We start from the raw sequence: 144,179 nt of genomic DNA, 5'->3' as shown, positions 1-144,179 counted from the left end.
GCTGAAAGGTGGCTCCAGCATTTTTAAGACCAAAAGGCATCTTTCGATATGCAAAGGTACCCCAGGGACATATGAAGGCTATCTTATGCTGATCTTCAGGACGGATGGAGATCTGATTATAACCCGAAAAACCGTCCATGAAGGAAAAAATTTCATTACCCGCACACTCGTCGATAATCTGATCAATGAATGGCGTGGGGTAATTGTCTTTTGGACAAGCCTTGTTCAAGTCCCTAAAATCGATGCATACGCGGATTGTTCCTTGCTTTTTGTCCACAGGGACTGGATTCGAAACCCAATCCGTAAGAGGATCAGGGTATATAAAACCCGCCCTTAGCAGCTTCTCAACCTCAGCTTTGATAGCCGCTGCTTTCCTAGGGTTAACCGGCCGAAGCCTTTGACGAATCGGTTTTGCGTTTTCGTACGTCTTGATCTCATGTTGGACTATAGAAGGATCAATGCCAGGCATTTCCTCATAAGACCAAGCAAATACATCACGATATTCCTTGAATAGGTCGGTGTAAATTTGAATTTCTTCAGGGGAACACTCACTTCCGATGAAGATATTCTCGATGATGTTAGGATCCTTAGAGATGTTTATAGGTATCGTTTTTGAGATCACCGACATATTACCTTCGGCACGCACGTGTGTTGGAGCCAAAGGGTTCGACACCGTACAAACATCACTATCAACAAGCTCGGAGAATCTAGATTCTACTTCCTGCAATGGAGGAAGAAAATATGAGCGATGGTGTAAGTCTCCCCAAGGTCGATCTATACCCATCATAATTTCAAGGATTGCTTCTTCAGAAGGTAGAACCGAATCTAAGCAGTCCAAGGCAGAGTTAGAATCAAAGCTCCAAGTGGGGGCCACATGACCATCTAACTCCTCTTCGGAAAAAGGAGTAGAATGGTTATCTGCAGAGTCTACGATAGCGTGATATCTAAGCTCAGCTGCAGATATAGGAAATGCCATTCCATTAACTTGCCCTTCAACTAATGTGGTCGTAGGTGAAGGCAAGGTCCAAGGGTCGGAAAAATGATGAGTTCGGAAGAACTCTTCTCGAGAAGACTCCTTGGATGATGAAATAGCATTGATTCTTGCAAAAGGAGAGGGAAGATCAAACGTACCCATCAATGAGGAATACATCCCTACTCCTAAATTCTCAGTCGGCGGGCGAGGGTTATCCACCAAAGGAACAGTAGAGTCGAAGGTTGCTTGAGGATCGATTGGAGCATAGTCTAATTGATCAACCTTAACGATCTTCCCCTCATGAGGAAAGCAAATGACACGAAACAGAGTCGAAACAACGGCTTCCATCTCGTACACCCAGTTCCCTCCTAATAGGAGATTATAGTCTAGGTTAGCATCTACGACTTCAACTTTGATATTAACGACCTTCCCTCCAACACATATAGGAAAGGCCAGGATAATCCCATGCGGCTTGTGAGAATGGCCATCAAATGCAGTTAAGACGGTTGGTGAAGGAACAGCCGAAGGTGAACCAATAGCTTTCCAACATGACATGGACATGACGCATGTGGAAGCTCCTTCATCTATAACGGTGCGAAAAATATTGATTTTCCGGTATGTTGACTTTACCTGAAAAGCCATATGATGAGGGAGTCTCTTTTTGACATTTGACATGTCAAAAGAGAGCACTAGAGAGTTAGCTGGATCGACTGCTCCAATGGCGGAGAGTAAATCACTTCTCTGAGACGGACACGACTGGAGAACTTCCAAAGCGGACATGGCACATGGGATTTGAGCCAAATCCTCCACAATGGAGTAATTTTGGGCGGCTCTAGCATTGGGGTTAATTGTTGCGCGTTTGGCGGAACCTTTCGGTATCCTAGGTATAGTCTCAACAGGAGGTCGCTCGATATGAAGGTCATTACTTCCGGGAACCGTTTTATCCTTAGATGTTTCGGCTTCACCATAATCACGTGACCGAGTAGTCACGTTAACATTTGAACCCATCATAAAAACATTTGATGCTTTTTCCCCTTCCTGGTTGCCCCCTGAGGAGGTCCCAGGATTCGAATTTGCGCCAGCAAGAAGTTGCTGCCCTTGGGGAAACGGGTTAGTCAACACAGCTTGCGAACTAGAAGTCCCTTGCTGTCCTAACAAGCGCTGAGCGTCTTCAATTCTAGGGCAAAGATGAGTTAGATGGTCCCCACTGCATAACTTGCAAGGGAACTTAACTTTCTTTCTCGACTCACCTTTACCACCACCAGCATTGTTGCCGGATTTATTTGCATCGGGCTTCCCATCCGAGTTCTTCTTTTTACCACGTCCTTTCTTTTTCCCATTGGAATTTTGATTTCCTTTGGGGTTATCGGATTGGATGGCGTTAATGGAAGAATTTTGGGAGGCTTGAGGATTAGACATTGTGACTTGGTTGTTAGGAGCAGTTTGTAATGACAACTGCTGCAATTGATTCAGCAAGTTCACTGTAGTCGAGTCTACTGACCCTACGATACCATCTGCGTGCGGACCTGGCTTTGGCTTAGCTAAATCAACCTTAGATCCAGGAGCATCTGGCAAGTACTTTTGGAGGATCCCAGACTGAGAGTAAATCAGTTCTAGTTGCTGGGCCCTGAAAATGGCTTGCTCCTCAGAATAGACCCCAGACATGGAGACATCCTTGGAGATCTCGGGTTGCAAAGATTTCAAAAACCACTCTAGACGGTACTCCGGAGGGATTTCGGCTTTGATGAGCCTCTTTCTCCGTCTCCATTCCTGAATGTGATCAGAAATGTGGGTTGCCTTATCTTGACGAAAGGTAGCCAGAAGTTCAGTTCCGGCATCATAGCGGACAGGCAACTGGAAGTGATTCAAGAAGATATTAGCTAAGTCTGCGAACGATGTAAAGCTACCCCCTGGCAACTCTATATACCATTTAGCCGCATTACCAGTCAAGGTGCGCTGAAAAAGTCTCAACCTTATCGAATCCTCGATGAGGGAGTTAGATGAGCACCACAAGTGGAATGTGGTTACATGGTCGCCCGGATCTTCACCACTCTTCCCTTCGAATTTTGGTATATCCGAAGGGAGTTTGGTTGGGACCGGAGGCCAGGCTGGATTGTATCTGATAGGGTCATTCGTTAGCTTAGTGAGATCTGGCAAGTTTAACGTTGCCAGAAACGGAAGCCTAGGAGGACCTAGGGGATCCCACCCAGACTGGGCAGAACTCCCAAAGTTCTGAAAAGATTGTCCTGGGATTTGGGAGGCACCAGGTTGCCCGAAGTGACCAGTAGAACCGGCTGAACCAAAAGGCAAGCCTTGTGGTCCAGCAAAATTCGGAGTTTGACCAACTCCTGCCGTATAAGCTCCATAGCTTGCAAAGTTTCCTCCTAAAGAATTGTAAGGAGTCGATAACCCCTGATATGGGTTCCAAGCCGAAGCGAGGGGAGGAATACTTTGAAACATGCTAACCGTGGAATACGGCCTACTTCCTTGTTGGCCAATAAATGGATTCGCAGTTCCTGCGCTACTAACCCCAGGGTTATTCCAACCTTGGAAAGGATTGCTGCTTTGTCCTATTGAAGAAAAAGGCATGGATCCTACCGTTGGGTTGGAATGTGGGATATGACCACTTCCAAAAGGAAAACCCTGGAATGAAGCCGATCCGCCCATCATGGACGTAGCGGCACTGAACGGAACTAATGGAATACCCTGTGATTGGGTGCCAAAAAGGAAGGAACCAGTACTAAAAGCATTGGTTTGGGCATTTCCACTCGTGGACAGAATGGAGGTAGACTCAACCAAAGATGTGCTAGCAAACGATCCGAACAAGGAAGCGGAGGGGATGGAAATGGTTCCTCCCCCTTACACTGATGTTGGGGTTTGCATAGTCGCAGCACTCGTAGAAGCCATGCTTCCAGTAGTGATCATAAATGGTAAGCGCGTAGCGTAACCTGGACTCGATGGTCTATATAATGGAGGCCCAACGTACTGCAATCTGGATAACTAGATGGTAGTGGAGAATTTGGAATCACTAATGATTCTGAAAGTTCTTCTACCTCTACGTTATTCTCCGCTTGAAAGCGAACTCGAGAAAGGACTGGAGTGTCCCTCTCTTGTTCAGAAGTACCAGGCCTTGCTTGGCCGCTAATATCCCTGAGAGGAGGATCAATCCCCGATGCGTCAACTGGCGTGGGACGGACCCCACCGGTAGTATTCCCTCTGCGCCTTCTAGGAGAAGGCTCTAAACTAGGTGGCGAGAGACCACGAAGTCTTCGAGACCGTCTTGGAGACCGGTCAGCCACTTTGAATTTTTTGTTATGATCTTAACTAAAGACTCAAAAAATCAAAAGCTAGGCCAACTAGGAGCACAGAGCACACACTATAAAGTTCCTAAAGATACAGCCAGTCAAACAACTTCCACGTATTTCCGCTCCAGGTGATTAGGACCGGACACCAAAATACGAGAAAGTGAATCAAAGGGCCTTCCGAAGATAGTCTGGGATGATGAGGGCCCAGTCCTATCAGCGAAGGTATCAGAGGAAGTTACGCTGACCTCCTAACAACAGCCTGCGCCGGTGCAAGCCCCCAAGCTTCGCAAGGGTGCCCTCCGGAAGTACTGTCGAGAGTGATACAACGTCGACCTTAGGTGCCACGGGATTCCCCTCCGCAACCACCTATGCAGATCCCTAGGAGAGGCAACTATGGGTACCAACTCGTCGCAGAAGCTAGGCGGAACAGTCATGAGGTAAGTTCGGACAAGTAGGAGAGGGGGTATCTCTCTTCCCTGTCTTCACAGTCCCTCGTGCTTAACTCCCAGATCCGGAGCTTTCCTGGTCTTCCTAACGCTATTGGATTTACTCTCTTTAATCAGACTCTTATGTTTGACATTTTATGTGGCCTTGGAGAGTTAACTCTCCACTCGCCTAATCCAAGGCCCTAAAATCCTAAACTTGTTGGTGTAATAACTAAAACAAAAAGTTCTAGTGGATTTTAATTAAGCGCTTGATTTTATTAGGCTGTTCTTTAAGTCAAAGGTAATGGAGGTGAAACTTGTGGTGTTTTTATGGACGCAAAAGAAATTAATAAAACTTAGCTACATGCACATGCACTTTTGTTTTCGATGAAGAGCAATTTCTATGAGGTTCAGAGGCACTTGTAATATAAACAAAATTTTTTCCTTTTTCTTTTTAGACTCCACACTCACAAAAACTAAAAAAACTAAATATGCCTAAAAAGAGATGCAAATCTTACCCTAATGCAAGAAATATATGTGGATGCAAGATTCAAAGACTACTCTAAAGTTGCTGCTTTAGCAGATTTTGTCTTGCCACTAAAATGCTTAGATAGAAGATGATGTGTTACCAATCATTTCGTCCAAACAATAAAAACAAGTTTTAAGATAAAAACAAAGCACTTTCACTTCGCAAAAAGGAAATCGAATGGAAAGCAAGTTTAAGAAAGCGAAACTCAAAACTTTCAAAAGATTTTCTTTCAATCAAACCAAAAAGTCTTTTTCAAAGGAAAGCTCTCAAAAATACTGACACCAATGATTGATAAACAAGCAACCAAACACTTTTGTGAATTGACACCTTTCAACTGATGAAAACTCAACAAAAATAAAATGTGTTTGAAATCGCTTTTGACAATCAAAAACAGCAATGAAAGTCCAAAGATCAAAAGACAAGTTTCAAGAAAATGGTAACAAACAAATTTCCCGAAACGAAGGAGCAAATGGTCACAAAAATGATTTCGTTAAGCAAACAAAAGTGTCATGAAAGCAAAATGGACACAAAGATTGAACCCAATCTTCTTACTTTGCCGAAACAGAGCAATCAAGATTCTTAAACAGAAATCTTGTGTGTCAAAAATCAATGACGCTTGCAATCAACGAAAAGCAAGACTAGTACTCCTTATAACTAGAGAGAGTTCAGAACAAGATGCCCCCTGTTAAACAGAGAACTGTTACTAGAAAAGTGACTTCTTGACACTGACCCAAACCACCAGACAAACATTCAAAAAAGGAAATTTTATAAATCTTGAAAATTATGGAATATACGCGCCTGCAATTATTTGCAGAATGCGTGTACACGCGACTGTATACGCGGGTTCACTTAGTGCAACTTGCATATATACGCTTTTGTAATCCAGAAAAAGAGCGTATCTGAAGTCTTTCAAGAAAAATAAAAAACACAGACTGAAAAACTGGAAAAGCTTGGATTTCAAGAAAAGATCAGACAGTCAGAGCCAACAAACAGAGGGGCTGAGCCTTGATTGGCTTGAGGACTACCCAAACTAGGAACAACAAGAGTGTTTTCCCCAGCGGAGTCGCCAATTCTGGTTGAAGGGAAAGTACCCCTAGGGTCCTTTGGGCTAAGACTCTACCAGACTGAAAATTGCTTATTCAAAGAAACACACATACACAGCCATCATTTTTACTTTTAAGCAAATTCTAACATTAAGGGTACGTACCTAAGGTCCTACGTTCGAGAAGACCTTAAGGGTCCAAACCCTTCTTGGAGTTCCCTTCTTCTTTCTTTGACCTGCAAGACAAAAAAATCAAAGAACACAACAGTACATGTACAGATACTTATGTATAAATCATCTTTATGCTATAAAGTTAGTTATAAAAAATCTTTAAGTAACCACTTTCATAAGAATTCAACACAAGAATCTCATAAGCATAAAGAAAGATTATTCGGGAACAAAGACGTGTTTCTTTATATATAAAGGCAAATAAAGTACATATATCGGAAAGATATCACCTGAACACCTTCAGCAGGCTCCAAGCAAGCTTCCTCCCGGATTCGTTCCAGCCTCAAGCCTCCAACAAGAGCTCCTTCCAAGTCTTACTCAATGATGATATCAAGGATGAATGATCACCAATACACATGGAAACAAGGGTTTCCTATGCAAAATGGGGGAAGTGAAGAATGCACCAAGGACTTCAGACCTGGTCTAAGGGAAAAATCTCAGCATAATAATCTTGCTCTCCTTTCTCTCCCCCTTGGCCTTCCCTTTGATGTCTTTTTATACCCTCTCCAAAGTAGTTTTTTAGTTAGGAGTTGGTTGGGAACAGTTGGGCCACGGGCACTAACAGGTGATCCAGCAGGTAAACCCGCGATCCCCACCCGAAAAAGAGGAATTTATTATTTTTTTAAGTGTTTTAATAGATACACGCGGGTTGGGTATGACAGACCCGCGTGTACACGCGTTTAACTCAGGGCAATGTCGCGTATAGGGAATAAAACACTGTTTTTTAAATTTTTGGACCAGGTCTGGAAGGAGGGGTTGCCCTAGGCCATGAGTGCAGCATCGCAAACCATAAGAGTGATATTTGGAGCTATAACATGCAGGTGAGTAAATGAGCATAATATTCTTTGACATAACTCCTGGGCACTGCCTTACTTAAATCTTCATTTACAAATTCATCCTTCAAAAACTCCTTGCAAGGATTCATGTCAAACTTGAAATTTTTAAACCATTGCTCTTGTCCTCGTGGGATCTCTTTCACAGTAGATATCACTTCTAGCGAAAACTGCAATTCTATCATGGCTACCTTTGAATTCAAACCTGTGAAGTTAAGTGCAAATTCTTTAGTTACCTATGCGTGCCCTCCTTGTAACTTTTTGCAAAAATTCCAGCACCCGGCCCTTTTAAATGCTTTCTCCACCTCTTTATTTCTCAGCGTTACATCTAAGCCTTTAGGCTCAGTCCTTAGACATTTGCCGGATCTGTGCTCCTTTTTCTCCATTGATTCTTCCAAATCTTCGCAAACAATAATTACGAGCTCCGGTTGGAATTGTGATTCAACTTCTATTTGAATTCAGCCTCGCTTGATTATCTTTGCAGTTGAATTTTAAATTTTGCCGTTTAAAATCTTTCAAGTTGTAATCTTGCAGATTTGTCATTTCATGCAAGACTTACGACCATCATTAAGTTTTATGCACAGTGGTCTTTCTTGGAAATGATGATTCATGCGTATCAACATATCTAGTGGTGGTGATAGTGGCAATGAGTGGTGAAATGTGATAAGTGGGGTACATGAGCTGACATGAGAAGACACGGCCTATGACTCACCTAACGGATTTGAAATTTTGGGAAAGATTCGCTGCAAAATGTACGAATCCATGATTTCGCAGCGCTGTCAGTTTTAAATTTGAATGATGCGCTGCGAAACTGCGTAATCAGGATTGCGCTGCGAAATTACAAAAAGGCACGGTGACTGACATAAGATAACAGGTGGCTATAAAACAATGGTAGATGGAGGGGAACCAATGGGAGCTGAGAATAACTTGACTCAAAAGCTCTTCAAAACTTCAGATTCTAAGGGAAGAAAATTAAAACAAAAATAAACTAGCACTGACCTTTGTCATCGGGCTAGGATGAAAAGTTACATATATCAAATTTAGTTCTAAGTGATAATAGTAGCGTAACTATAAACCATTCCTTATGTTGTTGCGGAGGTATTTCAAAGCTTACCTGAGTCAACAATATCTTGAATCTTTGATCCAGTTACCAGATAGACTCAATAGGCCTTTGTTCGATCTCTTTTAGCTCTATAATACAGTGCAACTTAGACATTGAATTCTTAAATTATTTTATGTCTACAAATGATCTATTTTGGCTTCTCGAATACTTCATGTACCATGTTAGTGCTATATTCTCAAATGTTGTAACAGGTTGTGATTTCTTTATTTTCTTGTCATGGACCTGCTTCTCTGTCCATACTACTTCACATAAGAACTAGAGTTGCTCTGTATCCTTTGATCCATTTCCTTTAAAGGCAAGCACCTTAATATCATCGTCCATAGTTCTACTTGGAGGGGGAGGGGGAGGGGGAGGGGGTGGGCAATTCATAAGGGGAGGGAGATGGGGTGTAGGAGAGGTAGGGGATAGGAGGATAGGGAAAACGGAAAACACCCTGATTAGTACTTGATTCTAACTGTGAAATTTCAGGCTGGAAGGATGGACGCTGCAGGGTTACTTTAGGGATACCAGAACATTTTCTTCACATTCAGAATTACTTAACAGAGGACTATAGTCGGTTTCTATGAAAACATTTGGATCTTGGCCACGAGATCTATTCCTAGTGTCTATTCTATACCTTTTTAAAGTGCACGTTATTCTAGCCTCTTTTTTGGATCATCTAAACATAAGTAGCTAATAATATGACTGCATTCATAAAATTCTTTTTTCACACAAAATCATCTTAATGTAGATATTTAGAGATATTAAGATCTTGCCTCGCGGTTCTCTAAAAAAATTTCGTTCTACTTTGCTTTAGGACACAGTTGAGTCTACCGCGAACTCGGTAACGAATCCTCTCAAAATTTTACCAATCCATAAATCATAGCTCTTGAGACCGTGTTGTTGGTGTTGTTGAGTTTCTATATTAATTTAGGATTCCACTCCTTAGGTTCGGCTCCTTTGAAGCAATCATTTATTTCTATCAATATTGACACCCACTCATATAGCTCGATTTGAAATGAACAAAAGAAGATTTCTTATTGATATTTGAAGATATATTTCTCCAACCTCCTTTTAGTTGATAAACAAGGGCTTCTATTTTCTTTCTCTGCAAATTCTCTTTCCTTTTGTTCTACCCACTCTTGGATTTCTTTCTTTGATGGATGCCAAAACATATTCATCAAATAGATCCCGTTCCTGGAAACAAAACCATTTGTTGTCTTAGGTGGGCTAGACCCAGGTTCAAAGTGTACTGCGTACCAACAAAAACCTTAGCCACTGGTCCTCTTGACAATGACCTATAAGCAGATCACAGTCTCACCCAAAGTAATTATGGGAGATTACAGAACTAGGTTTCTGCAACCTAAGGGATATTATGTTGTGTCACCATTGTATCGACTTAGGTTTAATGCTCATTTACTACTTCACATTTATAAAACACTTCACAGTTATATTTTACGTCCCAGAATTACATTTATCACTTAAACATATCATAATCTTTACATACTGAAATAAAGTGCAGATAATAAGTAGATAAACACATGTAGACACAAAGTTTACCATGGTTCATCCCAATGTGGGACTACATCCATAAGAACTATTTCTTATAATATAGAATTTGTACAAAAAATAGTTCTTGGCATGTGCACTCAGCTGTAGGTGGTCTGCGCACTTAGCTGCAGACTTAGGCCTCTGTGAACTCATTTGTATAGCCTTCCCTTCACCACAAACCCAATCACATAGATTTAGACCATAAATACAGATTGGATCTAATTATCACTGCCTTCCTTCTTTATTATTCATTCCTATATATTATTACATCGAGGGATTAGATCGCTTCAATACCATGGACCACATACCATGGTTTCCAAAATGCAAGGGAATATGGTCCAAAAAGTATTCAATTTTTACAATTACATGCTTAAACAAAAAGGGAGGGGATTCACCATGAAGTCCCTATACAACGTGGTAGGTTTGCTACACATTAGTTTTGCAGCATGGTCCCATTTGCTGCATGGTCTACTTCACTTTGTACTGTGTGCTTTATCCCCAAAAAGTGGCTGCCTTGCCCAAAATTTGGCCAGGTTGTGTTGCACCGAACATAAAGCTCAACCTGAGACTTCTTCAAGATTCCATTGCAATTTATTTGCCATATAATTCTCTGTATCATACTGTCATAAACACATAACTGTGAGTACATAAGTAAACATAACAACATACCAGTTATCTTACCTTTTTATGCCAAGCATGTTTCCTTGCAACTAGTCACAAATGTCAACCACATGTTCCAATATCATGACAATCATATCTATCAATTTGAAATCAACCTTTACCAAGACTAACAATTATGTCATAATCCATAGTTAACTCATAGTCATTAGACACAATGCTACAACTATGACGTACATACACTTAAGTACATATCAACTATCTCAACACATATGTGTTAGTACAATCATCTTAAAACAAGATCATTTGAATGCATACTCATATTATGCAATTCATCAAACGTTCAACCAACTTGCTAATATACCATTTTAAATAAACCAACTAGATGATATAATAGACACCAAACACTTAAACACCAAATAGACGACATAATCAAACATTCAAGAACAAATTAGACGACATAAGAAAGCTCATAACTTAATGTATCTCAGGGGAGGCTATCTTGTCTGTATAATTAATCTATATTAGCACGATATAACTTCACAATAAGTCAACTCAAACCTAAATAAGGTCATGATATCCATAATAGTATCTAGTTAACATGTTCACATCATAATCACATAACTAATTATCATTCATGCATAACAATCACATATGCAAAGTCAATCTAGATTAGTACAACACAATGTCATAAATAAGTTGATTCATACCTAACACTACAAGAAAAAAGGACATTGGTGAGGGGTGAAAAATGTCACCATAAGCTCATTGGTGACAGTCAAAAGAGAATTCGTCACCAAAAACTGAACATAACCAAAGGCGATGTCCCCAAAAGTATAGGTGTTGTAGTGACATACAAAGTTTGTCACCAATAATGATTTATAATGACAGATAATGACCATCACCATTTCATATGAGCAATGGTGATGGAACATAGCCTCTGTCACTAAAAACTGAACATCACCAAAGGTGGCATTGCCAAAAGTGTAGGTGTTGTAGTGAAATTCAATGTTCATCGCCAATAATGATTTATAATGAGAGATAGTGATCGTCACCATTGCATATGAGCAATGGTGACGGACCATAGCCTCGGTTACCAAAAACCGAACGTCACCAAAGGTGGTGTCGCTAAAAGTATAGGTGTTATGGCGACATTCAAGATCCATAACAAATATTAATTATAATGACGGATAGTGATCGTCACCATTTCATATGAACAATAATGATTTATTGTGATGGATCTTTAATGGCTGTCACTATTGGTGCATATATATGGTCATGTTCATTGACCGTCACCAAAATCCGCATTGCTAGAAGTATAGGTGTTGTGGTGACATTTAATGTCCATCACAAATAATGACTATAATGACGGACAAAGACCATCAACATTTCATATCATCAACAACAATTTATGGTTACGGACCTTTGAGGGTCGTCACTATTGATGCATATATATGGTGCCGTTCATTGAAAGTCACCATTTCATATTTTTGGTGAGGGTCAAAAAATGTTACCAAAGCTCATTGGTGATGGTCAAAAGAGCCTTCGTCACCAAAAATTGATCATCACCATTCCATATGGATGTCAGGGAACGATGGAATCGAACCACAAACCTCCTGCTTGTAAAGCAGGTTCTCTTCCATTGAGCTAGCACCCTTTCAAGAATTATATTTTTTTAAAATTAGACCTTGAAACTTCATAAATTGTAAATTCTACAACTTTCAATAAATTAGTCTTAACAATATTTTACTAAACAAGCAAAGCAACATCGAAGATTTAAGATCCCTACCTAATGGTTATTGAAGTTATGAAAATTGGGCGGAGGGAAAAATAGTTATGTATAAGAGAATCAATATCTTCAGTTGAATACTTAATTAGAAGTGAAACTCTAAAGACAGTTATAACCTATAAATGACCTATAACTATCAAATGCACCAAATATTGCAAAGGAAATGTCATAAGTGGATATCCTATGGAAGAAGAGGAGGCAGGGACTTGGAACCCTTGTACATCTTGGCATGCCTTAGTACTTGGCACATCTTAGCTTCTTTGACATGTCTTCGTACTATCTGGCATATCTTAGCATGCCCTAGCATTCCCTAACAGACCTTAGTAGTCATGACCTCACAACTAGCATTTCATTTTTCCATGACTTGGGAACCTTACATTCACTAGAACACCTTGGCACTCCCTAGTTGACATGCCCTTTGTTATCCTCCATAACGTCCCAGGCTGATGAAGAGATCGAAAAAGGTAACCACTGACGAAGGTTTAAGTTTGGTAGCTAGCCCTACGAAACCAGAGAGGGCTCTCTCTATGAAATCACAGCCAAGAGATGATTAGAATATTGTAAATTATTTTAGGCTAGATAGCTAGGGTCAGGTGGGTTTTGGAAAAATTTAGGGACTTGGAACTCTATCCACCGATGTCTTGTTTGGCAGGGACTTTGTCAAGGAGGCAAGGACTTGGAACTCTGTCTAGGATAAAGCACCTAACATGCATGACAGAAGCTCCCTAGAATAGAGTACCTCCTACCTAGAAGAGTGTCCCCTGCTCAAAATATAGAAGCCTTCTCTACTGTGCACTTTTCTTAAAGATAAATTTGTGCATAAAATAGTACTAAGAAAAACACCTAAAATAAGAAAAGTGAACATCTATGTCAAACTATAAAAGTATAATAAATATGGCTCTATATATGTTTGGGAAACACTAGACAAGCATGCTTTCATACAACAACAATGATATGCCTAAAATTGATGCGATTCTTTCATCGTTGTTATACCCTCACAACAAAATTGGAATCTATAGCATGTACCCCAAGGCTGTATGCATTTGTTGAAGGTGTAGATTGAAAGGATCTGCTGAGATGAAGTACTATTGAAGGAGAAACACCTTCAAAACAATAGATAAATTCTATTGTGAATTCAACCCATTTGCACAAAGACCAAGGGTGCTACTGGGTACACTTCTCCGCTAAATGGAAACTATAATGTATTGTAGTGTTGCTGAAGGAAAAACACCTTTAGTGCAACATGGATAAAAATCTAACAGATATTGTCACTATGGCCTCGATTGTCGATGATCTCATCAATATAGGTAACAACTTTGATAATTGAAAAACCAAAAGGTGAGATGCATAGATCATTTGAAATGACATATTTGGGCATACTTTATTATTGTTAGGAGTGTTAGTATAGAAAATACAAGGTAACTTGTTGCATCTTTATGTCACAAGCGAAGGATGCGAAGAAATACATAAACTATTAAATAGCATAGTATAAGTCGATTGCAGGTTAGTTTGAAATGGGAATGGAATTCTCCTTGTGCGGGTTCTAAGATAGTGGGTATAACTTTAAATAAGAAACTGATAGTTATGGGGTTGAAATTGTCTCACAATTCATGAAAAGTCCCAAAATTTTTCACTAGAAAGAAGTAGAGTGAGTTGTCAAGTTTATGGAAGGGAACACCCTATTTGCAGGAAGATAACTTGAAATTAGTCGGGCATATTATTTTTCCGTCTTCTTGTACATGTGTGCTTTGAAAAGATAACCACATCCAAAGACTCAATAACAACTCTGGTAAAGTTTATAGATGTGAAGCAATTCTGAGAAAATGCATCGCTTAATGACAATTCAGTGAGGAATATGTCGAAGGATTCAATCTTACACTGAGTCATAAAAAGGAAGTTGGGGTATCCAACATCTTGCCAACAAACTGACTCAAAACATAATGTGAAAGGCAGGTTAACTGTGAAACCTCTTTCCCACTTTGTAGTATTGTTCCCTATTGAATTCTAACAAGTATCCGGTTGCTTAGATCCACAAACCTCGTGCCAGGTAAACTCTGCACGATACAGTTGTGATGTGCAAGTTTGACGCAGATTCTAGTTTCCCTCTAAAAGAGGGTAAGTCAAAATATTATGACAATATTAACTGTAATTTGATCATACAATATTGAGGTATTTCATGGAATAAACAATATACTATCAATGCACTAATGAAGAACTAAAAATAAATGAATTTCTTATTGCTACAATAGCGCCTCTTGGGATTCTCAGATAAAGCACCTAACCTGCATGGCAAAAACTTCCTAGAATAGAGTACCTCCTACCTAGAAGTGTGTCCCCTGCTCAAAATATAGATCCATTCTCTAATGTGCACTTTTCTCAAAGATAAATCTGTGCATAAAACAAAACTAAGAAAAACACCTAAATTAAGAAAAGTGAGTATCTAAGTCAAACTATAAAAGCATACTAAATATGGTTGTATACAATATTGAGGTATTGCATGGAATAAACAATATACTATCAATGCACTAATCAAGAACTCAAAATAAACGAATTTCTTATTGCTACAATAGTGCCTCTTGGGATTCTTGAATAAAGCACCTAACCTACATGGCAAAAGCTTCCTAGAATAGAGTACCTCCTACCTAGAAGTGTGTCCCGTGCTCAAAATATAGAACCCTTCTCTACTATGCACTTTTCTTAAAGATAAATCTGTGCATAAAACATAACTAAGAAAAACACCTAAATTAAGAAAAGTGAGCATCTAAGTCAAACTATAAATCATACTAAATATGCCTAAAATCGATGCACTTCTTTCATTGTTGCTACAACCTCATCGGAAAACTATAATCTACAACATGTATCCCAAGGCTGCATGCATCAACTAAAGGTGCAGACCAAAAGTATCTACTAAGATGAAGTATTGTTGAAGGAGAAAGACCTTCAAAACAAGAAATAGAGTCTAATGTGCATTCAACCCATCTGCACACAGGCCAAGGTTGCTACTAGGTACACTTCTCCCCTAAATGGAAACTACAATGTATTGCTGCTCTACTGAAGGAGAAACGGCTTCAAAGAAACGTTAATAAAACTATAACATATATTTCCATTGTGGTATCGATTGTAGAAGTTCTCATCAATATAGGTAATAACTTCGATAATTGAAAAACCAAAAGGTGAGATACATAGATCATTTGAAATGATAGCTTTGGGAATACTTTATTATTTTTTAGGAGTGTTAGTATAGAAAAAGCAAGGTAGCCTGTTGCATATTTATGTCACAGACCAAGGATGAAAATAAATACAGAAAATATTAAATAGCATGGTACAAGTCAATTGAAGGTTCTTTCAAAGCAAGAATGGAGTTCTCCTTGTGCAGATTCTAATCTATTGGGTATAGATTTAAATAGGAAATTTAAAGTTATGGAGTTGGAATTGTCTCACGATTCATGGAAAGTCCCAAAGTTGTTCAGTAGAACGAAGTAGAGCGAGTCGTCAGGTTTATTAATGGGAACACCCTATTCATAGGTAGATAACTTCAAATTAGCTGGGCATATTATTTCTCCTCTTCTTGTACGTGTGTGTTTTGAAAAGCTAACCACCTCCGAAGTCTCAAGAAGAACTCTAGTAAAGTTTATAGGTGTGCAACACTTTTGAGAAAACCCATCACTTAATGATAATTAAGCGAGTAATATGTCGAAGGATTCAATCTTGCACTTAGTCATAAAAAGGAAGTTGGTGTATCCAACATCTTGCCAACAAATCGACTCCAACCATAATGTGAAATCCAGGTTAACTGTGAAACCTCTTTCCCACTTTGTAGTATTGTTGCCTCTTGAATTCCAACAGGTATCTTGCTGCTTAGATCCACAAAACTTGTCCCAGGTAAACTTTGCATGATACAGTTGTGATGTGCAAGCTTGACACGCACTCTAGCTTCCCTCTAAAATATGGTAAGTCAAAATATTATGATAGGCTTAACTGTAATTTGATCATACACTGTTGAGGTATTGTATGGAATAAACAATATACTATAAATGCACTAATGAAGAACTCAAAATAAACGAATTTCTTGTTGCTACAATAGTGCCACTCTTGGGATTCTCCAAGGAGCCACCAATTTATACACATTTGGAATCTTTACTTGGTCTACAGAAATATAAAGCACTGGTAGTGATCACTCTTTTCCCTCCCATGGAAGGTCTATACAGAGTCAACAATAAATTGATTTAAAAGTGAGGTATATGCCTGAAAAATAGGAGTCTGACTCTTCAACTGTAATTTACTGGCAAGGAAATATTCAAATGTAAATGCTTGATCTTCTACAGTGTAAATTTCTAGATAAATGGTTAGCGTAAATCTTTCCATTGTCCACATATCCCAAAAAACCATTTATTTCTGGACTCTGGTTGTGTGTAAGAGAGGGGAGATCACATAAATAATCCATTATCAAAAGAAAAAGTTAAAGCACAACATTCCATGGAGAGTTTTTTTATAACTTTATTACATACCTTAGAAAGTTTGAAAGGACATAACTGAAGCTTCCCTTTCCTTCCACACTTCATTAAATATGCCCCTTTTCCAATGCAGATATGGCCTGCAGACTCATAATCAACAAATAAAATATGAAAAGTAAGTTTAATGAATTAAAGTAGCTTTGTTATACTTGAAGCAAATGGACTATGAGAAATTGGATTCATTCTCTACAAAATATGATATAGCAAGATCTATTTACATTTTTAACTGAAACAAAGGTAAATTGGATTCATGCTCCATAATAGATGATATAATTAGATCTAATGACATTTTCAACTCAAACAAAGGTAAGTTGAGTAAGCTCAAGCTCCAAAATGATGGGATCCAACTTATGAGTGGCAATTATTGTATATATCTAGCTAGAGGCTATAACATAAAGATATTTATTATATGTGAAGATAAAAAAAATGAAAGGAATGTGAAATTTTGACCATCAACTATAAGTTCTTTTCAAGGACTAGATCAAACCGTAACATTATTATCAATATAATCAACTCACCCATTCTAGTACGCTTCTGGTACTTCCATGATTAAACTCAAACTCAATAAACTTCAAACAACATAAATTGACCAACAATATGTCTGAGGTTGGTTACCTAAGGATTATATCATACTAAATTACCTTTTGCATCTAACATTGAAAATGAATGTGAAAGAAATGAAGACAAATCAGTGATTATGATGGATGCATGTGATGAGATAAAATAAAAAAGACCTTTCTTCTTGCTACTAATGAGCCTTCTAGGGGATTCTTGGATGAAGTTGATCCTGATATGCTTTCTGAAATCAAAGAGACACCTTCTAGCTACTCTGATTTGACGGAAAACAACCCTAATGCTTTTGAAAATGAATATGGAAAGCAATAAGCATCGTTGAACCTGATCTTGAAGAAGGCGTCTCAAAGTCTAATATGGATAGTATTTTAAGTTTCTACATCTAGCAAAGGGTTTTCCCAGTTGGGTTCGCTAGAAATATTTTTTTTTTTTGCTATAGTGTGACTGTGTTTTATTTCTGTTCTATTCCACTACAAATTGCTAGAGATATTTTTTGTCTTCATGCAACAATTAGTTTTGGATTTATTCATTCAAGCAGTATCAGAATTCCAAGGAAATTCTACACAGGGGACAATTAATGTATATTTTCACTTATATCTTTTGCAAGTAAAATTCACAACTAAATTTTCATCGAAAGTGTTTAGGTTACTAGCAAGTGGTATCACAACATTGCAAGGCATAAATCATACTATTCAATAAGGTTGAGACTTGAGTTACACAAATCTTCCCAAGTTATGCAAGCAAGAAAACTATTGATTTTTAGTTCTAAATCTATCCAACCAGAACAAAATTATGCCATTTTCAACACCCTCTAGTCAAAGTTATTCCTGGCCTCATTCAACTCAATTAATAATATGTCAATCTCGTTGAGATTTCTTCTTCATTTCATGCTTCTAAGTTATATATTTATGCAACCTAATATGTAATTTATGTTAAGTGATTATTCATTAAAAGTTTTTTAGTCCGTCTAGCACATCTACCTAATTTTCTGATCAGTTACTCTATCAGACATTTGCAGCAGAAAATAGAAGATTGTTTTAGTACCTAGTGTTATAAAACCTTAATCTGGAAAAAGTATTTTGGGTTGTTTCCCTAAAAATATTTACAAAATTTTCAATCCCAAAGCCATTTTAGGGAGAAATTTAGATTATTTTTGGAAAATTTGAATGCAACTAAAAGAAATTCTTCTCGTTTTCTCAAAAGACTCCAACACCAAATATGAGTGAATTCACAAAAACTGAGATTTGGATTTTGGAAACACCTAAATTTCACCTCATTTATTAGGATTGGAAGTTCCCTGAGATACAAACATGTAGCATTAAGGATCTACTTTTCTTGTTTAAGGACAATGTTCAGTTTATAAATAGTGATACAAGAATCCTTGTATACATGCCTGACATAGTTCTTTGGTCAAAACTAATGACACTGAACTCCATCATTACATAACATACAAGGTAGAATGTAAGAGGGCATCTACTTTTCAACATATACTCTGACAAAAATAAACATCTATACAGTCATATAAAGTTGTCACCACACCAAAGAAGGAATTAAAAACCAAAATAAAAATAGGAACATGGTTGGATTGTTATGGTTACTCTAACAAAATGTTAAATAGGATCAATATGTTAATATGGAAAGTAGTGTAGTTGATTATGATTTAGTGAGCCCAAGGGGTTAGCCCAACCGGATGTCATTAATGTTACTGGGTATTTGGCTAGTTCTGTGCTGACAGGTGCTTGTTTGAAATCCCTTGGGTGAGGTGCACTAGTCAATGCTAATTGGTTTACCAGGGATGCCATCCATGAATGTGGGGAAACATCCATTGGGATTCCCCATAGATTTTTTCTTGGAAAGAATAAAAATAGGATTTCCTAAAGATAAATTTTGAGATGCATACACTATACACCCAGTAAAATCAACTCTATAGAGACAAACCATAAAAGAAGGAAAAACACATATGCTTTTACCTATGTTCCCTCGTTTTCCCTCCCGCCGTATGAAATGTGAAAATACGCTACTCTTCAACTTAAAAGAAAGGATGAAAGAAGAAGCCTAAAAGTGGGGTGAAAATGCAAGAGGTTAGAAATGAAACATGCTTGGTGCCATTAATGGATTGGAGAGGTAAAACCTTAACTCACAACTCTCTTCAATCTCATTTTCCCTCTGGCCCTGTGAAACGTGAAAATATGCTACTTGTAAACTTAAAAGCAAGGATGAAAAAAATAGTGAACTTTGAACCAGAGATCTGAGGTGTGTGTACTGCTCTCTATGTGGAAGAAGACTAAAAGTGGGGTGTAAATGCAGCGAGGTTAGAAATGAATCATACTTGGGCACCATTAATGGATTGAAGATCTAACAGTGGGGTTCGATATCAATCTAATTCACAACTCTCTTCAATCTCATTTTCCCTCCCACCCTTCAAAAGTGAAAATATGATACTAGTTTTCCTTCCCTCTGCCTTATGAAAAATGAAAATTTAATTCACAACTCTCTTAAATCTCGTTTTCCCTCCCGCTTTGTGAAAAGTGAAAATATCTACTTGTTTTCCCTCCACCCTATGAAAATTGAAAATACACTACTTGTTTTAGAAAGTAAACGAAGATAGGAATTAGGAGGGTTTTCAAAAATGTTAAAATTTCCCTCCCTAAAAAACAATAAATACAATATTTATAGAGTATAGAGTAGATGTGTAGGTGTAATGTAAGTATGTAAACAATTCTAAATATGGTCTTAGTTAAAGAATAATAGTAATAATAATGATAAAAGTCAAAAGTATGGGGATGAGTGCAAAAATCTAAATGTTGTCTCAATTAATAATAAAGATAATAAAATTCAATTTGTTATATTTTGATTTTTTTATTAACTTGTGAATAAGTTTTGTTACGACACCATGAGCCAATACCATGGCTTATAAATACCTCAAGCCCAAAAACCATAACGTATTTCACAACCAAAATATTTTATAACAATATGATAAGATTCTTAACCATGGATATTCACCCGCCACTTTAGTGGATATTATTAACTTGTAAAAAATTAGTTTTATTATAATACCATGGGCCAATGTTATGGTTTATCAATACCACATGCTCTAAAAACATAACTTATTTCACAATCAAAATATTTTATAACAATATAAAAATATTCTTAACCATGGATGTTCATTCTCACTTTACCATAGATATTATTAACTTGGAAATAGACTTTGTTACAATACCATGGGCCAATACCATGGCCTATCAATATCACATGCCCAAAAAACATAACTTATTTCAAAATCAAAATATTTTATAAGAATATGACAAGATTCTTAATCATGGATATTCACCCCCGATTTTTCATTGATATTATGAACTTGTGAATAGGCTTTGTTACAATAGCATGGGCTAATACCATGGCTTATCAATACAACATGCCAAAAAATCATATCTTATTTCACAATCTAAATATTCTTTAACAATATGACAAGATTCTTAACCATAGATATTCACCCCCACTTTACCATGGATATTATTAACTTGTAAATAGGCTTTGTTACAATACCATGGGCCAATATCATGCTTTATCAATACCACATGCCCAAAAACCATAGTTTATTTCACAATAAAAATATTTTAATTTAATTTAATTTTATAACATTTTTTATTTGAAGCTAATAGGAAAAGGGTTGTAATTAGTTTTGAGATATATATAAACCCTCTATCCTCACGACTACTAAAATTATTCCCATATAGTTTAAATTAAGGTTTTAATAAAATTAAAAATGAGAATACTTTTGTATTTAAAGATGTAAAATTTATATAATATAAATATTAGTAAGAACCAATCTATCTTAACTAAGGATCCAAGTGATGATAGCAAGCAAAGTGAAGGAATGAGAGGGGGAGGGAGATAGTGACAGAGTTGGAGGGTGGAGAGAGAGAGAGAGAGAGAGAGAGAGAGAGAGAAAGAGAGAGTGAGAGAGTGATGGGGGGAGACGGAGAGAAGGAGGTAGCAAGAGAGAGAGGGGAGAGAGAGAAGAAGAGAGTGGGGGAGAAAGATATGGAGTTGGAGGGGGATAGAGAGATATGGAGTTGGAGGGGGGGAGAGAGGGAGGAAAGAACTAAAGCATAGGGAGATAGAGGTGGAGAGAGCTAGGGAGTGACAAGGGATAGATGGATAGAGAGAGAAGGGAAAGAGAGAGAGAGGGAGGCACAAAGATGGAGGGGGGAGAGAGAGAGAGAGTGATGGGGGGGGTAGAGGGAGGTGAGAGAGTAAGGGAGAGAGAGGACTAAGAGAGAGGAGAGAGAGATGAAGTTAGAGGGGGGAGAGAGATGGAAGGAAGAAGAAAGACATAGAGTGCGAAAGGTAGAGAGAGAGAGGGAGTGACAAGGGAGTGACGGAGAGAGGAGAGATAGAGGGAAGAGAGAGAGGCCGAGAGGAAGAGGGAGAGAGAGAGAGATAGATATGGAGAGAGAGAGTGTGTATGTTTGGGGGTGAGCTGGAGAGAAGGAATAAGAAAGAGACACATAGATAAAAATATAGTTATTATATAGTATTATATAACTAGCCTAGATCCATCTTAACCTAGATCTATCAAGCACCAAAAAAGAGGTTTGCAAATCGAGAGATTGGATCCCTGTCGGCTCTTGATAGATCCAGGTTAAGATGGATCTAAGTTGGATTAATAAGTTTGTAGTTGTATTTGATAAACTAACACTTTTTTTATGGTTGTGCTTGAAATTTTTTTTTCCATATTTGGTGTATTTATCATAATAATAATAATCTAATTCTAATTTAATTTTAAGCTTACCTTTTTTATGCAATGATTTTGTTGTTAGTTTATAGAGATAGACATGTTATACATTTGGAATTTGAAAAGGAAACACATGCTCTTAACTTGGTTGTATTGAAAACATTTAAGTGTAAGAAAGAAACATGCCCTCTTAACTTGGTGGTATTAAAAATATAGGTGTTCTTGTATACTAGGTGGGTGCCAACAAGAGAGAGTATATGGTGAGTGGATTAAATAGTTAAATAAAAATGTTATTTAAGGAGAAAGTTACAAAAATCTAACAAATAGGCTAGGGTTAGGATATTACTGTTTTGGGACATATAAAGTTGAAGGTACATTTTATGGAGGTGTAGTCTAAGCCCTTGGGTTAGGGCACATATTATGGGTATCTTCGACTTTTGGTGTGTGTTAGTGGTGTCACCTAGTGGTGGAGTGTCCAACCAATGAGTAGGCAAAGTTTTTCATTTACAAGGTCGACCTCAATCAAGTATTCTCCCTCTCTACCTAACTCTAAGATGAGGAGTGTGCATAATGGACTTATTCTTGTAACAAATTGCAAATATTTGATTATCTTTAAGTTCAAGGGCTTGAAGCGCCTGCCTCAACCTACAAATATTTAAAGGAAGTATGTGTTTTTCAATTAAACCCTTGTGGTCAAAGAGCTACAAAAGGGGAAGGCCTTATGTCTATTTTTAAGGATTTGTAATGACCCTTGTGTTGTGGTAAATATGTAGATATGATGCTAATCGTCCAGATCTTAGTACATTCACGTATATAATGTAAATATTTTCCTAGCACCTTGAATTGTGTAAATATGATAAATATTTTGTGGTTACCTTGATGTACATGTTGAAGTTCCACTTGCATGATTATGGGAAACACTTCTCAATTATCCTTGTGTACATGGGGAAGATCATAATTACTCTATGCGATAAAAACACCTAGTAATATTTTCACATTGAACACTATACAATAAACTTAACCCTAGTATCTTAGTGAAGAACAAGTAACAAGGTAGACTCTGGAAGGGTTTTTGGATTGACTGTTAGTGAAACTCATTGTAGTTAGGTGTGCCAATGTGTGGTAATTGTTAGTGAGTGCTAGGGAAACACAAGGGAGCACTAGGTCAAAATATAAGAGTCTGTGACAGGGAGTGTCAATGAGTTCTAGGTGTGGTAAGATGGGAGTGATATGGTATGCTAAGCAGCTCTATGTCATTCTAGCATGCCAGAGTGACATGCAGCCAATATGTGCTAGGTGCCAAGGTGTGCCAAATAGTGCTAGGAAGTGTTAGGGAAACACAAGGGAGAACTAGGTGAAAATAATGCATGCAAATGAATGATTAAGAGTTTGTGGCAGGAAGTGTCAGTGATTTTAGGGTGTGGTAAGGAGGGAGTGGTGAGATATGATAGGTAGTGCTAAGGTATTCTAGAGGCTGGGGAAACATGACAAGATGCGTTAGGTGCTAAGGTGTGCCAATGCATGCTAGGGAGAGTTATGGAGTGTCAGGGAAAAACAAGGGAGCACTAGTTTCAAATGCATGGAAATGAATGAATAAGAGTGTGTGACACGGATTGTTAGTGAATTCTAGGTGTGCTAAGTTGGGAGTGACAAGGTATGCTATGTAGTTTCAAGGAATGCTAGAGTGCTAGGGAAGCATGCCAAGATGTGCCAAGTCCTAGGGTGTGCCAATGTGTGTCAGGGAGTGCCATGAGAACACAAGGGAGAACTAGCTCAAATTGCAGAGAAATGAATAGATAAGAGTGTGTGATAGGGAGTGTCATCAAGTTCCAATTATGTTAAGGAGGGAGTGACAAGGGTATATGCTTGGTAGTTCCAAGGCATGCCAGAGTGTTAGGGCATGTTAGGGAGTGGTAGGGTTTGTTAGGGAGTGGAAAATCATGCCAAGGAATGTAGGGGATGATAATGTGTGCCATGTAGTGCCAATGGATTGTTATGTGTGCCAGATGATATGGCATGTGAAGATGTAAGCTATGTTGCTTAGTTATTTTATGGGCACTGTTGGATGTGAGCCTTGACTTGGTAACTTGTTAAGTGGGATGAGTTAATATTGGACATGAGAAGCCTAAGATGATTTATAGCCCATCAGGGGAACAAGACATAGTCTAGTTGTAGTAAATGTAACTTGGTAAAGTTGTTGCAATCGAGGCAGGACTTGGTCGGGTTCCTAAGTCTAAAGGAAAATAAGGGTAGTTATGAGGGAATGATAATTAAGGAGTGCCATGGCATGCCAAGGAATGAAAAGGTGTGTTGACATATGCCAGATAGTGTCAATGCATGTCAAGGAGTGTTTGGTAGTGTAAGGGAATCATAAGGGACAACTAGGTCAAAGTGCATGGAAATGAATGAATAAGATATTATGTCAGGGAGTGTCAGTGAATTCTAGGTGTCCCATGGATGAAGTGCGTTAGGAGAATTTCATATTAGGACTTGTAGGAGAAAAGCCTGCGATCGTGATAAGAGGATGGAAAAAGCAATTTGAGACAAAGGGAGACTTTGGTCTAGGCACAACACTATTTTTTCAATGACTTAGTTGGGTTCCTAAGTCACAAAAAAGGTAAGGTTATCTATGAGGGCATGAAAACTAGGGAGTGCCAAGGTGTGCAGGTAATTTCAGGAAGTGCTAACACATGTTATAAAGTTCCAAGGAATGTTAGATATGTCAAGACATGCCAAGTGCTAAGGCATGCCAATGTGTGCTAGGTTCTAGGATGTGGTGCCAACACATGCTAGGGATTGCCAAGGAAACACAAGGGAAGACTTGTTTCAATTACATGTAAATGAATGAATGTGTGTGTGTGTGTGATAGGGAGTGTTAGCAAGTTATAGGTGTGCTAAGGAGACACCATATGATAAGCAATGCCAACATACAATAGAGTGCTAGGAAATCCTACTAAGATGTGACAAGTGCCATGGTGTGCCAATGTGTGCCAAGGAGTGTTAGGGAGTGTTAGGGAAACACAAGGGAGCACTAGGTCATAATGCATGGAAATGAAGGAATAAGAGTGTGTGGCATGGAGTGTTAGTGAGTTCCATGTGTGTTAAGGAGGAGTTACAAGGCATGCTTGGCAATGCTAAGGAATGCTAGAGTTTTAGGGCGACATGCAGCCAAGATGTGACAATGCGTGTAAGGAAGTGTTAGCTGGGAGTTCCAGGGAAAGACAAGGGAGAACTATGTCAAAATGAATGGAAATGAACAAATAAGAGTTTTTTATTAGAAGTTTTAGTGATTTCTAGGTGTGCTAAGGACAAATTGACAAGGTATTCTAGGCAGTGTTAAGGCATGCTAGAGTCTAGGGAGACATGCCAAGATGTCATAGGTGCTAGGGTGTAACAACACGTGTTAAGGAGTGATAAGGAGTGCTAGGGAAACACAAGGGAGAACTAGGTAAAAATGCATGGAAATGAATGAATAAGAGTTTGTGACCAAGAGTGTCAGCGATGTCTAGGTGTGCTAAGGAGAGAGTGAAAAGGTATATTATGTAGTGTCAAGGAATGCTAGAGTGTTAAGGCAATAGGCCAAGATGTTTCAAGTGCTAGGGTGAGCTAGGGAGTGTTAGGGGGTGTCAATGAAACATAAGGAAGCAATAGTTCAAAATGCATGGAAATTAACAAATAAGAGTGTGAGAGGGAGTTTCAATGAGTTCTAGGTGTTAAGGAGGGAGTGACAAGGCTATATGCTAGGCAATGCCAATGTATGCTAAACTACCAAGGCATGTCAGCAAGTGCCATGGTGTGCTAGGGAGTGTCAAAGCATGCCAATGAATGTAGGGAATGTTAACGCATGCCACATAGTGCCAAGGCATTCTAAGACATGTCAGGTGCTACGACATGTCAAGATGTAAATTGTGTTGCTTAATTGTTTTAGACCCAGGTTGGATGTGGTGAGCCTTGTCTTGGTAACTTGTTAAGTGGGATGAGTGAGATTGTACATGAGTAACCTAAGATGAGTTACAAGTAGTTCTTAGGTGAACAAGGCATATGTTGAATTTCCATGACACATGAGAATCTGGGTTTGGCCTTAGAATTTTTTATGCGAACACACTCAATTGCCACAACACATCTACTATGAAGAACAAAATATTCCATGAAAGAAAAATTAATGGATTGAATGCATAGAGTTTAGGGTCTTCACAAATTCATATGTTAATTCTTGTTATTGTGATATACAGTAGCCATTTATATGTCTGGTGTAAGACTCCTTTGGAGATTTCTATCCAACAACAACGTCTCTGTGGTAAAAGGTGTACTATCAGATGTTGGTCTATAAAAAATAGCAACGAAAAGGGACCTTACTATGCACACAGATGAAGAATTAAGAATATTGTTATCTATGAATTCTGATGTGGAGGTATGGGAAAAACTTACACAGGCAACAAACCTTTCTGTTCAACCAGTCAAGATCTAAAAAGGAGAATGTATGATTATATATACATGTGTGATAGTATTTGGAGAAATGCCAACCTAACCAACAAATTTGTTGACATTTCACTGGAGCTGACCTATAATTGTTCCTAAACTTAACAAACATGAAAAATAAAACTGACTTTTCAATGCAAAATATAAATTGATAGGAACATGGCCAAATTGTGAAAGTGTAAAAATTGGTATGGTTTAAAAGGACCGATCCCTTTGAAAAGTCTTAAATGTGGTAATGAAGGTTGAGCCTCGTTCTAGAACCCCTTTGGGCATCCATCTTAGGAATTGGTGTAGGATGCAACACTTCAGAATAATTTTTGTAGCAGTGATGTCAACACTTGTATACTGACATGGCATTGGAGTTGGCCTGTCAAAGCTCATTGGTCTACTTTGGAACTTCTCTAGGGTGATGCCTTAGATGATTTGGAGTACGAGGGCATGATTTGATATTTAATTTGAATTGAAGAAGATTTGGAGGCTAGATACTGCAGAAAAACCCCTTGTTCTGGACAGGGAAGCACATGCCACTGAAGAAAGTAACAACGAGTACACACATTTGAAACTCAAATCACATCACTATTTATTACTCTTTGAAACAAGAAATAACTAAAAATTTCAAACACTACTATTCACTTTTCCTTTAGTCTAGAAGGTAAAATGAATCTGGAAACATGTACAACAATGTCTCAACTTTCTTAACTCCTAATCCTAATGAACCTTCCTTGCATGGATAGAAAACACAATTAAAATCTGCAGCTAGTGAATATGATATGAGATATGCAAACATGCTTCCTTAGCTAAGGCTGATAATTAATAACTATGGAAGTGCTCCTTTTAACTGTGCATGCAAAAACTAAATAAAGCAAAGAGTTTCGCTACTCTAGGTGCCAAAAACGAATCCACTTCCTAAGGTAAGTGCTTTTCACAGAACAAGATATTAAGGACTCAGAATCTTTGTTGCTTCCTTGAAGAGAAGTGTATGCCAAATAGAACTAAGCTATCATGCACTATCCTCCATATTCATTCACCTTTAAAAGAAACCTTGTGCACAAAAAAATACAAGAGACCAATATCCAATAGAATTCGCTAACCAGCTAGAGACGCTTGTGCTCAAACAGTGAGATAATAAGGGAATGTCAACTAGGGCAGAATATTTCACCACCGAAATTGAAAAGAGATAGAAGGGGTCAAAAAATATCAGACCTAATGCTCAAGAAAAAATGAATTCAATCCTTATTTATTTATATATTTTCCAGAGGGGTTTCATATTATTAAGTGATTGAGTAAACCTTACTAAAAACCCCAAATTTTGGTTTTTTAAGCCCAGTTTCCCCAAAAATTTCCCAACAATGGGCATTTTGGGGTTTTTACCCCTTTATGGAGGAATATAGCCCATGGGGATGGATAGGATACTACGTCCCATTTGTCTCATTTTGTAGAGGACGTTACATGACACCTAATAAAAGAAATAGTGCTTTAGTTTAGGAGGTAACAACTAAATGCTTAATGCTTTCCACATAGGACATACATCTTGAAAAAATGATCATGGGGTACAAATACTACAAAAGGCCTAAATCTTACTAGCATTGTCATAGTCCAAGAATAAAAACCATTTTAGGTGAAACAAGTTCAGTACCACATACTACAAGCACAAATGACAAATTAAAAAAAAATACTTATTCAATGAAAGAATGACGAATCAGATTAGCGCACTTTAAATTTAATAGATCTTGAATTGCAGTGTCAATTAAAATTTCTCAGGTTGGATCACAATTAAGTAATCAATGTTTTTTTGGGTCCAATTTGGGGGAAAGGAGGAGCTTTTGGTGACAATGTGATCCGGATTTAAACAGGAACACAGCAAAGTACAGAGATAACCATATACACAAAGATGCAGTGGAAATAATACTTCATTTCATTAATGGAAAATACTGAAATATGCTTACAACCAGAAATGGAAATAAACCAGCTAGGGCGATGGTAGCTTATCTCTGAGAAGAGATGTGATGTCTACATGCCTCTGAACTGTGTTACAATGAGGCTTGAAGGCCTATTTATTGTTGAGAAACAATGGAAAACCCTTAACATTCCAAAACCTAACCCTAGGAGATGAAACGCCAAACTGTGGGCCCCGTTTGGGGTAAATTGGTACATCAACTTCCCGGGGTCGTAACTTTGGCATATGATCTCTGTTTGACGCGTACAATAGCTCATTAGAAAGATCTATCCGAGCACTATCATTGTTGGAACGGGCAACATCAGTCCATTTCATGGACCCATGTTGCCCCCGGATTCCCCAAAAAACGTCGTTTAGGGCCTCAAAACGGCTCCGGAAGTTCAGGACCCGAAAAACTGCTAAAAATAGTAAGTTGTGCTACAATTAAGGAAACTGAAAATGCTGAGAAAGACAATGGTCGGGGTCCAGGTGGACTTGGCAGGTGGCCACCAATATCCACCTAGATCATTCCTCCCCCCTTAGGAAGCAATGGTCCCCATTGCGTTGAGCTCCTCCATGAGATGAGGAAACTTCTGCTGAACTTGTTCCCTGGTGAGCCATTTGCCCTGCTGAAGGAGTTGGCCTGCTTTGACAACTCGATACAGTTGGATATTCTGTTGGCGAGTGTTCTTGATCTGTGTGTCCATGATCCGATCAGTTGCAGCTTGTTCCATGCAATCTGGATTTAATTCTGTGGGTTTGAGCTGTTCTGCAATGTCGGATGTGTCTAGCAATGGTGGAAAGTATGGCCGAAGGCGGTCCACATTGAACACTGGGTGCAGGCCAAGGAATGGGGAATGTTGAGCTCAAATGCATTGTCTCCCATAGCCTTAGTAATGGTGTAAGGACCATATCGGAGTGGTCTCAATTTCCGATAGGCCCCAGTAAGGCGTTCCTTTTGCAAATGTAACCAGACTTTGTCGCCCACCTGAAACTTGTGTGGCACCCGGTGTTGATCATGTCGCTGCTTGTACTTGGCATTTGATTTCTCAAGAATGTCATGGACCTGCTGGCGAATATGTTGGATGCGCTCAATGAAGCTGGTGGCCTTATCTGTTTCGGACTGGACATGAGCTGAATTCATGTGAGTAGCTGCAAGTGGCATGGCCACATCAATGGGGCATAGTGGCTGGAATCCCAAACCCACCTGAAAAGGGCTATGGCCAGTGGAGCTGTGAAGAGCTCGGTTGTAGCTGTGCTGAACATAGGGGAGGCTCTCGTCCCATGTGCGTGGATGCTTTGAGTTATACATGCGCAGAATGTGCACAATCATCCTATTGACAACCTCTGTCTGGCCATCAGTTTGAGGATGGAAGGTTGTGGACTTTGTGAGTTTGGTGTCCAGCATTGACCAGAGACTGGACCAAAATGTGCTGAGAAACCGACTGTCCCGATCTGAGATGATAGACTGTGGGATCCCAAAGTGCACCCACACTCATTCAAAGAAGAGTTTAGCAGTGGCTTCTGCTGTGATATTCTTCTTGCAGGCCACCATAATGGCCATCTTCAAGAACCTGTCGACGACCACAAAAACACAGTCATTTCCATGCTTAGTGGAAGGAAGGCCTGACATGTAATCCATGGAGATGGATTCCCAAGGTCGACTAGGGGTAGGCAATGGGCTATAGAGGCCGTGCTTCTTAATGGTCAGTTTGGCAATGGCACAGGCAGTACATGATCGGATGTACTTCCCAACATCCTGTCGAAGATTCGGCCAATAGAAATAATTTTGCAGTATTGCCACTGTTTTCTCGACCCCGAAATGTCCAGCAGCCCGACTGTAGTGTGCTTCCCAAATCATCTTGGCACGCTCGCTTGAAGGAACACAAAGGTGACCGAAGTGGCATAATAGGGCATCCTGGAGGTGAAAATCTGCAACATGCCGACCCTCCAAGAGTGTCTGGTATGTGTGGCCAAATTCTGGGTCGCTTTTGTAGAGAAGTGGCCAATCAGAAGTCTCGTGCCCAAAAGAGTTGAGCACGGTGGTTAGCGCCATGATCGGTGGCCGACTGAGGCAATCTGCAACATTATTGGTGCTGCCCTTTTTATACTTGATATTCAAGTGAAACTGTTGCAGGTATGTAGACCACTTCTGATGGCGATCATTCTGCAATTTCCCTTGGGTCTGTATGAACTGCAGAGGTCGTGGTCTGTGTGGATGACCGTTTCCTTCCCCAAAATGTAATGCTTCCATTGTCGGCAGGTCTGTACAATGGAATACATCTCTTTATCATAAGTGGGGTACTTCCGGGCTGTGTCTGAAAGTGTTTCACTGTGATATGCCACTGGATGTCCATGTTGAGTAAGGACTGCCCCAATAGCATAGTCAGAGGCATCTGTCTCGACCTCAAATGGTTGTTGTAAATCTGGTAATGCGAGCACTGGTGCCGTGCAGAGGCGATCCTTCAACTCCCTGAATGCCTTCTGTTGAGATTCAGACCAAAAGAATTTTGCTTTCGCCCCGCCCTTGGTGACTTGACTCAAGGGCCAAGAAATATGAGAAAACCCCAACACAAACCTGCGGTAGAAGTTGGCAAGACCTAGAAAGCTGCGGAGCTCTATTAGAGTGGTTGGAGAGGGCCAATCTCGAATGACTTGGATCTTGGCTGGATCGACATGCACCCCCTGTTCATCAATGATGTATCCCAGATACTGAACCTGGGTCATGCCAAAAGTGCATTTCTCCAAATTGCCACATAGCTTCTGTTGTTGCAGTGTTTGGAGAACCTGTCGGATGTGGTGGAGGTGCTCTTCCCAACTCTGGCTGAAGATCAGAATGTCATCCAAGTATACTACTACAAAGGAGTTGGTGAATGGCCGCAAGATGTCATCCATTAACCTCATAAAGGTTGCAGGAGCATTCGTCAATCCGAAAGGCATGACCAACCATTTGAAGAGGCCCTCCTTGGATTTGAAAGCAGTCTTCCACACATCGGAGGGTTCGATTGGTACCTGGTGATATATTGACTTCAGATCGTTCTTGCTGAAATATTTCGCCCCCTTTAGTTGGTCTAGGAGGTCATCAATCCGCGGGATCGGGTACCTATTACGGATAGTGATCTTGTTCAGCGCCCGATAGTCAATACAGAGTCTCCACGTCCCATCCTTCTTCTGTACCAACACGATCGGGCTCCCACAGGGCGATGAACTCGGACGGATGTGACCTTTCTGCAGGAGCTCCTGAATCTGCCTCTTGATTTCATCGTTCTCCAGAACGGAGCGCCGATAAATTGGTCCATTGGGTAGCGGCGCACCTGGGGTCAGATCGATGGAGTGCTTGACTTGACAGTGCAGAGGAACCCCTGCCGGGGAGGTGAAGACGTCCTCGTAATCCTCCACAACCTTTTCCATCTGTAGTTGTCGTGCAGAGGGACCCCATTTGGAGGCCGCGACCACTGTCTTCTTCTTTCCTTGAGGGCGTATCATCAGGAAAACAAATTTCCTGGTTTTGGAAATGATCTTACTGCATTGTTTTGCAGTAATCAAAGAGATGGCGGCAGGTGGTGCTACCTCTGGTATCTTGAACAACTTATTTCCCAATGTAATAATAACAGCACGGGGCCTTGATTCATACACAGCATGTCGCTTCCACAAGTATGGTTGTCTTGGTAATACATCACAAACTTCAAGGGGAGAAATGTCACACAATACCTCATCCGTGAAGGGCTTGATGTTGTATGGAAGGTGACACTGCTGGCTCAGGCGAAGATCTCGTCCTTGGTGAAGCCACCCAATGGTGTATGGTTGTGGATGTGCTGTGGTCGGTAAGCCCAACCGCTTCACGCCCTTTGCCAAAATGAGGTTCTTTTGACTCCCGCTATAAAAAATGAACTGTATCGGGGAGCCCTTTACCCACATCTGGGAGTGGAAGAGACGCTCCTCCTCCTCTGGATCTTCGGGTTCATTTTTCTGGATCTTTGCGGTAGCAACAGTGGTGCTGGGATATGCATCAATGATCTACTTCCCTTTTTCATACCCCTTATCGGGTTCTGACTTAGATTCGGAACATGCATCTGATTCTGAAACCTTTAGCTCAGCCACCAGTGACTGCTTGGCTTGACACTCACTTGTGTTGTGAGTGGAGCTCTTATGGAACTCGCACCATTTTCCAGTGTCCTTTCTCGGCTTCGCGGCGCTGTTCTTTGCTTGCAGCTTCGGCTGGTTGTCTTGGGCTGTCCTGACTTGGATTTTTCCTTTGTTCTGTGGTTTAGGGGCACCTTTCCCCTGCTTTGGATTCGCAGATCCAAAGTCTCGCTTCTTTTGTTTAAACTTCTGCTCGACCTTGACGGCATATCGGTATGCTGCGCCGAGCGAGGGGATGTTTAGGAATTGTATTTCTTCCTGGATGTACTTGTGCAGGCAGCCACGGTATTTGAGTATCAAATGTTGCTCTGAATCCTTGATACCCAACTTTGTGCGAAGGGTATGGAAAAGATTGGTGAACTCCGGCACGTCTTGGTCCCTTCCCTGCTGCAGCGTGTTCCACTTTTTGTATTCATCCTCATAGCTTCCGACAGGGTAGTACTGCTCCTTGATGGCATCCCGAAACGAATCCCAGGTGGGTGTGGCTGAAAATAGTGAGCCAGTACTTTCATCCTTCTGCTCGAAGTAGGTTTCCCACCAGTCCTTGACGTGGGGGGCTGCTTTGAGAAGAGCAAAAACAATCTTTTCCCGACTCGAAAATTCATGAACAGAAAAATAACCCTCTAGCATATTTAACCATTTATCTACTGCATTTGCATCTATCTGACCCTCGAATATGGGGATTTCAAAATTAACTTGTACCTTAAAGGGTGTGGCGTTTCCAGAGTAGCTGCTGGAAGCCGATGCATTGCTTCTGGGTAGCCGCTGAAGGATCTGGGCAAAGCTGTCCATCATCGCATTCCGTTGTCGCTCGAGGGCTTCTTCGAGCAAGATTTTGATGGGATCTCCTGCCCCCTCGTCTTTCTTCTCGTCCGCCATGGGAGGCCGTCGGGATTTGCAAGGCTGGTCTTGCAAAGGTTCAACCAGTTCAAGCCCTAACTCCTTATATCCCGACCTTGTTGGGGACATGCAAAGAAAAACAGAGAAAAAGCAGACCGCTCTGATACCACTGATCCGGATTTAAACAGGAACGCAACAAAGTACAGAGATAACCATATACACAAAGATGCAGCAGAAATAATACTTCATTTCATTAATGGAAAATACTGAAATATGCTTACAACCAAAAATGGAAATAAACCAGCTAGGGCGATGGTAGCTTATCTCTGAGAAGAGATGTGATGGCTACATGCCTCTGAACTGTGTTACAATGAGGCTTGAAGGCCTATTTATTGTTAAGAAACAATGGAAAACCCTTAACATTCCAAAACCTAACCCTAGGAGATGAAACGCCAAACTGTGGGCCCCGTTTGGGGTAAATTGGTACATCAACTTCCCGGGGTCGTAACTTTGGCATATGATCTCCGTTTGACGCGTATAATAGCTCATTAGAAAGATCTATCCGAGCACTATCATTGTTGGAACGGGCAACATCGGTCCATTTCATGGACCCATGTTGCCCCCGGATTCCCCAAAAAAACGTCGTTTAGGGCCTCAAAATGGCTCCGGAAGTTCAGGACCCGAAAAACTGCTAAAAATAGTAAGTTGTGCTACAATTAAGGAAATTGAAAATGCTGAGAAAGACAATGGTGGGGGTCCAGGTGGACTTGGCAGGTGGCCACCAATATCCACCTGGATCACAATGGTATGATCAGGCTTTTCAGATGGGAGCTCTGCTATACTTTTCAACATACAAGCCATTCATTCTAGTGGAGGAGATATAAATAAGCCTTTAATAAGGACCTTTCCAACATCAATTTGGAGGAAAATCCATTTTCAAAGCTTAAACATAGTTCTAGATTCAAACAAGAGTAGTCATTTTTCAAAATAATTATTAATTCCCAGGAAATTGTAGCCAAGCTGACATTTGACCATTTATTCTTCTACTGGACAATGAAGCATTTATGAAAAGTCCTTGGTCCTTTAATCTAGTATTTGATGTAAATCTCTTGATTAGAAATGCAATAAGAGACGCAATTTATATAAGGAAAAGGGAAAAGTAGAGGGCTAGTTAATAATTATCTCTAAAAAACTCTCAATAGAATCCTAACATATTTGAAATGGAAAAGGATAACTCCATGGTTATGTTTTGCCTTAGAAACTTTGCTAATTTCCATGATTGAAACATGTATTCATGCCTTGAAAGAAGCTCAAAAATGATTTTGATATTGGTTGAAGCAAAGAAAATATGCAAAGTTAAACTCACATAGAGGTATGGAAAAAAAGTATGTGGAGCTTTTTGTCCTAGACTCCAAACAAAGAATGGACAAAAGGTGAAAAAACCAAGTCAAAAGGTATGTGTAGCTTTTGTCATGCAGAGGTAGGTGTTAAATCCACACTCTACAACGAAGGCTTTGTGGCGCAAGTGACACAATGGTTTGCATGCAGAACTTTGGATTAAAAGGAGTGGAGCTTTATGCTAAATGTCCACTATTGCCCCACTTTTTGTATGAGTTACAGGAGATAAAAATAATGAGATATGGGAGATACATAGTAGATACTATTCTTATTCAAATTTAATAAAAAAATATTTCTGTCTTCCTCGACATAAAAGAAACATCTTCCATAAAATATTTTCTCCATGAACCTACTTTAAAATGAATCTGTTTCATTGATGCGCCCAGCCACAAAAAGAAACGATGCCGATGGGAAAATTTCAGTTTAGAAAATTCACAATTAGTTTCAATTGTAAGATCTCCTATTTTTAGTTGAAATTTTAGTTACAAGCAATGAAACAGGACTTGCTGATCAATCGTGATTAATCACTTGTTGAAATCTGTTCGCTGTCCAAACAATCCGATCTAAATATTTGCGAGTCAAACTCACGTTGACCAAGTTTAACTCATGTTCAATGCAAGTTTTTCAATTTTAGGTATTTTGCATTGCTAAAAACTAAACGTCAATCGTTCCAAAATTTATTTCTCATTTCTCAGGCCCAAAACTCATACGTCAAGACCTTTAGTAATCAATCACTACTCACTATTACATATGCCAGGCTCAATATTGGGGAACCACCAAGGTGAGCCTAAGTCCAGACTCCATATTGGGCAACCGCTAATGTGTGCTCTATCCATACTCCATATCGACCCTTGGGCAGTTACGTGTCACCTTCAGCATGTGTTACCTTTAGGCTTAACTGATTCACTATTCAACAATCGAGGTACATTGGCACTTGGCTTAAATAATAGGTATATTACTATATTGAAGTTTCAATGTCATTTTCAATGGCAAGTTTCAAGTTTCACTGTTCAGCAATCGAATGTTCGGCGTATTCCTTTGGTTATGACTTTTCAACCCTATAAATGGGGCTTAAATAGATTTAAAAAATGCACTAAGAAATGGTTTCATACCAACCATCGACCAAGTCATCAAGCATTCCTTCCTTGGTCGATGTCTTGCCGACTTCAAAGGCTTTAACCATGCATTCACAACTTTGGGTATTTTTGTTCTTCTAGAATCCGTGATTGATGTATTGGTTTAGTTGTCTTATGCTAAACAAACTTGAAAATTCAAGATTACAATTCAATATATGTTGATAATATTTCCTTTAGGTAAAATTTCCTCATATATACCTAATTGTGTTTCAAGGTCATAATGATATATTAGGTTGAAATGTGCTTGTGTTTCTAGATAGACTCCTCTTTGATCCTTAACAAAACCTCATATCATTTAAAACCAACCCTCTTTTTTTCGAAGTTATATATGGCATTTTTAATTTTAATTTTCTATTGTATTTTATCGGAGCCAAATTAAATAGAAGTCACAACTCCAAATTTAAACAGAAGCAGTAATTTAAACACATGTCAAAAACAACAACAATGCCGAGGGAGAAGGACTTTGCTTGGGCTTATTGTGACAAGATTCTTGGAGACCCTAAGCTCCTTTATAAATTTTTCAAAGTGAAATTTAGTGGAGGCATTTATAGATTCAAGTACCACCTTACACAAATACCCAGCCATGATATAGGTCTCTGCAAATATGTTGATGAAAATGTCAAACACTAATCAACCTTGGCCATTGATATGTTGAGTCAGCATAATGCAAAGAAAGAAAAGCAAAAAAAAGAAATAGGAACTCCTGGAGCTGACAATTTTTCTTCCACTACCCCATTGTCATCTCCCTCTGTTGAATCCTCAATGCAGTTACCAAGTTTCCCACACATGTCTCCAAGTCCAAGTCAAACTCAAGGCCAAATGAATCCTCCTGCATTCAACATTGGAGGTGGAAACATAAAAACATTTTTTTCTTCCCGCACAAAACCTGGTTCTCAACCTACATTGGATACCACTAGTTGGAAAAGAAATATCCATAGTCAGGCAAGGAAGGCCATTGCTAACTTTTGGTACTATTCTTACATACCTTTCCATTGTGCCATAAGTCCTTATTGGCAAGCTATGATTGATGCAGTTGATGTTGTAGGTCCAGGGTTCAAAGCTCCTTCATTAGAGATAATTAGGACAAATTTTCTATTAGAAAGTGTTGAAGATGCCAAGCTTGTGCTATCTAGTTTTGTTCATCATGGGTAGAAACAGGGTGCACGATCATGAGTGATGGATGGATAGATTAGAGGAATAGAACTTTAATAAATCACCTTGTATCTTGTGCAGTAGGTAGAATGTTTCTCAGATCGAGATATGCCTCAGACAAGGTTAAGACTACACAACTTATTTGTAAAATGATGGAGGAAGTCATTCAAGAAGTGGGAGAAGAACATGTTGTAAAAAATTTCACCGACAATGCAGCTAATTATATGGTTGCTGGTAGACTTTTTGAGATTAGGCACTCCACTATTTTTTGGACCTATTGTGTTGCCCATTGTATAGATTTAATGCTTGAGGACATTGGTAAGCTTCATTGGATACATGAGGTTGTGGAGAAGGAAAAATCCATAACCAAATACTTATACAACCACATTATTGTCCTAAACACCATGAGAAAATACCCTGAAGGTAAAGAAATTGTTCAACTTGCAGTGACTAGATTTGCAAAAAATTTCATATCTTTGCAATTTGTGGTTGAGCAAAAGATAAATCTAAAGAGGATGTCCTTAGGACCTGAGTGGATGGCATCTAAACATTCCAAGACCCTTGAAGGCATTGAAGTTTTTGCACTTGTGTTTAATGACAGTTTCTAGAAAGATGCTAAAGAAATTATTGTTGTGATGGAGTACCTTGTTAGAGTTCTCGGGTACATCAAGTCTTTTAACTTTTTCATGTTTTAAATTTCATTTCAAGCTTCTTTTTATTTTCAATGTTTCATATTAATTTAAATTTGAAATCTTGAACTTTCAGGATGGTTGATGGTGACAAACCCACTACGGGTTACATTAATGAGGTGATGGATCTCGCAAAGGAGGCCATCAAAAGAAGATATGGGGATGAGGAGGCAAAGTATATGCCTCTTTGCAACATTATTAATGGACAATGGGATAGGAAATTGCATTCCCTTTTACATGCTACTAGGTACTTCTTAAACCCATAGTATTTTTATGATAAGATCAAATTTAATGAGGATGGGGAGGTTCACAGAGGACTTACGACATGCATTGAAAGGTGCTTCCCTAATCCAGAATCTCAAAGTCGTGTCCTTTCCCAACTATAGGATTATAGACCACCACCTAAATTATTTTCATACACCATTGTTATACAAGAAAGGTCTAAGGTGTTGCCAGGTACCCTTTGAATCTTGAAGGCTTTATCAATTCATTAAATTTGTTTAAACATTATTTTGTATGTTAAACGTTTTATTAAATTTCATTGTCTTTTTAAGTTTTTACTATTTAGTATTTAGTACGCCTACTCACGAACCCTTGCCACTTGCTAGGTCTTTGGTGGCAAAACTTTTGTAGTGATATGCCAAATTTCAAGAGATTTTCCATTCGAATCTTAAACCAAGCATGTAGTGCTTTAGGTTGTGAGTGCAACTAGAGCATGTTTGAGAAAATACATTCTACGAAGCACAACCGATTGACACAAAAGTGCTTAAATGACCTTGTATTTTTCAATTATAATTTACAACTTGGCAACAAGAAAATACTAGGTGAGAGCTTGAATTTGAAGGTTTCATAATCTGATTTGGAATTTAAAGTTTAAACTTTAAAGTTCAAAGTGAAACTTAAATTCACATTTCAATGTCTCATGATAATGATAGGTTTAGATCATTCACTAGTAGACCTTGAAGAGATAGATTTGAAAGCTACAAATGTAGCAGATTGAGTCCAATTAGAGGAGGTTCCTCTTTTAAGCCTACATGACTTGAAGAACTTTGAGAGTGAAGCAAGCGAAGGAGTGGTAGGAATCGCTTCTATTTCTCACTCTTAAGAGTCTTAGACTCTTAGTTACAAATTTTTTCTAATTAGTATTCAGTTGTTTGTAAACTTTTAGAAGCAGTTGCTTCTAGTTCTATGTATTCACTAGTTAGGAGTCATGACTTAGTACTTTGGATCATGTTTGAACTCATAACATATCTGAGATGCTTATTCATTCATGATATTTTGGACATCTATTGATATTATGAATTTTTTGGACATGGATTTACTGAATATCAATGAAAAATGTTTTTTTTTTTTTTAATTCAATATATGTGTATATTTTTATTTATTGAATTCACTGATTTTTCCTGATTTTTTCCCTATTTGTTTCCGATTTTTACCCAATCCGATTAAAACTCTTAGCTCTTTTGCCTTGCCAATTTATTGTCTACTTCGAGTCTGGTAACATTGGTTACAAGTTTCATTCTTCAATTATGGGTGCTAAGGTGTGCTAGAGAGTGTTAATGTATGCTGACGAGTGTTAGGGAGTTACTAGGACAACACAAGGGAGCACTAGGTCAAAATGCATGGAAGTGAATGAATATGAGGGTGTGTTGGGGAGTGTCATTCAGTGCTAGATGTCATGCCAAGGAGGGAGTAACAAGGTATGCTAAGAACAGGTAAGGCATGCCAAGGAATATTAGGGAATGTAAAGAAGTTCTAAAGTGTGCTAGGTAGTTCCGGGGTGTGCTAACATGTGCCAAATAGTGCCAAGGCATTCCAGGTGCTAAGATATGATAGGATGTGCAGGGTGCCAGAGTATACGAATATGTGTCAAGGAATTTCAAGGAAACAAAAGGAATAACCAAGCTAAAATGAAAGGAAATGAACACATAAGAGGGTTAATAAGTCGGGACTTTATCTTTTTCAAAAGGAGCATGATAGGCACACTAATAATATGTTCCAATACATGCCAAGTTCCAATGTGTGCCAAGTGCTAGTTTTTGTCAATGCAATATTATGCCAAGGAGTTTGAGGGCATGCTATGGACTACAGGGAATGCCAACACATGATAGGGGAGTGCTATGCTATGCTATGGCATGCCAACATGTGCTTTGGCGTCCTACTCATGGCAGGATGTTCTAGGTACAAAGATGTTCCAAGGCATGCGAGGTGGTAATGAATGTTAGTGTATTGTTACAAAGCATGTTAAGGTGTGACATGAGTGTTGAGGAGTGCTAGCTCTCTCTCATTAATAGAATTGACAGAGCTTGATTATGTATTAAATAATATAGTTCACACACTAGTGGAACTTTATTTAAAGGAAATTTTCTAGATAATAAGCCTAATAGAGATTAATCATGTGTTGACTCAGAGGAAGACTATATTCTTATGACTTGACGAAAATGATACACACTAATTACTTCTTAACAAATTGACTGGCTATTATAACCACTATGACCTTGGACACATAATGAAAAAGACTCCACAAAAATGGTCTTAAATCATTATATTTTGACAAAAGATATGGTAGCAGGTACATATCATTATCAAAAACTCATTGGAATGATCAAAGATGACGAACATTTTTTGACCGTCACCAAAAGTAACCAAAAACAAGCATTGGTGAGGGTCAATAAAAGATTGTCACTCGAAGTGTCACCAAAGAGAGAATTAGTGATGGGAAATTAACGACCCTCACCGAAAGTGTCATTGAAAATGTCTTTGGTGACAAACCTTAAAGGACCATCACTATATACAATTACAACAATGATTTTTTAGATACTGTCACCATATACGACATTGGTGATGGACCTTAAAGGTCCATCACAAGCATGAAGCATCATCAAACACTCACTGGAATGATAAATGATGACAAACATTTATTGACCGTCACCAAAAGCAACCAAAAAGATCATTGGTGATGGTCAATAAAATATCGTCACTAGAAGTGTCACCAAAGAGAGAATTAGTGATGGGCCTTTAACAACCCTCATCAAAAGTGTCACCAAAGAGAGAATTAGTGATGGTCCTTTAACAACCCTCACCAAAAGTGTCATTGAAAATGGCTTTGGTGACAAACCGTAAAGGACCATCACTATATACACTTACAACAACACTTTTTTAAAGACCGTCACCATATGTGACACTGGTGACGGTCCTTAAAGGTCCATCACAAGCATGACCCTCACCAATGACTTTTTTTCTTGTAGTGTAAATTTCATAACCCTAAACATCTTCATAGACCAATCCAATTTAGCATGATACATATAATATCAAGATATTAATGTTATAACCCTAATCATCAAGTTAACTAACATATAAAAATAATAAGTTAACATATAACATGCTCATCAACAACATATAACATAATCATTGAGATAACTACAAGTTAACATATAGCATACTCATCAATTTAACTAACATAAAACAACAACAACAATGCATATAACAAAAAGTTACTATCATTCATGACCATATTGATTCACTGTTATCCACCATGCATGTAACCACAAAAACAATAAAATGACAAACATGTATATAACCCTTATGCATATAAAATTCCATTAAGTAACATACCTACAAGACATGTATGATGATCTTCTCCTACTGCAAAGTCTAGTGTTGAAACCCTGCTCTAATGATTTGCATCTCTTTCTCTATCTCAGTTAACACATAAACATCATAACATAACATTAACATCATGATGACCTGAAATGCCTACAATGACCTCATGCATGACAACCATGCCCATAATAATGCATTCATAACAACATATAGACACTAACATGTATAACATATGCATATAAAACCATACACTCATGACGACACATCCTAGTACAACACCATCAACCTTCACATGGTGACATCACTACAACCATGATCAACAACATGCAAATGCAACAAGCACATGGACTACAAGCATAAGGAACACATATGCAGCTGACATGAATGCATGACCAACACACCACCCATCTAGTTCAAGGGTTGAACCATGCTGTGATACCACTATGTGGTATTAGATATCACACAAAGAGGTTGGAAACCAGATACCACCCAAAGAGAAAGAAACCACGCTTTGATACCACTCTATGGTATCATATATGACCCAAAGAGAGCACTACTCACACAGATACCACTATGTAAGACCCTCATCCCATATCTACCAAAGTAATCATCCAACCGAGGTAAATATGTGACAAAAGGCCACTATAATGAGATTCATCCTCCTAATTCACCTTAAGGAAATGGAATCGACATAAACACACCACATAAACCTTCTACATGAGCGACAAAACTCACAGGAGCCATCCTAACCACTCAGGTAACTAGCCCTTGAGACCAACTAAAGTTTTAGTGCATCAAACCCATGGACGATCCTTTGATATGGGTAAGAGTGTGTCTGGGAGGCTTTGGACACTACCACAATAAGGGAAAGGGTGCTTCCCAAAAAAAATTTCCCGAGTGATGTGTCTGCATCTCTGGGATTTGTGCCATGTTTTCAAGCCCAAAGCCTGGGTCACTGCCCATATTTCAATGACACCTTCAGAAATGAAATTTCATAGTGGAAGAAAGATACATTTGAAAAAACATCAATAAGGACTAGACTAGACCCATGCTACCCATAACAAACATTTCTTCAAACATATCACAAATATAAAATCTATAGGTCTTTACAACAGAACTGAGAATAAGGGTCTCATACTTATCTGAGAATCAGAAGCATTGATTCCTCAACACATTAGCTGCAATTTAATCTATTAGGCCATAGATACATTGTTCATTCATTTACAAGTAAAAACATGATGAGAGCCATACATAGCCACTATCACAATACATGTGCATAACCAACATAATAAAAAAAAATATGAAGGATACATCAACAATAGAATCCACATATAAACTAGTATAATACTCATGAATTAACAAGGATAAATAACCTCATATTAATGAATGCAAAATCCAACCCACCATCAGACTACCACCTTCCACGAGACTAGGGCTAAGCCAAATATTTCTTCAGCCAATCACCCCTGTCCCATAATCCAAGCATGAATGTGGGACTCAAACCAAAAGAAACAACTAGGGCATCCTAGGCTAAACCACCTCACCCTCATCAATTGAAACTAGGATTTACCGCAATCCACATTAGATCACTAGGCCAAAATAATAAACATGTAATAATATGCTTTACCATGATCTCCACCAGATCACTAGGCCAAAACAAGCATGGATTCCACCAGATTCCTTCACCTACACCGAGAGGAATTTTCCTGTATCTAAGTCTCTAGGCTTCATTGCAATCCATAGTATGATCCAGGGATCATGTAGGTTTTAACCTCATACAGAAATTACCTGCATACGAATTCCAAAACACAGAAATTAAATAATGCGAGAGGAGAACACATAAAACACATATACACAAAGATTTTCCCCTGGATCCCAAAACCAGGACTACCAGCTTGATTTTTTTTATGTTCCTTTCAATGTTATAATACATATTTATACATGCCAAAGCATCCAATACCATGGACCGAAAACCATCATATTCAAAAAACATGTGCGAAAATCATGCATAAAACCATAGGTGGGTCCGCCCATCCTAACATAGGGTCCAAAACCAAAATTTTCCGGGGCGCTACCCTGGACCCCATAAAGTGGCATTACGGGTGCCCCTCAAACCCCCTGTTAACTATGTCGAAAGAATATAACACAACCCAACATTCTCCCACTTGTTGTTTTCTTTCCACAGGGGTCCACAAGAGAGCTTAGTCATTTTTCCAACCCTGAAATGCCCATTGGCTCTCTACACCAAGAGAACTTCTCAGAGCTCACAGATTTTGTCAATGCATCTATAGTATTCTTCAAAGTCTCCACCTTTACCAGCAACACCTTTTTGTCTTCTATCATATCCCTCACAATGTGATACTGAACATCAATGTGCTTTGTCTTTGAATGATATGCAAGGTTCTTTGCCAAGAAAATTGCACTTTGGCTGTCACAGTCTATCCTTATAGCTCCCTATACTAACCCCATACTTGAATACAATCTCTGCAACCAAACTACTTCCTTACTTGCATGAGTGGTTGTTATGTATTCTGCCTCTATAGTTGATAGTGCCACTACAAATTGTTTCTTAATCATCCAACTGACTGCACCTCCAAATAGGTTAAACACATACCCACTTGTAGATATTCTCTGATCCAAATCTCCAGCCCAGTCTGCATTAACAAAGTCACGAATATCCAACATTTTGTCCAATCGTGGTCTTCCTTGGTAGCACAAACCATAATCACTAGTGCCACGCAAATACCTGAAAACTCGCTTCACTGTTGTCCAGTGCTCCTTCCCTGGTTTTGACATAAACCTGCTCAATACTCCCACTGCATGTGCAATGTTTTCTCTAGTGCAGGCCATTGCATACATCAGGCTATCGACTGCACTTGCATATGGAACACAGGACATGTCCTCTTCCTCTTCTTGTGTCTTGGGACACTATTCAGCATATAACCTCACACCTACAGGAATAGGAACCTTCACCAGTTTAATGTCTTGTATATTAAACCTCTGCAGTATTGTCTCGACATACCTCCTCTGGTTTAACCAAAGCTTCCTCTTTGCCCGATCTCTTTTAATTTCCATGCCTAAAATATAGTTTGCAGCACCAAGATCTTTCATGTCGAATTTGGAGGCCAATTGGGTCTTTGAATCCTAGATAACTTCTTTGTCATTTCCAACTAGCAACATATCATCCACATACAAGACCAAATAAATAACACGGTCACCAATTAATTTAAAATACGCATAGTGATCTACTTTGCTTCTAGTGAAGCTAAGTCCCCGCATAAACGTATCAAATTTCTTATACCACATCCTTGGTGACTATTTTAACCCTTACAGAGACTTCTTTAACTTGCATACCAGTTCTTTCTTACCCTTCACCGCAAAGCCTTCATGTTGCTTCATGTAGATTTCCTCTTCTAGATCCCTGTGAAGAAATGTTGTCTTCACATCCATCTGTTCTACCTCAAAATCAAAATCAGCAGCAACAGATAAAAGTAATCTAATAAAAGTCATCTTGGAAACAAGAGAAAAAATATCACCAAAATCAATTCCCGACACCTGGGAATAACCTTTTGCTACCAACTAAGCTTTGTATTTCTCCACCTTTCCTTCTGCATTTGTCTTCTTCTTGAACACTTGTTTGTTACCAATGGGTTTCCTTCTAGCCGACAACTCCACCAGATCCCAAGCCTCATTTTTGTGCAAATATGCCATTTCATCAACCATGGCCTCTTTCCATAGTTTTCCATCCTCTGAATCTACTGCTTCCTTCATAGTTCTGGGATCATCTTCAGTAATAGATAAAGCAAAATTTGAACAGAAATCATATGGACTATGCCTTTCTGGTTGCCTTATTTCTCGAACTCATCTTCTCACACTTGGAGTTTGTGGCTCTTCATCTTCTAATTCCTCCTCTGCTGTAGAGTCTGATTCTTCCTCTAGCTCAAACTTTATCTTCTCAGGTTCCTTTGGTTGGACTTCATGTTTAATAACATCTTTAACTTCTCTGAACACCACATCTCGGTTGTACACAACCTTCCTTGTTACTGGGTTCCAAAGCTTATAACCCTTTAAACCATCCTTATACCCAATAAAGATGCACTTTTAAAATTTACTATCCAACTTGGTTCTTTTCTCCTTTGGAACATGTACATATGCATCACATCCAAATACCCTTAGATGTGAAAGAGAGGGTTTCTTACCAGTCCATACCTCTTGTGGAGTCTTATCCTCCAACGTTGATGAAGGTGATATGTTGACCAGGTAACATGTTGTCTCCACCGCCTTTGCCCAGAATTCTTGTCCTAACCTGACACCACTGAGCATGCTTCTTGCTCTTTCCGTCAACACCTTGTTCATTCTTTCTACAACTCCATTTTTCTGAGGTGTATATGGAGTAGTCTTCTACCATGCTATACCACACTTCTTACAGAATTCTTTAAATTTCTTATTACAAAAATCTCCACTATTATTTGTCCTCAACACCTTTATCTTCTTCTCTATCTGATTTTCCACAAGAGCCTTAAATTCTTTAAACCTATCAAAGGCTTCAAATTTCTTCTTAAGGAAATATATCCATGTATTCCTTGAGAAGTCATCTATAAATGATACATAGTACACAGACTTACCTCGTGATGGAACCTTCACAGGTCCTGTTATCTCAAAATCAGGCCCTAGAAGGCTGCAGACCAGGAAGACTTCAAGTAACTATTTCAAACCAACTTTTGGCTGAGGCTTAGCCTCCTCAACCTGAGAGGGCTCTCTCAAAGGTTAATGATTTTGATAAAGATATGAATAGATGGCTAACTCTACGGTTTGTAATTGTATATGTTTATAGGTTGAAAGATGAAGGCTGGCTACCATTGGGCTATGGAGTCAAAGTATGTTTCAGTACCACATCAAGATCAGCTTAACATGAAGTCAGGGCATTCAGCATTTGAATATTCAGAACACAACACACATATGGAACCACAGCTCATAAGTGCACACAGGAAGTCAGATCACAATCAGTGAATTCTGAGTGATTGTACACCTATGCAATTGTAAAAAAAACTAAGGAAAGGACAACACACATTCTGAATATAAGAAATCCTTCATGAATCCTAATTAGTGAAGCCAAAGCATTCTACTTAGCATGGAAGTCAAGGCATTATAGAGTTCGAGTGTAGAAATGACAATACAAAACAATGAAACATAGTAAGTTTATCTATGAAGGAAGTCAGAGCATCAGTGATGAATTCTGAGTATCATAAGCAAACACCACTACAATGTAAGTATTGGAAGATGCCATCATAACAAGAACATACAAGAACTCTTCATGAATCTTGAGTTGTCTAAGTAGAAATCTGCATTATGTTAAAAATATACACAGTCTGCACATAGAGCAGCAGCTGAGCCAAAAAGTCTCCAACCCTTTGCTAATTCGACCTCTTGCTCTATATAAAGCATTTAAAATTAGGATTCCATCATCCCTCATCAAGAGAATTCGAATTTGCCATCAGTGACACCTATTCTAACCATAAAACAAGACTTTAAATGCATTTGACACCTAACTAGCAGTCCTAGAGACCTAATACAACTAGGAGTGTAACTCCTTATTATGATTACAACAAACTTACATAACATTTAAAACATTCTTTGACACCTAACACTCCATGAATTCGAATTTGATGAAGCCTCCCACGTGGTCATCTGACTGCTGAAGACAAACCCTAGAAATTAGGGAACATGTTTCCCTGTTTTTAGGTTTAGGATCCCTGAAAATGGCACGTGGGACAGAGCCTTTATCTCCTCATCCATGACACATTTTACGAAAATGAAGGAGGTTTTTGTAGCCCATGTTGTCTAGAACACAAACCTCTCCTGGGTTTTTAAAAAATTCCTCCAGCTGTTCAGAATATGTCCTTGAAAAACACGTGTCAAACAGGAAACTGTCCCTTGCTCTGTTCTGGCTGAAAAATAGGTCTTGGGACAGAGGTCATAACTTCTCGTAAAAAATGTATTTGGAAAAACTGAAGGAGGTTTGTGTGAAAAAATCTATGATGAACAAAAACCTCTTTTGGGTTTTTGAAACACTACTCCAGCTGCCCAGAATCAATCCTTGAAGAAGACGTGTAAAACATGAAATTTTGATTCTTTGAAAAACTGCACCTACAGCAGTTTTGTAGCGCAACTTTGGTCACCCGTTTCTCCCAGATCATAATGAATTTGAGGAAAATGAAAGAGGATTTTTTGAATCAATCCATGCTGAACAAAAACCTCTCTTTGTTTTTTGAAACATCGTTCCTACCGCCCAAAATAAGTCTTTGAAAAACAGTTGTCAAAGAGGAGATGAAAAACTGCCCCTACAGCAATTTTGTAGCGCAACGTTGGTCCTTCATTTCTCCCAGATCATAATGTATTTGAAGAAAGTGGAAGAGTTTTTTGTACTTTAGTATCTTAGGAATAAAAACCTCTTTCAATTTTCAGAGATGAGTTTTCAACTGCTCAGAAAAGCTTCTGGAAGTTAACTAGTAAAACAGTTTTTTCTGTTGAAACAGGCTGCTACAGGGGTTTCGTAGCGCTATGAAAACACTGATTTCGTAGCGCAAAACAGGATTTTTACACTGTCTGCGCTACGAAAACGTGGATTAGTAGCTAGTTTCAAAATTTCTCCAAAATTATGTGAGATATGTCTTCTAAACACATGGTGAGGCTTCTAGGACATGGAATGAGGCTATCAAACTTTATTTGAAGATGGACATTGTTAGATGATCCAAAAATACTTTTTTATCATAGGTTATAAAATTAGAATAAAATTAGAATAAAATAATTATTAATTTAAGATATTAAATTAATAATTATTATTCTAGAATGTTTAATTATTTAATGGAGACTTTTAGAATTAGCATATTGTTGTAACTAGATATGACTCTCCAAATGAGTCGTATCTTAGGATCTATTATAGGAGATTAGTTAGCTAGTTGGTTTGAATAACATTTATTGTAAATGGACACTTGTTATTGAATAAGTGATCCATAATTAGAGGTAGTTAGGACATGGAGCTTATAAATAGCTCATTGCAAGAGTGTTTGTGTTGTTCGGGTGTAAGCTCTTGCAAATCAATTATGTAATTGTTTTTTTCTGATTAATAAAATTATGTGTCTGAGGACACTTCTGCCATTATTGTGGTATCAGAGCTATGGTAATACTGCAGTTGATTTGAGAAGGAGATTCCAGCAGTTGATTTGAGGAGGAGATTCCAGCTCTATTAGATCCTGGAAAAATTCAACTCCGTTGAAGTGCTTAGCAATTGGTATGAAATTTGTCAAAAATTTGTTCAAAATAGAAAATTTTTATTGATTTTAGATTTTTCAAATCTGTAAATCAATTTTCTTTTTGAGGCTATTGAAATCCAATTCAAATTTGTAAGTTGAATATAAGAGGGCGCAGAGCTATGTTTTGACTGGTTGGGATAGCGTCGACAGCGTGGAGAGAAACCTGTGACGCCCATGATAACAATAGCCATTCCTTTCATTGCGTATTTTCAATCTCGGTTTTTGGGACTTACTCCTACTTTCTTTTTACTTCTGACGGTCCAATGTCGCCAACGTAATGCTCAGCATGAATTGCACAGGAAAGTATAAAGTGTCCCAGAGGAGCAGTTCTCGTATTCTTTTGATCTGCATCCACTTATAACCTGTAAACTCCTACACAGGCAGTCCTCGTATTCTTTTGAAGGTTATGCCGTTCACCATCGCATATACGCGGCTAAAGGTAGCAACATCACCGTGACATGGATATGTCGCCCCACTCATATCGGGTTAATTAGACTGATATTTAAATTCGAGTCGGAGTTGCACAATTTTCTTAACACGGTGGCTAGTTTTTATAGTTATTAACGCTGGACTCCTGCTTCTTACGATCTCTGTTTTGGAATTTACTTTGTATTTATATGTTGCGTCGATGTGGGAAAAGTCATTGCAGGAGGTCCAGACATTTTCCAAAACGAAAATATTGTGAATCTTGCCAGCGTTCCAATCAGCCAGCGTTCCAACCAGGTTGTGTGCCAGAATTTTAAGGATAAGATGCTGAAGCCGTGTGGTAAAGCGTGAAGCCGTGTGGTAAAGCCGTGTGCTGAAGCCGTGTGGTAAAGCCTTGTGCTGAAGCATAAAGCATAAACGTTTCATAAAGCATAATCGTTTCATGTCATGGTAAATTAAATAAAATATTTATGTTATAAAGTAAGAAGGAATAAGCACATACATTTTATGGAGGAATACGTGACATTGTTTTCATAAAAGTACGTGTTTAAAAGTGAAGACCTTCCTTTGGGCTTAATTTTCTATTGAATGTAAGAACAAAAGAGAGATAGCAAGTGGAATGTGAGAGAATGAGTGGAGTGTTTCCATGAGAGATTTAGTGAGCATATTTATATGAGAGATAAGGATTTTTTAATATTGTATTTTGGAGAGATATGGTGTTTTAATTTATTGTTTGTGGAGTAATAAGGGGATGTGTAAATTTTTGGATTTTAATTGTAATATTTGTGGAGAAATAAGGTGTAATAGCAATTTGTAAGTTTTGGAGCAATAAGGAGTTTTTTTGTTGTAATTTTTTGAAAGGAGATAAATGTAAACTCAAAGTAATTTTACTTTGAGGGGGGGTAAATTTTTTTACCAGGTTGTGCAAAGCACCATTGTAAAAAGTCAGATTTTGAAAGTTGCCCTGTAAAAATTTGAGAAATTGACTAGAGCCAAGTGCAAAGCTCAATCAATCTTCTCCTGTTTTGACGATTCGAGGGTCAAGGCCAAGCCCCGATAGATCGTGTTTTTTGCGTGGTGTGTTGTGTTGACTATCTTGTCCTTTCTGTTCTGCTTCTTGGTGCGTCTCTTCATCGCTAAAAATGTCTAAGTTGATTAACTTATTTTCTGATTCTGACAAACTAGAAGGCACCAAATCTTATAAAACGTGGCATCGTCTTATTGAAAGCACACTTATTTACACTGAATTATGGCAAGGAATATGTGATGGAGATGTAAAGCCGAATAAACCCACAGATGCAGATCCACTGGCAAAATGGGAAATCAAGAATGCTAAAGCCTTAGCTCTTATTAAATCGTCTGTGAATGATGAAATGTATGTACATATAGAGAATGCCACAGATGCATGGACTGCCTTGAAAACTTTTAAAGATGTCTTTGATACTCAGCCTGAATCAAAGAAGGTTGATCTACAGTTAAAATTGTTGCAACAAAAATTAACTGAAGATGGTGATATTCTTGAATATCTCTCCAGACTTAAGAATATTAAGCAGGAAATTATTAATGCTGGTTTTCCCGCAATTGATGATAGCTTTATGGTCACAATTGTAATTGCTGGGCTTCCTTCTTCCTATACGCATTTTTTAGAGACTTTACAAGTAACTGGGAAATTAGAAAAACTAAAGTTTGATGAACTTTTTGAAATGTTAAGTCAGCATGATAAAACTTTTGGGAAGAAGAAGAAAGTTGGTGAAGATGTTTTTCTCACAGAAGCCAGCACAAGTAAGTCTTCAGCAGATAGTTCTCGAGGAAGAGGCCGATGGAATTAAAATCAAGCAAATCAAGGCAGAAGCCAAAGTAGAGGCAACAATTTTAACAGAGGAGGAAGAAATAATTTTCAAGGTAGAGGAAACAACCAAGGAAGAGACAATTTTCAAGCACAAGGATATAATAGTCAAGGTAGAGGACAATCTCCAAATAGAGGTCAAAGCAGAGGCAGAGGACAATCTTCAGGACGAGGAAGAGACTTAAGTCAAATTGTATGTCGAAGATGTAACAAAGTTGGCCACTATGCTGAGGATTGTCGAACTTCACTTAATAAAATTCTCAAGTTTCAGCAGCATTCAGCACAATTTGCAAATGATCAAGATGAAGATAGCTCAGAATATGTGTTTACTTCCTCACCAGCATCACAAATTTCATCTCATCTTAGAAGTGACTATGAAGATGCCTGGATCTTGGATTCCGGGGCAACTCAGCACATGACTTGTCGACGTGATTTTTTCTGGAATTTTCAAGAATGCCAACTTAATTCAATTTTTCTTGCTAATGATACAAAACATACTCCTTATGGAAAAGGAGTAGTGAAAGTTTTTCTCCCTGACATTGAAGAAAAATTGATTTCCAATGTATGGTATGTACCTAGTTTCAAGAAAACTTTTCTCTCTTTAGTCACGATTCGACAAGCAGGACATCAGGTAATTATGGAAGATGGTTTAGTGAAGATTAATTCAGTGAAACAGAACTTGAAAATAGTTATGACAGGTTATGAAGATGGAAAACTGTTACGGATGAAAGGGACAGTTATTCCAAGGCATTCTGATTTTGCAGGGGCAGTGACTACAGGTATTTCACCTATCAGACTATGGCATGTAAGATATGGACATTTGAATTTTGAGAGTCTTTCACAATTGCAGAAACAAGGAATGGTTAAAGGCCTTCCCACATTCAAAAGGGAAAATGCCAAATGTGAAGCTTGCATCTATGGTAAACAAAATCGAGAAAGTTTTCCAACAAGTTCATGGCGTGCAAACAGGCGGCTACAACTAATTCACAGTGATGTTTGTGGTCCACTACAAACCTCATTTGGTGGTTGCAAGTATTTCTTACTATTCATTGATGATTTCAGCAGAATGACTTGGGTTTACTTCTTGAAGAACAAGTCAGAAGCATTTGATAAGTTTAAAATTTTTCGCCAACTTGTTGAAAATGAAGTCAAAGAAAAGATAGGCACTCTCAGGACGGATAATGGGGGAGAATTCACTTCAAATGAATTCAAAAATTATTGCAGTGAAAATGGCATAAGACGACATCTCACTAATGTTTACACTCCACAGCAAAATGGAGTAGTTGAAAGAATGAATCGCACTTTGTTAGGAATGGCGAGATCCATGTTAACCTTTAAGAGGTTAAGTCCAACATATTGGGCGGAAGCAATCCATACAGCTGTCTACTTAAGAAACAGATCTCCAACTGCTTCTTTAGACGGAATCACACCTTATGAAGCTTGGTTTGGCTTCAAACCTCGAGTTAAACATCTTAGAGTTTTTGGGTCAGTATGTTATGCCTTAGTTCCGAAAGAAAAACGCACTAAGCTTGACTCAAGAAGTTTAAAATGCACAATGATTGGCTATTCTGATGAGAAGAAAGGGTATCGTCTTTTGACCAATGGAAAATTCATTGTGAGCAGGGATGTCATTTTTGATGAAACAAAGAGTAAGAGTGCTGAAGAAATTGAAAATCTTCTTCACAAATTAGAAACTAAGGGAAGTAAAAGAAATGGAAAAATGCAAAGTCAACCAACTTCACCAAATTGGTATGAACTTGATTTTCCTTCCTCTGAAGATGAGTCATCCAGTCCATCTACATCAACAACATCATCTGGGTCTTCTAGCAGTTCATCCGCATCTCCAAGCAGCAGCAGTTCTTCAGACAGTGAGTCTCCACATTCTTCACCTGAACGACGAACATCAGTTTATATTAATCCTCTTTACAATGATGGGGAATTTACAGAAGCACAAACAAGTGAGCACCAACTTCCGAAATGGGCAGTTCAACTTTTGAAAGATGTCAAGCCTGATGAACAGAATAAAACTGGCACCAGAAGAGCACATAGAAGTGAAGGCAATTTTTCCTTGATAGCAAATGATTTTACTGAACCTTCCACATACAAAGAGGCAGTAAAACATAAAGAATGGCAACAGGCTATGGTTGAAGAATATAAAGCAGTAATTGATAACAACACTTGGAAACTTGTTGATTGTCCAGCAAATGTTAAACCCATCGGCTGTAAATGGGTTTACAGAATTAAGTATAATCAGAAGGGTGAACTTGACAAGTATAAAGCACGACTTGTCGCAAAAGGTTTTGCGCAGCAGGAAGGCATTGATTATGAAGAAACTTTTGCTCCAACAGCTAAATGGAACACCATCCATTTAACACTTGCATTGGCCGCTCAAAAAGGATGGAAAGTTCATCAAATGGATGTGAAAAGTGCTTTTCTCAACGGGGATTTACAGGAGGACGTGTATATGACCCAACCACCAGGTTTTGAAGTGGAAGGACAAGAACATAAAGTCTGCAAATTGATCAAGGCTTTATATGGCTTAAAACAAGCTCCCCGAGCCTGGTATGCAAAGATGGATGATTACCTTAAGAAAGTTGGTTTTCATTGCAGTGAATCTGATGATACTTTGTATGTGCGACAACAAGGAAAATATTTGGTCATTCTTGTTATGTATGTAGATGATTTGATCATCACTGGCAATCATGATGATCATATTGCGCAGGTAAAAAAGGAGTTACATGCAGGTTTTAAGATGACAGATTTGGGATTACTTCACTACTATCTTGGAGTTGATGTCTTCCAACGTCCACATCATATTTTCATTTCTCAGAGTAAGTATGCAGCAGAGGTTCTTCAGCGATTTGGCATGCAAGATTGCAAGCCCGTTCTCACCCCCATGGAGCAAAACTTGAAACTTTCAAAATTTGAAGGGGGGGAAAAGGTGGACAGTACAACTTACAGACAGTTGATTGGCAGCTTGATTTATTTGACAAATACTCGTCCTGATCTATCTTATGCAGTCAGTATTCTTTCACGTTTTATGCAGGAACCACGAGACAGCCACTGGAATGCAGCCAAAAGAGTTCTTCGATATATCCAAGGAACAAAAGATTTTGGTCTTCTTTACACAAAGACTAAAAATTTTGTACTTGGTGGATATTCTGATGCCGACTTTGCTGGGAGTATTGATGATCGAGCATCAACATCAGGCTATTTAATGAATATGGGGTCAGCAACAGTATCTTGGAGTTGTAAGAAACAAGCTACAGTGGCCACTTCTTCAGCAGAAGCAGAGTACATTTCAGCATGGGAAGCAACATGTGAAATTGTTTGGTTGCGCCGAATTTTGCAGGACTTGGGCATTTCTCAGGGAGAAGCTACATCATTGTTCATTGACAGCTAGTCAGCCATCAAACTTGCCAAGAACCCAGTTTTTCATTCAAAGACAAAGCATGTGGACACCAAGTATCATCATATCAGGTCGCTCATTACCAAAGATGTCCTCAAACCAGTTTATTGTCCTTCCGAAGATCAGATCTCCGACATTTTCACCAAACCGCTTGGCAGAATAAAATTTACTAAGTTCAGGGATGAACTTGGTATCTGTTGTAATGTATATTTGGATCATAGGGGGAATGTTAGATGATCCAAAAATACTTTTTTATCATAGGTTATAAAATTAGAATAAAATTAGAATAAAATAATTATTAATTTAAGATATTAAATTAATAATTATTATTCTAGAATGTTTAATTATTTAATGGAGACTTTTAGAATTAGCATATTGTTGTAACTAGATATGACTCTCCAAATGAGTCGTATCTTAGGATCTATTATAGGAGATTAGTTAGCTAGTTGGTTTGAATAGCATTTATTGTAAATGGACACTTGTTATTGAATAAGTGATCCATAATTAGAGGTAGTTAGGACATGGAGCTTATAAATAGCTCATTGCAAGAGTGTTTGTGTTGTTCGGGTGTAAGCTCTTGCAAATCAATTATGTAATTTTTTTTTCTGATTAATAAAATTATGTGTCCGAGGACACTTCTGCCATTAGACATGAGACTCTAACCCTATGACTTAGACTCTAAAACATAAAATGACCTAGAGACCCTTTAACACCATGACTAAAATAAGGGTTTGTAAATGAGAACGAAACTAATTGTGATGAGCTGACTCAAAACTTATAAGACTATGATTAGAAACAAGGCAACTTACCAAAGCTTAGAGACAAAGATTTTAGGGTGATAACAGTGGCTCCACTAGGGATAGTGTGCCCTTGTGGTATACTAAGAACTTGCAGCTCCAGTGCCGCTATCCATCCTCTAGAATAAAACTCTGAACCTCTGCCCAATTTTCTCCCCAAGCCTTTAATGATTTCTGAATGAAGAATTCAAACTGCACCTACTGAAACAGATGCTCAGTCAACCTACCCTGAGCTTATTTGCACATTCCTACCTACCCTATCAGCTGCATTCTCCAATTGTAGCTCAAGGAACATGAAACTTCCAATGAAGCCAATCATCAATCTGATCTGAAACTTGGATCTCCTTACTATGCTTGAAGCATAAATAAACCAGATACTGAAATAACCAAGGAAGCATGAGGTGTAACTGTTCTTCAAGATGAACATATAATTGGAAGCCTGAACAGTAAATCTTTTCCATGTAGTCAGCTATAGGGTCAAAAAACACATGGTTAGTTTGATGATTCTCATAACATTCTATATCTTCAAACAACTGATCCTCAACCACACAAAATTCCTTTGATGTGCTATCCAACTGCCTTTCTGCATGATTCCCATAGACAATGTAATTTTCCTCACTATTGTGATCATTCTTTCATGTAAGCTGCTGCAAGGAATCACAAAAATGAACAACCTTTTCTTTTGCCTGAGGGCTGTAAAAGCTATTTTCCAGTACTTCTTCTTGCTGTTTGCAATCAATTTCATATTCTTTATGATCAAAAGACTGACAAATCTGCTGCATCTTTTCATTCATGTCAAAGGATGAAACATGGTTTTCACAAATGAACCCCTGCTGATCTTCATGCTGCGTTTCATGAGATGTTATACTTTCTTCTTGATGCTGAAATGCATTGTTATGAAGAGCCTCTAAAATTTCTTCATCCATAAATTCATCATCATCATAACAATCCTCCAAATATTGAATAAAACTCGTAGAATGTTTACAACAATCTTTGACCAGCAATAAGGAGGGATGACACTCTTTATACATGTCATAGAACACATCATGGAAATCAGCAAGAGAATATAATGAACCATTTTCCAAACTTTTATACCAAGACCATGCTTTTCCTTCTAAAGTGGTCATAAACATCCTCATGAGACAATCTTCAGGGAAATGAACCTTAAGACTACGTACATGCATATGAAACCTAACCAAATGAAGAGCAGCATTGTCTTTCTTTTCATCTTTGAATATCGGAAGATCCTCTAACCAATCAACCTCTGGCATAGGATTTGGAAAACCAGGGATATGAGACCGATTCATAGGAGCATACCTGGCATTCATTCTTGCAGTGGAATTCATCTTGAAACTTCATCAAGATAATAATCTTCTAGCAGTGGAGTCACCTTCCAATTTCTTATTCGATGTGTGGAGTCGCCAAGGTAGTTTTGCAGCCTCAAAAACCTTCTGAGCTCTTGCTACCTTCAGAAGTTCAGCTTCATGATTTCGGGAATGAATAATCTTCGGACTCTCGGCAGACGCACCAAAATGTTATCTCAAAATCAGGCCCTGGAAGGCTGCAGACCAGGAAGACTTCAAGTAACTATTTCAAACCAACTTTTGGCTGAGGCTTAGCCTCCTCAACCTGAGAGGGCTCTCTCAAAGGTTAATGATTTTGATAAAGATATGAATAGATGGCTAACTCTACGGTTTGTAATTGTATATGTTTATAGGTTGAAAGATGAAGGCTGGCTACCATTGGGCTATGGAGTCAAAGTATGTTTCAGTACCACATCAAGATCAGCTTAACATGAAGTCAGGGCATTCAACATTTGAATATTCAGAACACAACACACATATGGAACCACAACTCATAAGTGCACACAGGAAGTCAGAGCACAATCAGTGAATTCTGAGTGATTGTACACCTATGCAACTGTAAACAAAACTAAGGAAAGGACAACACACATTCTGAATATAAGAAATCCTTCATGAATCCTGATTAGTGAAGCCAAAGCATTCTACTTAGCATGGAAGTCAAGGCATTATAGAGTTCGAGTGTAGAAATGACAATACAAAACAGTGAAACATAGTAAGTTTATCTATGAAGGAAGTCAGAGCATCAGTGATGAATTCTGAGTATCATAAGCAAACACCACTGCAATGTAAGTATTGGAAGATGCCATCATAACAAGAACATACAAGAACTCTTCATGAATCTTGAGTTGTCTAAGTAGAAATCTGCATTAGGTTAAAAATATACACAGTCTACACATAGAGCAGCAGCTGAGCCAAAAAGTCTCCAACCCTTTGCTAATTCAACCTCTTGCTCTATATAAAGCATTTACAATTAGGATTCCATCATCCCTCATCAAGAGAATTCGAATTTTCCATCAGTGACACCTATTCTAACCATAAAACAAGACTTTAAATGCATTTGACACCTAACTAGCAGTCCTAGAGACCTAATACAACTAGGAGTGTAACTCCTTATTATGATTACAACAAACTTATCTAAAAATTTAAAACATTCTTTGACACCTAACACTCCATGAAGTCGAATTTGATGAAGCCTCCCACGTGGTCATCTGACTGCTGAAGACAAACCCTAGAAATTAGGGAACATGTTTCCCTGTTTTTAGGTTTAGGATCCCTGAAAATGGCACGTGGGACAGAGCCTTTATCTCCTCATCCATGACACATTTTACGAAACTGAAGGAGGTTTTTATAGCCCATGTTGTTTGGAACAAAAACCTCTCCTGGTTTTTTAAAAAATTCCTCCAGCTATTCAGAATCTGTCCTTGAAAAACACGTGTCAAACATGAAACTGTCCATTGCTCTGTTCTGGCTGAAAAATAGGTCTTGGGACAGAGGTCATAACTTCTCGTACAAAATGTATTTGGAAAACCTGAAGGAGTTTTTTTTGAAACAATCCATGCTGAACAAAAACCTTTTTTGGTTTTTTGAAACACTACTCCAGCTGCCCAGAATCGATCCTTGAAGAAGACGTGTAAAACAGGAAATTTTGATTCTTTGAAAAACTGCACCTACAACAGTTTTGTAGCGCAACTTTGGTCACCCGTTTCTCCCAGATCATAATGAATTTGAGGAAACTGAAGGAGGCGTTTTTGAATCAATCCATGCTGAACAAAAACCTCTCTTGGTGTTTTGAAACATCGTTCCTACCGCCCAAAATAAGTCTTTGAAAAATAGTTGTCAAACAGGAGATGAAAAACTGCCCCTATAGCAGTTTCGTAGCGCAACTTTGGTCCTTGATTTCTCCCAGATAATAATGTATTTGAAGAAATTGGAAGAGGTTTTTGTACTTTAGCATCTTAGGAATAAAAACCTCTTTCAATTTTCAGAGATGAGTTTTCAACTGCTCAGAAAAGCTTCTGGAAGTTAACTAGTAAAACAGTTTTTTCTGCTGAAACAGGCTGCTACAGGGGTTTCGTAGCGCTATGAAAACACTGATTTCGTAGCGCAAAACAGGATTTTTACACTGTCTGTGCTACGAAAATGTGGATTCGTAGCTAGTTTCAAAATTTCTCCAAAATTATGTGAGATATGTCTTCTAAACACATGGTGAGGCTTCTAGGACATGGAATGAGGCTATCAAACTTTATTTGAAGATGGACATGAGACTCTAACCCTATGACTTAGACTCTAAAACATAAAACGACCTAGAGACCCTTTAACACCATGACTAAAATAAGGGTTTGTAAATGAGAACGAAACTAATTGTGATGAGCTGACTCAAAACTTATAAGACTATGATTAGAAACAAGGCAACTTACCAAAGCTTAGAGACAAAGATTTTAGGGTGATAACAGGTCCAAACAAATCACTGTGCGCAAGCTCTAATATCTATTTCTCCCTCTTACCACCAGAGGGGAAACTCACCCAATTATGCTTCCCATATACACAATTTTCACATAAATCAAAATCTAGAGAGCTATTACTCATACCTTCTACCATACCTTTACCATGAAGTATTCGAAGGCCCTTCTCTCCAATATGTCCAAGCCTTTGATGCCACAGCATGGTCTTCTCTCCAAAGACCACTATATTTTCAGCTCCACTTTCAAGAACCACAAAACTGTTGCACCCATCAACAACAATGCTACCTTGCAACTTGCACAGAGTTCCAATCTGAACTCCTCACATCAATACCAGTGCTCCCCAAACCATATTGCAGGTATCTTTCTCGAACACTGTCTTTACACTTGCATCATCCAACATGCTTACAGAAATCAGATTTCTAGCCAATACAGGAATATGTAGAACACCCGGAAGTGTTCTAACCCTTCCACCTTGCAACTTCAACTTTAATTTTCCATGACCAACGATTCTAGCCTTCCTATCATCCCCTAAGAAGACATCACCACCATCGTATTTCTCATACTCACAGAACCACTCTCTATGGGAAGTGAAGTGAAAGGATGCACCTGAGTCAGTCAACCATGCCTCATGATATACATGAGTACTTGAAGAAGCCAAGTACAAATCCCCACCTTCCTCTGAGGTGGTTTTCGCCCCTGCAGAAGGAGCCTCATCAGATCCCTTTCCTTCGTCAGGAGCTTTAGATTTACAGTCCCTTTTATAGTGCCCTTCCTTTCGCATTTCGAGCACACCACCTTTACAGGTTTTCCTGGAGATTTAGATCTTCCTCTAGATTTAGATATCCCACTCGATGACTTATTTTTGTTTTTGTTTTGGGACCGTCATCGTACATACAAGGTATCACCATTCTGGCTCTCCATATTTTTCTGTCCCATCTCCTCCGTCAGCAAGGATGAGACTATTTCATCAAAATGCAAGGCATTTGCATTGCTACCTATTGCAATAACCATAATATCCCACGAATTTGGTAGAGAACACAACAAACTGATGCACTTATCTTCATCTGAAATTTTAATATCAACATATGCTAACTGACTTACCACAGTGTTAAATGCATTCAGATGCTCTGTCACCGAGTCTCCATCTTTCATCGTCATGTTATATAGCTTTTTCCACATGAACAGTTTATTCACCAGAGATTTAGATTGGTACAAAGTCTCTAACTTGTCCCACAAAATTCTTGCTGTAGCTTCCCCTGATACATTCAACAATACTAAATCTGAGACACACAATCATATTGTGCTCTTTGCCTTCCAATCCAACTTCTTCCATTCTTCATCAGACACTCCCGTTAGTTTAGTACCCGAATCTACTGCGATCCACTGATTTTTATCCACCAACAGATCCTCCATCTTGAGTTTCCACAACTCAAAGCTTTGACCATTAAATTTCTCGATCTCTATCTTTCCACTACTCGTCATCTTCTTTCACCACTAGAATCGATCTCACAGATCTCCCATTGAACAACGTCTACCACAGGCCCAAGCGAAACCCCTCAGGAACAAAGGCATCCCCTTGAAGTTAAAACTGCTCTGATACCAAATGTATGTTTTAACCTCGTACATAAATTACCTGCATACGAATTCTAAAATGCAGAAAATAAATAATGCAAGAGCAAAACACATAAAACACATATACACATATACACATATACGTATTTATACATGCCGAAGCATCCAATATGATGGACCAAAAACCATCGCGTCCAATGCCATGGACAGAAAACCATCGCGTCCAAAAAACATGTGCAGAAATCATGCACAAAACCATATGTGGGTCCGCCCATCCTAACATAGGGTCCAAAACCAAAATTTTCTGGGGTGCTACCCCGGACCCCATAAAGTGGGGTTACGGGTGCCCCTCAAAACCCCTGTTAACTACGTGGAAAGAATATAACACAACCCAACAGATCACTAGGCCATAACCAAGACACTAGTCTCTGGGCTTTATCATAGTCCATCCTAGATCACTAGGCCTTAACCGAGACTCCACTCTCTAGGCTTTACGGTACATTCCATCCTTAGATTACTAGGCCTGATGGAGAGAATCCGCCTCTATGATTTACCCTATATCCCATAGTTAATCAGTCGAGAATTCCTAAACCCATTGAGGCACATAATACCTAGCTTTACCGCAACCCACAGTCAAGTTCTGAGGTCACTAGGCTAGTGGATTTACCACAATCCACAGTCTAGTTGAGGGATCACTAGGGCATGTTTACTTTCTTTCGGAGATCCACCTCACTCAACTTTGAATCCATTTGACAATCTAGCTCAACCAAAAAATTAGAACCCCATCACACCATGGATGTTTGGAAATGGCAAGGCTAGGCTGAGAACATTGTCACACCTGGGAAACCCATCCATGATAGCAAGAACCACATGCAATACCATGCATGCCAAAAATAGCAAGGAAATCTCACATGCAAATGGATACCTGCAAAGAATCTTGTTGTAGCTTCTTAATCTTACCCTTCCCTGCTTAATCTCTACTTCCTCTTTACCTCCTTTTCCTTTCTTGATCCAATGCAAGCTTGAGCAAAGAGCTTGCCAACTTATCCTCATAAGCCTTTTCATCAATGAGGCCTCTATCTTCTTCAATTTCCTTTATTTTCGTTCATTTTCCTACTCACATGAAACTTCTGACCTTTCACCTTCCTTTTCTCCTAATTTCCATTATTTTCATAAATAAAATGCCAATTAATGCTCGTTGCCTTTCCAAAGACTTTTCCATTTCCTTTGCCAATTTCCTTTAGCCATAATAACTGAAACCACCCCCACTAGGATGTTTTTCCCAACATTCAACTTGGAATACGTGTCCCATGATAGTGGTCTTATATATTTTTAAATGGATTTTTAACCAAGGTTGTTACAGTAGTCACAGATATAACCTTACAAATAAAATATACGTCTATGTGACATTTCACAATCTCCACTAACTGTAGTATTGCTTGTTCTACAACTAGGAACTAGAAGTTCAAATATGGCTTCTAATATTTGATGACTGATTGCATTCCCAAATTGCAAGGAATTTACACCACACTCAACACTTTTATGTTCTTTAGGTGATCTTTATACCCCACTAGATTCACCGGATTCTTTAGGTGAAGTTCAGGATTGATTTTTTCACCATAATTTATTGGCAGGTTGTCTCCTAGCAATATGTCAGACATTTCGTTGTAGGTAGATTATCAATATCCTTCGTTGAAACTATGAAGATGGGTGGAGAGGTGTGAAAAATAATAAATTTGATGAATAGGTCTATTTTGAAATTCCAAACTTGCATGGGCACATTGATAGTGACATGTCATGCCTTGGAAACAAAATTTCTACATTTTGCATTGTTCATACAATTAGCTTATAGAAGGTTAATATTACTTCTATATTTTCATGATTGCTTGCATCATCCTTATTGATAAGTTGTTCTAGTGTTGTAAATAATTATTAATTTAATATTATAATAGCAAAAATAGTTACTATTAGTGCTATTGGTTGGTTAAATAGTCTTCTCAACAGAGCATGCTGAGAAGACGAAACATCATGTTTGTATCGAAGAGGCCAATGTTATTTCTAGAGTTTCGCAGTTCCATCACCGAAAATTTAGGGAAGCGCTTGAAATTGAGAAGAGACCTAGCAATCTCAATAGAGAGGATGGTTGGAAGATAAATAGTTGTTGGGTCCCTGCCCTTGCTTCCTAGCTGTATCCTTCCCTTCCTCCCCTCCCTCTTTTATTAGCTTGCTCTTGTTTTCCCTTGAGAAATTCTTTTTCCCCTTGTTATCCTTTAAGCTGCTCTCTTTTGCCATAGTTCTTTAGTCCTCTGTGGTTTCCTTCCTTGATAATCCTCTTCTAGTGGGTTAGTTTATATAGTTTGAGATATTTAAATTAAAAATTTTATTCCAAGTAGAAGGCTTTATTATTTAAATTTATTTTAAACAATTATGTATTTACAAGATTTAACTTAATTATGGAAAAGAAAAATAATTATTTTGATATTGAAATTCAATATACATTTAGGCTTAAATTTAAAATGATAATATATTCTATGACTTCTTAATTTATAGAATAATAATAATAATAATAATAATAATAATAATAATAATAATAATAATAATAATAAATAAAAGAAATAAATAAATTAAATAATAATACTAATAATAATATTGGAAAGTAAATTCCTAATAATTTATTCAAAAATTAGAACATAAAAAGATTATTCTTATTATACTTTATTAAAAAATAGATCTAACAACAATCATTAAATATAAAACTTACTATTAATTAACTAAATATTTAAATAAATATGAAATAATTAATTATATAACTCTTATGTATATTTCATATGTTACCTTATTTACATTGTCTTGAACTAACTTCCCATTAACTATTTAATTATATAAATTTGAACCTTTTTAATTTAATAAAGGTATAACTAACTTAGTATTAATTTAATAATTATTTAATCTGTAACTTTAACTTATTTATTTATTTAATATTTTACCTAGTTAAATAACTAAATATTTATTTATTTTACTTAAATATATTATTTAAATATAGTTATGCTCTCTTATCCCTGTTCCTTATCGAGTCCAACTAGCTATTTCCCAATCAAATATAGCGGTTAGTAGATCTAGCCTACCAGTTCAATATAGTCATTGCCTAGTCAAATATAGCCACTGGAGGTTCTGCTTTGACTATGTAACATGCAAACTAGATCTGATTCTTTAACTTGTCCTACCGATGAACCACACTGGTTGGTTCGAAACACATCAACAATTGATTTATCATGTGATTTACACCGAAAATCTTTTTCTTATGAACTTGATATGGATCAAGAAGCTTCAATTCAACAAATATCACACTTGTTACCAAATGCGTCTTAAATCCTAGAGAATTAACCTATTTTCTAATAGATAATGAACATTAAACTTTTAACCTAATAACCACTTTATTAAATATAAACTATTCAATAATCACTTTATTTCTTTTTTTCCACAGGAAAAAATCGGTAACCTTTATTTAAAAAATGAAAAGTTACACAAGCAGATGCATTGAAGCATTTCCATAAGTTTCCCATTGGGCTCGAGTGCTTTCGCACCCCATGCAACGTTACAAAACTAACGTGCTTTTAGAAGAAGAAAAAAGGAAAAGAGAGAAGAAAGGAGAAAGAGGCAAAAAAACTGGATTCCGGTAGTGAGTAAAATACTCACACTTCAAGTTTTTCTCCCCTTTTTCTTTTCGACCTTGCACCACTCTCCTTGAGTGGGCTCGATCGAAGCTATGACTAACTGTGTTTCTGCTTTCTGTGAGGCTGTTTCCTTGTCTGAGTCTGAAGTATCTGAGTGGTGATGCCGTTTGATCCCTCCCGTACTTTGATCCTCGCTTGCCTTCTCTGCCTGATTTGGGTGGAGCTATGAAGCCTTGTTATCTGATGTGGTTTCCTTTTGAGTCTCCATTTCTTGGGATACCTCAGAATTCTCTGTGGGGATATCTTCCTCTTCTGCTTCTGATTCTTCATCCTCTGAGTCAGGGGGGGGGGGGGGGGGGGAATTGCCATCCTTTCCTCTGCTTCCCTTTCTGCTTCCTTTTATTGTTTGCTTTCATGGCTTCTGGACATGTGCTTTGCAAGTATCCTGTCAGCCTGCAGAGCCTACATCTGAAAACAGTATTTTCATAATCTAGTGCTTGCAGCCAATTTTGTTGTTTGTAGATCAGCCTTATGTTGTCCGCCAACCCTTTACTTAGATCTAATTCCACACAAATGCGTGCAAAAGTGTAGACCCTTTCAACAATCCTTTCCATATCTGTTTTGATATATTTCCCTATGTTGTTCCCAATTCCTTCCAAAACTCATTCACTCCAAAAGTGAAGGGGAAGGTTATATAGACGGACCCAGACCGACACTTTGGATACATTCATTTTGTTTGGATCGAAATCTGGAAACCATGGGGCCATGAACAGCCCCAATGTTCCCCAAAACCAAGGACCAACACTGATGATTGTATCTCTCACTTCCGTGGATGCAAATCTAACTATAAAAAACCCCTTGGAGCATAAATGTATATCACATTCCATGGTCCAACTGGTGAAAATCCAGTGAAATAGATCCATTGGTTTTGGCCAAAAACTGTTAAAACGGCAGATTAGGGCCTGTGTTTCATAGGACTTAACGAAATCATCAAGCCCTGTAGAATCAAAGTTAAGGGCTGGAGTTTGCCCTAGCTGATCTACTATGTATGGCCTAGGTGTATATCTGCCTTGATCTGGAGAGGACCCTGAATCTCTGTTGCCCTGTAAAATGTTTTTGTAGGAGGAGCCTCCCTTGGGTTGATGCTGAGGTGCTGCCTTTTTCCCCTTGTCTCCTCCTGAGGAGCTTGGCTGTCCCTGAGGCAGAGCCCCTCCTCTCAGCCTAAGGTTTAAAACAATGGTTGTTTCTGGACTAATCTCATAGCTTCCCAGGGTTCTACTATCCTGGAGGGACCACCTACCATTGACCAAATGTTGGATCTGAGTAGGATATCCCATCAATTCCTGAATTTTCTGTTTCAGCTGCATGATGGTGCTTTCTGCATGTACCCACACTAAACAGGATTTCCCCTCAAGGATGTTAATAAAAATCTAAAAATGAGTAGTTGTTACTTGTAGTCTGGGTTTTGACTGAGTTCCTGATCCGCCTAAACCGGTGTCGCTGCTAATTTCCGTGTGCTCTGGTTGTAAACAATCTTCCAGATCTGACCTCTTAATGGGTCGTTCTTCCATTTGCATGTCGAGGTCTACAAACCCTCTGCTCGATCTATGCTCATTGCCACCGATCTGCTGCCTGGGTTCTGGCTGTTCTCGAATATTGGTCAGATCGGATAGATCCGGGCCGGATCTGCAATGTTTGGGCCAATCCATTGAGAGAGGGAGCAGATCTGCATCATGCAGTCCCCCTTCTTTGATTGCAACGACCGAACCAGTGTGAAAACCTGCAGATCCCATCCCTGCCGCGTCCCAGATTTCTTCTCTTCTTCCCCTCGTGCCATTGCTCCACGCGTTCTGGGCCTTTTCATTCTCTTTTACCTGCCAGAGATCGTAAATTTCGACAGAGGCTCCATCAGGGAGGCCTTGAGGGAGAGCGAAGGCATGGCGTTTGCCGGTTTCCGACCTGAGAATGTTTTGCTGGTCCTCAACGAGAAAATAACTGTAATTGCAAGAGAAATCGTGCGGAACGGTGAGGGTTGCATGCCAAACAAGAACGTCCGCGGCCTGAAGACAAGGCGTCATTCGCAGTCCCTGCTTCGTTTTCCACGCTCCCAGCGCGGGATCCGACCCGCAGACCATCAAATTCTGGCCCCATTGTGTGAAGTATCGAAGCCTGAAGCTCAAAGTTACCTTGCGGATGCGAGTGAACGGCGAGGGTTCGAATCCTTTGCTTGCCATCGGTAGAGGTAGCGATAACAAGCTCCTGCTTTTACTTCGATTATTTTATGTACTTAGACTAATCTTCTCAATCAATAAAATTCTCCTTTGAAGACTCTTATTCCTTAATCACTTTATTTCTTAAACAACACTTAAAAAACAATAAATGTTATCTAAAATTATATGAATGGTTCATAATTAATCTTTAACGTGAAAACATTAAGTACTATATAAAACAATGTATACGTTGTCAAATTTTTATTTCCAATACAAAAATTTATATGAGAGATCTCACATAACATTTAATACTATTTACATCTAGCATTAATCAATGTATCATTTTAAAAAACACTCTTTTTATCAATATTAAAAACTAAGTTGTCTTTAAGTGCAACTTTTTGAAAAGTTTTCTCGTTTATTTTCTAATGAGAAGGGATCCATTGAAATCACAAGTTTGATAGGTGAACTCTGCAAAATTGAAGTTTCCAAGGGGGTTTTCAGGTTGTTGAATAGATATATGCAGTTAAACTAGTTTAAATAACACAAATCAAGACATATATATATATATATATATATATATATAGATATATATATTCTGAATTAGCTATATTAATTTGGATCTATCAAGCGTTCAGGGTAAAATCTCTTAAGGTGCAAACCTATTTTAATGTGTGAAGCTTGAAAAAAAGTTTGCACTTCTAGATATTTTATCTCTGTTGACACTTGAAAGATATGAGTTAACATATGTGTGTGTGTGCGCACGCGTGCACTTGTTAAACTCATGTTAAACATGGAAGGAATCATACATCTCCTTATTTTTCAGCAGCACACTAATAAAATGTGACCAATACAACATCTACTATACAATACCTTTCAAACACAATAATATAGTTTATATATTAAAGTTAATGACCATTTCACTAAATTTGGATTAATAAAAATTTAGAATTTAAAAGAAAGGTGAATTTCCTTTTGTAAATACAGTTATTTTTAAATCTCTCATGTGGTGTAGAATAGATGGTGACATGGTATATGTGTGTGTGTGTGCGCGCATGCGCTTGTTAAATCCATGTTAAATGTGGAAGGAATTACACATCTCTTTAGTTTTATGAACCACGCTAATATTATGTGACTAGTACAACATCTACTATGCAATACCTTTCGAATATAGTAATACAATTTATATATTAAATTTAACGACCATTTCATTAATTTTGGATTAAATAAAATTTAGAATTAAAAAAAAAAAGTGAATTTCCTTTTGTGAATATAGTTACTTTTAAATCACCCATGTGGCATAGAATAGATGGTGACGGGGCGTTTGTTAAACAACTGCATGGTGAAAAGGTCACTGGTTGGGATAAAATCCAAAGAGAGATCAAATATTTTGGAGTGAAAAGAGAATTTATCCCTCTCTACTTTTGCTAGATAAATAAAAATAAAAATAATTAAATTAAATTATTTTTCTTGTTATTTTAGTTTGAAGTTTATCGATTTCTTTTAACATAGGGTTATTTTTTATTTTTTATTTTATTTTTATTAGTTATCTCCAAGAATGATTTTCAAATTTGACTCCCTCTCCACGAGATTAGGGAGAAATTCCCTATAACCATAGAAGTGATGAGTGGCCCTACTATCAACTAACCAACTATCCCACAAATCTGGAGGAGAGGAACTTGTAAGAGTGGAAATAAGAATACATTTAAAATATTTTCCAACATAACTTTCATACCTAGAGTATCTTGACTTATTTTGAGGATGAAGAACTTCTTCATGGTCACTTAGAGCATCACTTCTTCTTCGATCATCAAACTTGTTGTTGCTTCTAATGTTGTAGCATGGACCATTGTTCTTCTTAAGGAAATCTCAGGCATAATGACCCTACTTGTGACAATTGTAGCATTCGATGTGAGATGATAATCTATCATTCCTCCTTTTTGTATCTCAAGGTGGAGGATTTCTTGATTGACCTCCTTTTCCTTTCTTCTTATTTTTTGTGACGAATGTAGCAGGTTCTTCTTCTTCATTCTTTTGAATTCTTACTCTTGATATCATCCTTGATTTTTCTTGAGTGAGATTTCCAACTATTTCATCAAATAACGGGAGGACATTGTTGTTTCTTATGGTAGCGATGAAGGTTTCCCAAATAGGACGGATACCTCTTAGAGTTACAATCACCAATTCCTTGTCAGACACAGTTTCCCCAACTCTTTGAAATTGATCTCTAAGGCAATATATCCTCATAATGTAGGATTGCACAAACTCTTCCTTGTTCATTTTCATGTCTTTGAGTTGATATTTCAAGGAGATGATATCATTCAAGTTCTTGACTTTGTACATGGAAGCTATCTTATCATACATATCTTTAGACCTTATCAAATTTCCAACACATGTAAGTAGATTATATTGCAAACCATCAACTATAATTTTATTTTATTTTAACTCACCTTTCTTTTTCTTGTTCTTGGCAGCAGTGGAAGTATTCTTTGAAGGCTCGGGTATTTTTCCTTGAATGTAATCCAAAACGTCATTGTTAGTAGCTATGATCTCCAACCTCACCTTCCATGGAGAAAAATTAGATGAGCCACCCAACTTTTCATTTTCCTTGAAGAAGGAAGACATCTTGATTTGACTAGATTAGATCCTTCAACTTTCCAAAGATGATTGCTTCAATGCTTGTCTCCTTTTAGGCTTATCCTTCAACTTAGCTATGATACCATGTTAGTTTTTTAGATTGTTATATGTTGTATCAATTACTTTAGCCCAATTTAATACTTAAATTATAAATATTTCCAAATATAGTTAGTCTTTCCATTCATAAACAGTAATTGAAGATAGAAAAATAAATGCAATGAAAAAGAAGACAATCAACACATCAATAAGAGACACCAGATTTGGTCAAAGACCAGGGAAAACCCCCACTAGGACGAAAACCCTTTGAAAAGTATCCTTCTATTAGATTGTCATAAAATGTTTAGTAGAGAGTAAAATGAGCCTAATACAATGTCATCTAGAAAAATAACCCAACAAAATTCAGAAATATGTTTCTAGCATCAAAGTATATCAGAGACAACTTTTCCCTTTTGTGGTAAATTGCCGTCAACTTCAATCCTCGGTCAAATATGAGTCAAAATTCCTGGTCGCATGGATGAGGAGTTGTCTATGAGACTAAATTTTTCTAGTCACTCCCTTGAGCCTATGATCCCTATGAATGTTATCGAATTTTCCCTGTGGCAAGCCAACAACTATAGCCCAAAACCCTAAGATAGATGTGAGCCTCGGACCCTGTAATTGTGGACCTTTGCAAACCTTTCTTGTCATCCTTGCCTTAGACTTGTGTGAGCCAATCAATGAACAAGAGAAGAAGAATATGCTTGGTATTGATGTCCAAATGAGATTGAGGTCACTTGTATTTATAGGATTCCATGGGTCTCCAATTTTCTTTGGGGATGACCTTGTCCAAATGTGCATATGTGGGCTTTCCTTCATAAGTACACTTTCCCTTATCCTATTTGAGTGATATTTAGGTTGATTTTAGTCCTCTCGAAAATACGAATTCAATTCCATCATAATATCCATCAAAGGAGCTGTATAAATTGTAATTTGGCCGTAGTTGAATATTTTTAACAATTTGCACCTATTCGCTATAGTTTTTCACCAAATAAATTATGGTTGGGCCTTCGGCTTCAATGCAAGAAAAGTAAGAAAAGGGTACCTCACTATCGACTAAGTTGAAAAGTTGAGCTTGAATCCCAACTAAGATAAAAAGATGACCTTACTCTCGACTAAGTCAACAAGCCGACATTGAATCCTGACTAAGTCAAAAATCCAACCTTGACTCCCGACTAAGTTAACAAGACAACCTCCCAACTTCCCAAGTAAGTGTTGAAAGGAATTATATTTGTAATTTTCTTTGGTTTTGTCTTTAGAAAGGAATAAGAGTTGTCACACCAGATTTCATAATTATTATGAAATTTAGACTATAAAGCAAGATGAACTAGAGATAGTTTGGTACGAAGGTTGTTGGCATCATCGACATCAACAATGCTATTAGAGGTGGTTAAATTACTCATTTAATTGTTTTAGATTTGAGTTAATATCTAAATATTTAATGACATAGTAATACATTATAAAGAGCATAAATATAATGATGATTCAACAAGAAAATTTTTGAACTATAGTGTGAGTTTAGGTAAGCTATTTGGAGGAAGGAGAAGAGTTGATTACACTCTGTGGAATAAGGTATGTTCCTTTTAAAATTGATGATAGAATAAACATACAAATATTCTTTAGAGAATCTGGAAGTTTTTGAAGATGTAGAATATATTTTTTCTTTAAGAGAATTCAGTCAAAGAATTGGTGATGTTTCCAGAGCTCAGAACAGTGAAGTTTATGAGAAAAAATGTTTTAATTTTGAATTTAAATTGAAATTGTGAATTTATGATTAGAGGATTGGGCTCTGAGAGTAATACAAAAATCATCGAGGTTACTTACTTTGGAAATTAAAATAAAGAAGTATGCTCTTTAATTTTGAAGGAAAGTAGAGATTTACAAGAGAATAGCTACGATATAAGGATATGCTAAAGATTTATTTGTGTAGAAGAAGGCTTTATATTGATTAGAAGCTTATCCCTAACGGGCCTCCAAATTCAACATAAATTAAGGACCATATGACAATCCTTCAACAAATTAAACCTCTTTTTGCATTAGATGACTTATTTTGAACTATAATGTGTTCACTAGGAAGGTTTAGAGATAATTGCATATTTGTACCTAATATTACTTATTTTTCTAGAATATTGTGAGATTATTGGTAAGATTGTGAAGATTTGGGGGATGAGATAATCTAGGGACTTGTTACCTACTACAGGAGGACCAAGATTGGATAATAAACGAATATGATATTATGAAAATATTGCTCAAATTCTAGAGGTCCAGTGGTTCATAAAATCTAGGAATGTCTTCCCTGTCATTTAATGCAGGTTCGTAGTGTTGGGAATGAGATCCACTATTTGAGGGATTTTGGAGGGGAAATCTTCCTCCTTTCTAGGACAATTATGCCGCATCACTTTATATAAGTAACAATTCCAATTGGCCTCTAGGGGAATGTATTTGTTAGTCTTCTTGGGGAGAAAACTTGCTATTTAGCACTCTACTTTCAATTATAGCAAGGACATACTTGGATTGATTCAAATAATGAAGTTTAGTGCCATTTTTAGCTTCTAAAGCTTAGCTTGCTTCATAGTACTCTGACTTTCCTTGGGCTTGGCCACGCGAGGAGCCTCAAAGGCCTCTTGTACAAATTCTTTACAAAAAAAATGACATATGGATTGAGCCCGATAAGAAAGAAAATTTATATTATTTTTTGGTGAGCATGAAATTATCCTTCCTCTAGGAAATATAGCAAAACTATTCTTTTTGCCTCCATCTTAAAAAGCCTCACTACAAAGAAATATCTGAAACTTATATAAAAAAATAAAAAAATTCCTTTCCAACTTTGGAAAGTTGTATTGAAGGTTATGGGGGTTGGATTTAACCATATAAAACCCACATCCAATAAGAAGGAGAAGAATAAGCTAATGAATAAGTAGAAGAATATGGAGAAGAGGGAGATTATCTTAAAGAAAAACTCAAGGAGGAAGAAGGAGGATAGGAATAAACTGTGCTAAAAAACAAAATACCAGTGTGTAAGAAACACCTAACAAGGTTTGCTATGACACAAATAGCATAACGGAGAACTTTGGAGCCCATTAGGAAATCATCTAGGCCATAAAAGAGAAGAAGGCAACAAAAGGCAAGAAGGTATTCGCCATCAAAATAGAACTCAAACCATAGTGATTAAAAGAGGATTTCTAATAGGTATCCAATCTCTTTCTAGCTTGTGCCCAAGGCCTAGAAGATGTTATAGAAAGGTAAGAGGAAAAAATTAAGCATTAGGTGCAATTTTGTTCAATATTTGATAGATTTTTTCATTTGTTATAGGATGCTAAACGTCTATTATAGAATGCTTTGTATCGCATCTGAGGGCATTTTAAGGGTTTTAGAGGTGTCCAAATAGTGGAAAATGTTAGCAGGAGGTTGGGAAAGCATGTGGAAGACATTGCGAAACCAAAAAAATCTTCAAGAACCCATCTTACATAAGGGGAAAAAGGAAGGCTAACGGTCTATAGAAAAACTGTGATTTTTATATGCACAAAAAGTTTTGGAAGAGTGAGTGAAAATGGAGTGAAGTTGTCAAGGGAGAGGGTGTGAATGAAATGGAACTATAAGCAAATAAAGTTCACTTGTAAAGAAGAAAGAAATGTTTTTATGCTTGAAATACTGCTAAAGAATCATGAAATAACAACTACATTTTTGAGCTTGTCCTTTCAAGACCTACAACCAAGCTTCTTAAGAGAAAGGACTGAGGAATGTACAAGAGAGAGGCCACCAGGGACATTAATGAGGCATATCTAGGTCACTAAGTTGCTCAGAGGATGAGCAACACTTTCAGTAGGGGGGGTATGATGGGCCTCCAAATTAGATATAAATTAAGGCCCATTTGACCATCCTTCAACACATTAAACCTCTCTTCTTTCATTAGATGACATATTTTGAGATATAATGTGTTATTTAGGAAGGTTTAGAGATAACTACATATTTGTGCCTAATATTATTTATTTATTTAGAATATTGGGAAAATTACGAAGATTTGGAGGATGAGATAATCTAGGGATTTCTTCCCTACTACAGGAGGAACAATATTGGATAATAAATTAATATGATATTATGAGATTATTTCACAAATTCTAGAGCCCTAGTGATTGAGAAAATATAGGAATGTGCTCCTTGTCATTTAATGCAGATTCTTAGTGTTGGGAACTAGATCCACTATATGAGGTATTTTGGAGAGAAAAGCTTACTGATTTCAAGGATATTTCTTCATCATCACTTTGTATAAGTAAAAATTCTAATTGACCTCTAGGGGCATGTATTTCTTAGTCTTGTTGTGGAGGGAACTTGTTATTTAGCAGCTCCACTTTCATTTCTAGCATGCATGTACTTGGTTTGATTCAAATAATGAAATTTGGTGCCAATTTTAGCTTCTAATGCTTGGTTTCCTTTATAGGAATCTGAGTTTCCTTCGTCTTGGACCTCCCAAAATCCTCATATACCTCTTGCACAATTTATTTATTTCCTTTGAATGTCTTTTTCACTTGCATATCTTATTTCTGCATTTACTATTCATGATTTTTTTGTTGTGGGTCATATTGGTTAAATGATTGAAGTGAGTTTTTTTGAAGGTTATTTAGAGATTCACAAGATTGATTCATCCTTATAAAAACTTTAAAAAGTCATAATCATCATTGAGCTACTTGAATTGTTTTACTAGCTCAAAAATCTAGAATTCGTGGAAGTCCCTTGTAGTAAAATAGTAGGAAATTTCTTCTATTTTTTAGAAGATGTTAATGATATTCATTTGAGTTGATTCCACTTCTATTGTTTTGTAAAAGTTTTTAATATAGTTAAAAAAATACCCCATATAATTTTCACTTGATTAGGTTAGGCATTTGGTAGGCTAACTAGCTCACTAGTTCTTGAATATTGAGTTTTTAGAATAGTAATTTTCTGCTATTTTTTAGCATGTGTTAACACGGGTATTTTGGAGTGATTCCACTTGGAATGGAGTCCTAATACATCCTACTCAATAAAATAAATTTTCTCATCATAGTTTCATTTGATTTACTTAGGCATTGGGAAAGTTATCCTGCTCCTTTCACAAAACAGAGCCTCTAGTAGCACTCTTGTAGCACGTGTAAACTTAACTAGATTTGCTACAAAAGGCTTTATTGTTGTCCCTTAGGCTTGAATGATGACCCCTATGCTCCAAAAACATGATTGAGTAAGACCAAAAACCTCTTAATCCTTTCCTCTTCTCCATTTCAATTCACCTCTAAAGTTATGGTTAGTGGACATATTCATGACTTGAAGAGCATGGTGATGATTTTCATGAGTACTTTATGAAGCACCTTATGAACATTGTTGAGAAAACTATCTTGAATGTGGTGACTGAAGAATGATTTCATTTTGTTTCATACATATTAAACTATGGTTTCCATTTTTAGCATTGGTATCTCTATTGCATAGACTAGGCTTCCTTTTGATGTACCGTTTACACTCTGCAAATAGGTTACTGTTTACATTTCTGCAAATAGGATTACCATTTACATTCATGCAAAGTAGAATAACCTTTCATTTTTGGAAAAGTAACTAGGATTTCCTTTCTACAAAATTATTTAGGTTTCATTTCTACAAATAGAGTAACATTTCCATTTATGCAATTATTTTAGGTTTGGATTTCATGGTATTCACTTCATTGCATGAGATCAACAAAAGAAGGACACATTACATGCTGCAAGTATAATGCTGACACCTCTTAAGTTTGTACAAACCCCAAGTTGATAATTTAAGTTGGTATAATTGGGATTTGTGGCATTCTTTCTTCAATACTGAGGCGCATAAATCCCATGAGAGGGAACATATACCTTTAGTATTGTGTTTTTGAATCAATAAAATATTCAGGAAATTTGTTAGAACTTGATGGAAAATAATTGAACAAGTTTATATCTAGAAGTTAAAGGGTTAAAATTGCATATGGTTACAGACCATAATGTAATTATAGACGGGTGTTGTTTTTATGTGTAAGTGGATGGTAATATGAACAACAATTCCTTGGAAAAGGCAGGAGAAAAAATTCAATTGATACTCTAGGCACATAGGTGAATGAGAGGAAAACTTATTTTTATCAAATGTCTGTATAATGTCCATTATGAAGGTCAGTGAGAAATTTCTTTGGAGAACTTGCATGGAGTTTATGTTTCGTATGAACTTGTTGATTAGAGAGATCAGTTCTGAAAGTTGATCTTTTGTAGTGAGAAAGAATATTTGAATATTCTTGAAGGCACATAAGAATGTTGAATTAAGTGCTAGATAGAAAGCTCTTTGGAAGTGAGAACACATATATTTCTTTGGAGATATAGAGAAGGCTTGCTCTTTGATGATTAAATCAAGAAATTAATTTTCTCTTGAGGAGGAATATCAGAGTGAATAAAATTATCTTTTGAGAAAAGAAAAAGAACACTAATGTTCTTCAAGGATATATCCCTTTGTGATAGAAAAGGCTTGATAATTGGTTGTACAAGCAGGAAAAGTTGCAACCAGTAGAGAATTGGAGATTGAAGATGATTGCAAAAGATGGAAGGAGATGGCAAGCTATTGAGACGTATTATTTTCAAAGTGTAATGTCTCCAATTTTTGGATTTCCAAGTGATATGGTTAAGGGAGATATATAAATCCTATGTCAGACAGATCATAGGAGAAGGATTACACCATTGGTGAGCCTGATAGGTTTGAAGGAGTTTTATGGGCCCTGAGTGGGATTGCTTACCATATTTAATTATCTGGATATGTTCCACACAATTTTCTCGTGGTTCCATTGCATTTTGGTGATTACCATAAAAGGGGTTGATAGAAAGGAATTTTTTAATTTTTAACGCTTAAGGTGCTACTTGGGTTTGATTATTTGGAGGGACATCAGAGTTTAATATCTTGTCAGAATCGAGGTGAAAATATCTACCAGGTAGGATGATTAAAATGGTTTTTAAGTTGGCTAGTTTGATCATGGAGGTGAATTTAGCATTTTTTGTGGTTAAAATTGACTTTAATTAGTTAATTAAAGTCACTTTATTAAATAAAGAAAGGAAAAGTGATTTTATTATTTAATTCGAGGGAAAAGGTAAAAAGGGCGTCAAAATAGTCAAGTGAGTTATAAAAAAGGGAAATGATGGGGTTTCTCCTCATTCTTTCATTTTCTCACTTGAAATTAGAATTATGGAGATCCCTTAAGAAATATTCTAGGGTTTTTGGGAAACCCTTATTCTGGTTGCTAGTTTCGATGTTGAAACTATACATCCTAGCTAATTTGAGAGTAGAATCACTTAGATTCCAGCATTATGCTTCAAGAAGAAAAGGATATATGTAGAAATTAGTAAGCCAATGGTGTTATCAGTTGATTTTATAGAATGAATTTTTTTATTCTATATTTCTTATATAAGTTAAGTACACCCATTAAATATCTGAGTTCTCAAGTCACATCTAGGGGGTCGAGTTAAGGAGCCTAAATATAGCATTTGAGACCAAGATTCCCATCTTTCTGCTACATGATTTCTTTAGTCATAAGAGGCCAAGTTTCAATATAAAAGGGGGTCAAGTTTCTTGGTTCATTTATGTCTTGAACCCATTATAAAATACAAGCAGAATTTCCTTATTCATTGGCATAATATCTTTGTTGTTAGTAGGCCATGAGTAGTGGACATAAGTATGGGCTAGGTTCTGATAACATCTATTTTATACTGGATGTGATCATCTTTTAAAGGTGGTCAAGAACCATCATAAACATGCTAGTGTGTTCATTTGAAGATCCATTATCCTTCCATCTTGTAGAACGACTATTCTTATTGGAGTATGATTTGTCTCATATTTTCTATGGGTTGATGATATATTTTGAAGAGATTATCACAACTTTCAATATCAGATATTTAATGATCTGCTCCAGGGTAATTGTTGTGTTATATTCACTTATGGGGGACTTATTTATACTGTATATGAGGCAATGATATAGATCTTTGAAGGCTAAGTATTCAATTGGGTCCATGGGGATGTTACCTATCATTTGGGTGAGATCTAAAGGTTGATGCCTATATCACGATATTGGTTTGCTCCTAGGCTCCCTTGTGAATCACCTACAACCATATATATCTCTCTCTCTCTCTCTCTCTCTCTCTCTCTCTCTCTCTCTCTCTCTCTCTCTCTCTCTCTCTCTCTCTCTCTCTCTCTCTCTCTCTCTCTCTATATATATATATATATATATATATATATAATAGGTCTGCTAGCATTTACCATATAATTTCTCTTATATATTGCTAGAGTACTCTTTATTAGTGGTATGCATCCTTTCAAATTCTAATGTAAATCATATGTTATTGAGTTGAAGCATATTCATGGTATGTATGTGATTTTTTATTTAATTTTATTGAAATATATAATAAAAGTGCACCTATGACCATATGTAAGAAAACTATTTAAGAAAAGGACACAATGAAAAACTCAAACACAACTCAAAAAATTCACTGAAAATTCCATATTTTCCAAGGGGGTATCTTATAGTGGTATAAGAGCATGGTCTTGGAAAACTCTGTGGTTTAAAGGGTGGTATATATCAAGATTTTGATGAATCTAGAAGACAAAAAATACACCACCTACAAGAGAAACTACCACGTCAGAGCATGCTTTTGGCTAGTTGTGGGTCTAGATCAAGGTGATACAAATAAGAAAATTCCAAGAATAGAGTCAAAGGGGAAACTTGAGGAGTTTAACTGAAAAATGCCTTGGAATTAGTTACCACAAGAAGAATCTGTATTATTCCTTCAAAAAATTGAATAATATAACATAAATTTCACAAAGATGATAGAGAAAATCGGATCATGGACAACAAATAAAAAATAATTTGCAGATATGTAGATGATGAAGTTAAAAAGATCACAATTGTTGAACAAAATCTCAATGTCATTGTTGTGAGTGTGGGAGAAACAATGATTAAATGTGGGGACTAGGCTCAAAACTCCTAGGAAAACATGGGAGAATTCATACTTGTTGAAGGTGAAACGATCCAAAATTCACTCCGGCGGGTTGGTACAAGGGTTTAGGATGAAGGAAAGTCATAAATTGGTATAATTGTTTTTTCTTCACTTAGCGAGATTATTGAGTTAGATGACGGGTATGAGGAAAATAATGAGGCCACTTTTGTCTTGACGAGAGATGATGGAAATCCTTTATTTGGGATCAAGGTTGCCCCAGTTCCCAATATAAAGGTGTGTAAATGTGATAACACACAAGTAGTCAGTGGTGCGAATCCAGACCCATCAGTTGATTTCTTTTATGAAGTAGACATTGCTCATAAGCCTACATGTTCCCATAACTTGGAAATCCAATTGAAGATGAGCGTAGACAAGATTATGCAAATCACAAGGAATTATGATGATACATAAGAATTGGTGGTAGATTATTGTTGGAGAAGTATGGTGACATATGATAGTTCATGAGGAGATCACTTGTATATTTTAATAATCTCCAAAAGGCATTGGTAGAGATGAAGTATATCTACCTACACATCTTTCATAAGAGACATCACCTTCTCATGCTTGTTGAAATATACCGTGATGTGTTAGAAGGGATTGAAAAGGAAGTTGAAAACCTTAACCATGAGCTTGAGATTACCCAGGAGTCCTTGAAGAGAACTAAGATCACCCTTCATGAATAAGAGTTGTAGGTTGAGTATATTTGTATGGCTTTGAGTTGTTTATATTATTCTTTCTCCATACTAAATCATAAATTAAATATGGAAAGAATCACACAAGAGGATTTTATTGTTGGATAGTTGGCATTATCTCGATGCCCTATGGCCTAGTAAAGGCATATGCAAGTGTGTTTGCATTGATGTCAATAATTGTATTGGGGAGATGTGTTGGGAAGTTAGCATTGCCTAACTGTTGGTAGGTGTTTTGGCATTGATGTCAACCAGACTAGCTTGGATGCTTGTCACAGTCGATGTTGGCAGTGATGGCCCAGGAGGAATTCCATGGTTATTTATGGCTCAGAAGGATTCCTATGATAGTTGCAAGCTCTAAGTAGAGAATCATCATAGTAGCAGGCTTAGTGGAAAAGCCATAAAATGGTGATCAAAATGATGAGCCAAATGGAAGGCCATGGTAGCTGCAGGTTTCTTGTAGAAAATCATCACAATATCAAGATTACTAAAGAAGCTATAAAATGATGACTATTATGCTGGTTAGGACAAAATCCCATGGTAATTATAGTATTCATGTAGAGAATCATCACAGTAGCATGGTTATTGGAGAATCCATAAACTGATGACTACAATGATGGACTAGGACGAAGTCCATGGTAGCTACATGCTTCATGGAGAGGATCACCTTGGTGGTTGTGATTCTAGCTGTCTAGAGAGTCAAGGAGCAGAATAATGTCAGAGACCTTGGAGCCATATTATAGGTAGAATATGGGCTTAAAGACTTCATTAGACCCTCTCCATTGGAATTTTCTCTGGAATAGCTTTCCAACTATATGCGAAAGTCTAGAAATGGATTCCTCATTCAAAAGATATGGACTACTGAAGTTCAGAGATTTGAAGCCTTAGGCAGGAAGGAATATTCGCATATCGGAGATCGTCAATCCATCATATTGAAGATCGACACATTGGTGTATCGACAATCAAAGGTCCAACTACATCAAGCATATCGATGATCGCACATCGAAGCATCAGGCATATTGAGGATCACACATCTAAGCATCAAGCATATTGGAAATTGGAGATAAAAACTTCTTCGTGTGAAGCCTTTAAAAAGTTGTGATATGGGTGAAGCACAGATAGCGTTAAAAGTCGCCAAGGAGACCAATAAATAATTAAAAAAGGATTTCATCGTAAAACCAAAGTTCGACAAGACCTTTTCTCTCTCATATGGCAGGACACGTGGTGGCATATTATTGTCTCCGATAAGAACACATGGCAACGTCTGGTTGACTCTGATAAGGTATAGTGGAAGCTGATGTCAGCATGATGTGGAAATATGGCAAGACACATTGCAGGCAATTTTGGCATTTTGTGGGGGGCTAATGGGCCATAACCAGGTGACACCTGTCACCTTTAAGGAGTCTCCACGTGGCAGTGATGAATTCATATCAAAAGTCGGTGATTGAAGGATTGAGGATATCAGAGCTTTATAGCAGTTGGTTATTAAAAAATTTTGGATAAGGAGGCTTCGATGTGTTGGAATTTCGTCGAGGAAAATAATAGAGCCAACGATGGAGATCTATTAACAAAGGGAGAATGGTCCCCGACAAGAGTCTAAATTATCTATCACCTCAAGGCTAAGAGGCAGGGCATGGCCCTCGGTCGTATGATGAGAAATGCAGAAAGGGCTAAGCAGAAGGGGATCGTCATATCAGTGGTCAGGAGTTGGTAGATTAGAATACTGCACCATTGAGAAAGTTATGATATGTGAAGCTTCCAATGTTGTTGGCACTTGGTTGTGCAGCCGAAAAAACCAAGGGTGCAAAGAAATAAGATGAGGAGAACGACACCTAGTAGGATGCTAAAGGACTTAGCACCTAAGTGCTATACTAATAGTCACAGGTAGTGATCCTATGGTGGACATGCAATAAGGAGCTAAGAAGAAGGGGCTAAAGACCAATCAAAATATTGTAATGTCGTAACATCTTATTAATAAAGTTACAATAAGTTTGGGCTCCAATATTGCGCCGTGGTGTAAAAGCTACGATATAGAAGCACAAAGGAGTTTTGAAGGTTGGATGAGTCAGCAACTGAAGAGTAAATGGGTAGAGAGGAGTTGGTCACTGGAATAAATGGTGACTATCAATGATTAAAATAAAACTCTCAAACAAGGAAACATGGATAATGGTCCACAGAGAATCCATGACGAAGTACAGCCAAGTGATGCGAGACTGTGAATAAGTAGAGAGAGCGTCAATGATAGGATAGTGGAACATAGAGAGGACTGTACTTGGTTGGAGTGTGCAAGTGGACTGAGAATTCATTCTCAGTATGGTGAGATAGTAAAGTGCCCATTCTCATAGTGAATTTAGTGGTAGCAACAACGTCAAACACAACAATAGAATCTTAAAGCCATGTTGAGGTACACTCGCGTAGTTTGAATACAGGACAAAGTGATAACATCATTTGGGGGATAGCAAAGGAACAAAACCCAGGAGCTCAGATGAGAAAAATGGTGGAAAGAAGCATAGTTTCCAGGGAGTTAAGTATAAAAAACTATGTGTAAGTGCACTGTGGTGTAAGGCTGAGAGAGATCACGTTCTGTAGAGAAAGGAAGAGAATGCCTATGCAGAGGAAAGACACCGAGAATTGCACTGCTATGAGTAAAGGTGGAATTTTCTTGCATGCTCTGTGTCGAAGGTGAAAATTTCTTGTGTGCTCTGGGTTAAAGGTGGTAGTTTCCTGTGCTATGTGAGCAAGGTTGAGAGTTGAGCTTTTTCTGTGTTAGAAAGGCTAAAAGTGCTTGTGTTGTGAGAAAGGCCGAAAGTGCCTATGTAGAGAAAGGATGCCAATAGATTAGTGCATGTCGATGAAGAGCAGAGAACAAAGGGTTGCATGGATGTTGATGTGTGAATTCTATTGAGAAGATTAGTGTGTTGTTGCAGGGTGACCAGAGTGAGTAGAGAAAAAAGTTGAGGTCAGGTAGAGTGGTTGCCAAATTACATAGAACATATTGTTCCTGTTTGAGTGTGGGTTGGTTCTTGTGTACAGAAAGTTGTCGCTTCCATCTCTAGTGGGGGCTTGAGATGGCTTGGGGGTTTGTGCCTCCTGTAATTTGGTTCTATCATAAATCCAAGGAGCTACAATTTGGTGCTTGAAACAAATTCATGAAGTTGTTGCTTCACATGGTGCTTCTGGTAAGTCGGAATGGTGTCTACAAAAAGAGGGAGTTGGTGCTTCCTGCTAGTTGATGTTAGAAAATAATCAAAGGGAGTTAGTACTTCCTATGAGTGGGTGCTGACAAAATAGATTGATGTAATAGAGTAGGTGCTTTTATTTTACATCAATAAAAACAACAATCTCGGTGGTTTTTTCCCAAAATGGTTTCCACGTAAAAACCCGATGTCTCATGTGTATGATACTCATCGTGTGTATGCTTGTATGATGATTTCATATTAATTCCATATTATATATTATTGTTGATTATATGGATGGGTGCCAGTATTGATAAGCAAAGTAAATAGGCATACAAGTTTAAAATTAGACTTAATACTGATTCACCCCCCCCAATATTATCATTATTTCCAACAATTAGTATCAGAGTCATGTTCCTTCAGGAATTTCTTAATCTCTAGAAGGTAGATCAAAGGAAAAAAATCGATAATCGACCTTGGCTAAGAGCATAAGGAGTTCCTTTCTTACTCAGATCACATCATGAGACATGGTATGAAATCTGGAAGGCTAGAATGGAAGCCTATTTGATGTGCCTGGATGCTGATATGTCTATCTCTATAGTGTATAGAGAAAAGAATGAGCATAATCAAAAATCCAAGGAGGTCAAAATGAAAGGGCTAGCCAAGCCGAATGTTGATAAAGTGAGGCATTATGTGTCAGCAACGGAAGTGTGGGACAGATTACACTGTCTATATGGTGGAGATAGTCATGTGGCCCAAGAAGAGGCTGAGGAGCCCTTCTGCCTTAACAATGAACCAAAATATACAGAAGTTTTTGCTCATCATACTCGGGGTGGTGATGAAGAAGTATCAGAAGGGAGATATTGCTGCTCAGAAGGTAAGCTATTTTTATGTGAAAAGTGAAAAGTGATAGGTTATTCATTATGCAGATGTACATATGTAGCAATTGAAGAGAGAGATATTTATGCATCTAGTAATTTTAATGAAGATAGATCCACTTTAGTAGCAATAGAAAAAGAGGAATCATCAGAGGATGAAGAGATATTCCCGGTGTGCTCATCCATAGGAGTAAAAGAGAATACCTTAGGTAGTGATGATGAAGGGATAACCCTTAGACATGTGGAAGACTCCATGGACATAAAGACGGGCTTATATATTTCTGATAACTCAGCTAGCACCTCTGATAGTGAAGAGAAGGATATAAATGAAAGGAGCATTTTTAGAAAGAAGTTGATATATTCTCTAAAGGAGATCAAGGACCTATCAGAGGAAAATCTAAAGCAAGAAGAGAAACTAAAAATTTATGAGCTTGATAATGGAAGGTTGAGAAAACGATTTGTTGATCTAAATGCTCAACAGGAAGAGGCTAGCAGACTGAATGGAAAGTTAACCAATTAGTTGGGTGGGAAGGAAGCTTAATGTGGGAGACTATAAAATGAGGTAGTCTCATTGAGACATGACTTAGAAAAGTCAAATAAAGCGTTGTCTCATTTTCAGAAGATTTACGGGAGCAAGAAATTCTTGGATGAGATGCTTAGCAAGCAAATATTCCTTGTCATCAATATCGGTATGGGTTTCAAGGAAAAACCTATCTCTAATAAGGTAAAGGTTGAAGGGTCAACTTCCCAGGTAAAGGGGGTTTACGGTTCCAATAACAAAAAAGAAAGAAAGGTTGTTGGACAACAACAGCATGGAAAGTAGCAGCAATGAAATAAGGAAAGGCAATAATAGAAGGCTACAAAGTAGTAGCTGAAAGTGCATTAGAAGAGGGGAATCCAACCGCAAGAAAGAGTGCATGATAGCAATAAAATATGTCATCGAAGGCACATGGAGATCTAGTACGGGACCCCTCCTTCTCAAAGTTATAGCCTTCAAACAAGAGGTAACCTCTATCAACGGAAGCCTTTTTATGGGTATAGTTTTTCTTGCAATAATTTTGGACATAAAGCCATAGACTGTAGATTGCATGCAAGGAAACAAGATGTGCTGGGTAGCAGAAACCTAAGAATGCACAAAAAGGCTAGGAGAAGGCATGCTAGCCACGATAGGAGTTTTGACAAAAGAGTTGTCAAAAAGAGTAACTCCTCTACCCCATTCTTAGGCTAAACTGAATGCTACAATTGTGGAAAATTTGGGCACAAGAGAGCTAGTTGCAGAAATGAGAAGGAATGGGATGTTTCTCAGCATATGCATGTGAATACAACAACTTGGGATTTGAAGAAAAGTAGAAAGAATGGAGTTGAGAAATAGAGACTTGTCTTAAGTGATTTGTGTTAAAAGACAAAGATGAAAAGAGGAGGAAGAAATAAGGAGAATGGTCCTCTTACCCGTGTGATGGACCTTTGTGTAAGGCAGAAAGGCATAAAAGGAATTTGGGTGAACAAAGAGGAGGTAAAAGAGAAGGTTCATGTAACCATGTACAACTAATAAGAAGCCCAAAGAGGGGCAAAGAAGAAATTGGAGAGTAATGCTTCTATCAGGACTCGACCATTGAAGGTCTTGAGGAAGAAGGAGATGATCTTCTCAGGGGGGTAGATCCTCTTTTTCTCTCCAATGAAGGATGAGAATGGCATCAAGGTAGGTCGAATAAGTCAGATGCAGGAAGCCAAAAAAATAAATAGAAAGGTGCATATAATTGTTAAGGTATGACTGTGTTTTATTGTTGATAACATGAATAAAATGGTTTATTTTGAATGTATCATCATTGAAAAGGAGGAGTGCATCCAACATGAAAAGTACACAACAATATCTTATGTTGTGGAAAGAATATGGGCTGCAATGTAAGTGTGGAATGAAATGAATCTCATAGTCAGGTTAGGTCCATAGGATTAGCGCCCACATAGAGGCAAGAAAGCATTTGAAGGAGATCAAAGAGCATTGGCTCAGGGGGAGCTTATTTGATAAGCAGTAGTAGGCAACAATTAGCAGACTTAGAAAGGAAGACTACTAAGCATATGAAAGGTTTGCATCTTTGGTGAAATACCCTGATTTCATTTAAGTTGTGAGTTTGATTATGCATAGCAGTCTTGTGTTCATAAAACAAATTTGGTTTAAGATTTTTCATGTCCCTTCACCCTAAATTTGTATCACTATGTCAATTGGTTATGTAGGGCTCATGTTGAGTAACCTTTTGTGAAAATGGACATTTTTTTTAGAAAATAAATATTAGAGTTTTCCTGGTACATTATTCCATCTGTATCATTTCTTTTAGTGAAATTGGTATTAGTTGTGAAGCAGTCCCTATTGTAAAGATATGATATCAAGGGAAGAAGTGGAAATGCTAAAATTAGGTAAGCACAGTCTCAAAAGTAGCAATAGTAGTGAATTCCAAGAAGAAATGCATCATCATTAATTGATATTTGCAGCAACAACAATACCATGAGAAATTTAATTGGTACCAATATTTAATTGATATAAAAGATGAATTAGTGAAGAGAGTGCTTAGCCAACAACCATAAGGTGTCCAAAATTTGAGGCATTCAAATGAAAGGGAGTATATGTTCAAACATATCAAATATGCCTAGTTTATGGAGAAGTAGCAACAAAAACCCTGGTAGATATGTTTATAAAGCAGAATGCAAATCTTAACATCTATACTTTGGTCTACACATTTGGTGATTGCATGGGGAGAGAAAGGCAACTTGTAGCCCATTTCCATATGTCAAATAGGGAGAGAATTGTGGAGATCATGTTATGGCACGTGCAGAAGAAAGCAAGCCATTGGTGTCTCATGTAATGAGATGTGTGGAGGCAACATGAGGTTTGGCCATCACATGAAGAGAAGGATGGAGTGTTGCCATCAATGCCAAAAGGAGATATTGTTGGACAATTGGCATTTTATGGATGGCTAGTGGCCTAGTGAAGGCATCTGCAAGTGTGTTGGCATTGATGTCAACAATCATGCTAGGGAGATGTGTTGGGAAGTTGGAATTTCCTAACTGTTGGTAGGAGTGTTGGAATTGATGTCAACCAGACTAGCTTGGATGCTTGTTGCAAAAAATGTTGGCAGTGATGGCTCAAGAGGAATCTTATGGTTGTTCATGGCTCAGAAGGATTCCTATGATAGCTACAAGCTTTAAGTAGAGAATCATCATACTTGCAGGCTTAATGGAAAAGCCATAAAATGATGATTACAGTGATGAGCTAGATGGAAGTCCATAGTAGCTATAGGCTTCTTGTAGAAAATCATCACAGTAGTAAGCCTACTGAAGAAGCCATACAATCATGACTACTATGTTGGTCAGGACAAAATTCCATGGTAACTACAGGCTTCATGTAGAGAATCATGATAGTAGTAGGCTTATTGGAGAAGCCATAAACTAATGATTATAGTGATGGACAAGGAGGAAGTCCATGATAATTGTAGGCTTCATGCAGAGGATCACCTTGGTGGTTGTGATTCCAGCAACTCGGAGAGTCAAGGAACAAAATAATGTCAAAGAGCTTAGAGCCATATTAGAGGTAGAAAATGGGCTCAAAGACTTCATCGAACCCTCTCCATTCGAAATTTCTCTGGAAGATCTTTCTAATGATATGCAGAACTCAGAAATGGATTCCTGGTTCAAAATTTATGGCATGCTGAAGTTCAAGGATTTTAATCCTTAGGTAGGAAGTAATATTGACATATCAGAGGTCGACAATCTAGCATATCGAAGATTGGAATATTAGAGATTGGAAATTTTGTGTATCAGCATGCAAAGATGGACACGTTGGTGTATCGACAATGGGAAATTGACACATTGGTTTATCGACAATCAGTGGTCTAGTGACATCACGCATGTCGAAGATTGCACATCGGAGCATCATGCATATCGACAATCGCACATTGAAGCATCAAGAATATCGGTGTTCACATATCAGAGCATCACGTATATCGATAATCACAGAATTAGAACTTCTTCATGTGAACCCTTAAAAAAGTTATGATATGGTGAAGCATCGATAGCATTAAAATATGTCAGGGACACTAATAAAGAATTAAAAAATGATTTCATCACAAAACCAATGGTCGGTGGGCCCTTTTCTCTCTCCTCTAGCAGGACACGTGGTGGCATATTATTGACTCTGATAAGGACACATGGCAACCTCTGGTTGGCTTTGATAAGGTACCGTGGTAGCTGATGTCAACATGATGTGGCAATATGACAAGTAGTTTTGGCATTTTGAGGGAGACTAATGGGCCATAACTAGGTGACATGTGTTAGCTCTAAGGAGTCACCACGTGGTAGTAATGATATCATATCAAATGTTGGGGATTGGAGGATTGAGGATATCATAACTTTATAATAGTTTGTTATTGAAAAGGTTTTGATAAGGGGGCTCTAATGTGTTGGCACTTGGTTGAGGAAACTAATAGAGCCAAGGGTGGAGAGTTTTTAAAAGAGGGAGAATGGCCCCTGACAGGAGTCTAAACACTCTAGCACCTCAAGGCTAAGTCACAGGTCATGAACCTTAGTCATATTGTGAGAAATGCATAAAGGGATAAGAAGAAGGGGATCGTCATATTGGAGGTCGACAATTGATAGATTAGAATACTGCGCCACTGAGAAAGTTACGATATGTGAAGCTTCCAATGTTGTTGGCGCTTGGTCATGGAGCCCAGAAAACCAAGGGTGCAGAGCAATAACACGAAGAGAAAGGCCCTCGATACGATGATAAGGGACTTAGCACCTAAGTGCTATACCGATGGTCACATGAAGCAGTCCTATGGTGGAGATGTGATAAGGAGCTAAGTAGAATGGGCTAAAGGCCAATCTTTATATTGTAATATCGTAACATATTCTTAATAAAGTTATGAGATGTTTGGGCTCCGATATTGCACTGTGTTGTAAAAGATCCGATATTGCAGCACAAAGGAGTATTGGAGGTTGGATGAGTTGGTAGGTGAAGAGTAAATGAGTGCCGAGGAGTTGGTCACTATAATAAATGATGATTATCAAAGATGAGTAGAAAAATATGAGACAAGGAAGCAAGGATAATGGTCCACGGAGAAGCCATGTCGAAGTAGAGCTAAGCCGTGCGAAACCATGAATAAGCATGGAGAGCCTCAGTGAGAGGAGAGTGGAACACAAAGAGGACTGTGCCTGGTTGGAGTGTGCAGGTGGACTGAGAATTCATTCTCAATATGGAGAAATAGTCAGGTGCCCATTCTCATGATGAATGCAGTGGTAGAGTCCTAGTTAGGTGTGACAGTAGAATGGTAGAGCCATGCTGAGGTACACTCGCGCAGTGTGAATAAAAGACATAGTGGCAACATCGATCGAGGGATAACGGAGGAAAAAAACCCAAGAGATTAGATGAGAAAAATGGGGGAAAGTAGCATAGTGGCCAGAGAGATAAGTGGAAAAAGTTGTGTATGAGTTCACTACTGTGTAAGGCTGAGAGAGAGAGCGTGCTTCGTAGAGAAAGGAACACAATACCTATGTAGAGGAAAGAGGAAAAGGTGAAATTTTCTTGTGCACTTTGTGTTAAAGGTGGTAGTTACCTGTGATGTGTGAGAAAGGCTGAGAGATGAGCCTATGTTGTGTGAGAAAGGCCAAAAGTTCCTATGTTGTGAGAAAGGCCGAAAGTGCCTATGCAAAGGAAGTATTCCAAGAGCTGAGTGCATGCTAATGAAGAGAAGAGAAAAAAGAGATGCGTGGATGGTGATGAGTGACTATTGCTGAGAAGATCAGTGTGTTGCTACAGAGTGAGCAGACAGAAAAAATGAGATCAGCCAGAGTGGTTGCCAAATTACAGAGAACATACAGTTCCTGTTTCAGTGTGGGTTGGTGCCTACATACAGGAAGTTGTTGCTTCCATCTCTAGTGGGTGCTTGAGAAGGCTTGGGGGTTGGTACCTCCTAGAAGTTGGTGCTTGCATAAATCCAAAGAGCTGCAAGTTGGTACTTGCAACAAATTTGTGAAGTTGGTGCTTCACATGGTGCTTTTGGTAAGTTGGAAAGGTGTCTACAAAAATAGGGAGTTGGTGCTTCCTGCTATTCAGTGCTAGCAAATAATCAAATGGATTTGGTGCTTCCTGTGAGTGGGTGCTTGTAAAAATGATTCATGTAATAATGTAGGTTCTCTTCTTTTACATCAATAACAACAACAAGCTAGGTGGTTTTTTCTTGAAAGGGTTTGCACGTAAAAACGCGATGTCTCATGTGTATGATACTGATGGCGTGTATGCTTGTTTGTTGATTTCATGTTGTTGCCATATTACATATTGTTGTTAATTATATGGATGGGTGCTAAGATTGAATAAGAAAAGTAAATAGGAATAAAAGACTAAAATTATCCTTAATACCAATTCACAACCCCTCTCAGTATTATCATTGTTTCCAACATTTATGGACACTCACAGTTTTCCTCCTTTGATATTTGAGCATGAGGAACACCTAGATGAACAAGCACTCGTAGAGAGGTATGCTCAAGAGGTTTATGATTCTGAATGCATGGGATGTGGGGATAGAGATGTTTCAGATAATGATATATCTATTTGGTCTCCAGATGTATCCTTCCATCACATACCAGAGGTGCATGATGACTATGGCTTTAACATGATAGTTTCCCCAGGGGCTAAGAACACACATTCCTTGACATTTTCATAAGATATTTTGTCATTTCTAGTGGAAAAATTGGTTTTCAAGGGGGTATGCATAGTCTATGAGATGTGCTGGCACATCGCCTATGTATGGGGTTGCAAGGTGATCACGATGCATTGGCAATAGTTATTTAGATGGGAGTGAAATGGTATGCCACCAGGTAGGGTGTTCTATGGAGACAATGTTATTCAATTGATGTACTGGACATAGAGGCTCCCAAGGATTAGCGTAGTAGTAACATCCCTAGTTTCATGTGAGAATCTTTTCTACCCAGATTTACGAGGGTGGATTAGGAGGGGTGATCGAAACCACAATGGATTCATTAGTGTAATGACGAGTACATTGTCACATAGATGATACTAGTTAGTATGGGGTGGCACAACAACAATCTATGATAAATAGAGGTGTATAGGGATATGCCAAGGTGTACCATGGTATGTAGAGGAGGGTGAGGATACATAGTTTCTTGCAGTGATGTATGGTGTTGCACAACAAGGTCTTGGAGTATTGTCTCTCAGAATATTTCCTGATAGGGACATCAGGCATACAATTGGGTTTAGCTTACTCAATATTGATGAGGAGACATATGAGAATATCTTGATCATACCCTTCAGAACTCACATACATATCTAGCTTCCACATTTATTACAATCATAGAGGATTTGGTTATTTTCCCTTAATGCTCTCATCATGAGTAGCAAGATGTGAGAGGCTCTCTTGAGATAGTTGGATGAGACACAAAACATCATGGATAGGAGAGAAAATTTCTAGTTGGGGTGTATGGTCATTATGAGAGATTATGGACACAAGCTTAGGGATGGTGTGATCTAGTACAAAGTTTGAATATGTTCCACCCCTGAGTTTGAACTTAGAGAGAAGACTTTGAGGCAGCTACATGATACAGTTTCAGTAGGACGTTCCAGGGCATTATATGGGCATGAGGTGTAATTGATGGGGCTCCAGGTTGTATTGGGGTGCAAAATTAGGAGATGGGACAACATATTTATTGTGTTCTTCCAGGAGGAAGGAGGCTTAGCATGCACCAGGCTTATTATCAATACATGGTGCCCATATATTCATTGCATATAAGAATTAGAGGGGAGGTGTGGATGGGTTCCAAAATCCATTCAAGTGAGCTATAAAAAAGGGAAATGAGGGTTCTCTCCTCGTTCTTGCATTTTATCACTTGAAAATTAGAATTTTGGAGAGCATCTCTTGAGAAAGAGTTTGAGTTTTTTTAGAAACCATTATTCTTGTTTCTAGTTTATGTATTGAAACTATACACCCTAGCTAGTTTGGGAGCAGGATCACTTAGATTCCAAGATTGTGCTTCAAGGAGAAGAATATGTTTGCAGAAATGGGTAAGTCAGTGGTGTTATCAGTTGATTTTATAGATTGAATTTTAATACTCTATATTTCTTATACATGTTGAGCACACTCACTAAGGAATCAGGTTCCCAAGTCATATTTGGGGGCTCAAGTTAAGGAGTTTGTCTATATCATTTGAGAAATGATTCCAATATTTATATGGGTCACACTCTTAGATCATAAGGGGTAAATTTTCACTATTAAAAGGGGTCTAATTGCCTAGTTGATTTTTGGGTTGAAGCTGCCATTAAATACATGAAACATTTCCTTGTTCATTGGCCTACTATCTATGCTATTAGCAGGACATGAGTAGGGGACATAAGTGGGGTTAAAGTTCTAATAATAGAGACATCGAGCCTATGATCTATAATATATTGGCCAAGATCATATTTTGAAGTGGGTCGAGAACCATCCTAAGAATGTTGGTCATGTTCATTTGTAGACCCAAAATCCTTCCACCTTGGAGAATGACTATTATTATTTGGAGTTCGAGTTGTCTCATATTTGTTGATGGCTGAGGATATATTTTGTAGAGGTTATCAATGCCTTCAATCTCAAAGACTCTGTGAGTTTATCCAGGGTATTATTTTTGGGTTACAATCACTTCTAGGGGATTGATTTCCATTGTCTAAGAGGTAGAGAAATAGATCTTTGAAGGCTGAGTATTTAGTTAGGTTCGTGGGGCTATTTCCCAACATTTGGGTGAGCTAATATTTCCTGATCTAAATTATGATGCTTATATTGTAATGTTGGTGTATTCCAAGGCTCCCTTATCAGTAACATACAACCATACATATATAAAAGGTCTGCTAGTATTTACCTTATAATTTCACTTATATATTGTTGGAGTACTCTCTATTAGTGGTATGTACCCTTTCAAAGTCTAATGTAAATCATATGTTTTTCGAGTTAAATCATTTTCATGGTATTATATGATTATGTGTTGACTTTTATTGAAATATATTATAAAGGTGCACCTATAGGCATATGTGTTGGACAATTGGTGGTGTCTGGATGGCTATTGGCTATGTTAGTATTAGCATTGACGTCAACGAGGGTCAACATGATGATCGAGATTCTAGAAGGAATCCCATGGTCGGTCCAAGCTTCATGTAGTGAATCATAATAGTAGAAGGTTTACTGGAGAATCCATAAAATGATGACTATGATGGTCGGGAGTTTCCTCATTGGAAATTTCTTTGAAAGTTATTTCCACATGGAAGTCTAAAAGTGGAATTATGGATCAAAATTTACAGTTTGCCGAAGTTCATGGACTTGAAGTCCTAAAAAGGTTGAAATATTGGAGGTTGGTATATCGGGGATGAATATTGGAACCATGGAAATTGGAATATTGAAGAATCAAAGCGAGATGGATTAGAGCATCATCGTATATGCTATCAGAGACAAAGATATTGGAATATCAATGGTCATCGGAATATCATAGGTCTATGATATCGAAATATTGGAACTTCTTAAGAGTGGTATTTTAAGAAGTCATGATATCTAGTAGGGTTGATATTGCTAAAAGCGTTGGGGAATGCCGAGCAAGTTAACAAAGGAATTGATGCAAAACTAAGACTAATCAAAATTCTTCCTCTCTCCTCCTGTAGGACACATGGTAGAATGTCAGTGGACTTGAGAAATTGTAGTGGTTAGTGATGTCAACGTGACGTGATAGTATGGTGGACACGTGGCATCCTTTTTTAGCATTTTCAGTGGCCCAATGGGACAAATCAGTGTGACATGAGTCACCTCTCAGGAGTCGCCATGTGTGGAAGTGATGTCATCCTATTAGAGGTTGAAATATCAGAGGATAAGGATATTGTAACTCTTGTCGAAATGAAGATTGAGAAGTTATGATAAAGGTGGCTCTGATATTACCCATCACATGGTTGTATGAAGCTCAAAGGGACCAAGGGATAAATAGAGGGAGAGAAGTTGCAATCAAAACTTTTCTGAACTCACAATATAGAGAAGCTACGATATAATGCTAAGCCATCAGTCACAAGCTCAGTCCTATGGGAAGGAAAATGCTTAGGGAAGCTAAGCACCAAGGGAGTCGGGGATATCAGGACTGAGTAATATCATAACATTTTTCCTTTTTGAAGTTATAATATAGAAGGGATATGATATAATGCTAAGCAGATGGTTACAGGTCTAGTCATATGAGAAGGAAAATTCTTAGGGAACCAAGATCCAAGGGGGCTAAGGATATTAGATCAGTGTAATATAGTAACATTTCACTTGTGTTGGTGATGACAACTTAGCTGCTTTGATTCAACAAAGTTGCATCCTTACAATATTAGTGTGCGTGGACCTGTGGGTTATGGACCCATGTATATATCGGAAGCATTATAATTGGTGGAAACACAACGAAACCCGACCAATCACCATCAGTCCTTCTTTGAACGCATATGGCCATAACCCAAAAGGAGATAAACCCCAGTTCATAACATATTGGGTCCACCAGAAATGTTAACCCATGCGCACATTCGAGCACAATTACCATCCGATCAATCAACCAACGAATGGTCTGGATGGTTGGATCTCAACGAGGTTTTAATCTCATTGTATAAAACCTTATCATGTCTCTTTTTGGAATTAAGGTCCGCACTTGTTGGCATGTGATATGCGTCAGATCACCTTTCAATGGACAGTCTGATCATCCTAAACCGTAAACTCTTTTTGATGATTTTCTCGGGTCCACTAGGCAAGGTAACTTGCTTTCAAGTTTCCATGCGATCACCCTGGATCTCCTCCCATCGAACGACTATGATGTCTCCTTCCCCATTACTCTTCCATCATTATTATCTGTCGATCTAGCCAATCCAATGGTTCTCGTTCTTTGCCGTTTCAATTCTTTCTATGGCATCAGTATTCCATTTTAACGATGCGACTTAATATCCACAATTCTTTCACCCTTCATTGTCTCTTTACAATCCTTTAGGAAATTGAGAAAAATATTGTGTCCTCCACTATAGAAGATAATTCTCAATCTTCCTCTGTCTACTGTGAAAACTAGTTCCACTCACTTCCGACTAATCCCTCCATCCATTTAAAAGGGAAATCTCGATTTCTACATGGCTATACACAGGTTTTATTAGACAATTAAATACTAATCCCGTAAAGGAAATTTTGTCAGTCATTTATGCTATTCAACACAAAACTCCACAGTATTTGTCATATTCACAGCCAATGCACCATAAGGCTATTAAGACACATACAGACACAAATTCCCTTACATGATATATACAAATCGACATTGTTTTGGTATTTTTATAAAATATTTACAAGGAAAATAGTCACATTCAATTGTTTCAGTTCTTTTCCATAAAATCAATCTACTACTCTTCCTAACTCCTCATTGTTGCTCTTACTATCCTCTAGCTCTCTAACCCCTAGCTAGCCTTTATCTAACCTTTGGCTAACCTCTAGCTAACCTCTCAAATTATTCAAAAGATCACAATTTATACAAAAAATGGATTCGTGAACCAATTTAGTTCAAATCCAACAATCTCTCACTCTCTCCCAAAGTATCTCTCCAACTCCATTATTTTCTCAAACATAATCCCAAATTAATCATTTAAATCCCTCAAATCCTCACTCTTCCTAGGATTACTCAACTATCTCTAAGATCTCTACATTCACGTCATATTCTCCATAAATAAATTTACAATTAAAATCCCATCAACTCAAGTAAACTTAGGAAAATAAATAAAATGATTAAGGGAACCCACTCCCTTTAGTAAATGTGAACTAAGACTCATGGGTCTTATAAGTTTTGAAGAATTCTCCTGCATTAGTTTGTTACGATATGTTGAAGTTCCAATGGAGCAATTCAATGATCTTAATGGATGGTTCAGTTGACAACTGAAGAATTAAATGCAGTTCGGTGAAATTGATTTATGAAGTTATATAGATTTGTAGAAGGCTCCTAGAAAAGGCATCGAGGACAACATTTAACTAAGAAGATCTGAAGTAATGGAGAAATGAATCAGATGTTTCTCGTACACGTCTAGTTGAGTTAAATGAGAAATAGAGTGTCAAATCCTGAGTGTTGTCAAGCTTTGTGGAAAAATAACTAAGCATAGGAGTCTCGATAGAGTGTGTAGGCCACCTAAGATTAAATTATAAGCATAGAAATTTATGCAAGGAGTTGGTGGAGAACTTGATAGGCCATGTCAGTGTTTAATGTTATGATAGAGTTCAACCAATAGACACAACAATAGTAGGATGGGTCATGCTGAGGTACACTTAAGCAGTATGGACACAGGCAACAGAGACAACTTTGTGTAGTGTACATCAGTGAATTAAAACCATCAATTTCCATTGAGCAATGGAGAGAGTAGAGCATATTGTTGAAGAATCTGAGTGGTGAGAGTGGTGTGAGAATACGAAGAGGTCTAAGCACCATTAGGAGCGAGGGAAGTGGGAGTTCTATGAGAATAACATTGAGGGCAGAGCTTAAGAGTGTCCAACAAAGTGATTGTTGTATGAAGAACAATGTGAGCTGATCTGAAGTGGACGTAGTAGAGAGCTTGTGGGAGAGAAGGAAGAAAGTTGAGGACATGTTCCTGTGAGCAGCGAACAAAGAGCAACTAGATGAGAACAAAGGGAGTCTGTGGAACAATAGTGGACTGAGAGTAGAAATTGTTTATGCATCCAACCATATTGATATTTTACTTGTAATGTATATGCCTCTATTTTCAGTTTGAAATTGTATGAAATAGTATAATAGTGGCAAGGGTAGGTTGGTGCCTCTTGGAAAACCGATGCTTGCTAGCCTAAAGGGGTCGGTTCCTCATGTGAGTGGGTTATCACAAACAAACAAATGTAATTAAGTTGGTGCTTAATTTACATCATTAACAAACAACAATTTGGTGGTTTTTTCCCTTTTGGTTGCCACGTGAAAACACTATGTCAAATGTGTGTGTTTCTCACGTGATTGGTTGTATTAACATGAATGCTTAAATTTGTTGCTCACTTTCATTATGAATGAATGCTCTCACAAGTAAAAAAATATAAAAATGGACTGTAAGCATATTCAAGAAAGAATTAAGAATCTCACTATTACCGATCCAGCCCCTCTTAGTAATTTCTTATTCCAACAATTGGTATCAGAGCCAAGTTCCTTTAGGAACAATCTAACCACTCAAAGGTACAACTATAAGGGATTATGTCTAGGAAAGAGAGTCAATAAGCTTAGTCAAGTAGAATACTGGTATTTGATGGGACAAACTATGCCTTTGGGAAAGTAAGAATGAAAGTGTATCCTATGTCCCTGGGAGTAGATGTTTGGAGTTCAGTGCTAGTAGACTACAATGTCCCTGATATTCCTACCACTTATGTAGATGGTTAAAAAGTACATGGAAATAATTTTAAAGACAAGAATTTCATTCTCTTTGGTCTTAGACAAACAAAAATTATAAACGTTATGCATTGTAAGTCTGCAAAGGAAGTATGGGTAAATTTTAATTAGAGTCATGAAGGAGATGAAAAAGTGAAGCAGGCAAAAATATAAACCTTCAGAATGAGGTTTGAGATCTTGAGAATGAGTGAAGATGAAAGTATATGAGAATACTTCCTTAGGTTTGATGAAGTAACCAATATGATTAGAGAACTTGGTGAATACATCAAGGAAGAGATGATTATTTAGAAAATATTAAGATCTTTTCCCATGATATTTAATGCTAAAGTCTTAGCTATTGAATAAATGGATAATTTAAAGGATCTCAAGATGGACTAGCTGCATGGTACTCTCACAGCCTATGAGATGAGAGTAGGAACTGAAAATTCTGAACCTAAGGAAGTAGCATTCAAAGTATCCAAAAATTCTAAGGAGCATAAAGATCATCAAGACTGCTCCAATTGTGAATCTAATTAGGAGTTGGCTCAATTAGCCAAGAAACTGAAGCATGGCTCAGGAAAATATAAAGGGAAGTTTCCCTTTAAATTTTTTACTGTTGAAGTGTTGGACATTTTCCCTCCAAATTCCCTTATAAAGAAAAGGCTGAAAAGGAAGATGATTAGAAATTTAGAAATAAGTCTCAAAAACATCAGAAGAAAAAGCTCTATAAGGAAAAGTGGTTCTAGTCTAAAGAGGATAGCTCACACTAGTAGAAAATGGCTAATTAGTTACTAAAAAAATGACTAAAATTTTCATATAAATGACTAATTTTTAGTTGGTGACCAATATTAGCTAATTTATAGTATCTTATAACGCGACCAAATTTTAGTCATTTTTAGCTGAGTCATTAAGTGGTTGTATCAATTTTATCGTTTAGTAGTATATTTAGTCATAAATTTGGTAATTAATTTAGTTATTGATTTATTCATTAATTTCCCCAATTAATGATCAATTCTAAAACAAAATATATTACTACATGATCACCCAAGAAAATAAATTAATGACCAAAATGTTAGTCGTGTTATAAGATACTGTAAATTAGCTACTAATAGTCATATATACCCAAATTTTAGTCATTGTTTGAAGCCATTTAATGACTAAATAAATATGACTAAATTTCAATCATATTATAAGATACTGTAAATTAGCTACTAATAGTTGTATATATGCAAAATTTAGTCATCATATGTAACCACAAATTTATCATTTGTAGTAGTCATTTATCTTTTTTTGGTAGTTTCATATTCATTATATAAATGGATGATTTAGTAGTTTATATTCATTTCATTTACTTTCATTAATAATCATTATAGACGAATAATTTAGTTGTGTATCCATATTATTTATGTTCATCATTAATCAATATAAACTACTAATTTGGTAGTTTTAGATTAATTTTATGTATTCATTATTAATCAACATGAATTAATTAGTATGATTTTGAGACTAAAATTAAAAAAATAGCATACAATGTGCATGTTCATCTAATATGAAAACACAAAGTTACATATGTTAATTACAATACTAAATAATATCAAGTGCAACTATAAATAATTTCAACCACAAATTATATTATATAAAATGTCAAAGAATTACAGTATGAGTTTCCAACTTAATATTAGTTGGACTACAATTTACACATGAAATATTGTTTCATCACTTCAAAACATTATCACTGTGTTTCCAAGGCATTGCAAGTGAATTCACCAACTCTGAAGACTTGACCATCAATCTGTATATGTGTGTCTAAGGCGAGATATTGGCTCTAAGAGTATCACTAGACCAATTTTCTTCTCTCTCCCTTTTTGCGTTTGTTGCTCTAGTGTTATTGTTGTTCTCTTTCTTCAATTCCTACTTCTTACCAACAATACTAATCAGTTCCTCTCCAAAAAACAAAATAAGAAACAATGCAGAGTATAAGACATGAAAGGAAATAAATACTTGAATATAATTGAAGTATATTATAAAATATCTATATGACATATACCTCAACATCAATAATGTCAATGCCATTTTCCCCCATAAAAGTAAGAAACTCGAACAAGTTTTCTTCACTTGGGTGATAGTGGCCACCTTGTGACCAGATGACCTGTATAAACAAAGAAAATAAAACGTCACCATAGAAAAGAACAACATAATAACTTACTATTTAACTTTAAGAGAAACTTGCTAAAAAGCTGAAGATGTAGATAGTTTGTGAAAACAAATAATCTGAGATGTGATGTTTAATCATTGTCTTTTCATTTGCAACAACATTTCATTCTTTAACACATGAACTGGGTCAAGTATATAGACAACTTGTGCTCAAATAACAACATGAAAGTAAACTTTTCTAATAGTCATGAAAATATTTTAACACAAAACAATGAAAAGAATTTCAATTAATATCGTGTAATACTAATCACATCTTCAAGTTTTGGATGTTATGGACATGTGATCTGGATTTAAACAGGAACGCAACAAAGTACAGAGATAACCATATACAAAAATATGCAACAGAAATAATACTTCATTTCATTAATGTAAAATACTGAAATATGCTTACGAACAGAAATGGAAATAAACCAGCTAGGGCCATGGTGGCTTATCTCTTAGAAGAGATGTGGCAGCTACATGCCTCTAAACTCTATTACAATGAGGTTTGAAGGCCTATTTATTGTTGAGAAACAATGGAAGACCCTTCACATCCCAAAACCTAACCCTAGAAGATGAAATGCCAAATTGTGTGCCACCTTTTGGGTAAGTTGGTACATCAACTTCCTGGGGTCATAACTTTGGCACCCGATCTTCATTTGACACGTACAATAGCTCATTATAATGATCTATATAAGCACTACAACTTTGGGAAGAGCAACATCAGTCCATGGACGCATGTTGCTATCAGATTTCCCAAAAAATGTCGTTTAGGGCCTCAAAATGGCTCCGGAAGTTTAGGACCCAAAAAGGTACTAAAAATAGTAAATTGTGCTACAATTACAGAAACTGAAAAAAAAAATAGACAGTTGTGGGAGTCCAAATGGGATAGGTGGGTGGCCACCAACATCCACCTGGATCATTGCTCCCCCCTTAGAAAGCAATGGTACCCATTACGTTGAGTTCCTCCCTTAGATGAGGAAAGTTCTACTGAGTTGGGTTTCTGGTGAGTTGTTCTACAATCTCTGATGTGTCCAGTAATGGTGGGAATCATGGTAGAGGGTGTTCCACATTGAACACTCGGTGCAAGCGAAGGAATGGAGGAATGTTGTGCTCGAAAGAATCATTCCCCACAACCTTGGTACTAGTGTAAGGACCATGTCGGAGTGGTCAAAGCTTCTGATGGGCTCTTGTAAGGTGTTCTTTCTGCAGATGTAACCAGACTTTGTTGACCACCTAAAACTTGTGTGGTACCCCTGTGGGTGAGGAGAAGATGTTCCTGTGTTCTTTCGTGACAGTATCCCTCTATTGTTACTGCTGCGCGGAGGAATGCTTCACAGGTTCATGGATGTGGTGACGATCTTCTCCTTACTTTGGGAGTGAACCAGATAGAAAATGAATTTCCTAGTCTGGGAGACGATCTTGCTACATTTTTTAGCAGAGATCAAAGAGGTGGTGGTAGGTGGGCCTACCTCCGGTATTGTGTATAATGAATTACAAAGTAATAATAACAGTGCGAGGCCTTGACTCATATACAGAATGTCACCTCCATATGTATGGTTGGCTTAATAATACATCACAAACATCCAAAGGTGTAACATCACACAATACCTCATCTGTGACGGGCTTGATGCTATAGGGAAGGTGGCATTGCTGGCGAACTCGCAGATCTCGTCCTTGGTGAAGCCACCCGATACTGTATGGCTATGGATGTGGTGTAGTCGGTAGGCCCAACCACTTCATGACCTTTGCTGAAATGAGGTTCTTTTGGCTATCACTATCGAAAATGAATTGCAACGATGAACTCTTCACCCACATATGTGAGTGGAAAAGACGCTCCCCTTCCTCTAGGTCTTCGGGCTCATTCTTCTGGATCTTGGCGGTGGCAACAGTGATGCTGGGCTTCACAGCAATGATCTACTTCCCTTTGCCTTTCCCCTTGTCGGGTTCTGACTCAAGGTCGGAACATGCATCTGATTCTGAAGCCTTCAACTCGGCCACCAAGGACTGCCTGGTCTGACACTCACTTGTGTTATGAGTGGGACTCTTGTGGAACTCACACCACTTCGTTGTGTCCTTCTTTTACTTCGTGGTGTTGTTCTTTTCTTGCGGCTTTGACAGGTTGTCTTGGGTCACCCAACCTTGGCTTTGTCCTTTGGTCTTCAAATTCACAGATCCAAAGTCTCTCTTCTTCTGTTTGAACTTTTCTTGATTTAAATAGTGTATCGGTACGCCGTGCCGAGCGAGGAGATGTTCAGGAACTCCATCTCTTCCTAGATGTATCTATGCAGGCAGCCGCAGTATTTGAGTACCAAATGCAGCTCAGAGTCCTTGATACCCAACTGTGTGCGAAGGGTATGAAAAATGTTTGTGAACTCCACACATCTTGGTCCCTTCCTTGCCGCTGTGTGGTCTATTTGATGTATTTGTCCTCATAGCTTTTGATAGGGTAGTACTTCTCCTTGACGACATCTTGGAATGAATCCCGAGTGGGTGGCGCTAAAAATAGTGACCCTATACTTTGATTCTTCTACTCGAAGTAGGTTTCCCACCAGTCCTTGACATGGGGGGCTGCTTTGAGAAGAGCGAAAACAATCTTTTCCCAACTCGAAAATTCATGAACAGAAAAATACCCATCTAGCAGATTTAACCATTTATCTACAACATCTACATCTATTTGACCCTCGAAGATGGGGATTTAAAAATTAACTTGTACCTTAAACGGTGTGGCATTTCTAGAGTAGCTATTGGAAGTCGATGCATCGCCTCTGGGTAGCCACTGAAGGATTTGCGCAAAGCTATCCATCATCGCATTCCTTTACTGCTCGAGGGCTTCTCTGAGCAAGATTTTGATAGGATCTTCTGCCCCTCGTCTTTCTTTTCATCCACCATGGGAGGCTGTCGAGATTTTCGAGGCTGTTCTTGCAAAGGTTCGACCAGTTCAAGCCCTAACTCCTTATATCCCGACCTCGTTGGGGACATGCAAAGAAAAATAAAGAAAAAAAGTAGATTGCTCTGATACCACTAATCCATATTTTAACAAGAATGCAACAAAATATAGAGATAACCATATACACAAAGAAAAAGTTGGAAATAATACTTCATTTCATTAACGTAAAATACTGAAATATGCTTACAAATAGAAATGGAAATAAACCAGTTAGAGCGATGGTAGCTTATCGCTGAGAAGAGATGTGGCAGCTACATGCCTCTGAACTCTATTAAAATGAGGCTCAATGGCCTATTTATTTTTGAGAAATAATGGAAGACCCTTCACATCCCAAAACCTAAACCTAAAAGATGAAACACCAAATTTTGGGCCCCATTTTGGGTAAGTTGGTACATCAACTTCCCAGGGTCGTAACTTTGGCACACGATCTTTGTTTGACACATACAATAGCTCGTTAGAATGATCTATCTGAGCACTACAACTTTGGCAAGAGAAACATCGGTCTATGGACCCATGTTGCTCCCCGTTTTGCCATAAAATGTCGTTTAGGGCCTCAAAATGGCTCCGGAAGTTCAGGACCTGAAAAACTGCTAAAAATAGTAAATTGTGCTACAATTATGGAAACTAAAAAACTGAAAGAGACAGTTGTGGGGGTCCAAATGGGATAGGTGGGTGGCCACCAACATCCACCTGGATCATACTAGTTGGACTACAGTTTACACATGAAATATTGTTTCATCACTTCAAAACATTATCACTGTGTTTCCAAGGCATTGCAAGTGAATTCATTAAAAATTATAAGTTGTTTTATTTCTTATTATTTTTATTTCCTTTTATAAACAAAGGCATAATGAACCATTAGCGGGATTGGAAACACCCATATAGGCTGGAAAGAGAAATATGTGCTTTGGAAATATTTCTAGTTTTTGAGGCATTTCTAAGGTGTTTTGGTTCACATTTCTAATGGTGAAATATTGGTGGCGAAGGATTTTCCTACTACTTAGTTGTTGAGAAATGCATTCCATCCTATCTTAGAGGTTTTATTATCTAATATTTCTTGGAAGTAATGTGTTGGATTGCTAGTAATATTTACTTAAGTCTTCTATATACCAAGCTTGCACGTAACATGCACACACAAAATTATTGTAAAGTGTCTCTGTGAGACCATGTTTGAGAATTTTTGGAAGGAAGTTGGAGGAAATTGACCATGACTCTCTTGAAATTCGAGGTAAAGGAAAGAGCTAAATGATAAAGTATTGGTGCCTTGGGGGAGGGTGGTGGTGGGGAAAGCTACTAGCTTGTGCCAAGAATTATGGAGAGATGAGATTCATGGCTTCAACGATCTACTTTTGGAAATATATGAGGTATTCGTCCAAGAGAAAAGAATATATTACATCATAATAAGAGATACTCAACCCCATCATAGAAATAGATTCTCAAGGTCATAGTAGAAGCAATAGTATAAGTGGAGGAGGAAGTTGAAGGCATCTCTTCCAAGCCACCATTGACATATAATAAGGCAATACACATCAAGGACATTATTTTTCAAGTTGAGAAGACTATCAATAAGAGTCTCTTGGTTTGGAGCTATTATTGACTCTTTCATTAGAAAATAAGATCATGTTCACTAAGTATAGATAGTGCTACTTCTCTTTTGATTAACACTTCCACAAATGTAAGAAACATATCTCACCTCCCAAAACTCTTCACATTCAACTCATCTCATAGGGACACTAAGATTACCATTGTTACTTGTAATTTATCTTTCCTCACTTTTCTCCTTAGCACACATTCTACATGGGGTATTCAAATTTTGATAGCATTATATTCCAATGAAATTATAACAAACAGTTTGAAATTTCTTTGTACATAAACTCTACTGTTTACCATTTATGTGAAATTATGGATTTAACTCAAAGTTCAAATTCAAAACATATTGCAAGTTTCAATAAAAGTCGTATCTTTGAGAATAAATTATAACAATATATTTTCTCTTTATTATTACGATCAATCTATTCTTACCTGTTCATAGTGACATCCCACAAAAGTGGGGCAACATCAAAATTTGAGTGAAAGGATCCCAACCAACACTTGAAATTTGAGATAGGCCCAATGCTCCATTCAAGTATTAATACAATTTCCAACTTCGAGTCTACAATCTTTCTCTCTGCAAATTAGACAAAGTACTCGACAAAATTTCTAAAAATAAACAAGGACAAAACACCCATCAAAATTGCTAAAAGTAAACTAGGACAAAACACCCATCAAAATTGCTAATAAAACACCATTAAGGCAAACATGGTGCTACAAACAATGATGAAAATCCATACATGCTTTAGTGGTACTGTGCTTTACAATTTTTTCTAGCATTTAGTACAGTTGGGCTTCAAGAAAAAATATAAATCAAATGCATTTGGAATTTTAAATCACTAAAACTCCATCATCAATGTTTTAGAAATTTTATTCAGATAAACTTCAATATAATTGCAAAGAGTTCATGGAAAATATAGAGAAAAATGTGAAGAAACTACAATGTGACTACAAAGAGTTCATGGAGAATTTACTTTAAAAAAAATTGGCAATTTATTTTGAGACAGTGGACTAATGTTGTTGAAGCTCACTTCTAAATTATACTAAGTAGCCTACTAGGGAAATAAATACATAGTGGAGGAGTTTAGCCAGGAAATGTATCCCTTGCATTTCATCTTTGTAGTGATAAATTTACATAAGTATATCACTTAAATATATGTGATGTGTCTCTCTTAAACTTAAACACACAAGTTGATTTAGAGGGGTTACACGTAATAATTATATGGTGCAGTGAATTATTAAGGCAATTTCCAAAAGAAACAAATTGTCAAAAATAACATTTGAACATAGATGATTTGTGATATATGATGACGCGTCAATCATATTAACCATATTTGACGTTAAGGATGCATTTTTCCAAGATATTTTCTACTCATTGTCGCCATCAATGGTGCTTTACTTGACACTTTTTGAGGCACTAAAAATCTCACTATTGAGAATTATAGCCTGGATACAAACTTCTACATAGGCTTAGTGTGAACATAAGGATTAGTTTGAGATCATTTTCAAAACTAATTCTATTTTTGGAAAAGTGATTCTATTTTGTAATTCACTTTAGTAAAAAAAGTGAAATTATTATGTTTAGCAGTTGAGCCTAAGATTGTATCTCACACATAACTTAGACTAGGAGGAATCTTAAAAATAAATTCTTTGCTAAAAGTATACAAATAGGGAAGGATAGAGGCTTTAAAAACACATGGGAATTTCAATAACTTGGGACGTCTTGCTCCTGCTTCCTTAGCATTTCCTCGTGCACATGATATATTTCAATAAATTGTTGGAGACAAGTAATCATGAATTAACAACATTTATATACTCACATGGTCATGGATCAATTCATTTACTTCACATCCCTCTTTGCCTAGGATTCACCAAAAGTATAACAAGATGGTTTATATTTTTATGACACCTTAGCTAAATTTAAAAGTATGTGATCATGGTCTAAAACAAGGCAATGTTTCTTGGCTCTAAACATATTGTTTTTCATCAATCTCTCTGCTTATTCCTGTTGGTTTGCAACTCATCACTTAGCTCTTCCAAGAGATGATGCACATCAATCCAAGGATTCAAATGATTTTCTGTGATTGTGGTATTCTGATTTGAAAAACTCTATGAGAGGGGTATAACCATGCTAAAATCCTTTGGAAGTGTTATGTCTTGTTTAGTATCTTCTATTGGAGATTTAGAAGATTCATAGAATTCCTGATCCAAGTCAATGGGGTAAGTTTCTCTAATGGATTTCCCAACAAACATTTGTGATGATAGAACAAATAATGTTTTCATGTCAATATTTTTAGAATTTTAGCAATTCTTGCAAGCTTTTCCATGAAATTATGTTCAATATTAGGCAAATAAGGAGCCCGTTACAAATTTGGACTTAGATTTGTAGTTGTTGGTCCTAAATCCATACGTATATGCATGCTCAATAGGATGAAATTTTTATCTATCCCACTCAAGTTCACATTATTATTACTTGAATTCAATATGAGAGGGATCATGAGGCTTCATCTAAGTCCTCCCAAAGTCTCTAGCCTACCCAACCAACAAATAACATGAATGATGAATAGTTCATGCAAGGGAATACTGGAAAAAAAATACTTAAACAATGCAACATGTTACATTTGAAATGGCTTAGAATTGAAGTCACATGTGTCTCCTCCAACATAGAGAAACAATGATCCAAGTCATATTTTCAAATACCACCAATTAATCCAAGACAAATCAATAAAGCCACATGCATTGGGTCACTTACTTCAACCCACATATAGGGAATGAAATGAAAACAAAATGAAAGAAAAATATATTTTCAACTATTACACCTCTCAAATAGTCATTACTCACAAGATACAACTCAATCAACTGTGTTGAATCAGCAACATGTCTTTTCATGATAGATGAATCTGGTAAGATAGGTTGTTATGGTGATGTGTGGTGTTGCCCCTTATTTACTACAGGATGATTATAAGTAGTGTAGTAAATTGGCCTTATACGGATGGGAATTTTTGAAAATGTTAAAATGTAGTTAAGGACAGTGTCATGATATCCAAAAATAGAACGTTATTGACTTAGGATGGAACGAGTGTTGTTGCTTATTGCTTGGGTATACAACTATTAGTGATGGAACCTATGTTATTAGGGACATTACTACCAATGCCATGCAAGACTGAATCTTTTTGGAGTGGACGACCACCAGTCTCACGATGTGTGATCCTTCTATTTTCATTGTGATGTCTAATATCCATTTCCTTGATACTAAACCACTATCATGTGGAAGGAAAATTTGTGAGGTATAGTTTCTTTAGGATTATTCTGCATATCCATCTTCCAACTTCCTCTATAACCATTAGAAGGACTTGTTAGTTACCATGCCTCCAAACCATACCCAATGAGCCCATTCTCTATTATCACAGGAAATATGTGCTGGAATATTTTATAGCCAAATTATCTTACTAATATATTATTTCTTATAGACAACCATCGTAACCCAACTTGTATGTTCTTCATGACAACTAAATCTATAAAAAATAAGAAATTGATCACAGTCAGCTTTTGACAATCATACTTGCCCAAAATTCTTGCAAGAAAATCAAGGATGTTGGTTCTGAGACCCACTTGTGTTAATATAGGATATCATCCTTAATGAATTTTAGATGTTCTCATTTATTAAAATTGTTCCTACCAATCTTCTTGGACAATATTCCCTGCATTATTTATCTTATCATGCCCTAGTTTTTGTGTTGTGCTAACTTTGAAGTGACTATAGACTATCATTTTGGCTTCAAAGTGAAGAACTCATGGGTACCTGTTTAAAATTGCTTGTCAAGTATTTTACTTTTTATTCTGCGCAATTGGTAGAGTGGACCACACTTTGTTCCTATGTTTAGCAATGAGAGTGTTAGTCTTTTAAAATTTAATCAACATGAAATTCATTGGTTACATTATGCCTATAAATTATTAACTATCTTAAATTTCAAGGTAAGTGCACTCACTCCACATTGTTAGTCTTTAATAATGTTCTTGGATTTCTATGCAACTCTATTACTTCTCTATTACCACCATGTTATGGGATTTGCTCATCATACAAGAATAATGATTTTGATTCCACAAATGTCTCTAAGACAAAGAAGTCTGAGAAGAGATCAGTTTCTCTTGCAATGAGCCTCTTAAGAGGTTATTATGGTCTTTCACCATCACAGGAGAGTAATGAAGGAACAAATATGAAGGTATACAGAGCAGACAATGAACTACATAAAAAAGGTGAACCATTTACCTTGCCACAAACTTATGTAGATTGTGTACCTCAAGATGTAAATAGAATGTCTAAGGTTTTCTTAAATTTATATCTACTAAATAAGGCCGAAAAGGGTGGAAGAGGTGAAGGTTCCTTAACAGTTATTTATGATCTCCTTTTCAAGGAGGTACTTACTACGAATTCTAGTTGTAATGAAATCAATAAATCAAGTGAATTCTCAGTTAGAAAGTGAACTAAGGTTGATGGGATGGACTATTCAACTAGTTCTTCAGAAAATGGCCTTAAGCAGGAATCTGATTATATTGCAAAAGGTGGGACAGTTTTGTCTTTGAGACCAAGAACATGTACAATATCTCTTTGCAAGGCCTCTTAGCAGAGGAAGTTTATGGATGAGAATGAAATACTCTTTTAAAGCTTTAATCCTTTCATTCAGTGGTTAAGGACTCTTTGCATCATCATCTTATCATGTGATTAACTATATTTATTTTAAAAAGTCATGCTTACCTCTATTTACATAATTACACCTTGAGGGTTTCATAGGATTTTATATAGTTTTTATAAAATTTTGGTGATTCCCGACATTGCTCTCGATGCACTCTCAAAGGGAGCATGCTTGGGAGTGTATTTGAGGGGTGGGGGGGATCCCCCACCTGCTACAAATTCTAAACCACTTTACAGAAACAAATATCTAGGAAATAATCCACATAAAAAAAAACTAGATTAAGGAAAAATATGGAAGTCAAATTTGCCAAAGAAAACAAGCATAAGCTCAATCACTGGCAAAAAACGCAATGGGCAGGCTACTATGACTGTAAGCCATGTAAGTTGTAATCAATTTCATTTCAAATTGTATTAGTACATGCTAATATATAATCATAAAAAAGGGCATAAGGGTAAGACTCAACTTGCAATGTTATATTGTACCTCAGGTTATAATGCATATCAGGAGTGTTTGCAAGAGGACACTTGTTTAAATAAAATGCTCATAAGTTCATCTCCAGAATTGACATTTTCTGAAAGAAATCCATTCTCCATCTTTACATGATCTATCAGATAACCTTCCCTCAACTTCATTTCACTGTCTACAATGGATTACTCACTTTCACATCGTCCACCAATCCCTGGAACAATTGCATTTAGTGGGAGTTTGAAACCAAAATTCATATTTTGATCACAAATACCAGTGTTCTGCCCATGCAGTTGAGCAATATATGTTCCCACAACTTTCTGATTAAGAAGAGATACCTAGCTCAACTACGTACTTAATAAAGGATTTGAAATGGTTCCCAAATATTGATTATGATTTTGCATGTCTTCTTTATAATTTGATTCATACTCTTTCTAAGACCAAAATTCATATTACCAAGAATTGGAAGCTCGTGTATTATATTTTCATATGGCACAACTTCGCTTATGTTCCTAGTGTTGTTATTTGATGCATTAGTATAGGAAAGGAAGATATATTTTGTTGGATTAAGATGATGAGGGTTAGGCCTTACAGGGGAATTGAAAGGAGGAACAAAAAATTCCATTGACATACAATCAACATTCGAGGCATTTAAAATGTTTCCCTTAAATTCTGCACACTCGAACATGTACTACTTAGAGGGCCACCCACTAAATTTTCATTTATTGCTAACCCTGATATGGTTGCACCATTATCGCAGTTCCCATTATTTGCGTTAGTATTAGGTGGCTGAGAAGAGATTACCATGTTAATATCACTTGTCCCAAATCTTTGAACAACAATTCTTTCAGTGGTTAAGGTGGCCAAACCCCTTACATTCTTCTGCTTCTATTGTTGCATCAATTGAAACACCAAATCATTATTTGTTGAATTCACAGAGATGTTTCCACTGCTATCTCCACTCACGACAACAAGAAGACTATTTGTAGCTATCATCTACAGCTGCATTGTGTGAAATCCTTCAGGATTTTCCACATGAGAACTTATATCTCGTAATATAGTAATTTTTTGTTTCTTTTGTAATCGATCTAGTTAAATTTCAGTTGATAAACAAGGAAATGTAGTCCTTGGATTGTTTAAAGGTGAAATTCCTTGAGATATTCCAATTCTTTTATTACTCCCAAGTCCTGGAAGAGAGGAAAATTGGAGAATTCCATAGGGGTTTATACTTGGAAAACCCGAGCCTTCTAAACCATTTAATCTACCGAGAACCCCTACCTACAATGATTCAAGAGCATGAGGAGACAATTGACGAGATTAAGAAAGAACTTGCAAATCACCAATTCCGTCCCCTTGGAAAAGAGAAGGAAACAAATATTCTCTGCCTCCTCCAAATGCATTTCCCATGCTACCCTACTGACTAGCCATGCCACTAATCCTTTTCAAGTACAATCTATACTTCCACATATTATTAGAAAAAATACACACCATCAAAAAACATGCATTAATGTTAATCAATTCAGGAAAAAGCATGAGTCACGTGCGATTTCTCTATTTAATCAAGCTATAAAGATATTTAAATTCGATATCAAATATACCTATAGAAACAATGAAATCATAAAAAAAAGAAAGAATGCAACATATCTAGAGATAGAAGTCCAAAATCTAAGCATGAAAGTTGACTCGATTTTAGATGTGTAAAAAATATAGTAGAAACTCAACTACACCTCTAGGTGTCTTGCAACATTTCCTCATGTAAATCCAAGTTTGAAATCCAAATTGATCTTTTTATCACAAAAACCAGTGTTATTCTCCTGCAGTTGAGCAATATATGTTCCCACAACTTTCTATTAAGAAGAGATGCCAGAAGAGATGCCCAACTCAACACCTTCCATGCGTCTACTTCTACTATTGCATAAATTGCAACACAAAAGCATTATTTGTTGAATTCAAAGATATGTTGCCATTGCTACCTCCACCCAGGCCAACAGGAAGACTATTTTTAGCTGTTAGTTGCTGATGCATTGTGTGAAATCCTTCAGGATCGTCCATAGGAGAACTTATATCTCTAACTCTAGTAATTATTTTTAATTGGTCTAGTCCAATTTCAGTTGATAAACAAGGAAATGTAGTCCTTGGATTGTTTACAGGTTCAATTCCTTGAGATCTTCCAATTATTTTATTACTCCTAAGTCCTGGAAGAGAGGAAGATTGGAGAATTCCACATGGTTTTTGACCTGGAAACCCCAAACCTACTAAACCATTCAATGTACCTAGAACCCCTACTTGCAATGATTCAAGAGCACGAGTAGACAATTGACCAAATTAAGCAGGAACTTGCAAATCACCAATTCCATCCCCTTGGAAAAGAGAAGGAAACAAATATTCGTTGCCTCCTCCAAATGCATTTCCCATGCTACCCTGCTGAATAGCCACATCACTAATCATTTTCAAGTACAATCTATACTTCAACATATTATTAAAAAAAAATACACACCATCAAAAAACAAGATTTAATGTTAATCAATTCAGGCAAAAATGTGAGTCATGTGCGATTTCTCTATTTAATCAAGCTATAAACATATTTAAATTAGATATCAAAGATACCTATAGAACAATGAAATCATAAAAAAAAAAGAAAAAATGCAACATATCTAGAAATATAAATCCAAAATCTAAGCATGAAAGTTGACTCGGTTTTAGATGTGTTAAAAATATGGTAGAAACTCAACTATGCCTATAGGTGGCTTGCAACATTTTCTCGTGTCAATCCATGTTTGAAATCCAAATTCATCTTTTGATCACAAAAATCATTGTTTTTCCCTTGCAGTTGACCAATATATGTTCCCACAACTTTCTGATTAAGAAGAGATGCTAGAAGAGATGCCCAACTCAATTGCGTACTTAATAGAGGATTTGAAATGGTTCCCAAATCTTGATTATGATTTTTCGTGTCTTCTTTATAATTTGATGCATGCCCTATCTAAGACCAACATTCATATTACCAAGAGTTGGAAGCTTAGGCCTTGTATTATGAGATGGCACAACTTCACTTATGTTCCTAGTGTTGTTATTCACTACATTAATATAGGAAAGGAAGATATATTTTTTGGGTTGAGATGCAAAGGGTTAGGCCATAAAAGGGAGTTGAGAGGAGAAACAAAAACCTCCATTGACATACAATCAGAATTCAAGGCATTTAAAAGGCTTTCCCTTAAATTTTACAATCCTGAACATGTACTACTTATAGGGCCACCCACTGAATGTGCATTTATTGCTAACCCTCACATTGCTACAACATTATTGCATTTGTATTATTATATTAGTATTAGGTAGTTGAGAAGAGATTAGCATGTTAATATCACTTTCCTCCAATATTTGACCAATGGTTCTTTAAGTGGTTAAGGAGGCCAAACCCCTTCCATGCTTTTGCTTCTATTGTTGCATCAATTGCAAAACCAAAGAATTATTTGTCGAATTCACTATGTTGCCACTGCTACCTTCACCCAAGAAACTAGGAAGACTATTTTTATCTGTCAGCTGTCACTGCATCGAGTGAAATCGTTCAAGACCATCCACATGAGAGCTTATATATCCAAATCTAGTAATTTGTTGTTTTTTTGTAATTGATCTAGTTCACTTTTAGTTGTTAAACAAAGAAATGTAGTCGTTAGATTCTTTAGAGGTGCAACAACTTGAGATATTCCAATTATTTTATTATTCCCAAGTCCTCGAACAGAGGAAAATTGGAGAATTCCATAGGGGTTTACATCTAGAAAACCAAAGCCTAATAAACCATTTAATCTACCTAGAACCCATGCTTGCAATGATTCAAGAGCACGGGCAGACAATTAACCAGATTAAGCAAGAACTTGCAAATAAACAATTCCATCCACTTGGCAAAGAGAATAAAACAAAGATTCTCTGCCTCCTCCAATTTCCTTGCCCATGCTACCCTACTCATTAGCCACGCCACTAAGCCTTTTCAAGTACAACCTATACTTCCATAGATTATTCAAAAAAAATACACACAATGAAAAAATAAGCTTTAATGTTAATCAATTCAGAAAAATATGTGAGTCACATGTGATATCTCTGTTTAATCAAGCTATACACATTTAAATTAGAGATCAAAGATACCTATAGAAACAACGAAATCCAAAATCTAAGCATGAAAGTTGACTCAGTTTTAGATGTGTAAAAGATATGGTAGAAACTAAACTAATCATGTAGGTGGCTTGTAACATTTTCTCATGTCAATCCGAGTTGAAATCCAAATTTATATTTTGATAAAAAAACTAGTGTTCTTCCCCTGCAATTGAGCAACATATGTTCCCACACCTTTCGTATTAAGAAGAGATGCCAAGCTCAACTGCGTACTTAATATAGGATTTGAAATGGTTCCCAAATATCGATTATGATTTTGTGTGTCTTCTTTATTGTTGGGTTGTGTTATATTCTTTCCATGACTATCCCACGTAGTTAATTGGGGGTTAGAGTGGGGGAGGTCACAGGGGTTTGAGGGGTACCTGTAACCCCACTTAGGTTAGGGACCCACCTATGGTTTTGTCCCTGTTTTTCACACATGGTTTTGGACGCGATGTTTTTCGGTCCATGGTTTTGAACGCAATGGTTTTCGGTCCATGTTATTGGATGCTTTGGCATTTATAAGTATGTATTATAACATTGAAATGAATATAATGAAAAATCAAGCTAGTAGTCCTGGTTTTGGGATCCAGGGGAAAATATCTATGTATATGTGTTATGTTCTCACATTGTTTATTTTCTATGTTTTAGAATTCATATGCAGGTAATTTCAGTATGGGGTTAAAACCTACATTTGGTATCAAAGTTGTTTTGGCTTCAACAAGACGCCTTTGTTGTTGAGGGGTTTCGCTCAGGCCTATGGTAGACCCTGTTCATTGGGAGATCTGCGAGATCGATTCTGGTGGTGAAAGAATATGGCAAACAATGGAAAGATAGAGATCGAGAAATTTAATGGTTAGAGTTTTGAGTTGTGGAAACTCAAGATGGAGGATCTGTTGGTGGATAAAGATCAGTGGATCACAGTAGATCCGGGTACTAAACCAACGAGAGCGTCTGATGACGAATGGAAGAAGTTGGATCGGAAAGCAAAGAGCACAATACGATTGTGTGTCTTAGATTCAGTATTCCTGAATGTATCAGGGGAAGCTACGATGAAGGCTTTGTGGGACAATTTAGGGACTTTGTAACAATCTAAGTCTTTGGTGAATAAACTGTTCCTACGGAAAAAGTTGTATAACCTGAGAATGAAAGATGGAGACTCGGTGACAGAGCATCTGAATGAATTTAATACTGTGGTAAGTCATTTAGCATCTGTTGATATTAAAATTTTAGATGAAGATAAGTGCATCAGTTTTTTGTGTTCTCTACCAGATTCGTGGGATAGTCTAGTTATTACAATAGGTAGCAATGCAACTGCCTTGCAGTTTGATGAAATAGTCTCATCCTTACCAACAGAGGAGATGAGATGGAAAAAAATGGAGAGCCAAATTGGTGATGCCTTGTCTGTACGAGGATGGTCCCAGAACAGAAACAAAAATAAGTCAACGAGTGGGAGATCTAAATCTAGAGGGAGATCTAAATCTCCAGGAAAACCTGTAAAGCTGGTGTGCTGGAAATGTGAAAAGGAAGGCCACTTCAAAAGGGACTGTAAATATAAAGCTCCTGACAAAGGAAAGGGATCTGATGAGGCTCCTTCTACAGAGGTGAAAACCACCTTAGATGAAGGTGGGGATGTGTACTTGGCTTCTTCAAGTACACATGTAGATCATGAGGCATGGTTGATTGACTCAGGTGCATTCTTTCACTTCACTCCCCATAGAGAGTGGTTCTGCAAGTATGAGAAATATGATGGTGGTGATGTCTTCTTGGGGGATCACAGGAAGGCTAGAATCATTGTTCGTGGAAAAGTAAAGTTGAAGTTGCAAGGTGGAAGGGTTGGAATGCTTCCAGGTGTTCTACATATTCTCGCATTAGCCGGAAATCTTATTTTTGTAAGCAAGCTGGATGATGCAGGCGTAAAAACAGTGTTCGAGAAGGATACCTACAAAATGGTTCGGGGAGCACTGGTATTGATGCGGAGAGTTTAGACTGGAACTCTGTACAGGCTACAAGGTAGCACTGTTATTAGTGGGTGCAATAGTTCTGTGGTTCCTGAAGTGGAGCAAAAAATCCAGTGGTCTCTAGAGAGAAGACCATGCTGTGGCATCAAAGGCTTGGACATATTGGAGAGAAGGGCCTTCGAATACTTCATGGTAAAGGTATGGTAGTTATGAGTAATAGCTCTCTGGTTTTGATTTCTGTGAAAATTGTGCATATGGGAAGTAGAATTGGGTGAGTTTCCCCTCTCGTGGTAAGAGGGTGAAACAGATATTAGAGCTTGTGCACAGTGATGTGTTTGGACCTGTAAAGGTTCCATCACTGGGTAATTCTATGTACTGTGTATCATTTATAGATGACTTCTCAAGGAATACATGGATATATTTACTTAAGAAGAAATCTGAAGTCTTTGACAGGTTTAAAGAATTTAAGGCTTTGGTGGAAATCTAGAAAGAGAAGAAGATAAAGGTGCTAAGGATAGATAATGGTGGAGAGTTTTGCAGCAAGGAATTTGAAGAATTTTGTAAGAAGTGTGGTATATCACGGCAGAAGACTACTCCATATACACCTCAGAAAAATGGATTTTCTAAAAGAATGAACAAGACGTTGATGGAAAGGGCAGGAAGCATGCTCAGTGGTGTCAGGTTAGGAAAAGAATTATGGGCAGAGGCCGTGGATACTGCATGTTACCTGGTCAAAAGGTCACCTTCATCAGTGTTGGAGGATAAGACTCCATAAGAGGTATGGACTGGTAAGAAACCCTCTCTTTCACATCTAAGGGAATTTGGATGTGATACATATGTACATGTTCCAAAGGAGAAAAGAACCAAGTTGGATAGTAAATCTGAAAAGTGCATCTTTATTGGGTATAAAGATTGTTTAAAGGGTTATAAGCTTTGGAACACAGTAACAAGGAAGGTTGTGTACAGCCAAGATGTGGTGTTCAGAGAGGTGAAAGATGTTATTAAACATGAAGTCCAACCAAGGGAACCTGAGAAGATAGATTTTGAGCTTAAGGAGGAAGAATCAGACTCTACAGCAGAGGAGGAATCAGAAGATTAAGAGCCACAAACTCTGGGTGTGAGAAGATCAGTTAGAGAAGGAAGGTAGCCAGAAAGGTATAGTCCATCTGCTTTCTGTTCAAATTTTGCTTTATCTATTAGTGACGTTGATCCCAAAACTATGAAGGAAGCAGTAGATTAAGAGGATGGCAAACTCTGGAAAGAGGTCGTGGTTGATGAAATGGCATCTTTGAACAAAAATGAGGATTGGGATTTGGTGGAGTTGCCGGCTGGAAGGAAACACATTGGCAGCAAATGGGTGTTCAAAAAGAAGACAAATGCAGAAGGAAAAGTGGAGAAATGCAAAGCTCAGTTGGTAGCAAAAGGTTATTCCCAGGTGTCGGGAATTGATTTTGGTGATATTTTTTCTCGTGTTGCCAAGGTAACTTCTATTAGATTACTTTTATCTATTGTTGATGCCTTTGATTTTGAGGTAGAACAGATGGATGTGAAGACAACATTTCTTCACGGGGATCTAGAAGAGGAAATATACATGAAGCAACCTGAAGGATTTGCAATGAAGGGTAAGAAAGCACTGGTATGCAAGTTAAAGAAGTCTCTGAATGGGTTAAAATGGTCACCAAGGATGTGGTATAAGAAATTTGATACATTTATATGGGGACTTGGCTTCACCAAAAGCGAAGCAGATCATTGTGTGTATTTTAAATTAATTGGTGATCGTGTTATTTATCTGGTCTTGTATGTGGATGATATGTTGTTGGTTGGAAATGACAAAGAAATTATCCAGGATTTGAAGACCCAATTGTCCTCCAAATTCGACATGAAAGACCTTGGTGCTGCAAACTATATTTTGGGCATGGAAATTAAAAGAGATCGGGCAAAGAGGAAGCTTTGGTTAAGCCAGAGGAAGTATGACGAGACAATACTGCAGAGGTTTAATATGCAGGATAGTAAATCAGTGAAGGTTCGTATTCCTGTAGGTGTGAGGTTATCTGCTGAATAGTGTCCCAAGACATAAGAAGAGGAAGAGGACATGTCCCGTGTTCCATATGCAAGTGCAGTCGGTAGCCTGATGTATGCAATGGTCTATACTAGACCATACATTGCACATGTAGTGGGAGTATTGAGCAGGTTTATGTCAAAACCAGGAAAGGAGCATTGGACAGCAATGAAGCAGGTTTTCAGGTATTTTCATGGCACTAGTAATTATGGTTTATGCTACCAAGGAAGACTAGGATTGGGTAGAGTGTTGGATATTTGTGGCTTTGTTGATGCAGATTGGGCTGGAGATCTGGATTAGAGAAGATCTACAAGTGGGTATGTGTTTAACCTATTTGGAGGTGTAGTCAGTTGGATGGGTAAGAAATAATCTGTAGTGGCACTATCAACTATACAGGCAGAATGCATTGCAGCCACTCATGCAAGCAAGGAAGTAGTTTGGTTTCAGAGATTGTGTTCAAGTATGGGGTTAGTACAGGAAGCTATAAGGATAAACTGTCATAGCCAAAGTGCAATTTTCTTGTCAAAGAACCCCACATATCATTCAAAGACAAAGCACATTGATGTTCAGTATCAGTTTGTGAGGGATATGGTAGAAGACAAAAAGGTGTTGCTGGTAAAGGTGGACACTTTGAAGAATACTGCAGATGCATTAAAAAAATCTGTGAGCTCTAAGAAGTTCTCTGGGTGTAGAGAAACAATGGGCGTTGTAGGGATTGATAAATGACTAAGCTCTCTTGTGGCCCCCTGTGGATAGAAAACCACAAGTGGGATAATGTTGGGTTTTGTTATATTCTTTCCACAACTAGCTCACGTAGTTAACCAGGGGTTAGTGGGGGGGAGGTCACAGGGGGTTTGAGGGGTACCCGTAACCCCACTTCTCTGCCTTGTAAAATATTGGTTTTGGACCCTATCTTAGGTTGGACGAACTGACCTATGGTTTTGTGCATCTTTTTTGCACATCGTTTTGGACACGATATTTTTTGGTCAATGGTTTTGGACGCGATGGTTTTCGGTCCATGGTATTGGATGCTTCGGCATGTATAAATATGTATTATAACATTGAAATGAATATAATGAAAAATCAAGCTGATAGCCCCAGTTTTGGGATCCAAGGGAAAATCTCCGTGTATATGTGTTTTATGTGTTATGCTCTCACATTGTTTATTTTCTGTGTTTTAGAATTCGTATGCAGGTAATTTCTATATGGGGTTAAAACATACATTTATAATCTTATTCATACCTTGTCTAAGACCAACATTCATACTACCAAGATTTGGAAGCTCAGGTCTTCTATTATCAAATGGCACAACTTCACTTATGTTCCTAGTGATGTTATTCATTGCATAAAAAGAGGAAAGGAAGATATATTTTTTTGGGTTAAGATGATGAGGGTACGCCCTACAAGAGAATTGAGAGGAGGAACAAAAATTTCTATTGAAATATAATCAACATTCGAGGAATTTAAAAGGATTTCCCTTAAATTATAGACACCTGAAAATGTACTACTTAGAGGGCCACCCACTAAACTTGCATTCGTTGCTAACCCTGACATTGATGCACCAGTATTGCAGTTCTATTAGTTACATTAGTATTAGGTAGCTAAGAAGAAACTACCATGTTAATATCACTTGCCCCCAATCTTTGAACAACGATTCTTTCATTGGTTAAGGTGGCTGAACCCCTTCCATGCTTCTACTTCTACTGTTTCACAAATTGCAACACAAAAGAGTTATTTGTTGAATTCACAGAGATGCTGTCACTACTACCTCCACCCAGGCCAACAGGAATACTATTTTTAGTTGTCAGTTGCTATCGCGTTGTGTGAAATCCTTTAGGATCGTCCACAGGAGAAATTATATCCCCAACTATAGTAATTAGTTTTAATTGATCTAGTTCAATTTCAATTGATAAACATGGAAATGCAGTCCTTGGATTGTTTACAGGTGCAATTCCTTCAGATCTTCCAATTATTTTATTACTCCTAAGACCCGGAAGAGAGGAAAATTCGAGAATTCTAGATGGGTTTAGAGCTGGAAACCCCAAGCCTACTAAACCATTCAATCTACCCAGAACCCCTACTTGCAATGATTCAAAAGTGCGAGTGGACAAATGATAAGATTAAGCAAGAACTTGCAAATCACCAATTCCATCCCTTTGGCAAAGAGAAGGAAAGAAAGATTCTCTGTGTCCTACAAATTCATTTCCCATGCTACCCTGCTAACTAGCCACGCCACTAATCCTTTTCAAGTACAATCTATACTTCCACATATTATTAAAAAAAGATACACACCATCAAAAAACAAGCCTTAATGTTAATCATTTCAGGCAAAAACGTGAGTCACATGCGATTTATGTGTTTAATCAAGCTATAAAAATATTTAATTAGATATCAAAGATACATATAGAAACAATGAAATCATAAAGAAAGAAAGAATGCAACATATCAGAGATAGAAATCCAAAATCTAAGCATGAAAGTTGACTTGATTTTAGATGTGTGAAAAATATGGTAGAAACTCAACTACACCTGTAGGGGGCTTGCAATATTTCCTCATGTCAATCCATGTTTGAAATCTAAATTCATCTTTTTATCACAAAACCCAGTGTTATGCCCCTACAGTTTAGCAATATATGTTCCCACAACTTTCCAATTAAGAAGATATGCTAGAAGAGATGCCCAACTCAACCACGTACTTAATAAAGGATTTGAAATGGTTCCCAAATGTTGATTATTATTTTGCGTGTCTTACTTATAATATGATTCATGCCCTATCTAAGACCAACATTCATATTACCAAGAATTGGAAGCTTAGGTATTCTATTATCAAATGCCACAACTTCACTTATGTTCCTAGTGTTGTTATTCACTGCATTAATATAGGAAAGGGAGATATATTTTGTTGGGTTAAGATGATGAGGGTTAGTCCATAAAAGGGAGTTGATAGGAGGACATACAATAAGAATTCAAGACATTTAAAAGGCTTTCCCTTAAATTTTGCACACCTGAACATGTACTACTTAAAGGGCCACCCAATGAACGTGCATTTATTGTTAACCCTGACACTACTAAAAAATTATTGCATTTCCATTATGTACATTAGTATTAGGTAGTTGAGAAGAGATTACCATGTCAATATCACTTTCTCCCAATCCTTGACCAATGGTTCTTTAACTGGTTAAAGTGGCCAAACCCCTTCCATGCTTCTGCTTCTACTGTTGTATCAATTGCGAAACGAAAGCATTATTTGTTGAATTCACTAATATGTTGCCACTGCTACCTTCACCCAAGCAAATAATAAGACTACTTTTAGCTGTCAGCTATCACTTCATTGTGCGAAATCCTTCAGGATCATCCATGGGAGAGCTTATATCTCCAAATCTAGTAATTTGTTGTTTTTTTGTAATTGATCTAGTTCAATTTCAGTTGATAAACAAGGAAATGTAGTTGTTAGATTATTTATAGGTGTAACTCCTTAAGGTATTCCAATTATTTTATTATTCCCAAGTCCTGGAGGAGAGGAAAATTGGAGAATTCCACAGGGGTTTACATCTAGAAAACCCAAGCCTTCTAAACCATTTAATCTACCCAGAACCCATGCTTGCAATGATTCAAGAGCACGAGTTGACAATTAACCAGATTAAGTAAGAAATTGCAAATAAACAATTCCATCCACTTGACAAAGTGAAGAAAACAAAGATTATCTGCCTCCTCCAATTGAATTTCCCATGCTAACCTACTAATTAGCCATGCCACTACGCCTTTTCAAGTACAATCTATAGTTCCATAGATTATTCAAAAAAAATACACACCATCAAAAAACAAGCTTTAATGTTAATCAATTCAAAAAAATATGTGAGTCACATGTGATTTCTCTATTTAATCAAACTATACACATATTTAAATTAGAGATCAAAGATACCTATAGAAACAACAAAATCATAAAAAAAATGCAACATATCTAGAGATTGAAATCCAAAATCTAAGCATGAAAGTTGACTCGGTTTTAGATGTGTAAAAAATATGGTAGAAACTCAAGTAAACATTTAGGTGACTGGCAACATTTTCTCATGTCAATTCAAGTTTGAAATCCAAATTCATCTTTTCATAAAAAAACCAGTGTTCTTGCCCTACAGTTGAGCAATATACGTTCCCACAACTTTCGGATTACGAAGAGATGCCGAGCTCAACTGCGTACTTAATAGAGGATTTGAAATGGTTCCCAAATATCGATTATGATTTTGTGTGTCTTCTTTATAATCTTATTCATACCTTGTCTAAGACCAACATTCATATTACCAAGAATTGGAAGCTCAGGTCTTTTATTGACACATGGCACAACTTCACTTATGTTCGTAGTGTTGTTATTCACTACATAAATAGAGGAAAGGAAGATATATTTTGTTGGGTTAAGATGATGAGGGTTATGCCCTACAAGAGAATTGACAGGAGGAAAATAAATGTCCATTGACATATAATCAACATTCGAGGCATTTAGAAACCTTTCCCTTAAATTACGCACACATGAAAAAGTACTACTTAGAGGGCCACTGACTAAACTTGCATTTGTTGCTAACCCTGACAATGCTGCACCAGTATCGCAGTTCCCATTAGTTACATTGTATTAGGTAGTTAAGAAGAGATTACCATGTTAATATCACTTTCCCCCAATCATTGACCAATGGTTCTTTTAGTGGTTAAGGTGGCCAAACCCTTTCCATGCTTCTACTTCTATTCTTGCATAAATTGCAACACAGAAGCGTTATTTGTTGAATTCACAGAGATGTTTCCATTGCTACCTCCACCCAGGCCAACAGGAAGAATATTTTTAACTATCAGATGCTGCTGAATTGTGTGAAATCCTTCAAGGTTGTCGACATGAGAACTTATATCTCGAACTCCAGTAATTAGTTTTAATTGGTCTAGTTCAATTTCAGCTAATAAACATGGAAATGTAGATTGTTTATAGGTGCAACTCCTTGAGATCTCCCAATTGTTTTATTACTCCTAAGACCTGGAAGAGAGGAAAATTGGAGAATTCTAGATGGGTTTAGTCCTGGAAACCTCAAGCCTACTAAACCATTCAATCTACCCAGAACCCCTACTTGCAATGATTCAAGAGCACGAGTAGACAATTGACTAGATTAAGCAAGAACTTGCAAATAACCAATTCCATCCCTTTGGCAAAGAGAAGGAAACAAAGATTCTTTGCCTCCTCCAAATGCATTTCCCATGCTACCTTGATGACTGGCCACGCTGCTAAGCCTTTTTAAGTACAATCTATACTTCGACATATTATTAAAAAAAATTCACACCATCAAAAAACAAACTTTAACATTAATCAATTCAGGCGAATACGTGAGTCACGTGCTATTTTTATATTTAATCAAGCTATAAACATATTTAAATTAGATATCAAAGATACCTATAGAAACAATGAAATCATAAAAAAATAAAGAATGCAACATATCTAGAGATAGAAATCCAAAATCTAAGCATGAAAGTTGACTCGGTTTTAGATGTGTAAAAAATATGGTAGAAACTCAACTACACCTGTAGGTGGCTTGCAACATTTTCTCATGTCAATCCAAGTTTGAAATCCAAATTCATCTTTTGATCACAAAAACTAGTGTTCTGCCCTTGCAGTTGAGCAATATATGTTCCCACAACTTTCTAATTAAGAAGAGATGCTAGAAGAGATGCCAAACTCAACTACGTACTTAATAGAGGATTTGAAATGGTTCCCAAATCTTAATTATTACTTTGTGTGTCTTCCTTATAATCTGATTCATGCCCTATCTAAGACCAACATTCATATTACCAATAATTGGAAGCTTAGGTCTTCTATTGTGAGATGGCACAACTTCACTTATGTTCCTAGTGTTGTTATTCACTACATTAATATAGGAAAGGAATATATATTTTGTTGGGTTAATATGATGAGGGTTAGGCCATAAAAGGGAGTTGACAGGGGAACAAAAACCTCCATTGACATACAATTAGAATTCAAGGCATTTAAAATGCTTTCCCTTAAATTTTTCACACCTTAACATGTACTACTTATAAGGCCACCCATTGAACGTGCATTTATTGCTAACCCTCGCACTGCTACAACATTATTGCATTTCCATTATTTACATTAGTATTAGGTAGTTGAGAAGAGATTACCATGTTAATATCACTTTCTCCCAATCCTTGACCAATGGTTCTTTAACTCGTTAAAGTGGCCAAACCCCTTCCATGCTTTTGTTTCTATTGTTGCATCAATTGCAAAACCAAAGCATTGTTTGGTGAATTCACTGATATGTTGTCACTTCTACCTTCACCCAAGCACCCAGGAAGACTATTTTTAGCTGTCAGCTGTCATTGCATTGTGCGAAATCCTTCAGGATCGTCCATAGGAGAGCTTATATCTCCAAATCTAGTAATTTGTTGTTTTTTTTGTAATTGATCTAGTTCAATTTCAGTTGATAAACAAGGAAATGTAGTTGCTAAATTATTTATAGGTGAAACTCCTGGAGATATTCCAATTATTTTATTACTCCCAAGTCCTAGAAAAGACTAAAATTGGAGAATTCCGCAGGGGTTTACATCTAGAAAACCCAAGCCTGATAAACCATTTAATCTACCCAGAACCCATGTTTGCAATGATTCAAGAGCACGAGTAGACAATTAACCAGATTAAGCAAGAACTTGCAAATAAACAATTCCATCCACTTGGCAAAGAGAAGAAAACAAAGATTCTTTGCCTCCTCCAAATGCACTACCCATGCTACACTACTGATTAGCCATGCCACTGAGCCTTTTCAAGTACAATCTATACTTCCATAGATTATTAAAAAAAAAATACACGCCATCAAAAAACAAGCTTTAATGTTAATCAATTCAGAAAAATATGTGAGTCACATGTGATTTCTCTATTTAATCAAGCTATACACATATTTAGAGATTGAAATCCAAAATCTAAGCATGAAAGTTGACTTGGTTTTAGATGTGTAAAAAATATGGTAGAAACTCAACTACACATGTAGGTGGCTTGCAACATTTTCTCATGTCAATTTGAGTTTGAAATACAAATTCAACTTTTGATTAAAAAAAAACCAGTGTTCTTCCCCTGAAGTTTAGCAATATATGTTCCCACAAATTTCGAATTAAGGAGAGATGCACAGCTTAACTACGTACTTAATAGAGGATTTGAAATGGTTCCCAAATATCGATTATGATTTTATGTGTCTTCTTTATAATCTGATTCATACCCTGTCTAAGACCAACATTCATATTACCAAGAATTGGAAGCTCAGATCTTCTATTGTTAGATGGCACAACTTCACTTATGTTCCTAGTGTTGTTATTCACTTCATAAATAGAGGAAAGGAAGATATATTTTGTTGGGTTAAGATGATGAGGGTTAGGCCCTACAAGAGAATTGATAGGAGGAATAGAAATTTCCATTGACATATAATCAACATTCGAGGCATTTAAAAGGCTTTCCCTTAAATTACACACACCTAAAAATGTACTACTTAGAGGGCCACCCACTGAACATGCATTTGTTGCTAACCCTGACACTGTAGCACCAGTATCATAGTTCCCATTATTTACATTAGTATTAGGTAGTTAAGAAGAGATTACCATGTTAATATCACATGCCCCTAATCGTTGATCAACGGTTCTTTCAGTGGTTAAGGTGGCTGAACCCCTTCCATGCTTCTACTCCTATTGTTGCATCAATTGCAACAAAAAAGCATTATTTTTTGAATTCACAGAGATGTTGCCACTACTACATCCACCCAGGCCAACAAGAAGACTATTTTTAGCTGTTAATTGCTACTGCATTGTGTGAAATCCTTCAGGATTGTCCACGGGAGAACTTACATCTCCAAATCTAGTAATTAGTTTTAATTGGTCTAGTTCAATTTCAGTTGATAAACAAGGAAATGTAGTCCTTAGACTGTTTACAGGTGCAATTCCTTGAGATCTTGCAATCCTTTTATTACTCCTAAGACTTGGAAGAGAGGCTAATTGGATAATTCCACATGGGTTTATACCTGGAAGCCCCAAGCCTACTAAACTATTCAATCTACCCAGAACATCTACTTGCAATGATTCAAGAGCATGAGTAGACAATTGACCAGATTAAGCAGGAACTTGCAAATCACCAATTCCATCCCCTTGGCAAAGAGAGGGAAAAAAAGATTCTCTACCTCCTCCAAATGCATTTCCCATGCTACCCTACTGACTAGCCACACCACTAAGCCTTTTCAAGTACAATCTATAATTCCACATATTAAAAAAAAAAAATACACACCATCAAAAAACAAACTTTAATGTTAATCAATTCAGGAAAAAGTGTGAGTCATGTGCGATTTCTATGCTTAATCAAGCTATAAACATATTTAAATTGGATATCAAAGATACCTATAGAAACAATGAAATCATAAAAAAAGAAAGCATGCAACATACGTAGAGATAGAAATCCAAAATCTAAGCATGAAAGTTGACTTGGTTTTAGATGTGTAAAAAATATGGTAGAAACTCAACTACACATGTAGGTGGGGTGCAACATTTTCTCATGTCAATGCTTGAACATTCATAAGCTCCAATATTTGCTTTGGAACAACTTCTGTACCAGAAAGAAATCATATCAACATCAAAAGACGTGTGAAAAATATCATATTATTTGGAGGTAATCATGCAAAATCTCCTCTAAAGAATATTGATTTACTTGTAAGTGTAATAATCATTTACATATAACTACAGTCCAATTCGAATGAATAGAAATTGCTTCTAGAGGAAATGAGTAGCAAAGAAATACATTTTGGTAATAAGTAACTCGTTATGTCAATGGTCATACATTGAAAAGATAAATTTTCAAATTTAAAATTTTGAATAGGAAGGTTTCTTACTGTCTATTCCCAATGTATTAACAACATTTACGAATTGTTGATGACACTCTAATGACCAAGCAACTTTTGGCCTTTTTTATGTTGAAGGGTCTCTGATATCATGTTCATCTACATTGTCATCCTCATCATCATTTTGTTCTTTTCTCTTCCTGTTAAGATTCCAACTACAATTTGTTCCATCATTGTCACTAGACCCATGTTCTCCATCCTCTGGTCCATGATTAGAGTTGTCATTTGCATCTCCATGGTCCAATTTGTCATGATCCTTGCTCTCTATCCTCCTTTTTCTCACTACATGCTGCTATATATTCTTTATTTCTTCAAGTCTGATAGGCTTCATCAGGTAATCACAAGCCCCATGAGTTATCCCCTTCATAACAACACTTGTTTTTCCATTTGCTGACATCATTGTATCATACAAAATACAAAATTTTAGTAGAACAACACACTATGAGAATCCATAAATCAATGTACAGTTTCAGTGCCATGTTCATAGTAATCATAGCCACAGTCAAGAAAATTATATTGTAATTTATGGGTGGTGGTTCTTTGATTAATTCCTCCATACCAGGAAGTCTTTATGGCTTAAAGAATATACACTCAATTTTTTTGTAATATCTACCCATTCGATTGGGGAGAGGACCATTTATGTAGGCTTCCAGTTAAAAATAAGTGGAAATTAAAGAAGGAACACCATGGAACATGTAGCACATAACTTATCTTGGAAATTCCTACTTTATTTGAAACCTGTTGCCTTATCTAGGGCTTAGGGTTCCAAAAGTAAAAAAGATAAGTTCAGATTATTGTACTTAGGTAGCAATTTTCTACATTGCAAGTTAGTGTGAATCCTCTACATTTCTTCACTACTTCTGGTCCTTGTTCTATCAAAAATAAATTTTCTTGGATCATTCTTTCACTACATGCCATATATTGGCTGCCATAAACTATTTAAGGGAATTAACGGACAAAAGAAGTAACATAGAACTAGAAGCAATCAAACTTTTAGGTCTTCCAAATGAACCACTACACTTATTGATAATAGAAAGGTCCATTTCCAGACCCACAAGTTCCAACAGCTTGAATCCATCCTGTAGACATTACTTATCACAAGGTCGAATTTGTCTTTATTATCCCTCAATAGGTTCAGGGTTGTGATTTCTTTCTCACATGATATAACTGCAAATACAGAAGCAAGGATAACATCATTTGATTAACAACTTAACAAGTCAAAATGATAAAACGTTTAAAAATAAGCACCAAAAAAACTAGGAAAGCATTTAAGACTTTCTTTCCCAGTTGGGTCAAATTCAAAGAAACAGTGGTCAGAGACATATCAAATCTTGTGCCTTATAGCAATTATAAAATTGAGAAAATGAAAATTCATACTAATTGAGTTGGAAAACAACTAGCATGGAAGTTCTGACTCATCTAGCACTTACAATGACATAGAATGGAGAGGAAAAAAAATTGTGATAACTTGATTTACTAACCAAAACATTTCTGATTCAACAACAAGAGGTCAATGCACACCTATATTTAGAAACCCTTGATATTGATAAGCTCTAACTTTTGAAAATGAATTTCTACCCTTGTTAAAAACTAATTTTTTTTCCATTGCACAACTATTGGTTTCCCTAGTTAAAAACCATGTCTTCATTCATTTTGTATTTAATTTCCCTTGTTAAACTTTGTACATTCTTCCATAAAATCTGTTAGTTGGAACTTTCATTTTAATAGAGCATATCATCTCTATTCTATTCTTGTGTATTTTGTTGTTAAACTCTTGCAATTTCATATCCACTAAATTTATCCATGACACTCTACTATATATTAGAAACATTCAGGAAAATGCCTTGGTCCATCTAATAATTAATTTCTTCCACATGGACATCGTAAAGAAACCAACAGATAAACATATAACAAAGGATCATCAAGAGGCTATAGAAAGAGCTACAACAAAGGAATAACTCACTAACACCCACACAACCAACCTCCATTGACTTGTTCTTGTTCCAAAATTGAATAGCTATAACCAATAAGCAACAGTATAACAAAAAAAGGAAAAAATTAGAATAGAGCTAACACAACTGAATAAACCCACATTGAAAATCTAGTAGCAAAAAGGCCCAACTTACCATTTTTTAATGCAAAAATTTAATCAAAGATGGAATGAAGCAATGAAACAATCATTGTGATTCCAAGGAGGTCTGGATTCCCCTCTAGGAAGACCGTCTAAAACATAAACAAATAATCAGTTTTGACACTTAACAAGGTATTCCCAAAGTAAAGTGAGATGCAACCTAGCTCTTGCTTATAAGAGTGGGAAAAATAAAAACTAGGGAATTTGAAACCTTTCATTGAAATAACTCAACCAATTGCAGAAAATGGTATTTTAATAAGCACTATTATTTTCCTTCCTTTGGGAATGAAAGAATACTTTCAGCTCATCTACCTCCCCCTCCAACATACTGCCATATGGATGGTGAATTTGAAATGAAGGATCAATCTTTAGAAAAATTTCCCACTTCATCAAACCAATATGTCCCAACTATTGGCATTATGATACAGGTGTTGTCCTTGATGGCAACTCACTTAGAGGAATGATACAGGTGTTGTCCTTGGTGGCAACTCACTCAGATTGCAGACCTTAGTGCAACAGGTCAAGAGAGAGGTATACGTAGGTTAACCTTGATGAAAATGCATATACACATGGATTATCATAACAGAAAATGTGTATACATACACATGCAGGTTCACAGAAGGAAAGGTGCGTACATGTTGGAAAACTAAGTTTTGGTCTGTGGTATTTGGTCCATGGTATTTGGTCTGAAGTGTTGACCCCAAGTATTGGGTCCAAGGTATTTGTTCTACGTGGTTTTGGACCATGGTATTGAGAGAAGCCTAAACCTATATAAGGAGAAGATCATTAGGCCAAGATGTGTGAAAGTGTGCAAGTGACGAATACGTGATCAAACGTGAGCTCTAGTATGCTGGTTATGGGTTGCTCAAGTGGAACTAATGATGCAGTTGATAAATGTTGATGGACAAGGATCTTGAAGACTAAAATGTATTATCATTATATGGTATGATTATGAATAGATTTGAATACCGACGCATGTATTATACTTTATATCTTATGTTCTGGGTATATCTGAAGTTGAACATTGCAGCAAAAGTATAAGTAATTATTTTTAGATCTGTACGCGGGTTCTCTCTGGTGAAAGGGCGTATACACGCTGGTTTCACTCAATCAAGTACCGTATATATTATGATACTTGATATTTCAGGTTGTTGTTGGTTCTAGTGATTGTTTCAGAGTTCTGGGCTCTAGTCAGTGTTCTAGTGACTGTGTGTTGATGACAGGGTTTCAGTGATTCAATATTGGGTGATTTAGAGATTGATGATGTAGGTATAGTTGATGATTGTATTGCAGTGATGATTGTTTTTGTATTTATGTATCCAGTCTGAAAATTTATGAAACGTGGTCCCTAGAAGAAAAGAGAAGCCTGTAACCTTCTGTAGGTCAGCACCTATGTATTAGTACCTCAGCTAGTACAAGAGCTAAGGGGGTTGTAGCTCCATTCCAGGAGAAGTTGGAAAACGAGAGAAGGTTGTAGCCTTCTACAACTTGAATCTTGTGTACTGGTATAAGACTGCACCAGTACAGAAACATTGTAAAAAGAAGTTTCTTATTAAAGGAAGATAGAGAGGAATTGCAGCAGGTGGTTTTCACCCACATTGGGTTTCCACCTTATATCATGGTGTTCATGTGTGCTTCTTATGTGTGATGATCTTCTCTATTTTACTACACCTGTTTACTGTTCATATGGTTAATAATGTTCTGATGCACTCATTCAAGATCAACTAAATGAATCAAGAATGCCCGCCTCAACTAGATCATGAAAATATTATGAAGATAATGTATTGTATTGTATCTTATTACAGGTCGCCTTCCAGCTCAAAAGAACTTCGGATCCTCACGATAAAGCATTTCACCCGACATCAAAAGATTAACGACCTCATGCTTTAGGGGGCAACTATTATAGACATTTTCGGGCACTGCAACCCCAATCATATATGTCAATAAACCAAGGGCTCCTAAGTCCCTGAGAGTGTTGTTCCGACCCCTAAAAGAACAAGGTCAGCTGATTACATCATCTCCCAGAAATTCTCCATGAAAAACTACTCAGAACTGGTCAAAACTGAACCATCTCACTTGCTCCATGGTCAAAGTGCGCTGCATCCCACCTAAATGCACACGGGAGGTGCGATGCATACTGAAAAGCCCTTCTATGGGGTGCGATGGGCGAGAGTGGACAAATGGCAGAGTCAATTTGCGAGGTGGAGGATCATGGAATCTTCCAGAAACTTCTCCTGTGACACTTGCCTCTCTGCATTCGCCCAGGGATGAGTAAGAGATCATCAATCTCCAAGTGGAATAAAGAACTATCAGAGAGAGGACACTAATCAAATCTCAGAAGCTCACTCACCTCCCTGTAATCATCTATATATGGATCCCTCATCCCAGAGATCTAGAGGCTGGAATTTTGTATCTTGTAAGGAAGTGCTACTGGTTTCTTGGTGTAACATTATAGTGTTGGGTGATCTAAGCTTTTCATGAGGTGAAGAAGGGCTTTCTTGCTGAGAGGATGACACTGGGTCAGAACAATTGGTTGTAATCCTCTTTGCTATTCTTGATATTAATAAAGCTATTCAAGTTTTCCTCCACATTCTTGTATGATTGATGATATATGCATTTGTGTGGTCAATATATATCTGGTCCTATATTGTTTATGATAGTAGATCTCTATTCTTGGATAGTGTTATGCTACTTTGATTCTGCAGGTGCTCTTTGAAGCTGGGTAGACGAGGAAGCGAGCAGCAAATATCTATCAAAAGGGAGAGGAATCAAGCAAGGAACCAAGCGCAAGACAGAGGTTGGTCTCCTTAGTTCCCCTCTTATCTATTTCTCATAAAGGAAAACGAAAGTAGTTTTAGTTTGTTTGTTTCTAAGATAGCTACCGATCTTAGTGGGACTAGCAACTCTGCATAGACACTAGATTTCCTGATAACACTTATGCCCCTTGTTTATCCATTATCCATGTTTAATGTTATGCAAGCAACTCACAAAAAAATAGATCAACGACTTAAAAATTATTCTCTTCGAGGGGGAAACCTACTTTACATTACATAAATGAACAATTCTTAGATGATACAAATGAAAATACCTCCCTTTTATATATAGGATTCTAAGGGGTCACAATATAATCAGAGCCTACATAATAAGAATAATGTAAGGATGCAACAATAACAATATTGGGCTTCTATGGGGCACAATAATAACAATATGGGGACTACACGGGCACAACAAAAAAAATTAATGGGTTACACTAACAATAAAAATACGGGGCTAGGCTAGTATTATAGGGACCTAATATGCCCCTCTCCTTCAAAAAAGTGGTGTCCTCAATGCTTGAGTAGTTATGGATGTTTTTGTATAAAATTCTCATCCTCCCATGTGGAATCTTCAGCGGGTAAGTTCTTCCACTTGATGAGATACTCTGAAATTGATTGATTTCGTAGTTGTCGGGTTCTTGCCATGAATCCTCCAGGTTTCAATATGAAGTTTCCTTCCTTGTCAAGTTCTGGCAATATTGTTTGAACTAGGAGCTTGTCACTTATAACCTTCTTTAAGCATGAAAAATGGAAAATTGGGTGCACTCGGGAAGATGTAGGAAGCTCCAATTTGTATGTCATAGTACCAATCTTTTGCAACACCTTGTAAGGACCATAGTACTTTGATGATAATTTATTATCCTTCTTATCTTTTTAGAGGGACATTTGTTTGTATGGTTGTAGCCATAAAAATATCCAGTCACCACATCAAAACTTATTTCACTGTGATGCTGATCGACTTGTTATTTCATTCGATTATGTGCCAAAGTGAGGTTATCCTTTAAGAGTTGGATAACCTGTTGTTGATGCTTGATATGATCTTCCATTGCTTGAACCTTAGAATTTTCTCTTAAATATGGTGTAATGGACGGTGGATGACATCCATAGAGTGCCATAAATGGGGTCATTTTTGCTGCAATATGGAAGGAAGTGTTATACCACCATTCAACCAGAGGTAAACACTTGACCCATTGTGTTTATTTATCATATACAAAGCAATGAAGATATCCTTCCAGACATTTGTTCACTCAGTTTTCCCATTAGATTGAGGATGATAAGATGAGTTATGAGCTAATTGAGTACCCATACATGAAAATATTTCCATCCAAAAATTTCAAGTGAAAATGGGATCTTTGTCACTTACAATAATCTTTGGGTTTCCATGTAGATTTTGAATTGTTTCCATAAATTCAATAACAAATGTGCTACCTTTAAATGGACGAGATAATGCACAAAAGTGTGCATACTTGGTAAGTCTATCAACTACTACCATAATGACACTCTTTCCTTCGAACTTGGGTAAACCTATGATAAAATCCATTAAGACCTCCTCCCAACGTTGATGTGGAATAACTAAAGGTTGTAATAGACCTGGGGTCTTAATTGTCTCAAATTTATTTTGTTAGAAAACCAAACATTTTGCCACAAACTTTTGAATATCAAATTTAAGGTCATCTAAAAAAAATTCCTTCTTGACCTTGTGGTATTTTTTTTTAAATATTAAGTGCCCTCCCAAGGGAGAGGCGTGCAATTCAAAAATAATATTTTGTTTGAGTTGGGAACTTTTACAAAGATATAAGTGATCTTTGTACCATAATGAATAGTTTTTCATGCTAAATGTATAAGATGTTCTAGGATCTTGCTATAACTTTTGAATGAGTGTCCATGCTTCTTCATCATTATTCCATTCATCCCTTGCTTCAGTTATACAATTTGGTTAGATAATAGAAACGACACAAAGAAATGCTTCCACATCCTCATCCTTTAATGAGAGTGCATCTGTAATAACATTTTGCTTCCCTTTCTTGTACATGATTTCGAAGTGATAACCCAACATCTTTTTAACCCATTTTTTTTACTCCTCTAAAGATAATTTGTCTTCCAAAAAGTATTTAAGATTGCCATGATCTATTTTTACCTTAAAGTGTCTTTACCTTAGGTAAGGTTTCCATTTCCTTATTTCATGTAGTATTGCCAATATTTCCTTCTCATATAGGTTTGGGTAAATACTTTCCTTTGATTGGATGACTTTCAGAATAATGGGTCTTCCTTCTTGCATTAAAACAACACCAATTCCCTTTCCTGAGGAATCACATTCCACAATAAATGTTTTTGTGAAGTTTGGCATAGCTAAGACCAGTGCTTGGCACATTGTCCCTTCAAGATGTTTGAAGGCCTATTTTCTCTTGGAGTCCAAGAAAATGCATCTTTCTTCAATAATGTTGTTAGAGTTGTTTTTATTCTCCCATAATTCTTAAAAAAACATGCAATAGTACCATGTCAACACAATAAATCCTTGAATATGCTTTATGGTTGTGGGGATTTTCCATTCCTTGATGAATTTAATTTTGTTAGGGTCTACCTTAACACCCTCATGTGATACAATATGACCCAGATATTCCACCTCCTGTACCCCAAAGAAACGTTTCGAGATTTTTGCATATAATTGTTTCTGCCCCAATATTTTGAGCACCCTGTCAACATGTTGCATATGATCCTTCCAAGTTTGTTGTAGATTAGTATATCATCAAAAAATACTAACACAATTTTTCTAAGGAAGGGTTTGAAAATGGAATTCATCAAACCTTGAAATGTGGAAGGTGAATTGGTAAGGACAAAAGGCATGACCAAAAATTCATAATGACCCTCATGAGTTATAAATGTTGTTTTTGGAATGTCTTCAGTCTTCATTATAGTTTGTTGGTATCTCGAACTAAGATCCAACTTGGTGAAGTAAATTGATCCATGTAATTCATCAATGATAGGAATGGGAAATTTATCCTTAACAGTGAGCTTGCTGAGCTCCCCATAATCTAGACACAAGCGCTATGAATCATCCTCCTTGTGCACCAATACTACTAGAGCAGATAAATAAATTTGAATAGGTTGAGTTATACCGACCTCTAGTGTTTCTGCAACCTTACATTCAATTTCAATCTTTTGGGCATAAGGATATTTGTAAGGCCTAATGTTTGGAGGGACACTTCCTATAATAAAATGAATAGCATCATCATGATCACAAATAAGTGGGAGGCCTTTGGGAGTCTCAAATACCTTGGAATGATTTTCCAAGACATTTCGGAGATCTGGAGAAATAGATGATTTCGATGTTTGAACCTCTAGTGAGAATAATTGCGCAATTGAGCCCCATTGTTATTTCTTTAGAAGTTTTGTCATGCAATTAGGTTTGATTATATTTCCTAGTTTCCCTATGTTATATGGAATGTATACCTAAGGATAAGTATATCTTCCCTAAGTGGGTAGTTACACTTAGAATGACTGAAGTAAAGATGTTTAACCTTTTCCTAAAATAAATAGATAAGATAAAAGAAACTACTTGTGATCCTTCGATTCCTTTGATCTCCTTTGAGTTGCTCCCATCGCTCCTGCTAAAACTAAATTCACTCAATTGGTACATGCCAACATAAACAGAAGATGGCAACAATCAAATCATATGATCTATTTATTGTAAACAAATGGAATAGAAAATATTTGAGCATACATTCATCATAGATATAGACAAAAGTATTGTAAAAGGAACAAGCAACTTTATTGATTGATAGAAGGAGAAGTTACACCCAATGTGATTCGATCTCGTGTCACTCATCCAGCTTAGTACAAACCCTCATCACACCAATAGAAACATCAATCCAGTAGCATAACATTACTTGAAAATGATTTTAAGTCTCTAAACCAACAATATTTCTCTATATTATCCAAGCTCCTTGGCTCTATGATGGGAGGCCAATTTATAGATGAATGCAAGTGGTTTTGTCATTAATATAGCATTGAATGGTTTTCCATAATTGGATGATTAGTTTCCATATTCAAAGGGATGAGAGGATAGAGGATTAGATGATCCCAGGCTATCCTAAGTCGAGATCAACTTGATAGGATATGAGTTGGGTTCCTTCTAGAAGGCTCCAGAAAGGAGGAATATACTCAGGATCCAGTGAAAATTTCGAGGATTCTCGTCCAGTGCTGGCTTGAGTGGGCTTAGGTGCTCTACAACATAGCCTTGAATGGGGCTACCTACTCTATAGAGCACTTACCCCTGACTAGGGGTGCACTGGTGACCCAAGGAATCACTTCGGCAGGGTTTGAAGTCAGGATACTCTCATGGATGAAAGCACTCAATGAGGTGGCATGTCTAGGGCATGTATCAACTAAATTAGGGTTTGATAGACCCTATTTACACTGATCTGATCATTAGGAATGATGTGCCCAAATAGACCTGTAACAACTGCCCCCTAAAGCATGAAGTAAAAAATGATAATGTTGAGTGATATGCTTTATGATGTGATCAGGAAGATCTGAAGTGAACGGTGACCTGCATCAATTACAATACATAATATCATGATGTCTTTGAATTTTTTATGAATTTCTGAGGGAAGGAATTCCCATGCTCAGCATATAAAATTTAATTACATGTACATAAATCAGATAGTCGTCTAGAGATATATATCCATGACTATCTGTGTAAAGCCATTGTACAGATGATTTAGTACTCTCCTGAAATCGCAGCCAGGATGGATGAAACTAGATCTAGGATCCTCTATCTCATCCCATCATTTTCTCAAGTATGAGTCTAACCATGTGAATATGTGATCTGAAGTCGAACATGGGAGGACACCATTTGATTACTAGCTAATGTTGTAAGCTCTTAACAGACACGAGAGAAATCACCAATAATGATAATGATTTTCAAGGTACTACAGTGCATTCTGCATGGTGTGAATAGATGTTTTGATGTCGAACACCATACAAGGTCTTTCAGTCGAAGGGTTGTGATGTCAACCTGTCACTAGAAGTGAGAAACTTGCCATTGATGTATGCAAGCCTCAAGGTACTAGAAGGGTGTTTCTAAGTCAACTTCTTGGATAATGTATTGATGTCGACAACAAGCGACTCGTCGCAGGAAGGCCTTGATGCATCCCCCATCAATGACATGAAATGAGTGTAATGATTTTGAAGACAAAATGTGACTGATGACACAATGTTCAGGAATGGCAGTCATGAAAATGAAGGTTTATGATTATTGCAAAGGATGAAGTTTATTGAATGACTTCTCTTGAACATGTCAGTGACACTAAATGAATTGGTAGCATTGAACCAAAACCAAAGTGATGGATGGTGTGATAGACCATAGGTATGATAACCATCAAGTATATAACCTAACCCAAATAGTCACAGAGATGAAGTGAAAGTGTCATGTTCAAGCGACTTACTACCACAAAGTGATTTATCCCTTTTCCCATTTTCCCTAGTCATTGCTGACCTGTACCTCTTTATTTCTTTTAACAAGTTTGAGGAGGATAACATATCCTTGATGTATAATTCTACCCTTCATGTGAATCCATCGCTATGTGATGTTTTAACGAGTCTAGTGAAGGTGAAACTCGGTCTTGTCATGATGGACAAGTTTGTCGCTATTTGATGCTTTAACGAGCTTAATGACAATGAGAACTCGGTCCTTTTCATGTTTAGAGAGTTTGAAAAGGGATGAAAAGAAAAATCCACAAGTTCTTTTTTGTAAATTTGTCCCTCAAGTCCGAAAAAGCATACTATAATACAAGAGAGAACCTATTGACCATGTTCGATCAACGTATTCATTTTTCGTAAGTAATCTATCTCTGTCCAGAAAAGGGTTAAACTTATATTAAGTAGAAGTCATTTCCAATCTATTTACGAGCTTAAAAGGACAAGCGCTAGACAATCTTTTCATATTTTGAGAGTCTGAAAAGAGCTGAAAGAGGACTCTAGGGGGGTTTCAATGTTTAACAAAGCTCGAAAAAGAGATAAAATTATGCTCTGTGGTCAAAAGTACATTTTATGATCATGCACGTCAAATTCACTATGTCAGCTATAAACCTACTAAAAGAACTAGCAGACAGATTAAACATACTTGTTTCATTGGTAAAAATAGGTAAAAACTATAGTTTATTCATTTAATGAACATGAAATAACCATAAAACAAGAATTTACCAAGTTATTTTACCATTTGACATTTACCATCCAATTTTGTTCTCTGAACCAGTTTTTGACCTAAAACGTTAGCAGCTAATTATGGGAGATTATGTGGATCGTTCTTCATGCTGTCAGGACCAGGTAGGAGACCTACCTCTTCTGTTTCTTTTAAGGTCATTATTTTTCAATTTCACGAAAAATTTTGAGGGTTTTGGGGTCCCTAGGGTAAATATATCATTCCCTAGGTTCAGTGCAACATTATGCATCGAAAACTACGTTGCAAAGCAGAAAAACAGATCACCCTTATGCATCACATTGTCTACAGATTAGGGGTGCATTGGGCACAGTTCAGAAATTTGGTTCATCATTCTTACCCAAAATCTCTTTAGTTTTTTTGCATGAAATGGATCCTAACTAAGCCTATGGTGTGATTTTAGACTTTCATCGGATCAGAATGGCTATCACATGGCATGAAAGAGAACATGAATAACAGGACATGGTTGCCCTAAATGGTCCTGGTACTATTGAGGCCCTCAGATATTGTGGGTTACTCAAATATTTCAGGTTATCTAGGATGAGGCAATAGTTATAACTATTGCTGTTCTTGGTTCATTCATGGGATCCAGCGGAACAGGTTTTTCACATAGGCAACAAAGGATCCCTATATTGATCGATGATATTTACTTTCTCACAAGATTGTCGAGACGTGGTGCTCCCATTTCTCTTTCAGGTTTTTCCCATGGGGGTGAATTAGTGAGGGAAGACATTCGAAAATTTTGTCGGCCAAGTACATAGCCTAGCAAAGATGGAAATATAATCATCAAGGATGTTCGTGATATGCCCTTGCAAACAATCCTCTTTACTATCACAAAGTTGGCAGGTAGCATTACACTTCATGTCGCAAATAGATCATACATGCAGTATGTGCTCGAGTGTCTCGAGCCAACTATGTTTAACTCATGTGGGGCAGTACTCTCTTTGATGAAAGAGTAGCTGACTAAAGTAAAAAGCGATAAGACAAAAAAATTCAGCTATGGATCGATTTTGATTGCTTTTACTTTGGAGAGAATTCCATTGATGCAATCTCAACATGTGACACTGAGTTTAGCTAGTCCTAGAGAGGTAAGGATGAAAATATGGATAGACATGTTGATCAGTCATCAATCTCATTTTCTACCACATTCTTCAGTTGGATCCATTGACAACATATTTTCATAGAGGAGCATCCATATGTAAGAATGGATTTCCATAGAGATCTAGATTTGAGATTACTAGTGGGTGCTCAATAGGGTGCTATAGGTAAATTGTTTTGAACATGTATTTTTTATTTTTTTAGTTTTTACATGTTTTTTGTGTTTTTTATATTTCCAAGACTAAACTAAAATGTTCTCATCTATACAGATGTTGGCACTGTTTGACCAATGGTTCATCAACAGGAGGCGGGTGAACCAGTGGGGAGAAATGTCGGAAGAGCAGTTCTCTAGGATTTAGATCTGATCGAGACACTAGTAGAGTTACAACATCATATAGAGGGGTTAACCCTCGGTACGCCAGATGTTCATATCGAGGAGTTACCAATGAGACTACAATGCCATACTATTTGTATACCTAGCCATTGGATGAGGCTATAGCACATGATAGCTTAGGCAGTGACCTGTTATCATGAGCATCATTAGATCTACTTAGGATGATTTACTATGTGCATTTTGAGGTTTTGAGGTCAGATGACCAACATGTCTTGGACACAAATTTTTGTAAAAACTTTGAACATCTATCTATTTTACTTTCAATGTTTTTGTATGGTTATGTGTAATCCTATTCAGCTGTTGATGTGAATTGAAAATTTAGTCTTTACATATGTGGTAAATGTCTGTTTAACACGTAATTCACTAAATAATCAGTCAATGTGTTAAAGTTTATGGAAATTTGTTGATATTGAATGTAATCTAAATGTCTTTCCAAGAGGCGAACACTAAGGAATATATGATGAATAGTTGGATTTCAGACGGTATAAACATTCACAAGTTGTAGTATGACAAGTTCTGAGTCTAGCCTAATGATGATTCAGGGAATGCCAAATGAAATGGCATCAAAGAGGAGTTCGATCAATGCACTATACCTAGCGATATTGTTCATAGAATGACTGATACAAATCCCTTGAAAACTCACTAATTTTCCACTTGGAGTGAATATGGTCCATGCTGCAGAGGATAGGTTTTGCGTACTATGACTAGCACCATCAGCATAACCAACAAATGGTTCCAAAGATTTTGACATACGCAACAAATGAAAAGCGGATTACTAACCACTTAAAAACTCTAAAAGTCACACTATGACACACACACACAATCAAAGCATATATACAGTGTTTTTACTACGCACAATCAAGCATAGTAATATTTCAGATACAACCCATTTTGGGGCTGCGACAATGGAATTCCATCATAATCAACCATCTTGTAAGCACCTTTTTCCAAAACACGCTTGAAAATGTAGGGGCCCATCCATAGTGGTTCAAATTTTCCTGTTTCTAATTTATCGGCCTCCTGATCATAAAGCAAGACTAGGTCTCCTTATGAGAATATGTGAGGCTTGACATGAAGTCATATTGCGCCTTAATTCATTTCTTATGTGCTTCGTTGGCCAATGCGGCTTCACGATGTGTTTCATCTAGATGGATGTGTAGAAATTTTGAATAATATGACACTTATTCACAGAGATTATCTCAATTATACACTATTGCGGAATACATGCATAATACATAACCTCCTCTATGTTGATCATCAATCGCATATGTACATTAACACAGTATGTAACCCAGGGAAAGCATACAGCTGAAATCCCCACACTATCTATATATTATAATGATTGAGAACATGTAATAATACATAGTACAATACTCCTCACAAGTACTTAGTACTATCTCCACCTGTTACAACAAAACTAGCTCAGATCCGAACAAGTCATAGGTTCAAATCTCCTCCGCTGCTTTGCCTGCCTCCAGTACACAATCCTGCAAGAGAATCACGTGAGCACAAGCTACAATTTCCTTGATATTGGCCCACATTGCACAGTCCTCATTGGCATAACTCAATCCCATTGATTGTGCAAGATCTCATGCACAACTGATAGTCACAACTCACCCTTTCACTTACCTCTAACAACTGTCTCTGTTGAACTGTCCATGCACCGAGTTAACTGATGTATTATTTAGTTGCTTTATGAGTTAATAATTAGTGAATTAATTAAAAATTAATTCATGTCACTCATCACTAGTGTATTGTGCAGTAGACTAAATACAACTAGTTCAACTAAGTCAAACTGAACACAACTCCATCAACTCCACATCCAACTCCACAGAACTTGTTAGAGTCGGTCTAGTCAGCCCTCCGTCAGAGATCAAAACTCTTTGTGCATTTCAATTTTAGGTGTCCCGCTCCATTCACTCAGCTACGTTTCGCTAGGGACATGCCATGATCTGATAGAGAAAGTCATGCTAGTAATTTTCCCTCATGTCTGGCCCTTGCTGGTTTAAGTCTTGGTCCATAATCACTGAAATTCATGATAGTGAAGGTCTGATCATATTACATGGACAAAGTCATCTTTTATGTTTGGGTTTAGGAAATCATCAATGTGGTCTTTGAAAAACATGTCCAGAACAAGCCATGCAAGCCATAGGGAGACCTTATACAGCTATGGTTTTGAAAGCTTCATCATCACCTGAAGAGACATCAACTCTTCTTCAAAACTCTGTTTTGAAGAAAAGTCAAACAAGGTCAACTATGATAAAATTTTCCAAAAAATCGCCAATTGATTTTTTTAGATGCAGTCACGATTTCCATGGCCAAATGCCCAGTCACACACTCCCCACAAAGAAATGCCGAAAATTTCATCATGAGAGCCAAAATTTGAAAGAAAATGGAAAATCAGGGTGTTTTAAAGTCAATGAAAAAAGTGCAAAACACAAACATTAGAAAGTGGGTTTTCAAGGAAGAAAAAATCAAACCAATTTCTCTCAAGCCTATATATACTTGTTGTGGCCCTAAGCAAAGCCATTGTGCCATTGAAGACTTGGAGAGACGTTGCAAAAAGTGGGAGAGTGAAATCGTGAAAGTGTGAGTGAGTGAGAGTTGGTTTGGGAAGCGCGGCGCATACACCACGGAGTGCAGCGCACACAGAGGGCGTAGCGTACAGGTAGCCTGCCTGCCATTCAGCTTTTGCAAGGGTGCGATGCACACCCAGTGCGCGGCACACTGGGCTTGGCGCGCGACGCACATGGCCAGGGGCATAAAAATAGTGCTAATCATTCCAAATCTCGGTGAAAGCTAGCAAATCAAGAAGTAGGCCCTGTTGACACCTCTCCTCTCTCAAATTTGTCAATGATTTGCTGTGCATAAGAAATTTAAATGGTGCCCCAAAGCACAAGATCGACCATGGAAAAATCATCAAGAAAAACGAGAAATGGGGTTGAAAAATGTGATGATAAGCACCGAGGTTCAGCTCCCCTCCCCTGGTCCCCTCACTCCTCATCGTTCCCGCCTCTATTCCGCCATGTTTTGCTAAAGAAACCACTCTAAAACCGCCCTAAAACCTTCTCCCTTGTTTTTCAAGAAAGTTGGGTGACTTTTACAGTGTGCAGCGCACACACGAGGTGGCGCAGTGCACTCAGGGTGCGCGGCGCACTGGGAGCCCGACCACAGTGCAAAATCGCCACTAGCGTGGCGCATACCCGGCGCGCGGCGCACTGGGTAGAGCGCGTGGTGCACAGACTTATAAGCCCAAAAATGCACTAAATTGCCCAAAATTTTTGTGAATAATCCTCAAGGTTGGAGAGGTAGCCCAACTACCTTCAGCATTGGCATTTAAAACTTGAAGAGGAATATGATTTTGATGACCATGAATCAAATGTAATTTTTTTTAAAAAGTAAAGAAAATATGACACAAAGAAGGTCAAGAAGCTAGGGTTTTTGCTACAGTGACATTATTACTAAAGTATGCTCCTACCCTACCTCTATCAGCTAATTCCCCTGTAGCAGTTTCCCCTAATAATCACCCTAGCTCCATTGTAATCATATCCATTCGTTCCCTTTATTCCTATGGCTCAAAATACCAAAACCCTACCCCATCAAACACCATACCCAAAACGCTCCCAAATCCCTCACAAACTTCTCCTTTTAAACCCCTATTCCCCTTTTCATCATTCCCCTCCTAACACTCCCTATTTTATTGTCCCCTTGGTGACAGATTTTCAGAGCATCTATCAGTTTCACTGGATTCAGAGGGTAGCATAAAAATAAGGGAACAAACAGCAGTGTTGGCATCAGAAAATTCATCAGATTATGAGGAGGGGACCCACAGTGACACATCTTCAGGAGAGAGAGCCCATAGAAGACATCACCGGAGTGGCAGACATCTTAGAGATGAGCCAAACACCCTCACTGAGCTGCAGGCATGCCCGCTTGCCATGTCTTGTTTCTAGCACTTGGCATGTTATGAATTTTGTTAAAGGGTGGCAAATGTCAGAGCCCATCATGAGTTGGCCCGCCTTTTCGCACTTCATCTACAGGGAGGTCAATCTGTCCTAGATGGGGCCACTTTCACATTGACACCGGAAACCATATCAGTGGCAATAGGAATACCGAACATTGGGGAACAGTGGCATAAGAAAAATAAGGTGGAGAGGCATCATTATGAGCCCTACATCAAGAACAGCTATTTGAGCCAGCTCACCAGAGTTTTTCCATTCAGGTTTTTGAGAGATGAGTATGCCGCACTCATGAGATTGATCATGAAGTATTTCAGTTGCGAGGGGAGGTTTTCACGCCTTTATGCATATCACATCAGGTTTCTCATGCACTTCACAAGGGTGCGGATGATGAGCCTTCCATTCTTCATTTGCAACAACATTGAGAAGATGAAAAACTTCATGCAGTGCAAGACCCCTCGACAGCAGCTAAACAGTGTCTATCATTTTGCTCTCATCCGGATTTTGGTTGATCATCAGTTGGGATTGCAAAGTTTTGCTTGGGAGGACTTCATCTCCCGTGATTTCTTCAACGCTCCACCGGTGGTATCAAAGGCAGAGCATGAGGTGGGGGGTCCTTCACATCAGTTTGAGCGCCATGAGACTACCACCATGCCAGTATACATCACATACCAGAAGGGCAGTAGACCATTGTTCGTAGCAGCAAAGCGAGTGTTATCTCCACCCGGGGTGGAAGGGGCCTCGCTTTCGACATTAGCACCACAAGAGCAGGGTAAGGGCAAGGAGCCAGTGCAGGAGGAAGGGCCATCAAGTGAGCAAGAGACCAAGTTTGTACTCCTCCAGGATTATGAGACAGATGCAAAACCTACGAATGCTGAGCTGGGAGAGATCATTCAGGAGCAGCAATCAGTGATTGAGAACCTATCGCTGGACTTGGAGAGGGTCAAGTGGAACGTGCAGTATCTGGACTAGAGGAACAAGCAACTTGAGGATCGGCTGGCTGAGATAGAGTTGCAAATGATCAAGGAAAACCGACGACACATCTTGGCAGCACAGGGCAGACCTATGGAGCAAAGAGACGAAGACCGGGAGTATGTGTTAGAAAAAGTGAACATTCACTTGGAACAGCAGTTGGATAAAGCTAACAGCGAGAAAGACATACTGAGGCACATGACTCATCACTACCAGGCCCATAACATGAGCTCCAAAGTGAGAATCAAGAGCTTAAAGGCAAAATTGAGCAAAGCGACAAAAGAGGCAAAGGAGGAAAAGGAGGAAAAGGAGCAATATCAGCTTCGAATCTTGGATTAGGCTTCCTTGGCATAGCATAGCACTTCATATGGAACCTCCAACCCAAATTTCAAAAAATTTGGGCAAATTTTGGTCACAGGCAAATTTTTTGGACACAAAATAGGAAATTCCTCCCTCTGCACCGCGCCACTGGCGCGACGCTAAAAATATAGGGCTCCAATCGAGGAATGGCTTGCATATTTGGATTCAGCATCGAAAAATACGACTACTGGTTTCCGAGCAAGAAATTTTGACAAGATCTGGGTCTCCTAAAGGTCAAAAAACACCCAAAAATGGCCTCTCTGCCACTTTTTTGACACACAGAAAGTAGTCTTGGGAGAATGAAGATTTGGATGGGCAAATGAGCACCAAATTGATAAATTCAAGTGGGGTTAGAAAGTAGACAGGACAGGCCTTCCAGCAAGCCCACTTGGGCACATTTTGGACACTTTAAAGTTCCCCAAAATGGGCTCCAAAGTGGCACGATGCACAGAGAATTTGGCGCGACGCACAGGGGAAAAAATTGCCAAATTGCTCCCGTTTCGCGAAATTTCGGGTCGCGACTTCTCCAAGTGGGCCCGGTCATCTACACTTCGGTTTTTTGGCACCAAAGGCAGAATTTAAAGATTTTTCTCTCCATATGGGCATCTATCCAAGTGGCAAAGGAATGCAAAGGGTCACCCCAGCCAAATGTCATGCTTGAGAGCGTTGCACCTGTAGCTGATGGTTGGCTCTCCATCTCCTTTTTGTAATGATTTGAGTAACTTACAAACCCATGGGCGTTCTA

This window comes from Pinus tabuliformis, chromosome 5_2 (genome assembly GCF_031772625.1).
Source record: "Pinus tabuliformis cultivar Carrire ecotype Pingquan chromosome 5_2, CPIR1, whole genome shotgun sequence".
NCBI classification, from domain to species: domain Eukaryota; kingdom Viridiplantae; phylum Streptophyta; class Pinopsida; order Pinales; family Pinaceae; genus Pinus; species Pinus tabuliformis.
Note: the sequence above shows the minus strand (reverse complement) of the source record.